Consider the following 144,179-nt stretch of genomic DNA (forward strand, 5'->3'; position numbering starts at 1 on the left):
AAACTGAATTTTAGGATGGGTTCACTTTTTTTTGCAAGGTAGTGCCAAGACCAACATCATATGGCCACCCATAGCAATCAGTCTGTTTTTGGTCTAAAGCAGTCAGCATAAAGAATAGTTGCTATGAGTATTGTCTTTATAGTGCATTTTCGGCAGATGTTTTGTGCTTTTAGCCATTTTTGACGATGTCCTGTTTAAAATGGTCTATCTTTTAGAAAATACTGAATTGGCTGTTTTGAATAAAACACTTAGGCTTTAATTTAGTTGAATAATGAGCCTCATTAGGTGTTCAAAACTAATTTCAGGTGTTTAAAAATGTTTCGCTCCTAATACCAGTTTTATCTTTTTTTGTATTTTTTTTTCTAGTATATTGTTGAAGGTCCAAAGGTAAAACCAGTCAATCCCAGATGACACAGACCTTTTAGTTTTAGGCATATTCGTATTTTGCCCCATGAATCGCACTCCAACACTGTCACAAGGTCTTAAATTGGGGTCGAGAGGCTATAGCAGGCCTGTCCATGTGTAGCCATTGTTTAAACAGAATTTTGTAGGGATGGGTCTTGCTACTCGTAGTGGCCAGTTGGTTCTACAAAGGAGACCGTTTGTTGTTAAGCAATAGAAAAATCAGTTTGTCTCAGTTGACCTTTCAGTTTTGGGCATTCTTTTTGTTTTTTGCCAGACGGCTCACACTCCAGCAATGTCACAAGTCTTACTTGGATCGAGAGTTGGGTTATAGCAAGCCTGCCCATGTCTAGCCATTATTTTAACAGAATTTTTTGTACGGATGGGTCTGGTTACTCATAGTGGCCAAATGGCGTTTCTCAGTTGGCTCCACAAAGGAGACAGTTAAGCAATAGGAAAGGGTTTCCATCCAAAGGTAAAACCAGTTTGTCTCAGTTGACAGATCTTTCGGTTTTGGGAGTTTTTGGATTTTGCCGCATAGCTCACATGTCCGCAATGTCACAAGGTCTTACTTTTTGCAAGGCAGACCTTGTTAGTTGTAGTGGCCAAATTCCCAGTTGGCTCCACAAAGGAGACTGTTGTTTAAGCGATCGGAAAGGGGTTGGGCATTTTTGTGATTTTCAGCATGGATCACGTGTCGGCAATGGCACAAGGTGATGTCACAAGCTCCTTCTGGGTTCGAGAGTTGGACTATAGCAGGCCTAGCCACTGTTTTAGCTGAATTTTGTAGGGTTGGGTCTTGTTTTTCGTAGGGGCAAAATGGCTTCTCCCTAGTTGATTTTACAGAGAAGGATACTGTTGTTTAAGCAATAGGAAAAGACTTTGCATCCAAAGGTAGAAACCAATTTGTGTCGGTTGACAGAGATCTTTCGGTTTTGGGCGTTTTTGTATTTAGCCGCATGGCTTGCACATCAGCAATGTCACAAGGGTCTTACTTGGATCAGGAGTTGGGCTATAGCAGGCCTGCCCATGTCTAGTCTTGTTTTAACAGAGTTTTTTGTACGGATGGGTCTTGTTTCTCATAGTGGCCAAATGGCGTTTCCCAGTTGGCTCTACAAAGGAAACAGTTTAAGCAATAGGAAAGGGTTCCCAAGCCACAGGTAAAACCAGTTTGTCTCAGTTGACACTGACCTTTTCAGTTTTGGGCATTTTTGTATTTTGCCACAGGGCTCGCACTCCAGCAATGTCACAAGGTCTTGTGTCAAGAGTTGGGCTAAATCAGGCCTGCCGATGTCTAGCCATTGTTTTTAGCAAAATTTTGTAGGGATGGGGTCTTCTTACTCGTAATGGTCAGATGGCTTCTCCCCAGTTGGCTCCACAGGGAAGTTGTTTAAGCAATTGGAAAGGGGTTGGGTGTTTGTTATTTGCCACATGGCTGTAGTGATAGGTCTGGTTTTTCATAGTGGCAAAATGGTGTCTCCCCTGTTGGCTCCACAGAGAAGGAGACTATTTAAGCAATAGGATAGGGTTTCCATCCAAAGGTAAAACCTGTTTGTCTCAGTTGACACATCTTTCGGTTTTGGGAGTTGGTCGCTTAGCTCACATGTCCGCAATTTCACAAGGTCTTACTGAGGTAGAGAGTTGGGTTATAGCAGACCTTGTTACTTGTAGTGGCCAAATTCCCAGTTGGCTCCACAGAGGAGACTGTTTAAGCGATCGGAAAGGGGTTGGGCAATTTTGTAATTTTCAGCATGGCTCACGCATCAGCAATGGCACAAGGTGAGGTCACAAGTTCCTTCTGGGTTCGAGAATTGGACTATAGCAGGCCTAGCCATTGTTTTAGCTGAATTTTGTTGGGTTGGGTCTTGTTTTTCATAGGGGCAAAATGGCTTCTCCCTAGTTGATTCCACAGAGAAGAATACTGTTTAAGCAATAGGAAAAGGCTTTGCATCCAAAGGTAGAAACCAATTTGTGTCAGTTGACATAGATCTTTCGGTTTTGGGCTGTATTTAGCTGCATGGCTCGCACATCAACAATTTCACAAGGGTCTTAATGGGGTTGAGAGTTGGGCAATAGCAGACCCTGTTACTTGTAGTGGCCAAATCCCCAGTTGGCCCCACAAAGACTGGTATTTAAGCGATAGAAAAGGGGTCGGGCGGTTTTGTATTTTGCCACGTGGCTCACACTCCAGCAATGTCACAAGGTCTTACTGGGGTTGAGAGCTGGGCTATAGCAGGCCTGTCCATGTTTAGCCCTTTTTTTTTTTAATCAGAATCTTGTTATGCATAGTGGTCAAATGGGGTCTCCCCAGTTGGCTCCACTGAGGAGGAGACAGTTGTTTAAGCAATATAAAAAGGGTTGGGTGTTTTTGGAATTCACATGGCTCACACGTCGGCAGTGTCACAAGGTAATGTCCCAAGGCCTTACTGGGGTCAAGAGTTGGACTATAGCAAGCCTAGCCATTGTTTTAGCTGAACTTTGTAGGGATGGGTTTTGGTTTTCGTAGTGGGAAAATGGCGTCTCCCCAGTTGGCTCCACTGAGGAGACTGTTTAAGCAATAGAAAAGGGTTTCCATCCAAAGGAACCTTTCGGGTTTGGGAGTTTTTGGATTTAGTCACATAGTTTACACGTCCACAATGTCACAAGGGTCTTACTGGGGTTGAGAGTTTGGCTATAGTAGACCTTGTTACTCGTAGCGGCCAAATGGTGTCTTCCCAGTTGGCTCCACAAAGTACACAGTTTGTTGTTTAAACAATAGTAAAGGGTTTCCGGACACAGGACCATTAGGTCCTGGGTGTTCTATAAGGATGTTTTTTTTTTTAAGGAAAAGTTAGTGAGCCTCCTTTGTGCTATCTTGTGCAGAGGAAAAGTGGAAGTGGTGCTCAAAGGAGAGAACTGATTTGTTATAGCCAGTATGCAGTTGACAACATTTAGGATCTGATGCCCAAAATGACCAATTGGGTGTCAGCTTTAAATGACCTCATTTAGACTTGCGGTGGCAAAAATATGGATAAGCCTAGTTTTTGTTGCCCACCAACCGCCCCCCCCCCCTTTAAGCTGCAAAAGGAGGCGAACTGGGGTGTTTACATGCAAAGTTGCAAATTGTAGCAATTGGGCAGTAAGCCTGCTGATCGCTACACATTCCAGTCAATAGGGAAGCGCTGCAAACTGCAGTTGTGGTGCGTTTGATCGCAAAAAATGGAGTTAAAACAGGCGATGAGGAGGCGCCGCATCACTTCCTCACCACCTGTCAGTAGCCTCTGGCGCTCGATCCAACCATGGGTCAGGCTTAATTGGCAAGGGAGATTTAGACGCATGCCCAAATCTACCCTTAAAATGTCCATTAGTCAGGTGGAAGTGGCATTGACATTTGTTTAATGCTGAATTTGCTAAAACTGTTCTTTCAAAGCTTCTCCTGGTATAGAAACCATTGGTTTGACTCCGTTTGGGAGTCTCTTTGGTGCCCTCCCTGGGCACATGATCCAGCAGAGGAGAGAAGATGGTGGCGTTGTGTTACTAAGGGTTCACGGTTTTGGAAGAAAGACTGATTGACTGCTGACCCTCATTTGAGAGTCAAGCTGTTCCTGTTATTAAAAAAGGTGCTTCTATAAGTATAAATACACATTCATTTTGCAGAAAACTGTTGAGTAAAGTTAAAAAATGTTGTTCCAGGTTTTTATGTTCACACTTTGCCTCTGTGGTGCACGCAGCACTCCCGGTGCCACGTCTCTGTGGGGTATGCACAGTATTATTAAAGTTTTTTTTTTTTTTTTTTTGTATTTCTTTTTCAGTCACTCCTTGAAACGTTACTGCCCCTTCAACCTCCCCAGCACAGCTCAGGAGGCAGCTGGAAGCTGTGCGGGGTGCTTCCCCGGCCGTAAGGCCTGTTACATACAGGCTTCAGCTTGTATGAGAAGTATGAATGGCAAGCTTTGACAAAGCATTTGCAGAGCTTTCAGCCAGCTTTGTTGAAGCGCTTCCCGTTCCATTCAGCTTTAGTTTGTAAATGTTGAACACGGGTCCTAATGGGAGTGCTGAATGCCACTTTAAACAAGCTGCCAGCAGGCTTCAGCACTTGCTAGCAGCTTGCTCAAAGTGGCAATCCGGACACTCATTAGGATCCATGTTCAGCGTTAACTGGTGTTGAATGGTACTTTAAAAGTACCAATCAACTCCTGATGGGAGTGCTGATTGCCACTTTAAGCAAGCTGCTAGTAAGTGCTGAAGCCTGCTAGCAGCTCGTTTAAAGTGGCATTTCCTAGCAGCCTGAGTGGCTCACATACATACCATAAGTCCTGAAGCCTTCTAGCCGCTCGTTTTGAAGTGGCAATCAGCACTCCCATTACGATCTGTGTTCAACACTTACAAACGAGCTTAATGGTACTTTAAAAAAAGCTTCAACAAAGCTTTCTGAAAGCTCTGCAAATGCTTTGCCAAAGCTTGCTGTTCTCACTGCTCTTATACAAGCTGAAGCTCGTGTGAAACAGGACTAAGTGTGTGACGGCAGGGGGTCACGGTCAGTGTTCAGGGTCAGGGGGGTGGGGCTTGGGGAGAGTTGGGGGTGGGGGGAGGAGGGGGGGTGTCCATACTTGTTTTTGCATGGACAAGAATATGTCTGAGATTTCAACAAGTTGTATATAAAGTAAACTGTTCGGCTTCTGCATTCCAGTGTTTTATTCCTGTATTTATGTTGTAAACAATTTTGGCCAACAATATAAATGTATATTCTGTATAGATGGCATTGCCGTGTGAGTTTCCATTACTGGCCTCTTGTTTCTGTCTGTCTGGCTTTATGTACACAGATTGGGTCACCTTACACTATTAAGCCCCCTGTTTTTTTTTTTTCTTACGGTCTCCCTAGCTTACTTACCTTTTGCAATACATTGACATTTCTCCATTGTTAAAAATGCTGCAAGTACACAAAATACCCAACTAATCCCATGTTTTTTGAAAGCTCAGACAAGCTGTATAAGTTCTAGATTTTGAACAGATGTAGATGACAGATTGGGGCAGGTAAACAGGTACAACTTTTATAGGAGGATTTGTTTCATCTTGTTTCATCATCTTGAGGCCAGTCACTTCACTGGTTATATTTGAGGGCTTACAATCCCTTCAATGCCTTGCGCACATTGACAACAAAGGTTCTTAACATGTTCCAGCAACCATCTTTTGCAGAGACATTATATTGCCAAAAGTATTGGGACGCCTGCCTTTACACATGAACTTCAGTGGCATCCCAGTCTTAGTCCGTAGGGTTCAATATTGAATTGGCCCACCCTTTGCAGCTATAACAGCTTCAACTCTTCTGGGAAGGCTGTCCACAAGGTTTTGGAGTGTGTCTATGGGAATGTTTGACCATTCTTCCAGAAGCGCATTTGTGAAGTCAGGCACTGCTGTTGGCTGAGAAGGCCTGGCTCACAGTCTCCGCTCAAATTCATCCCAAAGGTGTGGGCCAACTCAGTATTGAACCCTACGGACTAAGACTGGGATGCCACTAAAGTTCGTGTGTGTAAAGGCAGGCGTCCCAATACTTTTGACAATATAGTGTACTTTACGTACACACAGTTTATCTACTGTAGGTAGATCAGACCGAACCATTGGTCTCAGTGACCGTGTCTAATCTATTTCTGTTTTTAAGGCACCACAGTCTCCTTCCATCACCTCTGAGTTACAAGGGGTCATTTCAGGCATTACCCTTGGTTCATACCTGTACGTTTTGCAGAAATGCACTGCAGTCCATTAACATGGTTTCCTATGGGTTTAGTGCAATTTTTTTTTTGGAAAGGGTCAGGACCCTTTTTTCCCCGCAGCAGATTGCGTTTTGCGTTTTCTGTTGATGGAGTGTGACTTTGATGCTGCTTGAGTGCCAGAGAGTGTGAAGTCCCATCAAAGTCGCATTCCATGAACAGAACTGTCATACTTTCTGATTAGCCCAAAAAAAAAATGCTACATGCATCAAAAACACAATGCACTGTAAAATGTGCTGCGAAAAATGCGTTAACTGGAACATGCATAGGTGAGAACCTAGCCTTACTGATGGAGCGCATACCCTAGATCTGGAGGATGAGCCTTCTGTTTTCAGTCTTGGGTCGCATGACAAGTCATACCCCATGTTTTCCAATGATGTAGCGACTTCAAAAGCGTTCATGCACTACTTTGGTCCGACTTTCATGCAATGTGAGGGCCATAGACTAATGTTAACACTCAAAAGTTGCAAGAAAGTCATACCTTAATATTTTGCATGCAACAGTGGGCCTGATTCTGCAGAGGGACAAGAAGTCACATCCAAGTGGCACCCATCCAAAGTTGTCGTACAAGTGTGACTGGAGCCTTAAGAGTTCATACTGATGCAGGAACCTCTCCTTGCATCCACTATTTCAGACATTCCCCTATATGGACTGGAAACACCCTAAGGGGTCATGGGCCCCTCCTAAGTTTATGCTGGAAATATTCCTTTGAAGAGGCAATGTTCGCACCGTTGGCCAGCTTGTGTTGGTGATGACCTTAGATGTCGGAGTGGACTCATCATGGTGGACTCCCATTTTTGGGAATGGGTTGAGAAAATGTCTAGAGCCTTATGCTTCAGATGTGGCGGTTTGCTACAGGTATCAAAACTCAGATCCCGCTTGGGTCGCATGTTCACAGAGATGGTTGCACTGTTAAAGGGTCAATGACATATCCAAAAAGAATCTGACTAGACATCAAGGGACAGACGTTTCCTCTTTTGGCTCTGCACTTGGCATCGTGATCAGTAATGTCATGGTAGACTAGTTTGGACTCTGGCCTACATAGGAGTTCTAGGGGGGTTAGTTGAATTCTACCCTTTTCCATTTGCTTTTGAAATGGGGGCCCTCAAGGCTTGACACCCAATCAGCTCATAGGCCACAAACACAGAGGTCAACTAATACCTTTCCAGGAAGGTGTGCCCCCACTTCTACAGGTGGAATCTTAATCGTGCTTTCTAGTGAGCAGCTTCCCTTTCTAACACTCAGGTGCAATGAGCCCCTCCTTTTATGATCACAGGCAAATGCCTTGCTTATTAAGGGTCGCACACACGAGCTGAATATCGGGCGGTATCCGGTTTCTACTGAACCGGCCGATATTCGGCCTGTGTGTATGGCAGCATGTCTGATAGAAGCCGGCTGTTTGTCCACCTTCTGTCTGACCAAAAGCAATTGGCTGAGAGTGCTGACTGGTGTGGAGGGTGTTTCCCCCCCCCCCCCCCTGTCCAAACACAATAGCTCAACGGGGGGGGGGGGGGGGGGGATCGCTGTACTAAACATCACATCGTACATGGTCTCCTGCTAAGCGCTTCAGTTTTTCCTCTTTCGTTCAATGACGGACACAGCTCCTTATCTTTTTGACCATTGGGCTATACTGCCCCCTAGAGGAGTAGGACACTAGGCAGAAAAAAGGTTGCCCACGCCTATGGGGCAGTCCCAGGGAGTATACTCCCACTCTCAGCTATAGGCACTCAGTTTTTTTTTTGCCTAGTCGGGAGTAAGGACCTAGTTCCTTGCTGGCAATTTTTTTCCTTTTAAATGGAAAGTTTCCTATCTTTTGTTGTTTTGTTCCTGTGAGAATCTACAATCAACTTCCGGACTGAATAATATAGATCCAGAGGGTCCCTCCCAGTCTGGCCAGCAAGCATGCACAGGCCCCACTGGAGGGGGGCTTGCCTGCGAGGTAAACGTTTTGCTAGGGCCTAAGTCGTAGCGTTCCTCCTGGCCGACAGCCAGGTTACCTACATTCCAGTGGAGCAGTGGCCTGTCTGGAGCAGTGTCCACCCTGTTTCTGGTATGGTAAGTAGCTGTCCCCCCCTCTTCCCCTGGAGGGTTTTGGGGTAGACGTGGGCCCCAGCAAATTTCGGTGGTCACTGTGGTTCTTTTATTCTCCCAGGTGAGGTTATGAGCTGGCTTTTGCTCCATGCTCTTAAGGGGGGCTTGTTGGAGTTGCTGCTGGCCAGATTTTTTTTGGGTGTGCAACGGGGTTTTGGTTGAGCAGGTTTCCCCGCCACCCTGGGGGTTGGTGACTAGGGCAGGGATTTTCTCTGAGATCCTTGCTGCAGTTGTTGATAGTGAGGATGATTCCTCTACTCCTCTAGCCACGCATGGAAAGGCGCTGGTGGATGCACTGATTGTGTCAGTGCGTGAAACTTAATAAAATGGAGGATGCGGCTAATGCTGCATCGGAGTCGCCGGTTCCTTTTGGCACCCACCGGCCCTCCAAAGCGGCGAGGGTGTTCCACTTTTCCGCATACATTGGCAACAATGGTCACAAAACAGTCGGGTTGTCCAAAACGCACACTTGTGGCCCCTAAGTGTTTTGCTATGCGGTATCCTTATGAGGAGTCCCTGCTTAAAAAGTGGACGGTCCCACCTGTGGTGGACTCGCCGGTTTCCAGGTTAAATAAAGCTACTTTAATTCCGGTTGAGAGTCCCCGGCCTTTAAAGATCTGGCTGACAGAAAAGCAGAGGCTCTGACCCACTATATGTTCACTGTGGCTGGTTTGGCACTTAGGCCGGTATTTACTATTTACGCCGGGACCTGGAAGGGAAACAAACTCCCCCCTGCCTTTGCAGAGCTGGCAGTGCAGTGTCCATGGTCTACAGTTTATCTGTGATGCCTCTCTGGATGCGGTTTCTTTGAATTCTAGGCTGTTTGTATCAGCAGTGGTCCTTCAGCGTATTATCTGGCTGAAATGCTGGTCTGCGGATCAGACTTCTAAGAATGCCTTATCTGATCCCCCCCCCCCCCCCCACCCGGGGATCGTCTGTTTGGGGCTTCCTTGGATGACATCATTAAGGGTCTCACGGGGGGAAGAGTACTCTTCTTCCGCAGGCTACCAAGGGCAAGGAGCCGGTCGTAGACGTGGGCCATTCTTCTCGGCTCATAAGAGGCCTTTTTGTCCCTCAAGGGATCAAAGCCCTTCAGGGCTTCCACGGGAGGTTCCAAGAGGACCTGGTCTGGCAAGCCATGAGCGAGATTTCCAGACCTGCGAGCAAGGCTTCCTCTGCATGGAGGGGCGCCCTCACCCGTATCTGGGGTAGGGGAACGTCTTCCCTGGTTTCTGGATTTGTGGTCCTCCCTTGTACAGGACAAGTGGGTCCACAGTCATTTGGTCCGCCTACAAGATCAAGTTTGGGTCTTATCCTCCGAAAATATTCTTCCCTTTCAGTCTGCACTTGTCCCCAGATCACTTATGGGGTCTCTTTGGGGCAGTGCAAGACTTGTTACTTCAGTGGTGATTGTTCCAGTTCAGACTTCGGAAAGTTTTTAGGATTTTTACTCAAACCTCTTTACAGTTCCCAGGAAAGAAGGCAAGGTACGTCCAATTCTGGACCTCAAGGCGCTACACTGCTTTGTGCGGGTATAGAAGTTCCGAATGGAGTCCATTCGCACGGTAGTTGTCTCTACATCAGGGGGATTTCCTCCGCTTTGCTGTGAGCGAGGAGCATTATCAGTTAGTGGCGTTACCCCGTAGCCTCTCCTCCGCTCCTTGGGTCTTCTCAAAAGTGGCCCCGGTGCTGGCATTGTTGCGTCAGCGGGGGGGGGGGGGGGATCGGGGTACCTGGACAATCTTCTGCAAGCAGGGCCTCTGACTGCTCTGATGAACAAATTGGAGATTACTCTGTGAACTCTGAGGGAGTTTGGTTGGTTTCTGAACCTTCAGGAGTCTGCTCTGGATCTGTCCACAAAACTGGATGATCTGGCTCTGAACTTGGCCTCCAGACCTTGCAGGAGGCAATTCAGCTTCTGTTGTCCAGCAGACGGTCATCACTCTGGACTTGCATGCGGGTGCTAGGCCTGATGGTGTCTACCTTTTTGAGGTGGTTCTGTTTGCACAGTTCTACACGAGATCTCTGCAAAAAGAGATTCTCGAGAAATTGGACAAGAATCCAGTCTCTAGAGATGGCTTAGTTCTCCGGCACTTCGACAGGGAAATCCTTCTTCTCCCCATGTACTGGGCGGTTGTTACCACAGATGCCAGTCTGTCTGGGTGGGGAGGCGTCCTCGGCACAGCTTGTGATCAGGGGGTCTGGACTCTGGAAGAGTCCAGACTGCCGATTTAATATACTGGAACTCTAAGCGATCAGACTGTGTCTGGATCATTGGACATTTCGTCTTCAGGGGTGTCCGGTACGAATTAAATTGGACAATGGCACGGCCGTGGTCTGTCAATCACCAAGGGGGCACAAGAAATGCCCTGGTGGCTCGGAAAGTAGTGGGCATTCTAAGGTGGGCAGATTGTTCCAGCCCTCTCTGCTGTACACATTCCAAGGAAGGTACAGAGGTTTGTGGCACAGTCTCGGGATCCTCTGGCCGACGCCAGAGATGCATTCATGGCTCCTTGGAGTCGGTATCGTCTGATTTATGCCTTCCCAACCTCTCAAACTTCTGCAGACACTCTTGTGCAGTATCGAGGCAGAAGGGATTCCATTCATTCTAGTGGCTCCACACTGGCCTCACCGATCCAGTACAGCTGGAGGCCAATGCTCCTTGGAGACTTCTCTCCATCCTGCTTTACAGTTGCTGGCTTTAACCGCTTGGCTGTTTGAAAGACAGGTGCTGAAGGATGGAGATTTGTCTGAATTGGTGATTCCTACGCTGTTAGATCCCAGTTTAAAGTGCACAGTGGTTGCTTATAAACAGATGATGTGCAAATATAATATTAACCGGTTGCCGACCGCCGCACGACTATATACTGCGGCGGTCAGCCCCGGCCAGGCAGAGTGACGTATCGGTACGTCACTCGCCTGTCACTGACTAGCGAGCCTATCGCGGGCGGGCGCGCGCCCGCCGAGGCGCGCGCCCGCCGCGGCTCGTTCACAGGCAAGTCAGTGCGTGTGACCGGCGGACTCGATGTCCGCCAGTCACACTGCGATCGCTCCTGTGAAGGGAGAAAGACAGAGCAGCTTGTGTAAACAAGCTGCCTGTCAGTTCTCCCTGTGTAAAAGTGAAGATCTGACCGTTCTACTATGTAGAACTGTTGATCTTTGCTTTTACACCAATAGGAATGTCCCTACACAGTAGAAAGCACGCCCCTAGGACACACTTAACCCCTCCCTGTCCAATAAAGTTAACCCCTTCCCTGCCAGTGTCATTTTTGCAGTAACAGTGCATATGTATAGCACTGATTACTGCAGTAATGTCACTGGTAACCCCAAAAGTGTCAAAAATGTCAGTCAAGGGTCCGATCTGTCCGCCGCAATGTCGCAGTACCGAAAAAAAAATCGCAGATCGCCGCCATTACGCGTTAAAAAAAAAAAACACCAAAAATGACAAAAATCTTTCTCTTTGTTAGTAAACGCGATAACTTTTGCGCAAACCAATCAAAATACGCTTTTTGCGATTTTTTTTACCAAACATAGGTAGCATAAAACAAATTGGCCGAAAAATGTTAAAAAATTTTGATTTTTACTTTTTTTTTTGGGGAATTTCATATAAAAAAATGTGAAAAATATTGTTATTTTTGCAAAATTTACGCTCTTTTTTTGTTTATAGCGCGTGATCAAAAAATCGCACAGGTGATCAAATACCACCAAAAGAAAGCTCTATTTGTGGGGAAAAAAGGACGTCAAATTCGTTTAGGTACAGCGTCGCACGACCGCGCAATTGTCCGTTAAAGTCACGCAGTAAAAAATCGCAAAAAAACCCCTGGTCCTTTAGCAGCCAAATCCTCCGGGGCTTAAGTGGTTAAAGTGCTGCGTGCTTAACAAGATAAATGTGCAACTTAGTGCAAACACAAAAAAATGGTACTGTATTGCCGGGTGAGTTGTACCATCTATGTGTCACTCATCGTATGAAAAAAAAAAACAACCATTTGTTGCACTAATGTGCACTAAGTTGCACATTTATCTTGTTAAGCACGCAGCACCTTAATATTATATTTGCACATCATCTGTTTATAAGCAAGCACTGTGCACTTTTAACTGGGATCACACACAACAAAGTAATTTGCTGTACAAGGTGGTAGCGCCCCATACTAACACCTCCCGACCCCAACAATCTTTTTACCCTTGCGGTAAGTTGGAGGCAGCATAACCATCTGATCCCCACAAATTTTAAACACATCACTGGTTCAGTATTTGTGTTACTATCCGTAGCGCGGGTGCACCCCAACTTTTATTCTTACTTTTATTCTTACTTTTATTCTTTTTATTCCTATGCTGTTAGAGGCTAGAAAATCTACCTCCAAGGAAGATCTACCATCGTTCTTGGAAGACGTACATTGCGTGGGGTGAGTCTCTTGGGGTTCTCCCTCGCTCCTTTTCGGTAGCTTGGATTTTTGCATTCCTCCAACAGGGGGTTGAGCAGCGCTTGGTCTTCAGTACCATCAAGGGCCAGGTTTCGGCCTTGATGGTTTTTCTTTCCACGTCCATTGGCCGAACATCCCTTTGTGTGTACCTTTTGTCCAGGGAGTTTGACACTTAGCTCCTGCAGTGCGGTCTCCATTGCTGCTGTGGGACCTCAATTTGGTTGTCAGTTATACAGAAACCTCCCTGTGGAAATAGGCAGGATGTTCCCCTGCTTACATTGTCCAACTAAGTGGCCTTTTTTTTTTTTTTCTTTTGTGGCTTTTACTGCTGTGTGCAAGGTGGCGGCTTTGTCATTCACCTTACCTGGTGGTTCACAAAGATAAGGTAGTTCTTCGTCCCTGTCAGTCGTTCCTTCCAAAGGTCATCTCTGATTTCCATTTGAATGAAGACATTGTGTTGCCTTTCCTATGTCCTAGGCCTAAACATCCTAAGGGAAATTGTCTTGGATGTGGTTTGGGCAATCAGGGTGTACCTGGCAGCTATGGAGTCTTTTAGGAAGTAAGACTCACTGCATTAATGGATGGACCTCGCAAAGGGTTGGCTGCTTCTGCTGCGACCATTTCCAGATGGATCGCACAGTGATTCAGGCCTATTCAGTTAGGGGTCAGGCTCCTCTTTTCCCTGTTGAGGTGCACTCTACTTGTATGCTTAGTGCCTCCTGGGGCTTCAGTCATTAGGCATCAGTGATTCAGGTTTGCAAGGTGGCCACCTGGTCGTCTGTGCACAATTTCACAAAGCTTTATAAGGTGGATGTGTTGGCATCTGCGGATGCTTCTTTTGGCCGCAAGGTTTTGCTGGCTGAGGTTTAGAGCACCTGGTCCTCTTTGAGGGTGTATTGTTTTTTTTTTTTTTTAGGTGAGCTCCAGTTGTTAATGGTAGAGCTCCAAGTAACCTGGTTGGCTACGGTTTAGCCTTGGGGAATTTTTTCTTGCTGTTCCCACCCCTAATATTTGACACTGCTTCTTTGGGATGTCCCAATGGCCAAGAAGATAAGGAACTGTGTCTGTCGATGAACATCAGAGAAATGGATTTTACGGTAAGTCAAAAATCCAATTTTTTTTTTTTTTTGGTTCAGCCCACTGCGTTGAACAAAAAAACAGTGTGTACCAGGCTTTAGGCCCCTTTAGTTGGTCTATCACTGGTGCTGACCCTGCTTGTTCCCTTTTCTGTCTGGTTTCTTCTTGTCCTGAGTCTTATTGCTCCAGTTTTTGTTAGCTCAGTTTCTGGATCTCTGCTCCAGCTAGGCTCCATTCCCTTTCTCTGGGACCTCCTGTTGGGATGTGAACATGCTGTCCTAGTACATGGTACCCCTTGACATTTTTTCTTACCAGAGGAACTTACTGACCTCCATGGTAGACATGGAGCACTTGCTCAACCTTGGATCCTCATTGTTGCTCAGGCTCACCTATTGCTCCTGGGAGTAATGGCTTTCGTGTTCATTCTAGTGCTGTTTTGCTGAATGCTCAGGCAACCTTGCATATAGAATTGGCTGGTTCAGGATCACCAGGTTTCAATGTTGGCAGCTTCCCTTTTAAAAGATCTACACCTTGTGCAACTGTAGCTTTTGTTCGCAACCAAGGAGCTCATCTGTTCTCTATTCTCAGGGGGTGTAATGTAGTAGGGAATGCCCTGAGCTTGTTTCCCCCTTTTCTTTCCTAGCTTTCTGTGATTGGGCTCTGACCATGCTAGTGGTTCTGTTTATGTTTAATTAGCACTACTGAAGTAGCTTCAACTTCAGAAAAGGTTCCTGTACTACTTCAAGATGACTTCTATTCTATACTTCTATTAAAGTAGTACTCAAGTCCCCTGGCAAAGTCGTACCACAGGTATCGGCAGTGTGAACCCCAAGCCTGAGCTGCGCTCTGGTGCAGGGGCCAGCCAGCTGATCAACTTTAATTTTGGAGTGCAGGTTTCGAATCTAGGAGAGTTGCTGAGCAGAGGCCAATAGCTCAGTGGATGAGAGGGTTGACCAAGGGCTCTGTAGACCTGAGTTCAAAGCCAAGAAAGTGCTGTACACTTTAAGGGTGATTCTGTACTAATGCTGGAGCCCCCAAGCGCAGTTCCAAACAGTGTTGTAAACTCTGAGCTCAAATCCCTAAGTGAAAGCTTGGAGGCCATGGACAAACTCACCATTCTGCTCCAGACCCCCACAGGCCTGTAACGTGTGGGCATCACATTAGGTTGTGGACACCCCACCTCGTCCGTCCACAGTCTGACAGTACTGCAACATATATAAATAGAATGGGCTGTCTTACTGTGGCAGCCCATCCCAAAAGTAGGGGACTTAAATTTTTATTGTTGTCCTCACCCCCAGGTACTGTACAGCTCCTACAGGCGGGACAGGTTAGTGGGCATTAAACATTGCCCTGTTCCACCATCAGGGGGTTTAGGTGCTGTGCAGCACCCAGGACAGGGCTTGCCCTTAGAGGGATTTGAACTTGAGTCTCCAGCACAGACCAGTCAGAACTTATCCTCTGAGCTACCTTCCATGCTTGACCATAGAGGTTCTCCTTTTTTCATACAAAGCATTCAACCATTAAAAAAAAAAAAAAAAAAAAAAAAAAAAAGACAACCACCCATTGGAACAGGACTTCAGGCTGGGTTCATACTGAATTTGGATGCAGCTCACAGCAGGGGTATGGTGAGTTCCTGTTCTCCATTTTAGGGACGAATCAAGCCTGAATTTGGACCTGAAACAGAGCCAAAGATGTACAAGACCCTAGTGCAATCCTCCCCACAGGCCCCCCGGAGAGGTGTGAACTGCCTCCATTGAGAGCTGGTCATAGTCTCCTGCTATGCAAATTGAATGCGGGGAAACCCACGTCCAATTAGCATAAGTGTGAACCCAGCCTCAGTCTTCTCTACGCCTCCCCTGAGGGTACCAGTTTTATTGCAGAAGCAAAAAAGTTGGAGCCGTTACCCAAATGTTGGAGTTATCTGCACTGGATTACCATATTTTCCACCCAGGCATAACTTGCTATATTGAGGACAGTCCTATGGATGGATACAACCCTACACCATGTATCTTGGCCTCCCTGTCCCTGGGCTGCCTGAACAGATAATGAGAGCAGTGCCCATCACAGAAGCAGCAAAAAAAAAAAAAACATTGTCAGAACTTCTAACCCTTCTCCAAATTCAAACCCCAACACAAGATGTGTGTATTTGTCTGTGCTCCCATTGGAGAGATTTCTCATTACTTCCTGTTCAGGCAGGGTGTGAGGGAAAATCTGATCTAAAACATAATCAAAAGTTATACCTGAAAATGGACTTCTTCAAGAAAAGGCCAAACCAAGCTATTCCAGAAAAACAAAGAGATTATATAGCATTTTATGTACATAAACTCCAATAAATTTCTCGTATTTGCTCCCATTGGAACCATTATATATACCATTTAAAGTTAAAGCTCTCCATCTAGCACAATGTGCTGTGCTCTCTGCCCGAGGACTGTTATCAGTGTTCCCTGCGGTCTCCTTGGACTACAAAACACCTTCCCCTGCTATGAAGAAAAGAGAGAGGTGTCCTAACAGTGTTATGTAGTCCTAACATGCCTTGTGCTGGAGTGACAACACTGCTCAGTACAGTGCTCAGTATACAGTGCGGTCCATAAATATTGGGACATCTACACAATTCTAATCTTTTTTGCTCTATACACCACCACAATGGATTTGAAATGAAACAAACAAGATGTGCTCTAACTGCAGACTTTCAGCTTTATTTGAGGGTATTTACATCCAAATCAGGTGAACGGTGTAGGAATTACAACAGTTTGTATATGTGCCTCCCAAAAGTAATGGGACGGATTAACAATCATAAATCAAACTTTCACTTTTTAATACTTGGTTGCAAATCCTTTGCAGTCAATTACAGCCTGAAGTCTGGAACGCATAGACATCACCAGACGCTGGGTTTCATCCCTGGTGATGCTCTGCCAGGCCTCTACTGCAACTGTCTTCAGTTCCTGCTTGTTCTTGGGGCATTTTCCCTTCAGTTTTGTCTTCAGCAAGTGAAATGCATTCTCAAATCGGATTCAGTTAAGGTGATTGACTTGGCCATTGCATAACATTCCACTTCTTTCCCTTAAAAAACTCTTTGGTTGCTTTTGCAGTATGCTTCGGGTCATTGTCCATCTGCACTGTGAAGCGCCGTCCAATGAGTTCTGAAGCATTTGGCTGAATATGAGCAGATAATATTGTCCGAAACACTTCAGAATTCATCCTGCTGCTTTTGTCAGCAGTCACATCATCAATAAATACAAGAGAACCAGTTCCATTGGCAGCCATACATGCCCACGCCATGACACTACCACCACCATGCTTCACTGATGAGGTGGTATGCTTTGGATCATGAGCAGTTCCTTTCCTTCTCCATACTCTTCTCTTCCCATCACTCTGGTACAAGTTGATCTTGGTCTCATCTGTCCATAGGATGTTGTTCCAGAACTGTGAAGGCTTTGTTAGATGTTGTTTGGCCAACTCTAATCTGGCCTTCCTGTTTTTGAGGCTCACTAATGGTTTACATCTTGTGGTGAACCCTCTGTATTCACTCTGGTGAAGTCTTCTCTTGATTGTTGACTTTGACACACATACACCTACCTCCTGGAGAGTGTTCTTGATCTGGCCAACTGTTGGGAACGGTGTATTCTTCACCAGGGAAAGAATTCTTCGGTCATCCACCACAGTTGTTTTCCGTGGTCTTCCGGGTCTTTTGGTGTTGCTGAGCTCACCGGTGCGTTCTTTCTTTTCATGGATGTTCCAAACAGTTGATTTGGCCACACCTAATGTTTTTGCTATCTCTCTGATGGGTTTGTCTTGTTTTTTTTCAGCCTAATGATGGCTTGCTTCACTGATAGTGACAGCTCTTTGGATCTCATATTGACAGTTGACAGCAACAGATTCCAAATGCAAATAGCACACTTGAAATTAACTCTGGACCTTTTATCTGCTCCATGTAAATGGGATAATGAGGGAATAACACACACCTGGCCATGGAACAGCTGAGCAGCCAATTGTCCCATTACTTTTGGTCCCTTTAAAAAGTGGGAGGCACATATACAAACTTGTAATTCCTACACCTTTCACCTGATTTGGATGTAAATACCCTCAAATTAAAGCTGAACGTCTGCAGTTAAGGCACATCTTGTTTGTTTCATTCCAAACCCACTGTGGTGGTGTATAGAGCCAAAAAGATTAGAATTGTGTCGATGTCCCAATATTTATGGACCTGACTGTAGTTGTCACCCTAGGACAGGAAGTGTGTTAATGACAGGATCAGCAGGTTTAAATAAAGGAAAAACGTGTGTAAAAAAAAGAAAAGTAATGCAGCCACCACATCGAAGGACAGCTAAGCTACAATATTTGTTTCTGGGTTAAGATAAGCTTTAACATTTTAGCACCTGAAAGCAACAATTTTATCCAGAGAAAAGGGGCTGACAAAAAAAAAAAAAAATACTTGCTTTTTTGCTTCTCAGTTCCTTCACTTCCTGTCTGCACACACTTCCTCAAGGGCTGCATGGTATTTCTCTGGGTCGGTTTCCTGGTGGTGAGAACAGTGGACCATGCCTGCGTTGCATATTGAAACGGACATTGGTAGTCTCCACTGGGAGCCTGTGTGACAACGCAAGAGCACAACTGAGAGATAGGGAGAGAGCGTTGTCAGCTCTGTAACAGGAAGTGCCTGAACCAAGAACCTTCCTGGCAGGATCACCAGGGATTATTTTACAGAAAGCTGCAGATCTAGAAAAGTGGTTATAAAGTCAGAAGGTTTTTTTTTTTTTATCTTTATGCAAGATAAAAAGCCTTCTGTGTGCAGCAGCCCCCCTAATACTCACCTGAGGTCCATCTAGATCCAGCGATGTTGCAGGAGTGTCTCGGCTGTCCCTCCTCATTGGCTGAGACAGCAGCACGGCGTCATTGGCTCCCTCTGCTGTCAAAGTCAGTCAGCCAATGAGAGAAAGGGGGCAGGGCCGGGCTGCGGCTCCCTGTCTGAATGGACACTGGGAGCTGTGACTCGGCTCAGGTGCCCCCATAGCAAGCTGCTTGCTGTGGGGCACTCAACAGGAGGGAGGGGTTAGGAGAGCCGAAAAAGAGGAGGATTGGGGCTGCTCTGTGCAAAACCAACTGCATAGAAGACCGAAGTATAACATGTTTATTTTTATTTAAAAAGAAATGAGAGATTTTAGTATCACTTTAATATTTACTTTTAGAATAAGTTTAAAGTATAACTAAAGGCAAAGCTTTTTTTCTCTTTCGTTTTATAACGGAAACAGCTTCAATTCTTCAGACCATTGGGCTTTATGCTGGTCTCTCTTCAGGAGTAGGACTAGGCGGAAACCTTTTGGTTACGCCCCTGGGGAAGTCCCAGAGGGTATATCATCACTTCCTGCTGTAGGACTCCAGTTTTTTCTGCCTAGTCAGGAGTAAGGACCTAGCCCTCTGCTGGGATCTGCGGTCCTGGCATTTTTTCATTATTATTTTTGTTCCTGTGTGAACTACAATCAACAGCCGGACTGGGCGACGCACTGGATATTCTAGATCCTTCTTCCCAGTCTGGCCTGCGAGCATGACCCAACTATTAGCTCCGCTCCAGAGACCGAGACATAGCCCCACTGGACAGGGGCTGACCGGCGAGTTAAACACCTCGCGGGGTCGAATAGCCCTGGACATGACCAGAGTCGCAGCGTACCTGAGGCTGCAGCACCCCTATTCCAAGATGGTGCGGTGGACTGCTGGGAGTTGCGCCCACCTGGTGACCCTGGTATGGTGAGTAGTGTCCCCCCTCCTTTCCTACAGAATTGCTGGGGTGGTCGTGGGCCCCCCCAGGGATGGTAGGTCCCTCCCGTGCCCTTCCTCCCCCATATCTTTCACCCTTCTCCTTTGCGAGTTCCCCGAGTGAGTGCCCTCATCTGTTCCCCCCCCTTCGCCCCTTGTGGGGGCATGGGTGAATTTGGGTAGGGGGGCTGCATAGTGCTGGGCCAGAGGAGCGGTGGGTGATGCCACAGTCGGCCCCCTGTAGGGGGTGTCCGTACCTGGGTCCTGCGCGGGGGGGTCCCCTACTGGGGTCTGTGAAATTTTCCCTGGGGTCCAGGGTCCCGTGCAGCGCCCCCTGGTGCCACAATTTTGCAGTGGATTCTGTATTCCTGGCTTCGGCGGCCATGTTTGTGTAGTCCAGCGTCCATGTTTTGGGTTTCCCAATAGACTTTTAATGGCGGCCATTTTCCTGTAGTCTGATGCAGTGCCGAGGCTGCGGGGCCTCTAGTGTCAGGTCAGCGTTTCCTCTCCCTCTTTCCAGCAGTGTGGCAGACGTTTTGGCGCTCTCCAGCTCGGGTGGTGAGTCTCTGGGGGTATCTATCCTTCCTCTGCTGTATACAGCATAGCGGGTGCGCTAATTCTTGTGGTACCCCAGCGGTGCACAGGGTGGAAGGTGCCTCCCATTTAAAAAAAAAAAATGTTTCTTTGCTGAGCAGTGCTGTTCTGTTTAACTCTTTATGGTTATGGAGCGGGTTTCACCACCCAATCTGCTCCTGGAAACTGCAGGAAAATCTGGGTCTCAGTCTGCCCTGGCGACCATGACGGCAGCCCTGCAGTCATTAGTAGCCAAAGTAGATCTAGCCCTGCAAAGGAGGTCTGTCAAAAAGCGCCCCCCCCCCCCCCCACTTCACCTGTATCTTCTGCTTCCTCATATTCTGAGGTGGATTTGGCCGCTGCGAATGAGAGTCAGCCCACTGGGACTGCGTCCCCGCATGCTGAGTGCTCTCATAGTGAGGATGAGTCCTCCTCTGCAGCCACGCATGAAAAAGCACTGGTGGAGGCCTGATTGTGTCAGTGTGGGAAAAGTTGGAGGACTCAGCTGCAGCTGAGTCGGCGACGCCGGTGCAGTTTGGCACCCGCAAATCTACCAAGGGGACTAAGGTGTTTCCCTTTCCTGGCTATTTTGACGAGATTGTCACTAGTCAGTGGGGTTACCTGAAACGCCAACTTGGAATACCTAAGGGTTTTGCTAGGAGATATCCCTTTGAGGAGTCTCTTCTGAAGAAACTGACCATCAGTGGACTCTCGGGTTTCCAGGCTAAATAAGGCCACGCTTTTTCTGGTGGAGGATTCCCCGTCTTTTAAGGACCCCATGGACAAAACAGCTGAGGCTCTGGTCCGGTATCTCTGCACAGTGGCTGGTTAAATTTTGAGACCGGTGTTTGTGATCACCTTGGTATACCAGACTTTAATGGAATGGGCTAAGATTTTGCGCCAGGATCTGAAGGGGACTCAACACCCTTCTGAGCTGGCGGATCAGTTGATCCAAGGGTTACAGTATATTTGTGATGCATCCCCGGATGTGGCCCATTTGGCCGGCAGGGTTTCGGTGATGGTGGTGATCCTTCTCTGCATGATCTGATTGAAGTACTGGTCAGCTTGGCCAGGCTTCTAAAAAGGTGCTGACTGATCTTCCTTTTGTAGGTGACCGTCTGTTCAGTGCCTCTATGGAAGAGATCATTAAGGGCCTTATAGGAGGCAAGAGTACATTGCTTCCGCAGGTTGCTAAGGGCAAGGAACCTCGCCGTAAGCGGGGTCCCTTCTTTTCAGCTCACAAGCGGCCCTTTCGTCCGTCTGGATTGCAGGAAAAAGGCTTGAGATCCACCCGTAACTTTGCGGGAGGCTCTAAGAGACCCTGGAATGGTATGCCCAAAGTGGGCACTTCTGTTTCCGCAGACAAGCCTTCCCCAGCCGTGATCCATGGACCTTGCTCATTCAGAAAAAATGGGTCCACAAACTGATTCGGTTCGGTTACAAAGATTGAGTTTCGGTCTTTCCCTCCAGCAAGGTTCTTTCCTTCCAACTTACGCCTGTCTCCAAAACGGCTTCAGGACCTGTTAGCACAAGGAGTTATTGTGCCGGTTCCAGAGTCGGAACGTTTCCAAGGTTTTTATTCAAATATGTTTATATTTCCCGAATAAATAAGGCAGAGTTCGTCCAGTCTTGGATTTCAAGGCTCTGAACCACTTTGTGTGGGTTCAGAAATTTTGGATGGAGTCCATCCGCACAGTAGTAGCTTTCCTTCTTTAAAGCGGAGTTCCGGGCACAGAAGTCATTTTTCAATGAACATACCCCCGGGACAGTCAGGGCTAGTACATTCCACAATGGCTAGCCTCTGATCTGTCCCGGTTCGCACTTACCTTTTAGAAGAAATACTTACTTATAAAATTTCTTCCACAGCGTTTCCATCTCTCTTGTGGGCAGCTGAAGCCGGCGCGGTCCTCTTCTGTGTCTTCTTCCGCATCTTCTTGTCCCAGAATGCGCCTGCACCGGCCCCTCTCGTCACTTCCGGTGCGGCGCCGCATTCCTCCACAGCTTCTGGGCATTAGCAGGGGAATGCGGCGTCGCCCGGAAGTGACGAGTGGGGCCGGTGCCGTCGCATTGATTCCTGGGAGCGATGACGTTCAGCTCCCAGGAATCATCGCGAGACAGGAAGTGACGGGTGAGCCGCGGCGCTGAGGGAGGAAGTACTCTGAGGTGAGTATTTACGATCTTCAATTACAAGGTGAGTAAACAAAAAAAAAAACCTAACTATCCAATTCCTTTTCAGGTGATGTCTACCTAGCGGAGGGGCACAAAAAAAAAATATCGATTTTGTGCCCAGAACTCCGCTTTAAGGGCATCTGCTGGATTCTATTCTATTCGAGTCTTAAGGACGCTTACTTTCATATTCCAATATATGTCGGGCATCAGCAGTTTCTTCATTTTTCCGAGGAGCACTTTCAATTCGCAGCGTTACCTTTTGGTCTTGCCTCAGCTCGGTGCTCACAAAGGTTTTGGTCTTTGTGTTGGCCTTGTTACGGCAGAAGGGATTTGCGGTACTAGGTTACCTGGACGATCTGCTTCTGAGTGCAGAGTCTTCCTCGGCTCTAGAAGCCGACTTGGACGTTACGGTGCAAACTTTGCAGGACTTCGGGTGGACACTGAATTTTCAGTAATTGGCACTGTCTCCGTCCACAAATCTGGACTACTTGGGTCTGATGCTGGACTCAGCATCAGCCCAGGTGTTTCTTCCTCAGACAAAAATTCTGAAGCTACAGGATGCGGTTCAACTCCTGTTGTCCAACCATTGGTCACTACTCAGGACTTGCATGCAATTGCTGGGTCTGATAGTCTCCACCTTGGAGGCGATTCTGTTTGCACAGTTCCATTCCAGACCCTTGCAAAGGGAGATTCTGTTCAAATGGAACAAGGATCCAATGTTATTGGAGTCTCTCCTATGGTGGAGTCTCTCCTATGGTGGCTCCGCTCCCTGACCCTACGCCTGGGAAGATATTTTTTTCCCCTGTATTGGACTGTAATCACCACGGATGCCAGTCTGTCTGGATGGAGAGGTGTCTTAGGAGTGTGTTCGGCCCAAGGTGTCTGGATTTGGGGAGAGTCCAGATTGACGATCAACATCCTGGAAATTCGGGCGATCAGACTTTTTCTGTCTCAATGGACGGATCATCTGCAGGGACGCCCTGTGTGGATACAATCAGACAGTGCTACGGCTGTGGAATATGTCAACGATCAAGGGGGCACAAAGAGTTCCTGGTGGCCCGGGAAGTGGCTGGATTCCTGAGGTGGGCAGAACAATATGTTCTGGCCCTCTCTGCTTTGCACATTCCAGGGGTAGAGAATTGGCAAGCGGACTATCTCAGTCGGCAGACGTATGATCCGGGAGAATGGTCTCTTCACTTGGAGGTGTTTCATCAACTGTGTCTTTGGTGGGGGACCCCCAATGTGGACCTGCTGGCTTCCCTTCTCAACAGGAAGGTGCAGAGGTTCATGTCAAGGTCTCGGGATCCTCTGGCCGACACTCTGGTGGCCCCTTGGGATCAGTATTGTCTAATTTATGCCTTTCATCCAATACAACTTCAGTCGAGACTGCTATGCAGAATCAAGGTAGAAGGGATTCCAGTCATTCTGGTGGCAGGGAAGATTTTCTGTCTCAAGGACCAATCTTCCATCCTGCTTTACGTTCACTAGAGGCCTGTATATTGAATGCCAGGTGAAGGACAGAGGACTGTCAGAGTCTGTGATTCCTACACTGTCGAAAGTTAGGAAATCTACTTCCAGGAAAGTTTATCATCGACTTTGGAAGGCGTACATTACTTGGTGTGAGTCGCGGGGGTTTCTCCCCGCTCCTTTTCTGTCTCACTTTTTGGAGTTTCTACAAATGGGTGTAGATCAACGTTTGGCTCTGGGCACCATCAAGGGCCAGATTTCCGCCTTGGCTGTTTTTTTTCCAAAGGCTGTTGGCAGCAAAGTCCTTGGTTCATACTTTTGTGCAGGGAGTTTGTCATCTGGCTCTCCGGTGTGATCCCTGGGATCTCAATTTGGTCCTGTCAGTGCTTCAAAAATCTCCTTTTGAAAATATTCAAGAAATTCCTCTTCTCACTTTATTGCAGAAGGTGGTTTTCCTAGTAGCTATTACTTCCGCACGTCGCGTGTCGGAGTTGGCTGCATTGTCCTATTGGTCACCCTACTTGGTGATTCATAGGGACAAAGTGGTGTTGCGACCCTGTCAGGCATTCCCTTCTAAGGTTGTCTCGGGGTTTCATTTGAATGAAGACATTGTGTTACTGTCCCTATGTCCTAAGCTGAAACATCCTAAGGAAATTGCCTTACATTCCTTAGATGTGGTAAGGGTGATTCGGGTGTAGCTGACGGTGACTGAACACATTAGAAAATCTGATTCTTTGTTTATTCTTACGGATGGACCTCGTAAGCGGCAGGCCGCGTCTGCTGTGATCATTTCTAAATGGTTCAGGCAGACGTTGGTGCAGGCCTACTCCATTAAGGGTCAGGTTCCTCCTTTCCCTGTTAAAGCGCATTCTACGAGGACGCTTAGTGTCTCCTGAGCCTTCCGTCATCAGGCATCAGTGGTTCAGGCGTGCAAGGCGGCTACGTGGTCGTCTGTTCACACATTTCCAAAATTTTATAAGGTGGCTGTACTTGCATATTCGGATGCTGCGTTTAGCCGCAAAGTTTTGCAGGCTGCAGTTGTAGAGGCTTTTGCTTCTTGAGGGTGAAAATTTTTCCGAGCTCCAGTTGTTCTTAGTTTAGCTCCTGTTGTTACCTGATTGGCTATGTTTAGCCTCGTTGGGAATTTTGCGTTTGCTGTGTTTTTTCCAACCCCTCATGTTGACATTGCTTTGGGACATCCCCAATGGTCTGAAGAATTGAAGTTGTGTCTGTCAGTGAACGATAGAGAACTGGATTTTTGTCTTACCGTAAAATCCTTTTCTCTGAGGTTCACTGAGACACAGCATCCGCCCCTCTTTGGGGTTGAGTTATTTGTTCTTCTGACACTGCTTGTTACAAACTGGAGTGATGGTATATCCTCTGAGACCAAAAAGGTTTCCGGCTAGTCCTACTCCTAGAGAACGAGAGCATAAGCCCAATGGTCTGAAGAATTGAAGCTGTGTCTGTCAGTGAACCTCAAAGAAAAGGATTTTACGGCAAGACAAAAATCCATTTTGGATACAGTTAGGGCTCATTTATACTAGTGGTTGGGGGTAAAATTGTTTTTACAGCCCCTCAGCAGCTCTGGCTGTAGAGGAAGCAGCCAGTGGCATACACGTTAATTGTACTACTGGCAGCCGAGCATGACCAATTCAGGACAATGGGGCCTCGCTGCAACCATGCACAATGTAGGTTGTTGTCTCGCAGAAGTCGGGCATTTAGAGGGTTGAAACAGGCAGTAAGGTGGCAACATATAAAAAAGACAGCAGAGGGTGCCAACTAAGTGCAGTATATAGGAAAAGACTTTATTAAAAAATCACAAGTGGCAACACAAGATGCATAAGGATAAGGACATGTAACCCACCCAGTGCGGTTTGCTGCTGAGCCTCAGTGTGTCTTCAGGAGCCAGGTAGCAGATGCCTCGGTCAGGAGCTGTGTAGGACACCAAAAACAAATCCTGGAGCGCATGGACTGTGCAGGACTGGAAGTGACATCACACCTGGAGGTGGGGGTGGGTCACAGCATGGCTACATGTTTTGGAGCGTAACTGCTCCTTTTTCAGCGCCTCCTTACCACCAATCAAATGCTCTGTGAAAAGCGATCTGAACCCAGATTTCTCTTCAGAGAGCAAAGCAAGTGTAAATGTGGCATAAGGAAGGGTTACCTCTATGTGACTCTTTATGCCTCTGATCCCCGATGACCTCCATGAACGAGACTGAGCAAACTCCATGTGAAAGGTGGTATATTTTTATTATGCAGTGGGCGTTTAATCATTAGTTAGCCTTTTACATATGACATACATATTAAAAAGGGAATAAAATAAAACAAAAATTCCACTTTGTGGCAAGTCAGTGCACTTTTGTGTTTTTTTTTTTTTATAATAACACCGTTTGGGTTTTTTTTTTTCTTGTTTTTTTTTAACTGTGTCATAGAGCGCCTGGTAGTGTCTGTAAAAAGAGGAAGAGGGGGAGTCTGTCTGCTAAACACATCACATAGGATAAAAGAGAATAAAAACCATTCTACAAATTATAACAATTAAAATCACATTTACCGATAAAAGAAAGCATGAGGACAATAAATATCATTCTTTAATATATTATATATATTATGTTTTTTTCTTGAATTTGCCTCATCTGCTTATAAGAACCAAGTGCAGCTGTAAGGGGGTGTAGGTTTTGGGGGGGTGGCTTTTTAGGAGTGCAAAGAAAAAGGAGAGGGGCTATGGAGTGCAGGGAGGTGGCGGGCAAGGTACGGCCAGGTAGTGCAAAGGACTGGGGCCTTCTGAAGTTGCATCAAACTGAGCTACAGAGGCAGTTTTGAGTAAGACGGTTTTATAAAAACAAAGATTTGACAGGTTCTCTTTAAAGGCTTAAAAAAAAAAAAAAAAAACTCAGAGCTGACATTACAGTTATGAGCAGCCGCTTTTTAGCGTAGTTACCCACAGGCATTCTCCTTAAACTGGAATCACAATTGAGCATCCATGGTTTTGCTGGGACAACGAGAACTGGAATATTGACCTTAGCTGGGGAAAAGGTTGCGCTCCCAACAGTGCTCACCACAGGTCTCTTAAGCACTTGGTCATGTGACCTCTGCCACAAGGGAGGATCAGAATTCAGATTTAAGCCAAGTGTGACAACGCTACAACCTCTGTTTCAATATAGACAGCTCAGAAAACCTGCTGCTCTGGCCGGAGGGTCTTTGTAAACCTTCAACAATGTACAATCTTTAAAAAAAAGAGCTGGTACTATGGTATTATCAGCAAACGGTCATCCTTTATATAGTAAAACGTGGATAACAGCCATAAGACATTCAAATGTGTTTTGGCCACTTAGGCCTTAAGCAGCCGAAACACGTTGGAATTTCTTATGGCTTTTAACCACCATGTTTAACCACTTACCGCAAATTGACGTAGCTCTACGTCGGCTGCAATAAGTGGCTGTACCGGGGTAATGCCTGCAGCTAGAGGCATCATCCCCGTACGATTTTTTAGAGCCGGCGGTCGGCTTTCAGGCGGTAATGACCGATGCGGCTCGGGAGCCGCTCGATCGTTACCCCAGCGAGCGGGAGGGGACGCTCCCCTCCCGTCGCCTCCTGAGGCTCTGCCTGGGTCTCCCGCGTCCGCCGGCTGGATGGAGTCCTGATCAAAGCCGGATGCAGCTTCAATGGGGTCTCCAATGACGTAACCTGGAGGCGGCGTCCACAACGTCATGTTCAGGCTGCTAAAGGCGCCGAATTTAAAAAGTGACTATTCAAAAATGCAGTTTTTGGCATTTTGAATACATGGAAGTGTAGTGGAGGGGTCTAGGGCCTTTTAGACCCCCAATCCCTCCATAAAGAGTACCTGTCACTGCATATTGCTGTCACAAGGGATGTGCTGGGAACCTGGGTCTACACTGGTGTCTTCACCCACCAATGCTGGATGGACTTTGGATGCTGTGGGATGTTTTGGGTGTACCCCCAACCAACACCAACTGTAAGTGATCGGCAGTCACCTGCACCCCTATCCGGCACTGAAATGCACTACAATTCTAGAGACGAATGATGACACCCCCTTAAAGCCAACCTTCACCCAATATAGGAGAAAAAAGTCCATCCAAAACCCCTTTCTGAGTGTTTGGTGGAACCCTCCATAGTTATCCAAGACCCTGAAGGAGAGGTCCTGCCCCATCTGCTGCAATGAGAGTAACCAGCTGAGCTGGGCCTTTCATTCATACTACTAACTGGGTCTACATTAGGTCTTCATCCTTGGGTCTACATTAGGCCTTCATCCACTTCAACCAATGGCGGATGGACTTTGAATTATGTGGGATGTTTTGGGTAGGGGTAGGACGGCAGAGCTGGGAACCTGGGTCTACATCGGTGTCTTCACCCACTACAACCAATGCTGCATTGGCTTTGGATGCTGAGGGATGTTTTGTGTGTACCCCCACCCAGAACTGATTTTAGATGCTGGTCAGTCACCTGCACCCCTAACCGGCACTGAAATGCTAGAGACTAATGATGACCCCCCCTTCAAAGCCAACGTTCACACAAAATAAGAGAAAAAAGTCCATCCGAAGATCAGTCAGTTAACACCATTGGAACCCATAAAAATGACTGATTGGGGGGGGGGGGGGGGGGGGGGGTTCAGAGCTAGGAACTTAAGTCCACACTGTTTTTGGTAGGGGAGGGGGGCAGAGCTGGGAACTTGGGTCCACATTGGTGTCTTCAGCCACTTCAACCAATGTTGGATGGGCTTTGGATGCTGAGGGATGTTTTGTGTGTACCCCCACCCAGAACCAAATTTAGGTGCTGGTCAGTCACCTGCACCCCTATCTGCCACTGTGCCACTGAAATGCACGACAATTCTAAAGGTAAATGATGACACCCTCCTTAAAGCCAGCCTTCACACAATATTCGAGAAAAAAGTCCATCCAAAAGTCACTCAGTTAAAAACCCAGTTGGAACCCATGGAAATGACTGGTTGAAGGAGGGGGGGGGGGGAGGCAGAGGTAGGAACTTGGATAGAAATTGGCATCTTCACCCACTTACACCAATGCTGGATGGACTTTGAATGCCATAGGATGTTTTGGGTGGGGGGGCAGAGCTGGGAACTTGGGTCTACATTGGTGTCTTTACCCATTCCCACCATGCTGCATTGGCTTTGGATGCTGGGGGATGTTTTGTGTGTACTCCCACCCAGAACCGATTTTAGGTGCTTATCAGTCACCTGCACCCCTACCCAGCACTAAAATGCACTACAATGCTTGAGACTAATGATGACCGCCCCTTTAAAGCCAACGTTCACATAATATAGGAGAAAAAAGTCCATCCAAAACCCCTAAGTGTTTAGTGGAACCCTCCATAAATGTCCAAGACCCTGAGAAAGAGGTCTTCCCCCATCTGCTGCCATGAGTGTAACCTGCCAAGCTGGGCCTTTCATTCGAGCTACTATTGTCACAGGATGACAAGTGATATCTTCATTCTGCAAGACAATGCAGTATTTCTGTGCCCTGCACTCTACAGAATTTGGTGACAAGCTCAATCTAGTGTGGAGTTATTATTCAGATGACTACCCAAAGTGGACACCGCCAGCATGTCCATGGCATATTCCATACATTTACATTTAAAGCTTTCCAATGGATCGCGCTCAATCAAAACTGCCAGTGTAGCTTAGTCTTGTGTCGTGTGAGGGTATATACCCAATTAGATGGGCCCTCACACTATATATTCGTAGGTAGAATGCAGTTTGGCCAATCCATGCATTGCAAGAAAACGTGGGCGTGGCCTCACCTCGCCAAAATCTTTTACGGATTAAAAAGGGGGCGGATCCCATAACCTTCGGAAGCCAGTCCGTAAACCTAGTAGTCATCAACTGTGACTTCCTTTCTACCTGAGTCAGTGGGAGTAAAGTGAATCACGCGCTTCTCTTCAAAGGCGCCATTATTTGCCGTGGGGGGTGTACCTGTGGCTTTCAGTAAGGAGGGGAGCGCCCCCTCCAGTCCCCTCTACCCCAGGATCCTGCAAGAGAGCTGGGGCATTCGTATATGTAAACAGGACACTCGTAGTCCGAAATTAGAATCGACAAAAAAAAAAAAAAAGACGCATGCGTTGCCCGCAATTAAAGCTGTCGGAAGGAACGTGTGTTCAGCTAAGACAAAGTAATCATAGAAAAGAATTAAAAGCACCACAAAAATTATACAAACAAAGAAATAAAAAGGCTGCCGGGTCTTGTTCTGTTGTCAGTGCATCAAACCCCACCTACAAAGACAGAAAGTCGTAAGCGAGTCATGACCGATTTGAAGATGAGGTCGGTCTGGTAAAAAATTGAAAAATAAAAAAGGTTCACCAAGTGCTTAGCGGAGACTCACGCTACTGGCATATCCTCCGCGTGAGGACAGCCATGGTAAAAGCTACACGACCGACAGAAGCGATGCCGCTAAAAGCTGTGAATCCACAGTCACCGCACACATTGCAGCTTGCAGTTGAGGACTACTTTAGTTATATCCTAAAAAGTTCCTGAATCACCCTAGAGGAAAAAAAAAAGATTAGTTGCAAAGTGCTCGACTTGATGTGAATATAAAGGACAATAGCAAGAAGGAATGGCTTTACAAGAAAACACTTAACAAAAAAGAAAACACGGATTATATAACAAGCAGAGGGGGGGGGGGAAATGGCGACTTCAAATGGAATGTTCTGAAATGAGGTGGACCAAAAAACGGAGACAGTAGTTCGTTCATCGGGACGGAGAGAGAGAGCTGTAAAGTGAGGTCCGAACCAAAAAGTTCAGGTTGAGGATTGAGCCGGTTTTCCGCCTGAGTTGTGTGCAGTTGAAAAAACAAGGTATTTGTTAGGTTCTGTGCAAAAAACACCTGTAAGAACGGACGTGCAAGGAGAAGAGAGGTCTCGTGGTCAAGAGAGGAAGGGGGGCAGCTGAGTTTTACCTGAAAAAAAGGCGATCGATAGCAGCAATAAGCAAATGTTAGTGTGTTAACATGATTCAGCAGCCCCGGTGGATGAGAGGTGGAAAGAGGATGAAGGAGGTATTTCAGTCATTACTTAGCCCGATTTTATGTGACGTCACCTGTTTGAGTGTGGAATGGTATGGTCCAAAAAGGTGATGGAAGGTCTCAGAGCTAGGGAGGAGACAGAACAACAAGGAAAAATAAAAAAGCCTCCCCTTGCTCTTAGAGGAGTGCTCACAAAGTATATGGTGGAATGTCGAAGTGGACCTCGAAAGAATGGCGTAGTGGAATGGATCCAGCCAAAGCCAAAAACGGCCTGGATGCTGGGAAGAGATGGAATGAACATTGGATGGTATAGTTCTTCAAGGTGTACCTGTCACCTTTACAGAGCAGAGGCCGTGTTGCGAGCCGGGGGGGCTGCACCTTTTTCTTGGGAATGCCACCTACTCGCCAACAAAACGACTTTGCTCTGGTTAGTTGATGGGTCCACTTACACACATACAAACACGAATATATTGTACAAATGAAAAAAAAAAAAAATTCAGAAAAATAAATTAATAAAAGAAGAAATCCTTATCTCAATAAATATGTGATTGACGTCCGTCCCGCCGCTGAACGGAGCTCGTTCTATCAGTAGAGCGCAGTAAGCGCGGGGACAGCGTCCTTCCGATTGCCCAGCGGGATAAAATATGGCTCCTGCTCAGAGAGCAAGTTCAGTGTCTGCGACTGTCTTGGGAAGGGGGGGCAGGGGGACCTCGCTGTCTTCTCTCAGTCTGTAGAGTGAGAGGTCGAGGTCCGGGCCCGAGGGTTCTGGTCAATTCTGCTGCAATATTAAATTCTCCAGTTCATCGGCTGAGCGCAAAAGGAAGGCGGCCGACTCTCGGTACCCGGCGATCAGCTGTCGCACTGCTCCGATCTCGGTGGGGCTGAGCTGGGCGCACGGCATTGCACGGTTGGTGGAGTTGGAGTGGGTGCTACCAGAAGCCACAGACTTCATGCTGAGATCAGTTGGACCTGTTTCAAGGGACAGAACAATGTCAAAGCTGGAGCAATTATCACCTATGGAAGGATAAAAATTAAATGGTACACAGTGTAAAACCCCAGTGTTCCCATTATTAAAGTGGAACTAAACCCTCCTATCCTTTACAGTCAAGGAAGCTTCCATGTTACCTTCAGTTATGACACCAACCATCTGATGGCTTGACAGTTTAACTGAGAACAGAAGTAACTGTGACAGGTTCTATCCATGGCATGGCTATAATGTAACAGTTTTGAAAAATGAATAAATCGATGGGTTTATTTCCACTTTACCTGTTAGCATGACTTAAGATCACGTGACCACCGTAATTGGCTGTCACGTGGTCCGAAAACTCCCGATCGCAAGGAGTAATCGGGAGCTTTCAGATAGGCAACGGTAACTGTTCCGGGAGCCGCAGCGCACGCACTCTCAGCAGCAATTTATGCAAATATGCGGCCCCTCTGTGCTAAGGAGCAGGTGCCGAGAGGCTGCATATTTGAGTACGGATGGCGTCAAGGGCTAAAGTACACATATATACTATATACTCTACAAAAATATCTTATTACCCTCCATATGATAATGTCACGCTGATTCTACTCTGCTGACTATTGCATGTGGGCATAACTTACCATTGCAGTGGTTTCCAGTTTGCAGTGTGGTTGGAGGGGCCAGGTTGCCTCCAATGGACCCGTAACCGCGATAAGTGTAGTGGAGACTTCCGTTCACATAGACGGGATCCTGGGCATAATTGGTTGCCGGCAGAGTGTAGGTGGATTGTGAGAGGGTGGAAGTCTTCTCTAAGGAAACATTCTCTTCCTGGGGGGGGATAGAAGGGCACAATGTGACCAAAAGCCATATTGAGTTGTATAGCCAGTGCTGAGGGGAGAGGAGAGAAAAGAGCCAGTGTTGGGAGGGAAGGAACGAAGAGAGGAGAGGTGAGATGAGGAGAGGTGAGAGGAGAGGAGAGGAAAGAAGAGAGTGAAGAGAAAAGAGCCAGTGTTGGGAGGGAAGGAATGAGGTGAGGAGAGGAGAGAAAAGAGCCAGTGTTGGGAGGGAGGGAAGGAATGAAGAGAGGAAAGGTGATATGAGAAGAGACGAGAAAAGAAGAGGAGAAGGAGAAGAGGAGAACGAAAGAGAAAAGAGCCAGTGTTGGGAGGGAAGGAATGAGTAGAGGAGGGAAAAGAGCCAGTGTTGGGAGGGAGGGAAGGAATGAAGAGAGGAAAGGTGATGTGAGAAGAGACGAGAACAGAAGAGAAGAGGAGAAGGAGAAGAGGAGAAGAAGGAGAACGAAAGAGAAAAGAGCCAGTGTTGGGAGGGAAGGAATGAAGAGTGGAGAGGAGAGAAGAGAAGAGAAGAGACGCGAAGAGAAAAGAGAAGAGAAGGAGAAGAGGAGAAGAAGGAAAGAGAAAAGAGCCAGTGTTGGGAGGGAAGGAATGAAGAGGGAAGCAATGACGAGGGGAAGTAGAGAAGGGAAGGGAAGAGATTGGGGGAGAAGAAAAGGAGAACAGCGGAAAGTAAAGCAGGCCATACACTGTGAGATTTCTCTCATTCAGCACTGCGGCCTGAATGAAAGAAACCTAATGATCCCCCCTTCCACACTAAACAGCATGGATGGAGGAATCTCCCCTGAGAGCTGTTGTATGGTGACAGCCTGAACTTGGGACTGTCAGAATGTCCTAACAGTGGCTGCATCTGATTGGATACAGCCTCTATCCAGCTGACTTATTCCGCCTAGCTCATTTGATTTTCAGATAGAAGGATGTCCGGTGAGAGGATGCAGACAGGGTCACCCATGGCTCAAATTTCAGCAGGTTCAACAGTCAAAATGCTCTACATGTATAGCCATTTTGAGTAAGAAAAAGCAGATAGAGAAACAGCAGAAAAAAACAGAAGAGGAGAAAAAGAAGAGAGATATAAAAAAGAGAGAGAAGAGGAAATAGAGATAGAAAGGAGAGACAGAGAAAGGAGAGAGAGAGAAAGAGAGATAGAGAGAGAGAGAGAAAGGAGAGAGAGATAGAGAGAGAGAGAAAGGAGAGAGAAAGGAGAGAGAGGAAGAAAGGAGAGAGAGAGAAAGGACAGAGAGAGAGAGAGAGAGAGAGAGAGAAAGAGAGAGGGAGGAGAGAGAGAAAGGAGAGGGAGGAGAGAGAGAGAGAAAGGATATATATATATATATATATATATATATATATATATATATATATAGAGAGAGAGAGAGAGAGAGAGAGAGAAAGAGAGGGAGGAGAGAGAGAGAAAAAGGAGAGAGAGAGAGAGAAAGGATATATATATATATATATATATATATATATATATATATATATATATATATATATATATAGAGAGAGAGAGAGAGAGAGAGAGAGAGAGAGAGATAGAGAGAGAGAGAGAGAAAGAAGAGATATACAGATGAGAGACAAAGGAATGAGATAAGCCACGACCACAGCGCAACACCATCCACCTGAAAAATAAAATCTGAAAAAGAATCTGTGTCACCTACATCAACCAGACTGCGGCTGTCACTTTCCTAGTGCAGGTTACAGAACAATTTAAGGGACAAAGTATGTGAACTGTTGATACCAGTGAACATTGTAACTACACTAACATTAAAACCAACTGAGCAGAAACTAATTACTGTAATTTCTGTGAAATGCATAGTAGTCCGATTCCACAGAGCTCCTTGCATGTGCGGTGGGTGAGTCTGTTTCCTGAATCTGTACACCTTCCTCTCTCTCTGTGTATGATGTATCACTAATCAGATTCACACTTCTAAGCCAAGCATTGATCGTACTGTGAGAAAGCTTTCTGTTTGTGAGAGGCAGAATGAGGCTTGCAGTGAGTGGTTGGGAACCCCTCTTGTGCATTACAAACGGATAGGAAAAGGTATTCTCAGATTACTGACAACACACATCCAGACAGTCTTTTCCAATACTTCCAGGGACAAGGGATGGTACATTACCTGAGCGGTCTGATAAACTTCTAGTCTCATCCTTTTGGCGGCTTTTCTTGATTCGCTCTCGCAAGCGGCCGCCAGAATGTTCTCCGCCATGGCTGAGGTTAGATGAGGCGGAGTCGGTCTGGCCTGGAAACACAAAGGGCATTAGGTATAAGAGAGAAGTGAGCTATATCACATACAAAACACAGACATACCCCTAACATGAACTATACCTGGGGATAACACAGGCTGGTCCCTTTCTTACCAGGAAGAAGCACCGTGGTTGTAGTTTTAATTTTCACCAGGGACATGTTCTTAAACTAAAATGGCTTCTGTATGATTGTGGTGGGAGCCAGAGCGGGGACAAGAGTTGGGCAGGAGGAACGGCTGCCCTGGGCACAATGGTTTAATTGCAGGGATGGGGGTGCCCTGTGCTTCTTTTACAAGGCTGACAGGAGTAGTGACAGCAACATCACTGTTAACCCCAAAAAATAAGGGCGGGGGGGGGGGGGGGGCAGAGGCACAGTTTGGCATCTTTGCCCTGGGTGCTGGATGACCTTGTCCCGACACTGATGGAGGCATTCGATTGTCAGCTCCTTTGGGACATGACTTGCCATCATACAGTTTGCAGGACTGGCTAATGCTCCATATGACATCATGATCCTGACTTTTAAAGCGCGCCTGTCATTTTCACCGGAACGGGTCATCTAAGCATTGTACTACACACACAGGGAATCGCACAGCGCTCTGTTATAAGGCTGGCAATCATTGGCAAAAGGCTGGCCAGGTCTGATAGGCAAAGTGGGTTGAATGATGCTGGCCGCATGGCCACAGAGGGCCAGTGCAGGATTAAAGGTAAGTATTGCAGCTAAAGATGATTTTTATATTTTGAAACATGGTGGGCAAAAAAAGTTTACATTTCTGGAGCTCTGCTTTAACCACCTGCCAAACGCAATACGTATATAAACAGGCAGTCCCCAGGTTACAAACAAGATAGGATCTGTAGGTTTGGATGGATGTTTGTAACCCGGGGACCGCCTGTACGTTGTGGTTTACTGGGATTATGGCTGAAGATATACAGGTTTTGGTGAAGATATACGATACGTCTTCGAGACACAACCTGTAAATGTTTTTTTATTTTTATTTAGAGGTGTTTTCTTTATCGTACATCACGGGACACAGAGCAGGTTATAATAATGACTATCTGGGTTATACGCCACCTATTGGTGAATGGACACTGGCAAACCAATAGACAGGAAGTTCCCCCTATATAACCACTCCCACATAGGAAGAACCTCAGGTTTTTCGCCAGTGTCTTGAAGGTGATGGTCATGGCTGTTTAAAAGCTCTTCAACCTAAATGATGTCCCAGTAAAGGGGCCTTGTGATCAGATCCATTCGGATGGCTAAGCGCTAAAAGGATGGTACCCAAGCCTCGGATGGAAAGAAATGAAGGCTTGCCTGTAATGCGACCCGCTGGGCACTGGACCTTAAAAGTTTGAACCCCGGTTATTATTCCCAAGGAGTTTTCCAGCAGGGTGCTGTACAGGTCCAAGGGTGTGGACCCCAGTATAAAAAGGGGTGCCCCCCAAAGCACCTTGTCCCCATGTGAATGGGTATCGAGTACATAATACCCCTACCCACCCATTCACCAGAAAAGTAAAAAGTACAGAACACAATTTTTGACAAGTCCCTTATTAAAAAGAAAAAAATAGTTTCCCTCAATGTAAATCAATCGTCAATCACGACGGCCGCCAGACCCGAAAATCTCCCCCTGCCCCAAAGCACCCCCCCCCCCCATGTTGAAGGCATGTGGCCTGGTATGGTTTGGGGGGGCACTCACTCGTTTCCCTCTTCCCCCCTTTCCTGACCTGCAAGGCTGCATGCTCAGATAGGGTCTGGTATCGATTTTGGGGGGGGGGGGGGGGGGGGAGCTACGCCGTTTTTTTTTTTTTTATTTGTTATTGCCAGGATCTGGCAATACATTACAGCCGCGAGAAAGTTTAAATTATATTTTTCCCTTTAGAAATGTCGGTATTGCTGCAGCAGGCTCCATCCGCTGGCTACAGAAAACTGATATATCAGCATACTGCCTATAGGAGACACGGCCGGCTTTTCTAATGGTCACATCTCCTTACCAGTTATGGTGTTTGGGCGTACTACATATGTTCACAAAAACATTCACCTTTATACTTAGTGCGTGTGTGGTATGCCCTACTCCCTTTCCTTCCCCACATTTCTCCGGCAGCATTTAAGGCAACGGCCAAATGACAGGCAGGACTTGTTTTCGATCACAAGAGCAGATCTTGCGTCTCCTAACACTCACAGAACTGTGTCTGCGCGTCAATGAGAGTTATGATGTAACAAGGCTGTAAGTGCTACATTGTAACTACTACTGGTTCATTCATAGGTGATAGAAGGTGTGACCTTGCAAGGTTAAAGAAAAAGAAAATAAACTGTGGTCCTACTTAACTCATTACCAATTATGGTAGTGCTCTCTACACTGTGGACCTTTGCTTGTCCTTATACGGCCCTTGGGGCAATATTCCTCACACTGATACCAATGATGTTGCACTATTCATTTCAATGACACCAACAATGGGCCACTATTCCTCCCACTAACACCAACAAGGGAGCACTACTCCTCCCACTGACGCCAATGATGGTGCACTATTCCTGCCAATGACATCCATGATGGGGCACTATTCTCCCACTAACACCAATGATGGGGCACTATTCCTCGCACTGACACCAATGATGGGACACTATTCCTCCCAATGACACCAATGATGGGGCACTATTCCTCGCACTGACACCAATGATGGGACACTATTCCTCCCAATGACACCAATGATGGGGCACTATTCCTCCCACTGACACCAAAAACGGAGCACTACTCCTCCCAATGACACCAATGATGGGACACTATTCCTTCCACTGACACCAATGACGGGGCACTATTCCTCTCACTGACACCAACAATGGGGCACTATTCCACCCAATGACACCAATGATGGGGGATTATTCCACCCAATGACACCAATGATGGGGCACTATTCCACCCAATGACACCAATGATGGGGCACTATTCCACCCAATGACGGGGCACTATTCCTCCCACTGACGCCAATGATGGTACACTATTCTTGCCAATGACATCAATGATGGGGCACTATTCCTCCAAATTACACCAACAATGGGGCACTATTCCTCCCACTGACACCAATGATGGTGCACTACTATCCCTCACACTGACACCAATGATGGTGCACTACTATCCCTCACACTGAATCTAACAATAGGACACTATTCCTCCCAATGCCACCAACAATAGGACACTAATTCTCCCAATGCCACCAACAATAGGACACTATTCCTCCCAATGCCACCAACAATAGGACACTATTACTCCCAATGACACTGTTCCTTCTCCTAATGACCCCAGGTGCTATGTCATTTTCTTAAGGTGACCATAGATGGATCAGTCTTTTTTTTGTTCAACCAGCAGGACCAGATTTCTCCATCAGCACATATGAGATGGATTAGGGAATCCTCCCACTGAGCTATTGTGTTCTGATAGCAGGGAGACTCCCCCTCTGTCAGAACACATTGATCAGTGCTGCAGTCTATAGCTTGCAGTGGTGATTGAGTGAGGAATATCTGACAGGGTGGATGTACAGAGGTAGATCGACTTCTGTACTACCACAGTGCCCATACATGGACTGAAATTCGTCCGGCTCCTGCTGGACCAAATTTTGATACACGTATGGCCAACCTAAAGTATAACTAAAGGCAAAAAAATGTTTTTTGATTTGGTTAAAGTGGAGTTCCACCCAAAAGTGGAAGTTCCACTTTAGAGACTCCTCATTCCCTTACATGCCACATTTCGCATGTCATTTTTTTTTGGGGGAGTTGAGCGGGGTTCCTAGTTTTGACACGTACCCGCTCCCGCTTTCGCTCAGACCGCCTAGGCAACTCGAGCGGAAATTCTCCTCTCCCCCTTCCTCCCTGAAATCTTCTAGGAGACATCACAGGTCCAAGAAGATTGCCCAGCCATTCAGGAGGCGCAGTGCGCACCCGGCTGTGAAGCCGCAAGCTGTCACAGCCGGGTACCCACACTTGTAATGCTGGCTACACTTTTTGTAGCTGCTGACTTTTAATAAACACAAAAACGACAGGAACTCCACTTTATGAGCGGAGAGAGATTAGAACCCTGTCAGTTTTTATTGTGTCCTCGTTAAGGAGATTCACCTTCTCTATTTGCCCTGTTTACCAATATCGTTGAAAGTGAAAGTAAAAGAAAATCCTAAATTTTGGGTTGTCCCCAGGAAAGTAATAGAGGGGACACTAGTTATGGTGACCCGGAGGTCCCCAAGAGATTTCCCTTAATTTGCAGGGATTTCCGCTCACTTCCTGTTTTGGCTATGAGACAGGAAGTGAAGGGAAATCTTCCCAACGGGACAAAGAGGGAAAAAATAAACCCTCCCTTACTCTGTCCAAAATGAATAAAAAATGTTTTGCTTATAGTTATATTTCTACTTTTACTCCCACTGATGCCTAACCATAACCTCTTACAGCCCAGGCAATGCATATGTGCAGGATCGGGGCTCGTTCCCGATCAAGTGACCATTGCAACAACCAATCACAGTGTGATCAGACAACCCCCCCAAAGACCCTGTTAAAGGAACACCAGGGATGGGAAGGAATGGGGTTATGTTATGACAAAGTTATTGCCAAATAAATAGGCCCATAGTGGAAATGTAAAGATTGCTCTGGTCCATAGGGGTATACAGGTGCAAGAGATGAACTGGCTGTATGTTTTTCTTTATATCCTGCTCTGTACATTGGCATGACATTCGCTAAGCCACACAGATTGCGTGAGACAATCAATCACTCGAGTCCATAATAAAGACACACAGAGAATTGTACGCCTGGTAACTCACACAGACCCTGAGAGCGTCCGGTCTCACCATCTCCATGCCGTTCTTCTTCATGCGCCGGCAGGACTTCAGGTAGGTGCGGATGCGCTTTCTGGCGCGTTCCTGGAATTCTGGGAACTGGCGGCTGCACGACTCGATGATGGCCTGTATCTTTTCCTTGGGCTGCTTGGAGATAGGGACCATACGGTCCAGATTCTCGTCCACGAAGAGGCGCACAAACATCTGGTGTTAAGTAGGTGAAAAAACGCTAATTAGTAGGATGGCTGACGCCAGTGGGCATTCCATTTTTACAGAAGAACATCACCAATTGCTATAAGTTTCTATAATGACCATATAAAGAACACTAATGCAATTTTAAAACAATTATGAGCCTTCTTGAAAACTACAATTTTTGTACTCACCATAAAAATCTTTTCTTATAGTCCGCTGAGGAACAAAGGAATACTTTACCCTTCTGGTTATACTGCCACCTGCAGGAGGATTTGACAATGGCAAAAAAATGTAGGCTAGCTCAGGAGAGCCACTTCTACTACCGCCATGCCTCAGTTTATTAGCAAAGCAGTACCAAGAGCCTAATAATAAACCTTGAGGGAAGGGACCTCTATCTCTCAATGGCCTACAAGAAAATGATCTTCCGGTGAGTGCAAAAGTCCCATTTTCTCTTTCTCGTCCATTAAAGGGACACAGGAAGACTTTAAAGTATAAATTCACCTTTACATAAAATCTGCAAGGTGACCTTACACTGGAAACCCTCCCCATCCCCTCTCCATGTGATGGTGCAGACCAATTAGAATGCCTCTTGTCTGCACATGCCTGAGAGGTACGGAAAGAAGATTAAGCCCCAAGGGCTTCAAACCCCTGGACAGGTAGAAGCGGCGTTCCGGTCCCTGACAGAGCAAGATCTCGGGACCAGGGGGATGGGCAGAGGGTCCAGTGTAAGGTCTGCTTACAGATTTTCTGTAAAGATGAACGTACACTTTAACCTTTAGACCAGGGGTCTTCAAACTATGGCCCTTCAGTTGTTCGGGAACTACAATTCCCCTCATGCCTTGTCCGCAACAGCTGGAGGGCCGTAGTTTGAGGATCATTTCTTTAGACTTTAACTTTCAGGACATCCAAAGGCAGTCCAACAGAGGGGTGGGCAACAGAGCAAACAAAAGTTAACAGACCCAAGAGTACCGGGGGACTGCCTGCAGCTCAAAGAGCTGTCTAAAGGATCTTACATCATAAGCTGGTATAAGATGAGGAAGAAACATCCAACTGGTAAAAACTAGGGACTGTGTGAATAGAAGATTAGGTGGCAGTCTTGCAAATCTGGTAAACAGTTGTTTGATGCCTAAAAGCCCAAGAAGCACTCACAGAGACCATAAGCTTGGATGATGGTCTGTCTAAGCTTCCTACAACTGGTGGAAGAAGAAGCCAATGGACCCTTCCAGGGCTTAGCCAGGATGACCAAAAGAAGAACCAGTCCTTTTGAAATAAGCAGTGACTGAGCAAAAGCCTGAATCACTTTCAGACAAAGGAAGGAAATATTATTTTTGGTGAACTGAACCCAGACAGCGGATGCGAGAATGATGTCCTGGATGACTAAAGAGAAAACATAATGAAGCACAAGGCTTAAAATAGTGGACTATCTCGGAACCCACGGAAAATGGAGTTCACACAGTATATATTATATATAGGTACAAAGGCACAATTATAAAAACACTGAATGACAGTCATATAAAGGTCACACAGGTTTCCCCAGACTGATCAATGACCACCAGAGGTCAGAGAAACAGATAACAGATGGTGTCCGATGCGGCTAATCCTCTACATGTTTTGCGAACTTCATTCCTTCCTCAAGAGATAAAATGAGCCCAAGAACTGTCTATAGTAGAGTGCAAATACATAATAAATATATTTCAATAACATTGATACAGAAAATGTAAAAAGATTTTTAATCTTTTATATAGTAATAATCTGAACATAAAGAGATTACTGGTCAGCTTACTAATAGAGCATCAAGGTGGGCTCCAAAAAAAGAGGCACAAGGCAAAGCGATGAATGTCACTAAACATGTAGAGCATGGGTGTCCAACCTTTTGGCTTCTCTGGGCCACATTGATTGTAGAGATATTTTCTCGGGCCGCATATAAAATATATACTATTAGTTAAGATATAGAAGTAATAAAAGACGTGCCACCGCGACCCCCCCCCCCCCACCCCCCAGCACTAATTTAACACAACTAGTGGATGATCCCCTCTAAGGCTGCCTCTGTAGCTGTGCCCCCGACTCGACTTCCTTCCTCCCCAGCAAAATAATAAATTGTCAGGGGGCAGTGGGCCGCAGGTTGGACATGCCTGATGTAGAGGATTAGCCACATACGGCCACCCCATCTGACACCATCTGGTATCTGTTTCTCTGACCTTTGGTGGTCATTGATCAGTCTGGGGACACCTGTATAGACTGTCATTTGGTGTTTTTATAACTGTGTCTTTGTACCTTATGTGTTTAAGGAATGTAATAAAAATCTGTTTATTTTATGTACATATATATACTGTGTGAACTCCATGTTCCGTGGGTACAGAGATAGTCCACTATTTTAAGCCTTGTGCTTTGTTCTGTCTTCTCTATAGTCATTTCTCGGATGATGGTACCCCTCTTATGATACTCTTACTTACCTTTTGGCAGGTCCTGGTTGAGTTGCAAAGTAGAAACTATTTTAAGCAGAAAGGGTCTCAACACTACTTGGTCTCTATGCAAAATCAAAAAGAGCTCTTTGCAGGATAAGCTAAGACACTTGCCTCACAGAGGTGACGGCTAATGAAAACTACCTTGTGGGTGAGATTATAGAGAGATACTGCATGTCTCTAATGGGTCGAAACAACAGCTTCTGAAGGTCAGAGAGAATCAGACTCGAGTCTTACGGAGTCTGTCGGGAACTGACAGAGGAAGCCACATGGTACCTGACCATTAATACTGATAAGAACCAAATGCTGGACAAGGCCCACATGCATGAATTGAAAGATGTGATTCACAGAGAAACTCCTGTGTTGGAAGGCTCAAAAACTCACATCAAGTGAAGTATGTATGTCTTCCACATCTATTGACAGACTTCATGAGAGGTAGACTTTATAGCTTTGAGCATTGTTGGGATCACAGACTCATAAATGCCCATCCAAAAAGGACTGGCAGTGCCCACGAACATCTGCCAGCAGTCTTACCAGGTCGGCAAACCACAACTGCTTGCACCAGTCCAAAGCAATTAGGATCACCAGGACAGATAAGAAAGATATGTCAGGGCAGAACATGCATAGACCATGGTGGTGTACCAATGCAACAGAGCCACCAGAGCATGCTCTGTTTCAGCTAGTGGATTCCTGCTTCTGGATTCAAACCTGTCTAGGTTACAGTTGAACCTGTGAGCCAGAACATTCGGTGTCCTCCACCTGCTAAACATGGCTGCTGGCTGAGGAATTTAGCCTTCTAATTGTCTATGCTTAGAATGAACAAGGTTGTGAAGTTCTATCTCAGAACAGGATCCACTCTACTCTTGCCGCAGGGAGATTTCTGGTCCCTCCCTGATGGATCGTGTGAGCCATCATTGTGTTATTGCCCCTATTACCCTGAATAAAATGATTCTTCAGCAGGATGGTTCAATTGCTGCAAGGGCAGCCAAATAACCCAAAGTTCCAGAGTGTTATTCGGGAGATATGATTCTGAAGATGACCAAGTCCCCTGCACCAACAGGACTCTCCCTTAGTCCAACGACCAAAATCTGTTGAGAGGATCTTCCAAAAGATTGGAAGAAAGGACTTTCCTGGTCAAGAGGCAGATTCCTGAGCCACCAACCTGGTCCTCTTTAGCAACCGAGTCAGTCTGTCTAGTGGCTTGCCCTATGACAATGGAATGTTGTGTTACAGAAGCCTGGAGTGAAATTAGGCAAAGTTAACTGCTTTGAAGGAGGCTACCATCAGCTCCAAGGTGCAGCAGGGTAAATAAGGGGGGCCCAGAACCTTGGTGAACACCCAAGGTGCAAACGAGAGGCCAAAGGTCAGGGCCAGAAGCTTGTAGTATAGGGGCCCCACAGCAAAGCAAAGGAAACACTGAAATACTGGAAAGGTGGGGGCATGCAAGTAAGCATCTTTGATATCCACAGAGAAAGTCTCCCTGGTAAAGGGAGTCAATGACAGATTTGGTGGATTCAATTTGGAATATCTGGACCCAAATAAAAACATTCAGAGTCCTGTGACCCAAGATGGGTCAAATGCTCCATTTGGGTTTGGGGACAGCAAGTATGTTGTTGAGCTTATACTCTAGAACCATATTGCTATGAGAAATGGGGAAATGACACCTTGATACAGAAGACTGAAGAAGGCCTGATGGAGATCTGCAAGTCTGTGTGAAGACGCAAGAAGGTTGGAGATGGGAAACTGAGAAGGGTGAAGAGAGCTAAGTTCCAGTTTGGAGCCCTGGGACTCTACCTCCGGCAATCAGGAGTCTGAGATGCAAGCTACAGTGCCTTGCGAAAGTATTCGGCCCCCTTGAACTTTTGCCACATTTCAGGCTTCAAACATAAAGATATAAAACTGTAATTTTTTGTGAAGAATCAACAACAAGTGGGACACAATCATGAAGTGGAATGAAATTTATTGGATATTTCAAACTTTTTTAACAAATAAAAAACTGAAAAATTGGTCGTGCAAAATTATTCAGCCCCTTTACTTTCAGTGCAGCAAACTCTCTCCAGAAGTTCAGTGAGGATCTCTGAATGATCCAATGTTGACCTAAATGACTAATGATGATAAATAGAATCCACCTGTGTGTAATCAAGTCTCTGTATAAATGCACCTGCACTGTGATAGTCTCAGAGGTCAGTTTAAAGCGCAGAGAGCATCATGAAGAACAAGGAACACACCAGGCAGGTCCGAGATACTGTTGTGGAGAAGTTTAAAGCCGGATTTGGATACAAAAAGATTTCCCAAGCTTTAAACATCCCAAGGAGCACTGTGCAAGCGATAATATTGAAATGGAAGGAGTATCAGACCACTGCAAATCTATGAAGACCTGGCCGTCCCTCTAAACTTTCAGCTCATACAAGGAGAAGACTGATCAGAGATGCAGCCAAGAGGCCCATGATCACTCTGGATGAACTGCAGAGATCTACCGCTGAGGTGGGAGACTCTGTCCATAGGACAACAATCAGTCGTATACTGCACAAATCTGGCCTTTATGGAAGAGTGGCAAGAAGAAATCCATTTCTTAAAGATATCCATAAAAAGTGTCATTTAAAGTTTGCCACAAGCCACCTGGGAGACACCAAACATGTGGAAGAAGGTGCTCTGGTCAGATGAAACCAAAATCAAACTTTTTGGCAACAATGCAAAACGTTATGTTTGACGTAAAAGCAACACAGCTCATCACCCTGAACACACCATCCCCACTGTCAAACATGGTGGTGGCAGCATTATGGTTTGGGCCTGCTTTTCTTCAGCAGGGAAAGGGAAGATGGTTAAAATTGATGGGAAGATGGATGGAGCCAAATACAGGACCATTCTGGAAGAAAACCTGATGGAGTCTGCAAAAGACCTGAGACTGGGACAGAGATTTGTCTTCCAACAAGACAATGATCCAAAACATAAAGCAAAATCTACAATGGAATGGTTCACAAATAAACATATCCAGGTGTTTGAATGGCCAAGTCAAAGTCCAGACCTGAATCCAATCGAGAATCTGTGGAAAGAACTGAAAACTGCTGTTCACAAACGCTCTCCATCCAACCTCACTGAGCTCGAGCTGTTTTGCAAGGAGGAATGGGCAAAAATATCAGTTAAACTGATAGAGACATACCCCAAGCGACTTACAGCTGTAATCGCAGCAAAAGGTGGCGCTACAAAGTATTAACTTAAGGGGGCTGAATAATTTTGCACGCCCAATTTTTCAGTTTTTTATTTGTTAAAAAAGTTTGAAATATCCAATAAATTTCGTTCCACTTCATGATTGTGTCCCACTTGTTGTTGATTCTTCACAAAAAAATACAGTTTTATATCTTTATGTTTGAAGCCTGAAATGTGGCAAAAGGTCGCAAAGTTCAAGGGGGCCGAATACTTTCGCAAGGCACTGTATCTAAATGAACACAGAGGTCAGTTCAAGTCCTCCCAAATCTGAAAATTGGGGGAGCATCTTCATGCAGAGGAAGGCATGTCTGAGGATTTGAAGTACCAGATCTTGCAGGTGGATGGACAGCCAAGCTTAGAAGGTCCAACTGATGAAATTGAGGGATTGGAGAAACAAAAGGGACATTCGTTAACAGTCAGAGAGGGAGAAAACTCTGCAGTCTGTTCCTTAGGCTTCTTCTGCTGATGGACACCAGTAGCATCCTTGTTAATATCAAGAGCTGGTCCGAAGAGACGTTGACTCCTGAAGACCATGCAGATCCAATGCCTATTTTACAAAGGTACCCTGTCAAGCACTTAAAGTACTGAATTGACACGAGGCACATGTGAGAGATAAGACGGGAGACTTCCAGCAAACAATACAGCAAACATTTACACTGCAGACATCTGCTCTACATATCCAATCAACAAGGAACCAATCCAAGCAGTGGTTAGAGGGGTCAAGGGATTTTGACCAGTCACACTTGGTTTGACAAAGTAAGGTCGTGGCCAGAATTAGGTGCAGGGCAGGACTCCCTAGTGAGGACAGAGCCCCAGAAAGGGGTTCAAACTGCTTATCAGCTGGTTCATTAAAAGTCGATGCTTCCTCTACTGGTATGCTAGTTGCGTTGTTAGGAGAGGACACTGGCAGATCTACAGTGGGAACAGACCACTTCTGTACAAAGTCCTAACAGATACAAGTCTAACAAGCGCTCCTCCTCCTGTAGGCAGGGGCATAACCCGAAATATTCGAGACTTCCTGTGTCCCTCAATAGATGAGAAAGAAATTTATATTTCATTTTATTTGGTATGAGACACTTGCAGTCCTTGTACAGCAGAGCTCAGGCTGGAAAAAGCAGAAGCAGCATAAGGAGTAAACTAGATGTGCTAGAGTACTCATGTGCTAAAAAAAAGGACATGCTGGTAGAAGAGGAGAGCAGAGAGCAAGATGAGGTCTTAAAGCTATACATGGGTTAAATTCTGAACTAATTTTCTTTTGAAAATCAAATATACGAATTTTCATTCGAATTTCGCATCATTAAAGGGCCGCAGTATTGGAACGATTTTCGTGCGGCCATCGAATTTAAAGTGGTTGTAAAGTCAGAAGGGTTTTATCTTAATGCATTTTATGCATTAGGATAAAAAAACCTTCTGTGTGCAGCAGCCCCCCTCAGCCCCCCCAATACTTACCTGAGCTCCATCTCTAGATAAGAATGGAGGTGATGGCGCTGCTTATATTATAAGGTGTATTTAGGTGGATATTCCTATGTAAACATATATCATCGGATGAATTGTATATAAAAAAGGCTATGGAGAATAGCCACCAGGTGGCGAAGTGTAGTGTGCAAAGATGTGCTGAGATAAATAAATATGTGTATATATACAATATGCAATAGTGATAAAAATAAATAGTCAACAGAGTGAATCTATAAACAACATTAAATAAATCAATCAATAAATAATATAAAATGACTCAAAAATCACGATGATAAAAATTAGTAAAATAGTGCGGGAAAAGCTTGACCAAACAGGATAAATGTGCAAATATACAGGAGAGTATTATTCAAAGTGTACAAATAGGTGATAGTACTAAAAATATAAAAATTATTATAAAAATTAAAGTTCGTGATCAAAAAATTGTGCAAAGGCAATAAAGTGCGGGAAACTTCTTTCCAAAGTGTGACAATACGTAATAATCAGTCAATTCATATACTAGAATACATCCATAAATAGGTGAGTGTACCCAGTGAGATAGGTGGGCAGTGACTTACGGTGACCCCCAAGGTGGGTGACTGGTGAGCTGCAAAGTGGCTACTGATGAAAAACCTACTCACCAGATATACCCACCCCACACAGGGGTATAGAGTGGGTATTGTAGATATGCCTCGCTGGTCCTTACTCTGTGTAGTGGTTCCCTTCCTGGGGGAGAATGGTGTGGGGTCCGCGGGGTATCGCAGATATCCTAGCGTGGGGTCCAGTACTAGGGTCTTGTTCCAATATGTCCGATGCTCCGTGGAGGGATCTAGTATGGCCACTCACAAGTATATGGATGGGAGGGTCATAGGAAGTGGAAAGACTCGATAGTGTGATATCGTAGGGGATATTTTATTCAGCAGTATACAATAAATGAATACTCACATTCAATCATATGGAAAACAGCGTGGTATTGGCGTCCCGGAACGCAATGCGTTCCAACTGGAAACCGGAACCGGAAATGACGTGACGGCGCTGTACGCGTTTCGTCATGTGACGTCTTCTGCAGCGTCGCATCATTTCCAAGCCGGCCCTTTTATATACGGTGGTTACCAAGGCTACGGGACTCGTTATGAAGCATAACGAGTGCTGCATGTAAGCCCTGCCGCGGCTCATGCTTTCCTATGTAAGACAAAACCTATGCCTTACAGTCAGAAAACCGAATTGATTCATATTGATGGAAATATTAATAGAATAAATAAAATGATTAAAGACTGTATATATATATATATCCCGTGCCAAAATTAAATCATGAACCACCATATATACATACAGGGAGTGAGTGCAATATATTAAAAACATAGTATACATTATTTATTAAACATACGTTAAAAATAAAGAAAATATAAAAATAAAAATAAAAAATTAAAAATAAATAATATAAAAGTAATAAGTGTTAAAAATATAATAGGAGGTAATCTTATGTAGTGCGCCATCTTGTGGCTAAAAATATGTATGGTAATAACAGATGGTGAATGTATATTATTACGAACCGAGGATGAGGATAATAATGTATATATATATAAATAACGAGTGAGTATGAATAAAAGAATGTACATATAGGAATGTGTATAAAGAAAGAAAATTTAGTGGATATTATGTGTACTTAATTAATTGATAAATAGTAACTGTTAAATTTCATGTAAGTATAAAAAACGTGAAATAGATGAATGAGAACAAAAATATATTGTGTATACTCCAGAAATGTGTATGTATAAAAATGTATACATATAAAAGAGGCGACATCTAGTGGAGATTGTGTAGATTGCACAAACCATATGTATATAGATATTAACGATATGTGACCTATAGGTTCAGATATCGTTAGATCATGTTGGGTATTATGCAATATATGAATAGAAATGGTAAATTGGAGTTAGTATTATAAAAATTGGTATATATAGGATGGGATGAATAAAAGACAGATGTTGTGGCATATATAAAAAATAAAGATTAAAATATAAATATAAAACATATATAGAGAAAGGAGGGAGGATTTAAAATTAAATTAAAAATTGGAGATGAAGCAGTTAAGGTCTATGTCCAGATTTAACCCCTTAGGCTGGAGCGTATTGAGTCGATAAATCCAACTCGTTTCATTTTTAGAGATTTTAATTTTCTTGTTATCACCTCTCCAGTGTCCAGCAATAGAGTCTATACCCACAAAGGTGAGTCCCCTTGGGTCCTTATTATGTACCTCTGCGAAATGTCTCGGGAGACTATGCTTTGGAGACCCCTTTCTTATATTCTTGATATGCTCCCTGATTCGTACGAACAGAGGTCTGGTGGTCCTGCCGACATACTGAAGTCGACAGGGGCACTCTATTAGGTAGGTTACATGGGTGGTCTGACACGTAATTAATTTATTAATCTTGAACTCTTCTCCACTCCATCTGGATTTAAAATGCAATGTCTTCCTAGGTTGTTTATTCGTAGTTTTACACGGTAAGCACCTATTACACCGAATAAACCCTTTTAAGTCAGGGAACATTTTCACTGGTTTGGGGGGATCAATTGCATTATGGACAAGTTGATTTCGTAAATTAGGGGCTTTCCGATATATAAATTTCGGTTGTTTGGGTAACAATCTCGACAAAGTTTTATCGGACTTTAATATAGGCCAGTATTTTTTCACGATCTTTTCAGTCTGTCTGAAATTATGATGGAATCCTGTAATAAATGCTAATTCTTTGGGTTTTGCTGGCTTATTACTCTTATATAAATATTCATCTCTGTCCGTATTTAGTATTTTGTTTCTGGACATAATCAATTTCTGTCTGTCATACCCTTTTTCCTCAAATCTCTTTATTAAAATATCTGTCTGTGATAAATAGTCCTCAGGGTTGTCACAATTTCTTCGGATCCTCACGAATTGACTTCTTGGAATTCCTTCTTTCCATATAGGATGGTGACAACTACTAGTAGGTATATATCCATTCCTATCTGTAGGTTTAAAATAAGTTTTGGTTTTAAGTATGTTATTTTCTTTAAAAATATTAAGATCCAAATAATTTATCTGATTAAAACTCCAATCTCCTGTAAACTTGATACCATATGTGTTCTCATTCAGTTTTAAAAAGAAATTGTTTAAAGATTCCTTTGTTCCCTCCCATAAAATGATGATGTCGTCGATATAACGTCGGTAGAATTTTAATTCCGGAATATTTTGGGTATAAATGGTCTTTTCTTCTAGGAGATCCATAAATAGATTTGCTACGCTAGGTGCGTAGCGGGCTCCCATTGCGACTCCTTTGGTTTGTAAATAATAGTCATTCTTATGCCAAAAGAAGTTGCTGCTCATAGTAAGTTTTAGACCGTCCAAAATGTATTTAATTTGTGTTTGTTTTAACTGGGTGCGTTCATGTAAAGCAACATCTACCGCTTGTAGTCCATCTGTTTGTCTTATGCTGGTGTAAAGGGAGTTGGCGTCTATTGTAGCCAAGATACAGTCTTCTGGTAGCTGTACTTCCTTGAGTATTTTTATCAGCTCCGAGCTATCTTTCAGGTACGATTTGCCCATTTTTACTGCTGGTTGTAAATATCCATCCAGATATTCACCCAATCTGGAAAACAGTGAGTCCACACCGCTCACTATGGGTCTCACTGTTTTCATTTTATGGGAGGGAACAAAGGAATCTTTAAACAATTTCTTTTTAAAACTGAATGAGAACACATATGGTATCAAGTTTACAGGAGATTGGAGTTTTAATCAGATAAATTATTTGGATCTTAATATTTTTAAAGAAAATAACATACTTAAAACCAAAACTTATTTTAAACCTACAGATAGGAATGGATATATACCTACTAGTAGTTGTCACCATCCTATATGGAAAGAAGGAATTCCAAGAAGTCAATTCGTGAGGATCCGAAGAAATTGTGACAACCCTGAGGACTATTTATCACAGACAGATATTTTAATAAAGAGATTTGAGGAAAAAGGGTATGACAGACAGAAATTGATTATGTCCAGAAACAAAATACTAAATACGGACAGAGATGAATATTTATATAAGAGTAATAAGCCAGCAAAACCCAAAGAATTAGCATTTATTACAGGATTCCATCATAATTTCAGACAGACTGAAAAGATCGTGAAAAAATACTGGCCTATATTAAAGTCCGATAAAACTTTGTCGAGATTGTTACCCAAACAACCGAAATTTATATATCGGAAAGCCCCTAATTTACGAAATCAACTTGTCCATAATGCAATTGATCCCCCCAAACCAGTGAAAATGTTCCCTGACTTAAAAGGGTTTATTCGGTGTAATAGGTGCTTACCGTGTAAAACTACGAATAAACAACCTAGGAAGACATTGCATTTTAAATCCAGATGGAGTGGAGAAGAGTTCAAGATTAATAAATTAATTACGTGTCAGACCACCCATGTAACCTACCTAATAGAGTGCCCCTGTCGACTTCAGTATGTCGGCAGGACCACCAGACCTCTGTTCGTACGAATCAGGGAGCATATCAAGAATATAAGAAAGGGGTCTCCAAAGCATAGTCTCCCGAGACATTTCGCAGAGGTACATAATAAGGACCCAAGGGGACTCACCTTTGTGGGTATAGACTCTATTGCTGGACACTGGAGAGGTGATAACAAGAAAATTAAAATCTCTAAAAATGAAACGAGTTGGATTTATCGACTCAATACGCTCCAGCCTAAGGGGTTAAATCTGGACATAGACCTTAACTGCTTCATCTCCAATTTTTAATTTAATTTTAAATCCTCCCTCCTTTCTCTATATATGTTTTATATTTATATTTTAATCTTTATTTTTTATATATGCCACAACATCTGTCTTTTATTCATCCCATCCTATATATACCAATTTTTATAATACTAACTCCAATTTACCATTTCTATTCATATATTGCATAATACCCAACATGATCTAACGATATCTGAACCTATAGGTCACATATCGTTAATATCTATATACATATGGTTTGTGCAATCTACACAATCTCCACTAGATGTCGCCTCTTTTATATGTATACATTTTTATACATACACATTTCTGGAGTATACACAATATATTTTTGTTCTCATTCATCTATTTCACGTTTTTTATACTTACATGAAATTTAACAGTTACTATTTATCAATTAATTAAGTACACATAATATCCACTAAATTTTCTTTCTTTATACACATTCCTATATGTACATTCTTTTATTCATACTCACTCGTTATTTATATATATATACATTATTATCCTCATCCTCGGTTCGTAATAATATACATTCACCATCTGTTATTACCATACATATTTTTAGCCACAAGATGGCGCACTACATAAGATTACCTCCTATTATATTTTTAACACTTATTACTTTTATATTATTTATTTTTAATTTTTTATTTTTATTTTTATATTTTCTTTATTTTTAACGTATGTTTAATAAATAATGTATACTATGTTTTTAATATATTGCACTCACTCCCTGTATGTATATATGGTGGTTCATGATTTAATTTTGGCACGGGATATATATATATATACAGTCTTTAATCATTTTATTTATTCTATTAATATTTCCATCAATATGAATCAATTCGGTTTTCTGACTGTAAGGCATAGGTTTTGTCTTACATAGGAAAGCATGAGCCGCGGCAGGGCTTACATGCAGCACTCGTTATGCTTCATAACGAGTCCCGTAGCCTTGGTAACCACCGTATATAAAAGGGCCGGCTTGGAAATGATGCGACGCTGCAGAAGACGTCACATGACGAAACGCGTACAGCGCCGTCACGTCATTTCCGGTTCCGGTTTCCAGTTGGAACGCATTGCGTTCCGGGACGCCAATACCACGCTGTTTTCCATATGATTGAATGTGAGTATTCATTTATTGTATACTGCTGAATAAAATATCCCCTACGATATCACACTATCGAGTCTTTCCACTTCCTATGACCCTCCCATCCATATACTTGTGAGTGGCCATACTAGATCCCTCCACGGAGCATCGGACATATTGGAACAAGACCCTAGTACTGGACCCCACGCTAGGATATCTGCGATACCCCGCGGACCCCACACCATTCTCCCCCAGGAAGGGAACCACTACACAGAGTAAGGACCAGCGAGGCATATCTACAATACCCACTCTATACCCCTGTGTGGGGTGGGTATATCTGGTGAGTAGGTTTTTCATCAGTAGCCACTTTGCAGCTCACCAGTCACCCACCTTGGGGGTCACCGTAAGTCACTGCCCACCTATCTCACTGGGTACACTCACCTATTTATGGATGTATTCTAGTATATGAATTGACTGATTATTACGTATTGTCACACTTTGGAAAGAAGTTTCCCGCACTTTATTGCCTTTGCACAATTTTTTGATCACGAACTTTAATTTTTATAATAATTTTTATATTTTTAGTACTATCACCTATTTGTACACTTTGAATAATACTCTCCTGTATATTTGCACATTTATCCTGTTTGGTCAAGCTTTTCCCGCACTATTTTACTAATTTTTATCATCGTGATTTTTGAGTCATTTTATATTATTTATTGATTGATTTATTTAATGTTGTTTATAGATTCACTCTGTTGACTATTTATTTTTATCACTATTGCATATTGTATATATACACATATTTATTTATCTCAGCACATCTTTGCACACTACACTTCGCCACCTGGTGGCTATTCTCCATAGCCTTTTTTATATACAATTCATCCGATGATATATGTTTACATAGGAATATCCACCTAAATACACCTTATAATATAAGCAGCGCCATCACCTCCATTCTTATCTATTTATATAGTCTTTTGGCTATAGTTTAAGTGAGGCTGCAGCTTATTAGTACTTATTTATATCCTTTGATTCCTTAGCGCGGATTCTATTATCTTTTTTTTGAGCTCCATCTCTATCCAGCAATGTCCACGGGTGTTTCAGCAATCTCACTCTTCTGATTGGCTGAGACACAGCAAGCGGCGCCATTGGTTCCCGCTGCTGTCAATCAAACTCAGTAAGCCAATCAGGAGAGAGGGTGCAGGGCCGAATGACAGCTCCGTGTCTGAATGGATACATGGAGCTGCAGCTCGGCTTGGGTTCCTCCATAGCAAGCTGCTTGCTGTGGGGGCACTCAACAAGAGGGAGGGGCCAGGAGAGACAAAGAGCGACCCGAGAAGAGGAGGATCCAGGCTGCTCTGTGCAAAATCAACTGCACAGTTGAGGTAAGTATAACTTGTTTGTTATTTTAAAAGAAAAAAATGCGAGACTTTACAATCACTTCGGCCCCTTTCACACGGGCTTTCAGATCCGATCCGCCTTTCAGTTTTTCAGGCGGACCGGATGCTCCATGCAGCCCTATGGAGCGGCGGATGTCAGCGGAGACACTCGCTGACACCCGCTGCTATCCGATCCGACCCTGTCCGTGAAATCTGGATGAATGTAAACCCTATTTTCCATCGATCTGGAGGATCGGATCGGATGAGAATGGACAGGCGGGGATCTGACAGCTCCGTCTCTGCACACAGAGCTGTCATCCGCCTGCTCAGCGGGGATCGATCCGCCGATCCCCGCTGAGCAAAACGGACTCCGTCAGGCGCACCGCCCGTGTGAAAGGGGCCTTCAAGTAATCAGGCATGTTGCAAATTTTTTGAAAAATGAACGAATTTCTAATTAATAATGGGAGAATCGAAAAAGAAATGCACACGAGCTGCGACCTGGAAAGAAAAGAAGATTCATGGCCACAAAAAATGTATTTTCCGTAGAAACATGAGGTGAAATTGGAGGCTTTGATGGTTGAATTTGTAAATAAATGGTGGCTCCATCTGATCAAAAAAACGCACAAAATTTGTAATTTTCAAAAAAAAATTAATTTGCAATTCGACCCGAGTATGGCCTGCAGTCTGCTGCTACTCTTTTATCTTGCAGCTAAGACAAAACAAACCTTATGTCCCGTAAAATCAATGAAGCGTCTCACTCCCATCCAGCCAGCCTAGTGCAGACTTGAAAATGGCCTCAGCCCATGAGTCTCTGCCAAAGCCACAACCCCTGACATGTTTTGCTCCGCCCACCACAGCATGATCATAGGCTCTATGGTGGGTGGAGCAAAACATGTCAGGGGGTGTGGCTTTGGTAAAGACTCATGGGCAGAGGCCATTTTCAAATCTACACTAGGCTGGCTGGATGGGAGTGTGGCGCTTCTTTGGATTTATACATGCATCGCTTTGGATGAGCACCTTTGGCAGCCGCCACCTTTCTCTATGGCGACTGCGGGAGTTTGGTTTCCCCAGCTTGATCAGCGTTCATAATCTAGCACCAACCTTATGTCCAGTAACTCACATTAAAAGCTTTCAGACGTTCAGGGTCCAGCCCCTCCGTGTCTGTGATGCGGTCGTTATCTTCGTGGTCGTCATCATCGTCGTCATCCACAGCCGCAGCTCTGCCCGCTGACAGGTCCTCTGCGCAGCCGCTAACTTCTGTCACTTCTGTCTTAATGGAGTCGTAACTTCCTGAGCTGTACGGAGGGGACTGACAACAATAAAAAAAGGGGGAGGGTCAGTAAATTGTCTGTTGATTGACACCTTTTCTATTACACATGGGAACATTTAAAACAGAACTTCACTCTTCCAATCAACACTGATTATTTTAAGTTCTTATGCTGCTAGCATTAGTAAATAGATAAGAAAGTATATCATAATTACTCGTTTTTAAAAGTTTTGTTACATTTCTTCAGTTACTTCCTGGTTTCCTGCCTAGGCAAATGATGTCATACATCCCAGGAGTCTTCAGAAGGGGAGGAGGGGTTTTCTCTCCTGCATCGCATGCATAATTAAAGGGCAGGAAGTAAATGCTACATTAACCACTTCAGCCCCGGAAGGTTTTACCCCCTTAATGACCAGGCCATTTTTTTCAATTCGACACTGCGTTGCTTCAACTGACAACTGCGCTGTCGCGCGATGCTGTACCCAAATAAAATTGATGTCCTTTATTCCCACAAATAGAGCTTTCTTTTGGTGGTAGTTGATCACTTTTCATTTTTGGCTCTATAAACAAAAAAGAGCGTCAATTCTGAAAAAAACACCAATATTTTCTACTTTCTGCTATAAAACATTCCAAATAAAAAAATGTGAATTTTTTTTTTTAATCAGTTTAGGCCAATTTGAATTCTGCTACATATTTTTGCTACAAAAAAATCCCAAAAAGCGTATAATAATTGGTTTGCGCAAAAGTTATTGTGTTTACAAACTACGGATAGATTTATGGACTTTTTATTTTTTTTATTAGTAATGGCGGTGATCAGCGATTTTTATCGGGAATGAGACATTGCGGCGGACAAATCTGACACTAAAGGCCCGTACACACGTACCGATTGTCGGCCGTAAATATTCGGCCGACGACCGATCGGACAATTGTCGGCTTGTTAGTATGATGCTTCTGACAGCCGACAGCGCATTTTCGGCCGAACAGAATCTGTCGTGCAGACTTTAAAATTTTTGCTGTCCGTCACCAGAACGGCCGATTGTCCGTCAGTCAGTACAGATTTTGGCCAACAGACAGCCGATTAGCAAGACTGGGCATGCTCAGAAAAGAAAAAAGACAAGGAAATTTAACCATCACATGACATCACTTCTGCAGTCGGCTGTTGTTGGCCGACAAAATTCGTGTGCAGTCTTTTGCAGTTTTCAACAGACATGACAGCCCTGGACAAAAGACGGCCGATCGTTCGGCCGACGATCAGTACATGTGTATGGGGCTTAAGTGACACTTTTTGGGGACCAGTGACATTAATACAGTAATCAGTGCTAAATAATATGCACTGTTACTGTATAAATGACACTGGCAGGGAAGGGGTTAACGCTGGGGGTGATCAAGGGGTTGAATGTGTTCCCTTTTTGTGCTTGCTCACTGTGTGGGGGATGGATTGAACAGAGGTACAGAGAGATCAGTGATTCAGCTTAGCTGAATCACACAATATTTCCCTGCCTGTCTTTCATTGTTTACATACTAGACGACTCTCCTGTCAGTTTTGCTGAAGATCGCGGGAGGCCAGCGGCGATCGAGCCCGCTCCTCCCGTGGTCTGCCTCCTGCTGTGTCTAATCTACGCAATTATGCGCAGCCGAGCCGCCCTGCCGCAGTAAATCTGCATGGGGCGGTCAGCAAGTGGTTAATCATTCGCCCTTACTCAAGATGGCCACCGCCAGAAATGATAGGGGTGCTGTTTTTCAAAGAGATTTCTTACCAAAATAAAGCATGGAGACATGGATGGATTGGGGGAGTTTGTGATTCATTTTAAAAATGAATTAAATTGTGTTTTTGGTTTGTGTGGCTCAGATGCATATAGTGTGGCAGGTCGGCTCTGTCCCGCGAAACAGCGTACCTGTACGTCGGTTCGCGGGACCGCTCGTTGGGGCGCGCGTGCACCCATTCGCCACAGCGAAAGCTGATCAGCGGGTCTGGCCGTCGCGATTGCTCCCAGTGGAGACACATGCTGTTGTAAACACAGTTAGAAAGCACCCCCTAGGGACACATTTATCCCTTTGATCACCCCTGATTTTACCCCTTCCCTGCCAGTGTTATTAGTACAGTAACAGTGCATATTTTTAGCACTGATTACTGTAGTAATGTCACTGGTCCCCCCAAAAGTGTAAAAAATGTCAGTTAGGGGTCCGATCTGTCCGCCGCAATGTCGCCGTCCCGCTAAAAATCGCAGATTGCCGCCATTACTAGTAATAAATAAAAATGACATAAATCTTTCCCCTAGTTTGTAGACGCGATAACTTTTGCACAAACAAATCAATATACACTTTTTATTTTACCAAAAATATGTAGCAGAATACAAATTGGCCTAAAATTTTGAAAAATGTTGATTTTAAACTTTTTTTTTTTTTTTATTGGGAATGTTATATAGCAGAAAGTGAAAAATATTGTTTTTTTTCAGAATTGTAGCTTGTTTTTTGTTTATAGCGCAAAAATAAAAAAATCGCACAGGTGATCAAATACCACCAAAAGAAAGCTCTATTTGTGGGGGGAAAAAAAAAGACATTGTTTTTATTTGGGTACAGCGTCGCACGACCGCGCAATTGTCAGTTAAAATAACGCAGTGCCGTATCGCAAAAAATGGCCTGGTCATTAAAGCGGAGTTCCGGCCTCGGGGGTGAAATTCAGATAAAAATACCCCCGGGACAGTCAGGGCTAGTACATTCCACAATGGATAGCCTCTGATCTGTCCCGGGTCGCACTTACCTGCAAGAAGAAATACTTACCTTGAAAAGTTCTTCTCCAGCGCTGCCATCTCAGGTGTGGGCAGCTGATGCCAGCGTGTCCTCTTCTGCGTCCTCTTCTGTGACATCGGAGTCCCACAATGCACTGCACCGGCCCCGCTCGTCACTTCCGGTGCAAGCGCGGCATCCCTGCACCGCTTCTGGGCATGCCCAGAAGCTGTTTAGCAGGGAATGCCGTGCCTGCACCAGAAGTGACGAGCGGGGCCGATGCAGGCGCATTGACTCCTGGGAGCGATGACGTTCAGCTCCCAGGAGTCATCGCAAACCGGAAGTGACGGCGCGGGCCGCGGCCGCAGAGGGAGGAAGTGGAAGGAAGGTGAGTATATTTTCTTCAATATCAAGGCAAGTGACCAAAAAAAAAAATTGGGAGCATCCATTTCTTTTGGATGGCCTGGCCATGAAGGGTGGGGGGAGTAAATCTTTCGGGCATGAGGTGGTTAACCGGTTGCCGACCGCCGCACGACTATATAGGGCGGCGGTCAGCCCCAGGCCAGGCAAAGTGACGTATATATACGTCACTAGCCTGTCACTTCCTTGTGAGCCAATAGCGGGCGAGCGCGCGCCCGCGGAGGCGCGCGCCCGCCCCGGCTTGTTCCCCGGGAAGTCCGTGCGTGTGACCGGCGGACCCGATGTCCGCCGGTCACTTGCGATTTGGCAGAAAACAAATTGGCCAAAAATGTTAAAAAAAATTAGATTTTTACATTTTTTTGGGGGGGAATTTCATATAAAAAAATGTGAAAAATATTGTTATTTTTGCAAAATTGACGCTCTTTTTTTGTTTATAGCGCAAAAAGTAAAAATCGCACAGGTGATCAAATACCACCAAAAGAAAGCTCTGTTTGTGGGAAAAAAAGGACGTCAAATTCGTTTAGGTACAGCGTCGCACGACCGCGCAATTGTTTGTTAAAGTCACGAAGTGCCGAATCGCAAAAAAAGCCCTGGTCAGGAAGGGGGTAAAATCTTCCGGGGCTTAAGTGGTTTTAAAGGGATGAATTTTCTTGAGCTTTTCTTGTGCTAAAGGTGCCGATAATAAATTCATATTCATTTCAATTCATGAGATTAACTAAAAAATCGAATATAATATAATTATATATAAACAAAATATATATTTTTTAAAAACTGTCATTTTTGGTTTTTCGGCCAAGTGCATCCTGCATTTTTGGATTCGGCACCAAAATATTCGGTTCGGTACACCTCTACATAAAGGTTTATCTCTTCATTCCCCATATGGAAGTTGAAGGGCACCTACCTCAGAGGTGGCTTTCAGGGCGTATTTCCCACGGCTCCGCAGAGCCTCGGTGTCGGTCGGATATGGCGGGACCCCCAGGGAAGGCCGGACTTTGTCACTGAGGTTCATGGGTTGCTCGTCCGATGTGGCGGTCAGTTCCAGGGCAGGAGCAGGGGGGTTCCCATTCATGTCAGGTAGCGTGCAGTTCAGGGCGGAGCTGGTGGGGGCGGTGGACGGGTTGGCTACAGAAAAGGGGTTCCCGTTGCAGCTCTCTGATGAAGACTCATCTGAAAAGGGACAAAGCCAGATCAACAATGGTTAAAATCCACACCAAATACATATTTCCCCCTTAAAGGGACCCATTCATACCTGGGCTTATGTAAGAAGCTATACACTGAGCTGGGAAGTTGGAGGTCAGAGGTCACCTACAGTATAAGTTATGCACACTCAGAAGCTGGGAGGCAGCACTCAATCTTTAGATTTACCAAAACAATGTCAGGTGACGTTCTTCCTATCTAACTCATTTAATTTGCATCCAATCAGGCAGCTACCTGTACACTAACCTGCTTTCCTTTTCACCTTTATAATGCTACATTATGCTCTACAGCAGTGCTGTATATCGGCCTAGGCCAACAAGGCCCAGGCCTAGGGCGGCACTTTGCAGGGGGGCAGCAAAAAAGCCGCCCCCCTCCACCTGAGACTCTATTGGCCACTGGATGCTAGAGCTGCCTCTCTCACCCCCCTCTTTCTCTCACCCCCTCACACCCCCCTTCTCTCTTTCACCCCCCTCTCTCACCCCCCTTCTCTTTCTCACCCACCCTCTCGCTCTCTCTCTCTCTCTCTCATCTCCCCCCCTCTCTCTCTCATCTCCCCCCCTCTCTCTCTCATCTCTCCCCCCCTCTCTCTCTCTCATCTCCCCCCTCTCTCTCTCATCTCCCCCCTCTCTCTCTCATCTCCCCCCCCTCTCTCTCTCTCTCATCTCCCCCCCCTCTCTCTCTCTCTCATCTCCCCTCTCTCTCATCCCCCCCCTCTCTCTCTCTCTCTCTCTCTCTCACCCCCCCCCCCCTCTCTCTCTCTGTCATCTCCCCTCTCTCTCATCTCCCCCCCCTCTCTCTCATCTCCCCTCTCTCTCTCTCTCTCTCTCTCCCCCCCTCTCTCTCTCTCATCTCCCCCCCTCTCTCTCTCTCCTCTCCCCCCTCTCTCTCTCCTCTCTCTCATCTCCCTTCTCTCTCATCTCCCTCTCTCATCTCCCTCTCTCATCTCCCCTCTCTCTCTCTCATCTCCCCCCTCTCTCTCTCATCTCCCCCCTCTCTCTCATCTCCCCTCTCTCTCTCTCTCTCTCTCTCTCATCTCCCCCCTCTCTCTCTCTCATCTCCCCCCCCCTCTCTCTCTCTCTGTCATCTCCCCCCTCTCTCTCTCTCTCTGTCATCTCCCCTCTCTCTCTCTCTCTCATCTCCCCTCTCTCTCATCTCTCATCTCCCCTCTCTCATCTCTCCTCTCTCTCTCTCATCTCCCCTCTCTCATCTCCCCCCCCTCTCTCTCTCATCTCCTTTCTCTCTCTCATCTCCCCTCTCTCTCATCCCCTCTTCTCTCCCCCCTCTCTCTCTCTCGACCAGCTTTCTCTCTGTCTCTCTCACCCCCCCTCTCTCTCTCCCTCCCTCACCCACCCTGCTCTCTCTCTCTCTCTCATCCCCCTCTCTTTCGCCCTCCCTACCTCCCCTTATGAGATCTCAGGTGTTCATGCTGGGGCTTGTAGTCCTTCAAATTTTGAGGGAGTTACATCCATTAAAAAGGAAGGATTGGGGCAAATTTACATAGGACTGGGAGGGGGGCGCTCAATTTTACTGTCTGTTTGCAGTGCAGCCAGAGCCGTCTTTAACACGGGGCAAAAGGGGCAGCTGCCCTGGGCCCAGTCATTGGTGTGGGGCCCAAAGAAGCTGCTCCTTGAGCCCACAAATAGTTGATAAGTGGATTCGGGAGGGCCCAAGAAAATGTTTGCCCAGGGTCCAAAAAAAATATTAAAGACGGCCCTGAGTGCAGCTCACAGGAGCCTCAGAGGAGAAGCAGGAAAAGCTGGAAGTTTGTCATCATCTCTGTGCTTCTCTATGCAAGAACATGGCTGGTTGGAAGGGCCAGTGGGCAGGATGCTGTACATCGCTTCCTGAATACATCACAGCACAGGAACAGTCAGGGCTAAGATGATGTTGGACGTCCTCCAGCCAGGAAATGAGGCAGGCTCTATCTGACTTGTTGGCTTGCGGCAGCTTTTAATGCACAATATGAGAAGCTCACAGTGTGCACTGAAATCAGTGTATGTAAGCCAGGGGTGTCAAACTCCATTTCATCACAAGCCACATCTGCACTATGATTGCTCTCAAAGGGCCAGTTGTATCTGTAAGACTAGATGTCCAGAGCACCCCATCCCCCCCCTTACATCAGATGTCAAGAGCCCCCCACGCTTCCTTACATCACAGTGCACCCCCCTTAACTTGTGCTGCTGCTGGGAAAAAAGCTGTGGGAGGAGCTGGGAAGCAAAACGTGCAGGGTCTGGAGGAGGATCAGAGGAGGGCTGGAGTCAGCTCAGTGGACGCAGAGAGGAAGGGGACTGCGGCTTCACTGAGAGGCACAGGATCTGTAGGAAGAGTTCTGTCCTTCTCTCTGCTGCCAACTGCTGAGACGGGGGGGGGGGCAGAGACAAAGGGGGCTGCGGCTGCACAGAGAGGCAGAGGATCTGTAGGAGGAGCTCTGTCCTCCTCTCTGCTGCCAACTGCTGAGACAGGGAGGGGAGCAGAGACAAAAAGGGCTGCGGTTGCACAGAGAGGCACAGGATCTGTAGAAGGAGTTCTGTCCTGCTCTCTGCTGTCGACTGCTAAGACGGGGGGGGGCAGAGACAAAGGGGTCAGTGGCTGCACAGAGAGGCACAGGATCTGTAGGAGGAGTTCTGTCCTCCTCTCTGCTGCCAACTGCTGAGACGGGGAGGGGGCAGAGACAAAGGGGGCTGCGGCTGCACAGAGAGGCACAGGATCTGTAGGAGGAGTTCTGTCCTCCTCTCTGCTGCCAACTGCTGAGACGGGGAGGGGGCAGAGACAAAGGGGGCTGCGGCTGCACAGAGAGGCACAGGATCTGTAGGAGGAGTTCTGCCCTCCTCTCTGCGGTCTACTGCTGTGGGGGGGGGGGGGCAGAGACGAGCTTCTCTGCGGCTGCATAGAGAAGTGCAGGAACTGGCAGAGTTCTGTCTTCTGAGACAAGGCGGGGGTGGAGATAAGAGGAGTTCTACAGTTGCAGGAGAAGTGCGAGGGCCACATGAAATGGCCCGGAGGGCCAGATTCAGCCTGTGGGCCTTGCCATTTCAGGATAGCAGAGGAACCTGGACAATTGTGCAAGGCTGCACTCCTCTACATTCCCCTTAACCAGGAGCTCTGATGTCTGTTATGCATTCTCAGGAGCTGGGAGACAGTGCGGGAGGGCAGCAGATCTTTCTCTGCAAAAATAATTTTAAAACCGAATATTCAGAGTTCTGCACTAACCCAGCCAAGACAGGTTCCCTTTAATAAGTCCCTGCATCCACCACTTCTCTGCACAGGCTGCTGTGAGCTGCAGTAAGCATGGCTGCCGGTTACCTGTTTATTTCCACGAATGCAAAGTCCATGTGCCAGAAGAGTCATCCAAGTCAGGAAAAAATTCAATGAGAAAATGAAGCCCATGGGAGGGAGAGTGGAAGGCCCTCATAACGGGGAGGCTCACCAATAGAGCCTCCAAAACACAGAAGAACCGGCTTAACATTTTAGCCTGAAATATCAGTTTTGGAGACCTGACCCTTTAAGCCGATGAAGATGAAAGACGCAGTAACGCCGTCCACGAAAGTGATTTATTTTGGGGTAATGAGGCCAGTCTGCAGGCGGAGGGACCAGATCTGCCCGGAGATTGGAGCTCTCATCAGATTAGGGCTGCCTCCTTTACTGCAAAGCCTCATTCCTCTTCCGAGGGAATTTAGCTAATTCTGGAATGGAAGGACAGCGGATTATTTCCTAGAGCTGGAGAGCGTCCGAGATCCAAGGAGAAAGAAGGAAGGAAAACAAGGGGGAGGGGAAATCCTGGAGAATATGCAACAAAAATGCCATTTCACACCTACGATGCCCCATCCGCGCCGGCTGGAGACTCCAAAGAAAGGGCCGCTGACTGTACGGTCCAAGCCGCATAGGTCGGCGTGTGTTTGGATAACATTCATGGCCCAATATGGAATGGCAGGGGATGGCCAGAAGGGAATCTATACAAAATAGAGGGGCTAAGGGAGGAGAAATAATCTCCAGAACAACTTGACAGCCAGGAAACCATGTTTTCAGAAGGTCAGCAATGGCAGGACTTTGATTCTATCATGATGGGTTTCTTTTAAAGCAGAGGTGTCAAACTCAATCTCATTATAGGCCACATCAGTATGGCTGCCCTCTGTATCTGGGGGTGCATTACAAACAGAGTGCAAGGATTAAGGGGTGTGCTGTGTACAGAGTGCAGAGTTCAGAGGTGCACTAGGTACAGAGTGCAGAGCACAGGTGTGCGTTTTGTACAGCGCGCAGAGTTCAGGAGTGCGTTATGTACAGAATGCAGAGTTCAGGAGTGCGTTATGTACAGAGTGCAGAGTTCAGGAGTGCGTTATGTACAGAATGCAGAGTTGAGGAGTGCGTTATGTACAGAGTGCAGAGTTCAGGCGTGCGTTTTGTACAGAGTGCAGAGTTGAGGAGTGCGTTATGTACAGAGTGCAGAATTCAGGCGTGCGTTATGTACAGAGTGCAGAGTTCAGGAGTGCGTTTTGTACAGAGTGCAGAGTTCAGGAGTGCGTTATGTACAGAATGCAGAGTTCAGGAGTGCGTTATGTACAGAGTGCAGAGTTCAGGAGTGCGTTTTGTACAGAATGCAGAGTTCAGGAGTGCGTTATGTACAGAGTGCAGAGTTCAGGAGTGCGTTATGTACAGAGTGCAGAGTTCAGGAGTGCGTTATGTACAGAGTGCAGAGTTCAGGAGCGCGCTGTGTACAGAATGCAGAGTTCAGGAGTGCATTACGTACAGAGTGCAGAGTTTAAGAGTGCGTTATGTACTGAGTGCAGAGTTCAGAGGTGCACTACGTACAGAGTGCAGGAGTGCGTTATGTACAGAGTGCAGAGTTCAGTAGTGCGCTGTTTACAGAATGCAGAGTTCAGGAGTGCGTTATGTACAGAATTCAGAGTTCAGGGGTGTGTTGTTTACAGAGTGCAGAGTTCAGAGGTGCATTTCGTACAGAGTGCAGAGTTCAACAGTGGGTTATGTACAAAGTGCAGAGTTCAGAGGTGCACTACGTACAGAGTGCAGAGTTCAGGGGTGCGTTAGGTCCAGAGTACAGAGTACAAGGGTGCATTAGGTCCAGAGTGCAGAGACAAGGGGTGCGTTATGTACAGAGTGCAGAGTTCAGGGGTGTGCATTGTACAGAGTGCTGGGTTCAGGAGTGCGTTATGTACAGAGTTCAGGGGTGTGCTGTGTACAGAGTGCAGAGTTCAGGGGTGTGCTGTGTAAAGAGTGCAACGTTCCGAGGTGCACTACATACAGAGTGCAGAGCTCAGGAGTGCGTTAGGTTCAGAGTCCAGAGTTCATGGGTGTGCTTTGTACAGTGTGCAGAGTTCAGGAGTGTGTTATGTACAGAGTGCAGTGTACAGTGGTGTGCTGTGTACAGAGTGCAGGGTTCAGGGGTGTGCTGTGTACAGAGTGCAGGGTTCAGGGGTGTGCTGTGTACAGAGTGCAGGGTTCAGGGGTATGCTGTGTACAGAATGCAGAGTTCAGGAGTGTGCTGTGTAGAGAGTGCAGAGTTCAGGAGTGTGTTATTTACAGAGTGCAGAGTACCGTGATATGCTGTGTACAGAGTGAAGGGTTCCGGGGTGTGCTTTGTACAGAATTCAGGGTTCAGGGATGTGCTGTGTACTGAGTGCAGTGTTCAGGAGTGAGTTGTGTACAGAGTGCAGAGTTCGGGGGTGTGCTGTATACAGAGTGCAGGTATTTTTTTTTGTTTTAAAATAACAAACATGTTATACGTACCTGCTCTGTGTAATGGTTTTGTACATCCTCTTTTCGGGTCCCCCGCCGGTGCTCCTGGCCCCTCCCTACTTCCAAGTGCCCTTAGAGTAAGCAGTTCGCTGTGGGGGCACAGAGCAGGCTTGCTCCCAAGCGGCTGCATTGCGTGTCCATTCAGACACAGAGCCGTGGCTTGGCCCCGCCCCCTCATCTGCCTATTGGTTCATTGGCTGTGATTGAAAACTTAGCCAATGAGGAGGGAGAGTCTCCAGAGAGCTGAGGCTCTTGTGAACATCGTTGGATTGCAATGGGGCTCAGGTAAGTATTGAGGGGCTGGGGGCTTCTGAGACTTTACAACCACTTTAATCATATGTGTGAAATGTGTTAACGCCTGTTCCCTGTCTTGTGGTTGTGATTAGGGATGATCGAACGGTTCGGGTCGACCGTCGGTTCGACCCGAACATTGACTGTTCGAAATTTGGCCGAATTCCAAACTTTTTGCGGAAAAAGTTCGGAATTCGGCAACCAGAACCGACCAAAATGCAATGGGACAGGAACTGGGCTTTAAAAGCCCGTGATTGGACCAGAACCATCAGTAAAAGCCAATTGAGGGGGCAAGAGGATGCTAGGAATGTGATTGGAGTGACTAGGGGGTCCAGAGGCCAATCAGTAGTGAATACGCCCCCCAGTATATAACATAGCCCCGCCAAATCTCTAGCACTGTAATACAGGGCTGTGGAAGAAAGTGGAAGCAGTTCTGTTACTCCTGCTTCAAAAGTGTCATTTATTTGTGTGAGGAAAGGGATATCTAGTGTAGTTAGGGTACTATTTTCCAGTATAGTTAGATTTAATAATCTAGTTTCTGTAGGGAAAGTGTTAAGTGTCAGGGTGACTGTAGTGTAGGGTTAACTGACTCTGACTGCTATGGCAGGGTGACCAAACTCTTCCATTTCAGGGTGACCGCCATAGAAAAAAGATAATTTTTCTTAGAATTGCAGTAGAGCAGGGATATGGCTCCGCTCCTTTCACACCTGGCTGTTTTTGTTGCAGGTGTTTATTGGGCTTTTTTGTGGACGTCTATGGAGGCAGGCATGACATCTGAACTTCTGTATAGGGGTATATATACACACACACATATATATGTATATATACACATAAACACATATAGGTGTGAAAGTAACAGAACCCTAACCCTATGCCTGCGCTAATGAAATTATTTGCAGGCATAGGGCTTCGCTCCTATCACACCTATATGTGTGTATGTGTATAAATACATATATGTGTGTGTGTATATATAGCCCTATACAGAAGTTCAGATGTTATGCGTGTTATGTGTGTTGTTGCAGGCGTTTTTTTGGGCATTTTTTAGGCGTCTTTGGAGGCAGGCATAACATCTGAATTTCTGTATAGGGGTATATATACACACACACACACATACACACATGTATATATACACATACACACATATAGGTGTGATAGGAGCGAAGCCCTATGCCTGCAAATAATTTCATTAGCGCAGGCATAGGGTTAGGGTTCTGCTACTTTCACACCTATATGTGTGTATGTGTATATATATATATATATATATATATATGTGTGTGTGTATATATATACCCCTACACAGAAGTTCAGATGTCATGCCTGCCTCCAAAGACGTCCACAAAAAAGCCCAATAAACGCCTGCAACAAAAACGGCCAGGTGTGAAAATAGAGGAGCCCTATCCCTGCTCTACTGCAATTCTAAGACAAATAATCTTTTTTTTTTTTGGTTCTGGACATGCTACAGAGCTGAAACTTCACAGGTAGACTTTTTAGACCCCCCAGACACTAAATTCAAAGAAATCTCATTTTTTTTTTTTCAATAATTTTTTCAATAATTGGCTCTCTATCCAAAACGACAATTTTTAAGAACCTTTTTTTGTGTGATTAATAGTCCCTGGGGCATGACCCAGAACCCTAGGCACATTTTAGGGGCATTTATTGGGTTTTAGGGCTTCAAAATGGTGTTTTTTGATTACCGAAGTTCAGGTCCCATTGATTTCAATGGGGTTCTGGAATCCGGACCCGAACTTTCGGGAAGTTCGGGTGTTCTGGTCGAACCGAACTTTTCAAAAGTTTCGATCATCCCTAGTTGTGATGTGTTTTACCTATGGATTATTTCCCCTTTTTTTTCCAGTTTCTGTGGTTGCGAACTGGGCCAGCATCTTTTCGTGTGGATAAGGGGGCTAGAAGTGGGGTGGACTGATCTGGAGCAGTGTATTTCTCATTATCCAAACTTTTCTCACTTTTGAATGGTATAAAGAAAAATGACTTTAGAAGAACCTCTGTCTGGTTTTCACTGCTGTCTCTGTTCCCGCTGGTAAGTTTTTCCTCCACTTCCTTGTGTCACCTGGGCAGGAAGTGAGAGGAAATCTCCCCAGCAGAGACACAGACAGCAAAGCAAACCTTTAGATTTCATCTAGGATTTGTATTTTTTTTATGAATAATTTCAGCACCAACCATTATATCTGGGGCAGAATTAAGGACTTACTATATATAATAAAGATACACAGATATAGGGCACTATAAATATATGCGTTACAATGATGTGTGTACACTATAAGTGGGTCAGTGTGAGTGTATGTGTGCCACAATGGGTGTGTGTACAGCATCTATGTGTACATGTATGTGTCCCAACGTGTGTATCAGTGTGTGTGGGCTGCAGATCTGCACCAGCCGGGGTTGGCAGTGGCAGGAGACGTTCCCCTCCCCCATTTCCTTCTTTCACAAAATCTCAGTTGGTCTTACAAGGATTAAGCTGTATTATCCCTGCCAGTCACACACTGTGCACATCCCCCAGCCCGACCCTCACTCCGCCGGGTGACACCCAACTGACAATGTCACTTTACTGTACTGGCTGCTGGGCACAAGACAATCAGCACACTCTATTCTGTATACAATCACTTCTACTGCACCCCACTGCCTCATCCCCCATCGCACTGCACACCACTGCTTCATCCCCCATCACACTGCACCCCACTGCCTCATCCCCCATCACACTACACCCCACTGCCTCATCCCCCATCACACTGCACACCACTGCCTCATCCCCCATCGCACTGCACCCCACTGCCTCATCCCCCATCACACTGCACACCACTGCTTCATCCCCCATCACACTGCACCCCACTGCCTCATCCCCCATCACACTGCACCCCACTGCCTCATCCCCCATCACACTGCACCCCACTGCCTCATCCCCCATCGCACTGCACCCCACTGCCTCATCCCCCATCACACTGCACCCCACTGCCTCATCCCCCATCACACTACACCCCACTGCCTCATCCCCCATCACACTGCACCCCACTGCTTCATCCCCCATCACACTGCACCCCACTGCCTCATCCCCCATCACACTGCACCCCACTGCCTCATCCCCCATCACACTACACCCCACTGCCTCATCCCCCATCACACTGCACCCCACTGCTTCATCCCCCATCACACTGCACCCCACTGCCTCATCCCCCATCACACTGCACCCCACTGCCTCATCCCCATCACACTGCACCCCACTGCCTCATTCCCATCACACTGCACCCCACTGCCTCATCCCCCATCACACTTCACCCCACTGCCTCATCCCCCATCACACTTCACCCCACTGCCTCACCCCCCACTACACTACACCCCACTGCTTCATCCCCCATCACACTACACCCCACTGCTTCATCCCCCACCACACTGCACCCCACTGCCTCACCCCCCACTACACTGCACCCCACTGCTTCATCCCCCATTACACTTCACCCCAGTGCTTCATCCCCCATCACACTGCACCCCACTGCCTCATCCCCCCACTACACTGCACCCCACTGCTTCATCCCCCATCACATTGCACCCCACTGCTTCATCCCCCATCACATTGCACCCCACTGCTTCATCCCCCATCACACTGCACCCCACTGCCTCATCCCCATCACACTGCAACCCACTGCTTCATCCCCCATCACACTGCACCCCACTGCCTCATCCCCCATCACACTGCACCCCACTGCCTCATCCCCCATCACACTGCACCCCACTGCCTCATCCCCCACTACACTGCACCCCACTGCCTCATTCCACATCGCACTGCACCCCACTGCCTCATCCCCCATCACACTGCCTCATCCCCTATCACACTGCACCCTACTGCCTCATCCCCCATCACACTGCACCCCACTGCCTCATCCCCTATCACACTGCACCCTACTGCCTCATCCCCCACTACACTGCACCTCACTGCTTCATCCCCATCACACTGCACCCCACTGCCTCATCCCCCATCACACTGCACCCTACTGCCTCATCCCCCACTACATTGCACCCCACTGCCTCATTCCCCACTACACTGCACCCCACTGCCTCATCCCCCACAACACTGCACCCAACTGCCTCATCCCCCACTACACTGCATCCCACTGCCTCATCCCCCATTAAACTGCACCCCACTGCCTCATCCCTCACAGCACTGCACCCCACTGCCTCATCCCCCACTACACTGCACCCCACTTCCTCAACCCCCACTAAACTGCACCCCACTGCCTCATCCCCCACTACACTGCACCCCCATTGCCTCATCCCCCGCTACACTGCACCCCACTGCCTCATCCCCCACTACACTGCACCCCCCACAACACTGCACCCCACTGCCTCAACCCCCACTACACTGCACCCCACTGCCTCATCCCCCACTACACTGCACCCCCCACAACACTGCACCCCACTGCCTCAACCCCCACAACACTGCACCCCACTGCCTCATCCCCCATCACACTGCACCCCACTGCCTCATCTCCCATGACACTGCACCCCACTGCCTCATCCCCCACTACACTGCATTATAGATCACATCCCCGCTCATCTCCCCCCACATTGTAGCCTATCCCCCCACACTCTCTCCTCTCCACTCCAGCTCAATAGTAACACAAGATGGCCTCTTCCCACACTCCCTGGAAGCGCTCTCTGCCCTGAATGGCAATTTTTCTGCTTAGTCTATTTACCTTTTACAATGCGGCTCATCCAGGTGTAACACACCCCTCTGAAACCCTGACCTGTTCCTCCTGCACATTCCTCCGTGTAACCCTTCCCTCCCCAACCCCCCCTGGAGCTAACTCACCGTCCTCACCAGGGCCCGGCACATTCTGAGGGCTCCTCATCTTCTCCTCCTCACTGGGGCACCCCGACTTATCTGCCCATGTGGGGTCATTCATATCCGACTCGTCCCCTCTCACCGAGATCTCATCCTGAAAGACACAAAAAAACAAGTTGTGAGTCCGGAGGACAGACAGACAGACAGACAGACTAACCCTGCAGGTGTCTCTCCATCACCCGTGTCCCTGACAGGTCAGAGCAGACTCTACCTGGAGGCCATGAGAAGGGGACACGCAGAGCATGCGGTGAGGCCGGCAGCCCGTCCCCTGTCACAGACACTCCTCAGACTTTGGCCATCTCTCCTGCAGGCAATAAAAATTGAATACGGAAGTTGGGTGCAAGCTGGAGGCATCCCAGAGTCCTCTGCCCTGATCACGAACAGACACACACAAAGAGCACAAGGCAGGCAACCAATACAGAGGGAGAGGGGACTAGAGCCACCAATCAGAGGACAGCTCTCACCTTCCTGGGGCAGGTTACAGCAAGATGGTCCAATCACAATCACTTCCAAAACCTGACACTAACAATCTGAAGATCCACTGACAACCAGATTGGACTGACTGCTTCAGAATCCCGCATTACATTCCCGGCTCAGACAAAGAAAATACCAAACTGGTTGATTTTGGGAATAAAACTATTATTTCCTTTTTCCTGTTTTTTTTTTCATTTTACTTTATTTTATAACATAATAAAAAACCTAAATCATTTTGGATCACATTTGCACAATTTTTTTTTTTCTCACCGACCGGAAACAGTCACTGCCGGGCCCCCCGGTTCTGGACCGCAAGGATTTTCCCCCTTAACCACTTAAGCCCCGGAAGATTTTACCCCCATTCCGACCAGGGGTTTTTTTGCGATTCGGCACTGCGTGACTTTAACGGACAATTGCGTGGTCGTGCGACGCTGTACCGAAACGAATTTGACGTCCTTTTTTTCCCACAAACAGAACTTTCTTTTGGTGGTATTTGATCACCTGTGCGATTTTTACTTTTTGCACTATAAACAAAAAAAGAGCAACAATTTTGCAAAAATAACAATATTTTTCACTTTTTTTTATATGAAATTCCCCAAAAAAATGTAAAAATCAAAATTTTTTAACATTTTAGGCCAATTTGTTTTCTGCTACCTATGTTTGGTAAAAAAAAAAATCGCAAAAAGTGTATTTTGATTGGTTTGCGCAAAAGTTATTGCGTTTACTAACTAAGGGAAAGATTTTTGTTATTTTTGGTGTTTTTTTTTTTAACGCGTAATGGCGGCGATCTGCGATTTTTTGCGGTACTGCGACATTGCGGCGGACAGGTCGGACCCTTGACTGACATTTTTGACACTTTTGGGGTTACCAGTGACATTACTGCAGTAATCAGTGCTATACATATGCACTGTTACTGCAAAATGACACTGGCAGTGAAGGGGTTAACTTTATTGGGGAAGGAGGGGTTAAGTGTGTCCCTAGGGGCGTGCTTCTAACTGTGATTGGCTGTGGCTTGAGGTGTAAGAACAGTGATCAACGGTCCTACATAGTAGAACCGTATGATCACTGTTTCTACACAGGGGAGAATGACAGGCGCCTGACTTTCTCCCTCCACGGCGGACGATTGCGAGTGACTGGAAGACATCGGGTCACACGCACAGACTTCCGAGGGAACGAGCCGGGGCGGGCTGGCGCTCGCCCGCTATTGGCTCACAAGTAAGTGACAGGCTAGTGACGTACCGATACATCACTTTGCTTGGCCGGGGCTGAACGCCGCAGTATATGTACTTGCAGCGGTTGGCAACCGGTTAATGACCAGGTTCTATTTTGCGATTTGGCACTGCGTTATTTTAACGGACAATTACGTTGTCGTGCGACACTGTACCCAAATAAAATTGATGTCCTTTTTTTCCCACAAACAGAGCTTTCTTTTGGTGGCATTTGATCACCTCTGCGATTTTTTTTTTTTACGCTATAAACAAAAAAAAAACAACAATTCTGAAAAAAAAAAAAAAAAAAACAATATTTTTCACATTCTGCTATATAACATTCCCAATAACAAAAAAAATTAAAAATCAAGGGATCATTGCCCGCATCCTCCACCAAAAAAAAAAAAATTAAAAATCAGAATTTTTCATCCTTTTAGGCCAATTTGTTTTCTGCTACATATTTTTGGTAAAAAAAATAAAAAAATCGCAATAAGCGTATTTTGATTGGTTTGCGCAAAAGTAATCGCGTCTACAAACTACAGGAAAGATTTATGTCATTTCTATTCTTTTTTTTTTTTTTACTAGTAATGGCGGCGATCTGCGATGTTCTGCTATATAACATTCACACAAAAAAAAAAAATGTAATTTTGTTATCATTTTAGGCCAATTTGTATTCTGCTACATATTTTTCTTAAAAAAAAAAAAAAATCGCAGTAAGCGTTTTTTGATTGGTTTGCGCACATGTTATCGCGTCTACAAACTTTGGGAAAGATTTATGTAACTTTTATTTTTTTTTTTTTTTTTTAGGAGTAATGGCGGCGATCTGCGATTTTTTTTGCAGGACTGCGACATTGCGGCGGACGGATCGGATCCTTGACTGACATTTTTGACACTTTTGGGGGGACCAGTGACATTACTACAATAATCAGTGCTATACATATGCACTGTTACTGTAATAATGGCACTGGCAGGGAAGGGGTTAACCCAGGGGTGATCAAAGGGTTAAAAGTGAGCCTAGGGGAGTGTTTTCTATCTGTATGGGGGGATGGGCTTGTGAAATGACCATAGAGACATGTGTTCCTATATAGAAGGATCACGGGCGCTCTGTAACCCAGGGGCGATCAAAGGGTTAAGAGTGAGCCTGGGGGAGTGTTTTCTATCTGTGGGGGGGAGGGGCTTGTGAAATGACCATAGAGACCTGTGTTCCTATATAGAAGGATTACGGGCGCTCTGTAACCCAGGGGCGATCAAAGGGTTAAGAGTGAGCCTAGGGGAGTGTTTTCTATCTGTGGGGGGGAGGGGCTTGTGAAATGACCATAGAGAGATGTGTTCCTATATAGAAGGATCACAGGCGCTCTGTAACCCAGGGGCGATCAAAGAGTTAAGTGTGAGCCTAGGAGAGTGTTTTCTAACTGTGGGGGGGGAGGGGCTTGTGAAATGATCACAGAGACATGTGATCCTATATAGAAGGATCACGGGCGATCTGTAACCCAGGGGCGATCAAAGGGTTAAGTGTGAGCCTAGGGGCGTGTTTCTAACTGTGCGGGGGGGAGGGGCTTGTGAAATGACCATAGAGACCTGTGTTCCTATATAGAAGGATCACGTGCGCTCTGTAACCTAGGGGCGATCAAAGGGTTAAGTGTGAGCCTAGGGGAGTGTTTTCTAATTGTGGGGGGCGTGGCTTGTGAAATGACCATAGAGACATGTGATCCTATATAGAAGGATCACGGGCGATCTGTAACCTAGGGGCGATCAAAGGGTTAAGTGTGAGCCTAGGGGAGTGTTTTCTAATTGTGGGGGGCGTGGCTTGTGAAATGATCATAGAGACCCGTGTTCCTATATAGAAGGATCACAGGCGCTCTGTGATCATTCCAGGGAGAAGAACGGTCAGCTGTGTTTACAACAGCCGACCATCCTTCTCTCTCAGCGGGGAACGATCGCGGGTGCCCGGTGGCTAATCGCAGCCGCCGGTCCCGTAGATCGGCATCCCCGCTGCCTAGTCGGAGCGCGCCAAACACTCGCCCCCCAGCACTGCGCATGCGACTGATGTAGGGCTACATCGTTTCGCACAGCTGAGCCAACCTGCTATAGTAAAACTGCGGCAGGTGGTCGGCAAGTGGTTAAAAACGCACTAAAAACGCATCAAAAAGGCGCATGCAGAAAAGCCTCCGGAACGCACCCAGACTGTGTTTCTATGGTGTGAATTCCTAAGCATTGAAAACCGTCTCGGTGGGGAAAACGCAGCTCGCTATCTGGAAATCCCGCCCACAGCATGTCTGAACAAAGCAGGTGGACCAGACAGGTGTAGAGGGATTAAAGGTCACCCATTGTCACTGCAACTGTGTATTAAAGGGGCGGGGATGACTTCTAAAAAAGGACGGGGGCGGGGAAGTAGGCGCCGTCTTGCTGTCTAAAGGTACAGCCGCGCCTTTTAGTAAAAACAGCAGAAGAACAAAACAAACTGCAAAATTATCCCACAGCTCCCCTTCATTGTCCAATTCTCCCCTTCACCAACACGCATCCCCCCACGCCAAGGTTCACACTGCTGCCACTTCTCATGCGATTTGACAGTTCAAAACCACATGACAAGTCGCACTCCATACTGGCAATTGAAGCATTTAAATGGTTGCGACTCAAGCAGCAGCAACTTTGAAAAAGGTTCCTGCACTACTTTTCTGCGATTTTATTGGGACTTGCGTTGATTTCTGTTCAATGAAGTCACGATTTCAAAGCCACAACGCTGTGAACCAGGGATTAAGGTCGGTTCACACCAATGCCATTTGACAGTTCAAAATCGCATGACAAGTCGCCCCCTATTTTCAGAAATAGAACCCTTCAAATCGCTGCAACTCAAGCTGTAGCGACTTTGAAAAAGGTTCCTGTGTGACTTTTCTTCCATTTTTTTGCGACTTGCACAGAATTCTGTTTAATAAATTCACAAGCTGCAATGAAATCGGAGGTGCAAATCGCACTGGTCTGCGACTTGGAAATCAAGCTGAAGTTCCACAATTTTGAAGCTGCACTGCTGTGAACCAGGGCTGAAGGTTGGTTTAGTTCAATGCCATTTGACAGTATAAAATCGCATGACAAGTCACACCCTATTTTTGGCAATGGAACCGCACAAATCGCTGCAATGTAAGGTTCCTGCACTGCTTTTCTGCGATTTTATTGCGACTTGCATTGACCTCTGTTTAATGAAGTCACAAGCTGCAATGAAATCCGATGTGCAAATCGCACTGGTCTGCGACTTGGAAATCAAGCTGAAGTTGCGTGATTTTGAAGCTGCGCAGCTGTGAACCGGGGCTTAAGGTCGGTTCACACCAATGCCATTTGACAGTTCAAAATCGCGTGACAAGCCGCACCCTATTTTTGGCAATGGAACCGCAGAAATCGCTGCCACGTAAGGTTCCTGCACTACTATTCTGCGATTTTTTTTGGGACTTGCATTGACCTCTGTTTAATGAAGTCACAAGCTGCAATGAAATCGGAGGTGCAAATCGCACTGGTCTGCGACTTGAAGATCGAGTTGGGACTTGCATTGACTTCTGTTAAATGAACTTGCTGCAATGAAATCGCCGATCCAAATCGCACTGAGTAGCGCGATTTCAAAGCCACACTGTTGTGAACTAGGGACTAAGGCGGGTTCCTGAGACAAGAGATCTCCTCTCATTTCCTCTTTGTGTCTCCAGACTGGTGGTGCTGCAAGTCGCATCCGCAGCAATGAGTACTGCTCCAGCGACACCCTGTCTGCTTGTAGGTGGGTGGTAAGCGGGTCAAATGCTTGTTTTTACTGCCCCCCCACCCCCACCCCCTCATGTGAAAGGAGCCTCAATGGTTCCCATGGATACCAAAAAAATCACTATTATGATCAAAATCATTTGAACGTCGCCATTAACCACTTCTGGACCGGAAGATTTACCCCCTTAATGACCAGGAAATATTTTGCGATTCGGCACTGCGTTATTTTAACGGGCAATTGCGCAGTCGTGCGACCCTGTACCCAAATAAAATTGCCGTCCTTTTTTTTTTTACCACAAATAGAGTTTTCTTTTGGTGGTATTTGATCACCTGTGCGATTTTTATTTTTTATGCTAAAAACAAAAAAAAGCGACAATTCTGAAAAAAAAAAACAATATTTTTCACATTTTGCTATATTACATTCCCAAAAAAAAATGTAAAAATCAAAATTTTTTAACATTTTAGGCCAATTTGTTTTCTGCTACATATTTTTGTTTAAAAAAAAAAAAATTGCAATAAGCGTATTTTGATTGGTCTGCGCAAAAGTTATGGCATCTACTAACTACGGGAAAGATTTCTGTCATTTATGTTTTTTTTTTTTTTTTACTAGTAATGGCGGCGATCTGCGATTTTTTTTGTGGGACTGTGACATTGCGGCGGACAGATTGGACCCCTAACTGACATTTTTGACACTTTTGGGGGTACCAGTGACATTACCTCAATAATCAGTGCTATACATATGCTCTGTTACTGTAATAATGACACTGGTAGGGAAGGGGTTAACACTGTGGGTGATCAAGGGGTTAAATGTGAGCCTAGGGGCGTGTTTCTAACTGTGGGGGGCGTGGATTGTGAAATTACCATAGAGACCTGCGATCCTATATAGAAGGATCACAGGCGCTCTGTGATCATTCCAGAGAGAAGAACGGTCAGCTGTGATTACAACATCTGACTGTTCTTCTGTCTCAGCAGGGAGCGATTGCGGGTGTCAGGCGGGTGTCCCGACTAATAGACCCCCGGACTATTCCCTACTAATAGACCCCCGGACTATTCCCTACTAATAGACCCCCGGACTATTCCCGACTAATAGACCCCCGGACCATTCCCGACTAATAGACCCCCGGACTATTCCCGACTAATAGACCCCCGGACCATTCCCGACTAATAGACCCCCAGACTATTCCTGACTAATAGACCCCCGGACTATTCCCGACTAATAGACCCCCGGACTATTCCCGACTAATAGACCCCCCGACTATTCCCGACTAATAGACCCCCGGACTATTCCCTACTAATAGACCCCCGGACTATTCCCTACTAATAGACCCCCGGACTATTCCCGACTAATAGACCCCCGGACCATTCCCGACTAATAGACCCCCGGACTATTCCCGACTAATAGACCCCCGGACCATTCCCGACTAATAGACCCCCAGACTATTCCTGACTAATAGACCCCCGGACTATTCCCGACTAATAGACCCCCGGACTATTCCCGACTAATAGACCCCCAGACTATTCCCGACTAATAGACCCCCGGACTATTACCGACTAATAGACCCCCAGACTATTCCCGACTAATAGACCCCCGGACTATTCCCGACTAATAGACCCCCGGACTATTCCCGACTAATAGACCCCCCGACTATTCCCAACTAATAGACCACCGGACTATTCCCGACTAATAGACCCCCGGACTATTCCCGACTAATAGACCCTCGGATTATTCCCGACTAATAGACCCCCCAGACTATTCCCGACTAATAGACCCCCGGACTATTCCCGACTAATAGACCCCCGGACTATTCCCGACTAATAGACCCCCGGACTATTCCCGACTAATAGACCCCCGGACTATTCCCGACTAATAGACCCCCGGACTATTCCCAACTAATAGACCCCCGGACTATTCCCGACTAATAGACCCCCAGACTATTCCCGACTAATAGACCCCCAAACTATTACCGACTAATAGACCCCCAGACTATTCCCGACTAATAGACCCCCGGACTATTCCCGACTAATAGACCCCCGGACTATTCCCGACTAATAGACCCCCCGACTATTCCCAACTAATAGACCACCGGACTATTCCCGACTAATAGACCCCCAGACTATTCCCGACTAATAGACCCCCGGACTATTCCCGACTAATAGACCCCCGGACTATTCCCGACTAATAGACCCCCGGACTATTCCTGACGAAAAGACCACCGGACTATTCCTGATTAATAAACCCCCGGACTATTCCCGACTAATAGACCACCGGACTATTCCCGACTAATAGACCCCCGGACTATTCCCGACTAATAGACCACCGGACTATTCCTGATTAATAAACCCCCGGACTATTCCCGACTAATAGACCCCTGGACTATTCCCGACTAATAGACCCCCCGACTATTCCCAACTAATAGACCACCGGACTATTCCCGACTAATAGACCCCCAGACTATTCCCGACTAATAGACCCCCGGACTATTCCCGACTAATAGACCCCCGGACTATTCCCGACTAATAGACCCCCCGACTATTCCCAACTAATAGACCACGGACTATTCCCGACTAATAGACCCCCAGACTATTCCCGACTAATAGACCCCCGGACTATTCCCGACTAATAGACCCCCGGACTATTCCCGACTAATAGACCCCCGGACTATTCCCGACTAATAGACCCCCGGACTATTCCCGACTAATAGACCACCGGACTATTCCCGACTAATAGACCCCCGGACTATTCCCGACTAATAGACCACCGGACTATTCCTGATTAATAAACCCCCGGACTATTCCCGACTAATAGACCCCTGGACTATTCCCGACTAATAGACCCCCCAGACTATTCCTGACTAATAGACCCCCGGACTATTCCCGACTAATAGACCCCCCGACTATTCCCAACTAATAGACCCCCGGACTATTCCTGACTAATAGGTCTTGGGATGGCATGGGCCAGAGCGCAGGGTCTTCCCCCCCCCGCCCCCCCCCCCCCCCCCCTCACCACTTTTTTTTTTTGTCCTCTATTCTTCCCATCCTTGCTTTTCTTTTCCATTTCTAGTATTATGAGCTTGAAAGGTTTTTGACTATTAAATTTTAGTAATGGATGATGGGAAGTCCGATCTCCATGAAGAGGGGGTCCCCCATCCTACAAATGATTTTCTTCAATAAACAATGCAAACCCTCTCTCTGGGAAATGTACAAAGCGCTTAAGAATGTATTATTCAATTTTCTACATTGTTATGTTTCCTACTTTTTGTGAAAACTTTCAATAAAAATATTGAAATAAAAAAAAAAATAATAATTTGAGCGAGATAAAAATGCCATGGCAGCAGATAGTGACAGTTTCTATTGGTCAGCTGATTGTAGCAGATACAAATCGATCAGTGACATTTCTGAAAGCCCTTGTGAATGACTTATGATTGATCAACATGTAAATAAACATGTCCCATACACACCCCCCCCCCCCCCCCATCAAGGACAAAAAAAAAACACGCACGGACAGTACAGATGATTTTTTTTCCAGGATAGCCAATCAACTTGGGTGGATCAAAACCGTCACCATCTGATGCTGATCGCTCAGCCGCGCCATTTTTATCCCACACAATCAATGTCTAATTTGATATTTTTTTTCTAATTGCCTGTTGATCACTTCTTTTTTTTTACATCATATTATTACACCATAAGTGAAACGCGTTAGTGGGAGGAGCTCAGGAGGATGGATGTGACAAAGAGCAAATATCGATTTCATTTCTATGACTTTCACTAGTTTAACCCCTTCATGTCTAAGGGTAAAACAAATCTTAATGCCTAAGCCCAATTGCGCAACTTTGACATATTAGTAAATCGTATAAATCATCACAACTACTTTGTGCATCCAGGTGGATTATACCGCGTTTTGACAAATTGGGCTTTCATTTGCAGGTAAGTCCCCGTTCACACTAAGACCTGGTCGCCTCACAGGTCGCCGTAGGTCGCCTGCCATACAGAAGCTATGGACCCGTTCTAATAGGAGCGACACAAGTCGCTCCGACTTAGAAAAAGGGTCCGGAGCTTCTTTGGGGCGACCCGGAGGCGACCGCCATAGACTTCAATGTTATGAAGTCCGTGGCGGCCGCTCCGAGGTCGCGGCGCGCTGCTCGCACCGCGACCTCGGAGGTCGCCCCCCCAAGTCGGATCGCCCCTATGTGAACGGGGCCTTAATTGTAATGGATATCTCCTGATTATTTTTTTTTATTTATTTTTTATTTTTTATCAAAGAAAAACTGGCCTAAATTAGTAAAGAAAAAAAAATCACTTTTTTAAATTTAGCTGTATATTTCTTGTTACCATCATAATCTACCACCAAAGAACAACTCAAAATAAATTATTCTGCTCCAGACGATTGCACAGATACCAGATATGTGTATGTTAGTTTGTACCCGTAGTACAGCCCAGAGTGTAGCTCCACCCTGTTGGTACGGTACTACAGTAATGTGCTTGGTACCCCAATGAAAGGGTCCCAAAAAAACGGAATTTTTGTAAAATCTTACCTGTAAAATTCCTTTCTCTGAGTCCTCCGACAGTCGCCGCCCCTTCATATTCATCACCAATGGGTTATGTCCTCTCATCCGTAGGAGTAGCTAGGCAATAGAATATGTTAGTACAAAGACTTTTAACATATCCCACCCCCAGGGGGTGGTCCCCTCAGTACATAACCCTCCACTTCCTGTATCCAACTCAGTTTCAGTGGAATAGCAGTAGAGAGTATATCAAAACCCCAAAAGAGGGGCGGGGGCGGCGACTGTCGGAGGACTCAGAGAAAGGAATTTTACAGGTAAGATTTTACAAAAATTCCGTTTTCTCTTACGTCCTCCGACAGTCGCCGCCCCTTCATATTCATCACCAATGGGATGTCCCAAAGCAGTGTAAACATGAGGGGTGGGAAGAACGCAGCCGCGCCCAAGGCAACGCCGTCTCCCCATCAGAGAAAGGAACCTTACCAAAGGAAGGAAACCAGTTGGGCATAAGAACAAAACACTCGCTCAACAGGAGCAAGAAAACCCAGGGAAAAACAAATGTCCCAAACAGTCAAAGAACCCGTAACAAGGGTTCTAGGGAACTGCCGCTCTAAGAACCTTGCGGCCAAAGGAAGCATCAGCCGATGCCTGAACATCTACTCTGTAGAATTTAGTGAAAGTGTGTACGGTCGACCAAGTCGCCGCCTTACACACCTGGGCCACAGAGGCCCCATGACGACAGGCCCAAGACGTACTCAGAGATCTGGTAGAGTGCGCCTTCACAGGTACAGGGGGAACTTTCCCCTTCAAAGCATAGGCCTGTTCAATGGTCTGTCTGATCCATTTGGCGATGGTAGAAGCCGACGCCGCCATGCCCTTCCGAGGACCTTCCGGAAGAACAAACAAGGCATCCGACTTGCGAAAAAACTCAGTCGAGTTTAAGTAGACTCTAATCGCCCGGACAACATCCAAGGAGTGAAGCAGCACCTCCGTCGGATGCTTAGGCTTCGCGCAGAGCGAAGGTAGGACAATGTCCTCATTGAGATGAAAGTCCGAAACCCTTTTTGGAAGAAAAGAAGGGTTAGGTCGCAGGACCACCTTGTCCAAATGCACAACCAGATACGGAGATTTGCAGGACAAGGCTGCCAGCTCCGACACTCGACGAGCCGAGGTGATAGCCACCAAAAAGGCGACCTTCTTGGATAACAAAGACAGCGAGATCTCCCTGATCCTTTCAAAAGGAGCACGCTGCAATACAGACAGGACTAGATTCAAGTCCCAAGGGGGAAGAGGGTTCCTCCTAGGAGGGATCAGATGACGTACCCCCTGCACAAAAGTGCTAACCAAAGCGTTAGATGCCACAGGACGTTGAAACAGAACGGCCAAAGCGGACACCTGACCCTTGATCGTAGCCAGCGCCAAACGCAGTTCAACACCCGTCTGAAGGAAGGACAACACCCTAGACACTGAATAAGTGGTAGGAGAGAAACCCCTGGATTCGCACCAGGCAAAATACGCCCTCCAAGTACGGTAGTAAACCTTCCCCGAGGAAGACTTCCTCGCATTGATCAAGGTGTGAATGACCTCAGGGGAAAGACCCCTGTTCTTCAGGACCTCGGTTTCAACAGCCAGGCCGTCAAAGCCAGCGACTGTAAAGCAGGATGGAAGATCGGTCCTTGCGACAGAAGATCTTCTCGAAGAGGCAGACGCCACGGGACGTCGATTGCCAGATTTACGAGGTCTGCGTACCAGGACCGGCGAGGCCAGTCCGGTGCCACAAGAATCACCGCAGTTGGTTCCGAGTGCAACCTGCGAAGGAACCTGGACAGCAATTGAATCGGTGGAAACGCATACATCAGTCGGTACTGATGCCACGGGGCAACCAACGCGTCCGACGCGTCTGCCCGAGGATCGCGCGTCCTTGCCACGAACCGTGGACCTTTGTTGTTCAGACGAGACGCGAACAGGTCTACCTCCGGGAGGCCCCACTTCGCGCACAACATCTGGAAGACATCCGGAATGTGAACTGCTGATATCGCCGGGACATGCGTCTCGGCCCAAGACAGAATCGCGGCCACTTCTCGAGCCGCCTGGGCACCCCTGGTGCCCCCTTGGTGATTGATGCAAGCCACCGCCGTGGCATTGTCCGTCTGCACCCTGACCGGACAGCCGTGAAGACTGTCCGTCCAACGGCGAAGACAGAGGAGTATCGCTCGCAGTTCCAGAATGTTGATCGGGAGGGAAGACTCCTCCGTCGACCAAACACCCTGGGCGGACAGAACGCCCAGAACACCACCCCAGCCCGACAGGCTGGCGTCCGTGGTGATCACCGTCCATGAAAAGGGACGAAAAGACTTGCCCCCCGACACTGAGGGGGACAGAAGCCACCACAGAAGATCCCTTCTGGTCTGAGAACTCAAGGATACCTGAAGATCCAGAGAGTGCGGTCGCCCGTCCCACTTGGACAATATCTCCGCTTGGAGACCCCGAGTGTGAAACTGGGCGAAGGGAATCGCCTCGAAAGCCGAGACCATCAATCCCAGACCCCGAATGCACGTCCGAATGGACGAGAACTGATTGTCCCTGAGGGACCTGACTCCCTCCTGAAGAGTCCTGAGTTTGTCGTCCGGTAGGAAGACCTTCGCCTGGACAGAGTCCAGAATCATTCCCAGGTATGGGAGGCGGACCGACGAGCACAATGTTGATTTTGGGAAATTGATCGTCCAACCAAACTCTTGCAGAGTCTGCAACGAGACGGACAGATCCTTCACCAGACCTTGGTTGGTCGCAGACCGAACCAGAATATCGTCCAGATATCCCAGGACCGATATGCCCTGGGCTCTTAACAAGGCCAGAACCGGAGCCAGCACTTTGGTGAACACCCTCGGAGCCGAGGCGAGACCGAAAGGCAAAGCCACAAATTGGTAATGATCCTCCGCTATGGCGAATCGAAGGTACCTCCGGTGACCCTCGAAGACGGGGATGTGAAGATACGCATCCTTCAAGTCGATGGAAGCCATGAATTCCCCCGGAACCAGGGCAGCCACCACCGATCGCAGGGATTCCATGCGGAACTTGCGCACCCGCACAAAGCGGTTTAGCGCCTTCAAGTCCAGAATCGGACGTACCTTGCCCTCTTTTCTGGGCACGGTGAACAGATTGGAATAGAACCCACGAAATCTGTCCCGATGAGGCACCGGGACTACCACTCCCTGAGCCGTCAGGTCCTGCACCGCTAGGCGCAGGTCCCGCAAACGCTCCGGGGACAACAAAAGATTTGAGGGAAAAAATCTGCTCTTCGGCCGAGAGAGAAACTCGATCTTGTAGCCAGAGCGAACGATTTCCTGAACCCACCTGTCCCGAACCCGGGACAGCCATGGCCGAGAGAAACCGAGCAAGCGTCCCCCCACCCCAGACTCGGGTGAGGGCGCCCCTTCAGGCCGCACTGTTGTGGGCCGCAGAACCGGATTGGCCGGACTTTTGCTTACCTGCCCACGGCTTCTTGTGGGAGCCTTGACCCTTTGACGGCTTGCCCCTATAGTGTGACCGAAAGGCACGAAAGGACCCCTGATGGGGTCGAAAGGAAGCATGCTTCTTACCAGGAGCCGCCTTGGGCTTGTGGGATTGAGGCAAGAGCGTGCTCTTGCCACCCGTGACTCCCTTAATCAGTGCATCTAAGGATTCGCCAAAAAGGCGAGAACCATCATAAGGCAGATTGGCCAAAGTCTTACGGGAAGATTGATCCACAGACCAACACTTCAACCAAACCAGGCGGCGATTTAACACCGCCACACTGTGTACACGTGCAGCCAACGGAACCATATCCAGGTCCGCAGCGCACAAATACATGACACCCTGGTGGATTTGATCCACCATATCCAAGGTCGCCTGGGGGGCAGAATCAGCCACCAGGACCCGCCTAAGCACCTGCGTCCAGCTCGCGACCGTCTGGGCCGCCATAAGAGAAGCAAATAAGGCTTCTAACATAGAACCCATAATAGAATAGGTGTGACGGGCAAGAGATTCCATTCTCTTGTCCGTGGCATCCCGGAACACCGGGGTGTCTTCAGCCGGAATCGCAGTGGATTTGTTCAAAACCGCCATCGCATGATCCACCGGCAGTGGAATACACCAGCGCTCATCAGTAGCAGGCGTAAAGGGATAGCGTAGCCTAAACCTACTAGGTACAGCAAATGGTTTGCGTATATTACGCCACTGTTCTTTCACAGCGTTTTGGAAATCATCAGTGCAGGGGTACACCTGCGACGCTTTGCGCCTTTTCTGCGTTCCATAAGCCGCTAAGGCAGCTGGAGGACATGATCCCTCCTCTAACCGCAGTGTTTGCTTGATAGAAGCAACCAATTCATCCATGAGTGCAAGCTCTTCAGACGAGCCAGGGGGAGAATTATCAACCCCCTCCACCTCAGCCTCCATCTCTGACCCGATAAGGTCCAGGGAGGAACGGGACCCCGATAAGGAGACCCCAGCCACAGCAGCCCCAGCACCATCACCCTCTGAATCAGAGGAAATTGACACCCTGGGCCTTTTTGTGGATTGAGCAGCCACCAGCTTTTGCACCTGAGTCGCAAGGCTAGCCACCATCGCAGCCAAATCCCCCCCGGGGGGGGGAAAGTGCAGGCCCCTGGCTTCCCACTAAGGCTGTAGGAAATTTGTTTTCCTGAGAATCCATGCCCCTGTAGCAGAAAAATAAATGGGTGACCGCCCCTTTAAGAGAGCGCTGCGATCGTAGCCCACTTCACACAAAAACCCCCCACACAAGGGACCCCCACAGGGACAATGAACCAAGGCAGGACACAGGGAATAGAGGGAAATGAACCTGGAGATCGCTGCTGCTGCTGCTGCTGCCTGCGGTGCTTCTGAAGGAAAGGAAAGTGCTGGTATACAGGGCGCTCTATTAAAGCCTATGGAGGCTACAAGAAAATGGCCGCCATGCATGTAAAACATGCGGCCGGAGCGATCGCAGCCAAAATGGCGCCGTTTGGCGCCGAAACCGCCGCTCCCACACCCCATGAGGGTGAAGTATAAAAACACACCAATTGCCCAGCAAAAGGAATAAACATGTTAAACCGCCGCAGCGGCGCTGTAATGTGCCCCAAGCATGAGAAACTCAAGCCCCACAGCACACAGCCGTTCACAGACAAACTGACACAGAGTGCAGCACAACCCCCCCTCCTGCAGCCCACAGCATGCAATACGAGGGATAGGGAGACAGTAACATTGTGAACACAGGGTAAGGTAACACAGTCCCAGACTGACACCCCCCAGACAGACAGGTCCCCACATACATACACTTACCTCTTACATGGCGTGGGGAACCCGCACAGGCGAACAAACCGCTGAACATGAGGCAGGGAGAGTCGCATCTAGGACGCATCAGAAGGTGGGTTGAGAAACCGCACAGCGTCCGGTGAGGTAGCCACCTCACCTGGCATCCCTGCACGGAACAGGGATGGGTCGTTCAGATAACTCAGGAGCGATACCTGACTGAACGCTCGATGGCGGGCTGAGAAACCACTGACCCACAACCTGCGACCAGGGGGGTCAGCCCGAGACGCAGCCCGCATGATCCTCTTCTTCCGAAGAACTAACTAACGCTGATAAAAATAACAGCTAACAAGAAAGAGAGAAAAAACTCAAATAAAATCCAAAGAAAGGAAAGAGAGCTGAGCAGTGGCGGCCGGTGCATAGGGGGCGCCAGGGCGCCGCCCCCCCTGAAAAAAGGAAGAAAAAAAAAAGATAAAAAAAAAAAAAAAGATTGCAAAACGAGCAATAAAGTTTGAAAAAAAAAAAAAATTGCGTTCGCCGCCGCCGCCAGCCGATGTGGAGGGGGTGGGGGGGTGGGGTTACCACCCAGAAGAGGCGCCGATTGGCTGCCTTCTGGGGGGCGTGGGGGGCGTAACCTGGGCGCAAGGCAGATTCCTTGGAAACCCCCACTTCGTGGATTCCTGGCTGTGATTGGTCCAGCCTCCAGCCTGGACCAATCACAGCATCCAGGACATCCAACACTGACCAGGCTGACGTCACTCGCAGCAGTGGACCGGACCGCGGGCGATGGAGTCGGGTGGACACCGGACGGGAGTGACGGCGGCACCGGAGAGGAGACCAGACCACCGGAGGTCATCTGCTGGAAGAAGACATCACCACCGGTGAGTCCTCGTGGTCCTCCTGTCCTGTCAGTCCTCCATGACCATCCATCCAGCTTTTCCACCGCCATCCCCCTCTGCTCTGCCTCATCCCATGAGTCATGGGATGAGGCAGAGCAGAGGGGGATGGCGGTGGAAAGGCTGGATGGATGGTCATCATGGGCCATGACCATCCATCCATCCATCCAGCCTTTCCACCGCCATCCCCCTCTGCTCTGCCTCATCCCATGACCATCCATCCATCCATCCATCCAGCCTTTCCACCGCCATCCCCCTCTGCTCTGCCTCATCCCATGACCATCCATCCATCCATCCATCCAGCCTTTCCACCGCCATCCCCCTCTGCTCTGCCTCATCCCATGACCATCCATCCATCCATCCATCCAGCCTTTCCACCGCCGTCCCCCTCTGCTCTGCCTCATCCCATGACCATCCATCCATCCAGCCTTTCCACCGCCATCCCCCTCTGCTCTGCCTCATCCCATGACCATCCATCCATCCAGCCTTTCCACCGCCGTCCCCCTCTGCTCTGCCTCATCCCATGACCATCCATCCATCCAGCCTTTCCACCGGCGTCCCCCTCTGCTCTGCCTCATCCCATGACCATCCATCCATCCAGCCTTTCCACCGCCGTCCCCCTCTGCTCTGCCTCATCCCATGACCATCCATCCATCCAGCCTTTCCACCGCCATCCCCCTCTGCTCTGCCTCATCCCATGACCATCCATCCATCCAGCCTTTCCACCACCATCCCCCTCTGCTCTGCCTCATCCCATGACCATCCATCCATCCAGCCTTTCCACCGCCATCCCCCTCTGCTCTGCCTCATCCCATGACCATCCATCCATCCAGCCTTTCCACCGCCGTCCCCCTCTGCTCTGCCTCATCCCATGACCATCCATCCATCCAGCCTTTCCACCGCCATCCCCCTCTGCTCTGCCTCATCCCATGACCATCCATCCATCCAGCCTTTCCACCGCCATCCCCCTCTGCTCTGCCTCATCCCATGACCATCCATCCATCCAGCCTTTCCACCGCCGTCCCCCTCTGCTCTGCCTCATCCCATGACCATCCATCCATCCAGCCTTTCCACCGCCGTCCCCCTCTGCTCTGCCTCATCCCATGACCATCCATCCATCCAGCCTTTCCACCGCCGTCCCCCTCTGCTCTGCCTCATCCCATGACCATCCATCCATCCAGCCTTTCCACCGCCATCCCCCTCTGCTCTGCCTCATCCCATGACCATCCATCCATCCAGCCTTTCCACCACCATCCCCCTCTGCTCTGCCTCATCCCATGACCATCCATCCATCCAGCCTTTCCACCACCATCCCCCTCTGCTCTGCCTCATCCCATGACCATCCATCCATCCAGCCTTTCCACCGCCATCCCCCTCTGCTCTGCCTCATCCCATGACCATCCATCCATCCAGCCTTTCCACCACCATCCCCCTCTGCTCTGCCTCATCCCATGACCATCCATCCATCCAGCCTTTCCACCGCCATCCCCCTCTGCTCTGCCTCATCCCATGACCATCCATCCATCCAGCCTTTCCACTGCCATCCCCCTCTGCTCTGCCTCATCCCATGACCATCCCTCCCACTGCCATCCCTCTCTGCCTCATGCCCTCATCCCTCCCACCGCCATCCCTTTGCCTGATCCCATCTCTCCCACCACCATCCCTCTGCCTGATCCCATCTCTCTCACCTCCATCCCTCTGCCTGATCTCATCCCGCCCACCGCCTGATCCAATCTCTCCCACCTCCATCCCTCTGCCTGATCCCATCTCTCCCACCACCATCCCTCTGCCTGATCCCATCTCTCCCACTGCCATACCTCTGCAGGGGGCATGTACGCTGGTCACTGTATTGAAAGGGGGCATGTACGCTGGTCACTACATTGAAAGGGGGCATGTACGCTGGTCACTGTATTGAAAGGGGCATGTACGCTGGTCACTACATTGAAAGGGGGCATGTATGCTGGTCACTACATTGAAAGGGGGCATGTACGCTGGTCACTACATTGAAAGGGGGCATGTACGCTGGTCACTACATTGAAAGGGGGCATGTACGCTGGTCACTACATTGAAAGGGGGCATGTACGCTGGTCACTACATTGAAAGGGGGCATGTATGCTGGTCACTACATTGAAAGGGGGCATGTATGCTGGTCACTACATTGAAAGGGGGCATGTATGCTGGTCACTACATTGAAAGGGGGCATGTATGCTGGTCACTACATTGAAAGGGGGCATGTATGCTGGTCACTACATTGAAAGGGGGCATGTACGCTGGTCACTACATTGAAAGGGGGCATGTATGCTGGTCACTACATTGAAAGGGGGCATGTACGCTGGTCACTACATTGAAAGGGGGCATGTATGCTGGTCACTACATTGAAAGGGGGCATGTACGCTGGTCACTACATTGAAAGGGGGCATGTATGCTGGTCACTACATTGAAAGGGGGCATGTATGCTGGTCACTACATTGAAAGGGGGCATGTATGCTGGTCACTACATTGAAAGGGGGCATGTATGCTGGTCACTACATTGAAAGGGGGCATGTACGCTGGTCACTACATTGAAAGGGGGCCTGTATACTGGTCACTACATTGAAAGGGGGCCTGTACGCTGGTCACTACATTGAAAGGGGGCATGTACGCTGGTCACTACATTGAAAGGGGGCATGTGCTAGGGGGTCTGTACTGTGGGGTTTGTACAAGGGGCCTGTACTGTGGGGTTTGTGCCACTCTGTCAGTGTATCCCATAATAGGGCCCCTGCTCCCTATTATGGGATATACTAGTACTGATGGAGCCCTTAATATGTGATATATTGGGAGAATTGGTTCACGCAAGCAAAATACAGGGGACAAAATGGGTGGGGTCTATAAGGGGTGTGGCTTCTGAGAAATGGGAGGGGCCAAAATAGAAGGGCGGGGTCTTGCGCCCCCCCATCTTAAAACTTCACCAGCCGCCACTGGAGCTGAGACAAGGTGTCCCAGCACAGAAACATCCAGCCACTCCTGACAGCTAGACAAATGAAACTGAGTTGGATACAGGAAGTGGAGGGTTATGTACTGAGGGGACCACCCCCTGGGGGTGGGATATGTTAAAAGTCTTTGTACTAACATATTCTATTGCCTAGCTACTCCTACGGATGAGAGGACATAACCCATTGGTGATGAATATGAAGGGGCGGCGACTGTCGGAGGACGTAAGAGAAAGTGGTACGGTACGGTTCGGAATTAGGGTACCATACATAATGGAAACGGCAAAAATAGCGTACCGTACCGAACCGTACCGCTCAGTGGAAACGAGCCATTAGTCCGTAGGGTTCAATATTGAGTTGGCCCACCCTTTGCAGCTATAACAGCTTCAACTCTTCTGGGAAGGCCGTCCACAAGGTTTAGGAGTGTGTCTATGGGAATGTTTGACCATTCCTCCAGAAGCTCATTTGTAAGGTCAGGCACTGATGTTGGATGAGAAGACCTGGCTCGCAGTCTCCGCTCTAATTCATCCCAAAGGTGTTCTGTTGGGTTGAGGTCAGGCCAAGTTCCTCCACCCCAAACTTGCTCATCCATGTCTTTATGGACCTTACTTTGTGCACTGCTCCAAACCATTTGGTGGAGGGGGGATTATGGTTTGGGGTTCTTTTTTTGTTTCAATATTTTTATTGACAATGTATCAAGAATAGGGTCCACAACGCAGGTGGAACATATCAAAACATTAAGCCCCCGTTCACATGCAGGCGACGCTACTTCGCACCGCGACCTCGGAGCGGCCGCCACGGACTTCATAACATTGAAGTCTATGGCGGTCGCCTCCAGGTCGCCCCAAAGAAGCTCCGGACCCTTTTTCTAAGTCAGAGCGACTTATGTCGCTCCTATTAGAACGGGTCCGCAGCTTCCCTATGGGAGGCGACCTACGGTGACCAGGTCGCCTCACATGTCGCCTTAGTGTGAACGGGGGCTTAAGGGAAACCAAATATTATTCCACCAGTTTTTTCCCCACAGAAAAGGATGTCATATAAGAGCCGGTTCACATAGGCGCGACCCGACTTGCCGGGGCGACCTGTGAAGTCGCGGTGCACAGCTCGCACTGCGACCTCGGCGCGTCTTGCACGGACTTCATATCATTGAAGTCAATGCAGGTCACTCCAGGTCGCCCCAAAGTAGTACCGGACCCTTTTTCTAAGTCGGAGCGACTTGTGTCGCTCCTATTAGAATGGGTCCTGTACTACTCTATGGCAGGTGACCAATGGCGACTTGTCAGGCGACCAGGTCATCTGACAAGTCGCCCCAGTGTGAACGGGGTCTAAAGTAGAAATTCTACATAAAGTAAAAAGGTTCTTATACAGCAAACAGCAATCGCACTCAACCCCCCCCCCCCCCCCCCCACTAGGAGGAGTATTAGAACTCATACTTCATACTGGGCAGCGAGTATACATAATGTGAAACCACAAGTGGAAATAACACAACTAAATGAAAAATGGAAGTTTGAATCCAAGGAAAAAGAAGGGGGGGGGGGGGGGGGCGGGAATTGAAAGGAAGAAAAGACAAAGACAAGGAACAAAAGAAGAGAAGGAAAAGAAGAAGAGACAAAATAAAGGGAGGGAAAAGGACCGTCCGAATGCCCACCTCCACTGCCCACACTCCTCAGTCAGATGGGAGTTGGAGATAATTAATCCAAGGATCTCAGAAACGGTCAGACTTAGCGGTTTTATCCTTCGAGATACTGACCAGCAGGGCAGCCATCAGAAATTTTGGGGCCCCTTACACAGCTTAAAGCGGAATTCCAGCCATTCACTCACCTGTCCAACGGTCCAGCGATGCGGCCGCCCGTAGCCTCGATCCTCTCCCTCGGCGCCGGCATCACTGCTGTGGGCACCCGGCTGTGACAGTTTGCGGCTTCACAGCCGGGTACCCACTGCGCATGCGCGAGTCGCGCTGCGCGTCTTGATCGGCCGGCAATCTTCTGGGACCTCTGACGTGTCCCAGAAGATTGCAGGGAGGGGGAGAGGTGAACTTCCGTTCAGGGCGCCGCGGCGCTCCGAGCGGAAGTGGGAGCGGGTACCTGTCAAAACTAGGTACCCGCTCCCCCCCCAAAAAAATGACATGCCAAATGTGGCATGTCAGGGGGTCAGTACTCCCTAAAGCGGAACTTCCACTTTTGGGTGGAACTCCGCTTTAAGGCCTGGGCCCCACCGGGCCTGACCACCAACATTCCGCCCTCTGGCCGTCCCACCGAATCCGTCCACTGGCCATCCCACTGAGTCCTTCAGTGCACCCACTTCTATTTTAACACTCTTACAACTTAATAAATGAAAATGAATCCAATCTATCAAAGATACATCCCCATATATTCAGCAAAGAGACATCCCAATCAAGTAAAGAGACTGCTTCATATATTCAGCAAAGAGATATCCCAATCCAGCAAAGAGACAGCCTCATATTTTCAGCAAAGAGACAACGCAATCCAGCAAAGAGACATCCCTTCAGCTGCATCGGCTTACTCTGCAGCCGCTATGCTTTAGCAATTGCTAGTTACTGCAGCTGCAACTACTCTGTCTCCTTGGTTGGGGCCTGGGCGGCCGGGCCCCTCGGAGCGCCTGGGCCCCTTACATGTGTATGGGCTGTCCCCCCCTGATGGCTGCCCTGCTGACCAGCTATTCATTGAGCATGATCCATGTCATTTTATTTATCACAATAGCAAGATCTACCTCTGGTTTCTTCCAAGCGGTCGCAATAGCGATTTTTTCTGTGAGAAACATAAAGTGGATTAAAGTTTGAACATGCTTGGGAACATCGAAGACAGCCTCGTTAAAAAGAGTAACCTTAGGGTTTTTACCTATATTCACCATTGTCACAGAAGGGATCAGGGAGTGAACACTAATCCAAAACCGACGAACCTTCGCACAGGTCCACCATATATGGACATCATACCAGGTTGGCCACATCCCCGAAAACACAGAGAAGAAGCCCCTGATACATTTTCAAGAGTGGGGTTGTTATTCAGGGGTTGGGTTTGGCCCCTCAGATCCGGTGAAGGGAACTCTTAAGGCGTCAGCATACCAAGACATTTTGGATAATTTCATGCTCCCAACTTTGTGGGAGGAGTTTGGGGATGGCCCCTTCCTGTTCCAACATGACTGCACACCAGTGCACAAAGCAAGGTCCATAAAGACATGGATGAGCGAGTTTGGGGGTGAAGGAGCTTGACTGGCCTGCACAGAGTCCTGACCTCAACCTGATAGAACACCTTTGAAATAAATAAGAGCGGAGACTGTGAGCCAGGCCTTCTCTTCAACATCAGTGTCTGACCTTACAAATGCGCTTCTGGAAGAATGGTCAAACATTCCCATAGACACTCCTAAACCTTGTGGACAGCCTTCCCAGAAGAGTTGAAGCTGTTATAGCTGCAAAGGGTGGGCCAACTCAATATTGAACCCTACAGACTAAGACTGGGGATGCTATTAACCATTTGCCGACCGCCGTCAGTATATGTACTGCAGCGGTCAGCCCCTCCTGGGCAAAGTGACGTAGGGATACGTCACTCGCCCACGAGCCTCTAGGGAGTGAGCGTGCACCGCCGGAGGCGCGCTCCCACCCCCGCTCGTTCCCTGACATCCCCGTGCGAGTGACCGGTGGCTCCGATGTCCGCCGGCCACTCGCGATCTCCCGCTGGAGAGGGAGAAAGGCAGGCGGCTGATGTAAACACAGCCGTCTGTCATTCTCCCTGATGTAACTGCAGAGACTGTATGATCCTGCTATGTAGGATCGTATGTCTCTGTGGTTAGATCACAAGCCACGCCCCCCCCACAGTTAGAATCACGCCCCTAGGGATACATTTAACCCACTGTTTATCAATAAAGTTAACCCCTTCCCTGCCAGTGTCATTATTACAGTAACAGTGCATATTTTTAGAAACTGATTACTGCAGTAATGTCACTGGTAACCCCAAAAGTGTCAAAAATGTCAGTCAGGGGTCCGATCTGTCCGCCGCAATGTCGCAGTCCCGCAAAAAAAAAAAAAAAAAAATCGCAGATCGCCACCATTACTAGTTAAAAAAAACAATAAAAATGACAAAAATCTTTCCCGTAGTTAGTAAACGCAATAACTTTTGCGCAAACAAATCAAAATACGCTTATTGCGATTTTTTTCACCAAAAATATGTAGCAGAAAACAAATTGGCCTAAAATGTTAAAACATTTTGATTTTTACATTTTTTTTGGGGGGAATTTCATATAAAAAAAAATGTGAAAAATATTGTTATTTTTCAAAATTGTCGCTCTTTTTTTTGTTTATAGCGCAAAAAATAAAAAATTGCACAGGTGATCAAATACCACCAAAAGAAAGCTCTGTTTGTGGGGAAAAAAGGACGTCAATTTCATTTGGGTACAGCGGCCCACGACCGCGCAATTGTCCGTTAAAGTCACGCAGTGCCGAATCGCAAAATAGGCCCTGGTCTTTGAGCAGCCAAATCCTTTGGGGCTTAAGTGGTTAAAGTTCATGTGTGTGTAAAGGCAGGCGTCCCAATACTTTTTGTGATATATATATATATATACACACATACATAGATAGATGGAGATATATCTATAGATATTTTTTTTTTTTTTAAAGTGTAAACAAATAAGACGGCCATTAGCATAAAACCATAATAAATACATAAACACAAGATCTCTAAAACAATAATGTACAATTATTTCCAATACTGATCACAATCACATGTATCAATGTAATCAGCGGGCGAAGACAATCAAAAGAACGACACCAGAGTCCTAATTAATAACTAACAACATTTACAAGTAGAGGCTGATTGGCGGTGTTCAGGAATAATTGGCATGACACCATGAGACCTGATCAATTTACTGCTAATTAATACGTCTTCTCCAGCACTGATTATTACCATTATATACCGCGCATTACAATCACATAGAGATTCCATGGCGCACGCATCCCTCCTATCACGCTATGTTAGTTCCTAGGTGACCGGGAACAGCTGGCAAATTAAATTATATCCATTTCAATTGTAGATGTTAGTATCCAATCACGACCGCTGGTGGAATTATGAAAAATAATAAAAAAAATTAAAAAGGGGGAGGGGCTATCCATAAGGACCAATCAAGTGGAATCTGTAGTTTGTGTACTAGTTTTGGCTTTGGAAGTGACCACCTTGGCTTTAGTTTATGTGACGCCTAAGTGTCGGTTCACACTATGGCGATCCGACTTCGGGGGCGACCTGTGAAGTCGCGTGCACCGCGACTTGCACGGACTTCACATAATGGAAGTCAATGCAAGTCGCTCCGATGTCGCCCCGAAGTAGTACAGGAACTATTTTCAAAGTCGGAGCGACTTGAGTTGCTCCTATTAGAACGGTTCCCGTAGCACAGAATGGACCGCGACTTGTCAGGCTGACCAGTCGGGGTAGTGTGAATTGGGACTAAGTATCAAAGTTAAGGCCCGTACACACATACCGATTGACGGCCGTAAATATTCGGCCGACGACCGATCGGCCGATTGTAGGCTTGTTAGTATGATGCTTCCGACAGCCGACAGCGCACTTTCGGCCGAAAAGAATCTGTCGTGCAGGCATTAAAATTTTTGTTGGCCAACACCAGAACGGCCGATTGTTCGCCAGTCAGTACAGAATTTGGCCGACAGACAGCAGATTTGCAAGACTGGGCATGCTCAGAGAAGAAAAAACACACGGAAAGTTAACCATCACATGACATCACTTCTGCAGTCGGCGGACAAAATTCTTGTGCAGTCTTTTGCACTTTTCAGCGGACAGGACAGCCCTGGACAAAAGACGGCCGATCGGTCGGCCGACGATCGGTACGTGTGTACGAGGCATAAGTGAGTGTGCATACAATATATATATATATATGGAAATATCTAACAGGCAAATAAAAAATAAATATCATAAATAGTAATTATTAAAAAAAGGTTATTATTGTTATTATAAATAAAAATATAATAAGCAAAAATGTAAAATAATATAATAAATAATAGCAATAATAATAAAAAAATAAAGATATTTAAAAAATGTTAAATAAAAATAACAACAATAAAAATGGTTAAAATTGTTATTATTATTATGAATTAAAAATATAATTAGCAAATATATAAAATAAATACAAAAAATAATCACTTATAAATTATAAAAGAAAAAAAACAGTAATAATAAATAATAATATAAAATAAAATAAATAAATTCAAATCATGACCGCTGGTGGAATTATCAGAAATAATAACAAAAAATAAAAAATAGGAGAGGGGCTAAACATAAGGACCAATCAAATGGAATCTGTAGTTTGTGTACTAGTTTGGGCTTTGGAAGTGAGTGACCACCTCGGCTTTAGTTTATGTGACGCCTAAGTATCAAAGTCAGTGAGTGTGCATACAATATATATATATATATATATATATATATATATATATATATATATATATATATATATATATGGAAATATCTAACAGGCAAATAAAAAATAAACATCATAAATAATAATAATTAAAAAAAGGTTATAATTATTATAAATAAAAATAAGCAAAAATGTAAAATAATATAATAAATAGTAGCAATAATAATAAAAATAAACAAAATAAAGATATTTAAAAAATGTTAAATAAAAATAACAACAATAAAAATGGCTAAAATTGTTATTATTATGAATAAAAATATAAAAAGCAAATATATAAAATAAATACAATAATCACTAATAAACTATAAAAAATGCCAGTAATAATAAATAATAATATAAAATAAAATAAATAAATTCAAATCACGACCGCTGGTGGAATTATCAAAAATAATACAAAAAATAAAAAATAGGAGAGGGGCTAAACATAAGGACCAATCAAATGGAATCTGTAGTTTGTGTACTAGTTTTGGCTTGGGAAGTGACCACCTTGGCTTTAGTTTATGTGACGCCTAAGTATCAAAGTAAGTGAGTGTGCATACAATATATATATGCAAATATCTAACAGGCAAATAAAAAATATCATAAATAGTAATTATTAAAAAAAGGGTTATTATTGTTATTATAAATAAAAATATAATAAGCAAAAATGTAAAATAATATAATAAATAATAGCAATAATAATAAAAATAAAAAAATAAAGATAGTTAAAAAATGTTAAATAAAAATAACAACAATAAAAATGGTTAAAACTGTTATTATTATTATGAATAAAAATATAATAAGCAAATATATAAAATAAATACAATAAATAATCACTAATAAACTATAAAAAAAGAAAAAATGCCAGTAATAATAAATAATAATATAAAATAAAATAAATAAATTCAAATCACGACTGCTGGTGGAATTATCAAAAATAATAAAAAAAAAATAAAAAATAGGAGAGGGGCTAAACATAAGGACCAATCAAATGGAATCTGTAGTTTATTGTGTACTAGTTTTGGCTTTGGTTTATGTGACGCCTAAGTATCAAAGTCAGTGAGTGTGCATACAATATATATCAGCAAATATCTAATAAGCAAATAAGAAATATATATCATAAATAATAATTATTAAAAAAAGGTTATTATTATTATAAATAAAAATATAAGCAAGAATGTAAAATAATAAATAAAATATAATAAATGCTAGCAATAATACAAAAATATAAAATAAAGATATTTAAAAAATGTTAAAAAAATAACAATAAAAATGGTTATAAATGGTTATGGTTTTATATATTTAAAAAATATAAAAACTATATATCATAAATAAATAATAATTATAAAAAAAGGTTATTGTTATTATAAATAGAAATATAATAAGCAAATATATAAAATAAATACAATAAATAATTACTAATAAATTATAAAAGGAAAAATAAATGGCAGTAATAATAAATATTAATATAAAATAAAATAAATATATTCAAAATATTAAATAATATAACAATAAAATAAAGGGTTATTGTTATTATTATAAATAAAAATATAATAAGCAAATATATAAAACTACTCATAAATTATTATAAAATAAATAAATGCCAGTAATAATAAATATTATTAATAATAATATTAATAATAAAAATATAAAAAAATATATATTCAAGATGTAAAATAAAAAAAATAATATAACAACAATAATAATACAAATGGTTATTATTATAAATAAACATAAAATAAGCAAATATATAACATAATAAATACATACTACTAATACATAATTATTGCTATAATAATTATTAATATATAATAAATAAATGTAATATAAATATAATAAATAACGTAACAAGAAAAGTCCAAGATTGCAGCACTCCAAATATCTCTAATCCACCAAATAATCATCATGACAAATATCAGAAATCACAGAGAGTGTTCCATGACCACACCAAGCTCCCAGACTAGGAAAACTGCATAGTAAAGTTACAAAGTAACCAATCCATGTGGACACATCTCAGTACACAGAAAGCAGATACAAAGTAATTCACCCCCATCCTCCAATGAAAATGAAAACACGTGACAATGCTTCCTGCACAGAACAATCCCCATTATCAGGCATGGAAGCAAACCAATCCCAATATACATTTATAGAAAAACAATCCATGAAAAATATAAAAATAAAAAAACAATCACCAATCATCAAAGGAAACAAATGAAGATCAAAGTGTGACAACCATGGGGGTTTTATTGTATCCAATGTTCTATCCAATATACCTCCCTTTTCTTTAACATTACCTTCTAATATATACAGCTGGTAAAATAAGTATTGAACACGTCCCCATTTTTCTAGGTAAATATATTTCTAAAGGTGATATTTACATGAAATTTTCCCCACATCAGGAACAACCCATGCAATCCATACATACAAAGACACAGAAAGAAGAAGTTTAAAAATTAAGTTATTTCTGAACTTATTAGTTCAGAAATGGGGTGCAAAAAGGCATGGAAAGCCAGGACACCAGATGAACTCTACCAGTAATTAAAATTGCACCTTTAGGCCCCTTTCACCCGGGCTTTCCAATCCGGTCTGTATGTCGGTTTTTCACGCAGACCTGATCGGACGCTCCATGCACCCCTATGGGGCAGCAGATGCCAGCGGTGACACCTCCACTGACACCCGCTGCTATCCGATCCATGAAATCCAGACGGATGGAAACCCTATTTTCCATACATCTGGAGGATCAGGCAGTCCATTTTCATCCGATCTCCCCATAGAGGAGAGCGGGGATCTGACAGCTCCATCTCTGCACAGTGAGCGGAGACAGACCTGTCATCCGCCTGCTCAGAGGGGATCAGCGGATCGACCCCCCCGCCAGCAAAGTGGAGTCCCCCGTGGGGAACGCCCGTGTGAAAGGACCCTTAGCCCCGGTTCACACTAGGGCGACCTGTGAGGCGACCTGGTCGCCTCACAGGTCGCCGCAGGTCGCCTCCCATAGGGAAGCTGCGGACCCGTTCTAATAGGAGCGACACAAGTCGCTCCGACCTAGAAAAAGGGTCCGGAGCTTCTTTGGGGCGACCAGGAGGCGACCGCCATAGACTTCAATGTTATGAAGTCTGTGGCGGCCGCTCCGAGGTCGCGGCGCGCTGCTCGCACCGCAATCTCGGAGGTCGCCCCTGAAAGTAGCGTCGCGCCAATGTGAACCGGTGCTTAGCCCTCGTTAACACGGAGGTCGGGTTTGAAATCGTGTGAGTTCAGCTAAACTCACGATTTCAAAACCCGCATGTCAGTGCAAGGTTCGGGGTGATTTGACAGACATCTGTGTGGGATCCTGCACAGATGTCAATTGAAATTGCACCCCCGAAATCGCCAAAAGTAGTACAGAAACGACTTTTGGGAATCAGTGCGGCGCTGCAATGATTCGGACAGTGCTGTTGCCAGCAATAGGCTCCGATTTGACATGTCAATAGATATATATATATATACACACACACACTATCTTACCAAAAGTATTGGAACGCCTTACTTTACACACACATGAACATTAATGGCATCCCAGTCTTAGTCCGTAGGGTTCAATATTAAGTTGGCCCACCCTTTGCAGCTATAACAGCTTCAACTCTTCTGGGAAGGTTTAGGAGTGTCTATGGAAATGTTTGACAATTCTTCCAGAAGCACATTTGTGAGGTCAGGCACTGATGTTGGATGAGAAAGCCTGGCTGACAGTCTCTGCTTTAATTCACCCCAAAGGTGTTCTATCGGGTTGAGGGCCAGCCAAGTTCCTCCACCCCAAACTCGCTCATCCATGTCTTTATGGACCTTGCTTTGTGCACTGCTCCAAATCATTTGGTGGGAGGGGGGATTATGGTGTGGGGGTGTTTTTCAGGGGTTGGGCTTGGCCCCTTAGTTCCAGTAAAGGGAACTCTTAAGGCGTCAGCATACCAAGACATTTTGGATAATTTCATGCTCCCAACTTTGTGGGAGGAGTTTGGGGACGGCCCCTTCCTGTTCCAACATGACTGCGCACCAGTGCACAAAGCAAGGTCCATAAAGACATGGATGAGTGAGTTTGGGGTGGAGGAACTTGACTAGCCTGCACAGAGTCCTGACCTCAACCCGACAGAACACCTTTGGGATGAATTAGCGTGCAGACCTTCTTGTCCACCTCACAAATGCGCTTCTGGAAGAATGATCAAACATTCCCATAGACACACTCCTAAACCTTGTGGACAGCCTTCCCAGAAGAGTTGAAGCTGTTATAGCTGCAAAGGGTGGGCCAACTCAATATTGAACCCTACGGACTAAGACTGGGATGCCATTAAGGTTTATGTGCGTATAAAGCAAGGATATGCAAACTGTGGCCCTCCAGCTGTTGCAAAACTACAAGTCCCATCATGCCTCTGCCTCTGGGTGTCATGCTTGTGGCTGTCAGATTCTTGCTATGCCTTATGGGACTTGTAGTTCTACAACATCTGGAGGGCCACAGTTTGGATATAACTGGTGTAAAGGCAGGCGTCCCAATACTTTTGACAATATAGTGTATAATATATACTGTATATGATTCATATTTTATAGCACTGAAGTGTGAGATATCTGCAGCTTGGAACAACTACCTGGGTTCAATATCATTTTTGAAGTGGCGCAGGTTTTCTAAGATTTGATCTGCTTGAGATTTTGCATGGTGCCCGTCGTGCCCGACCCTCTGCCGGAAAACTGCCACGGCAAAGTGGACTGACTAAGACCAAGGACAAAATTTTACATATAAACAAAGCTTGGGTGCTATGAAGGGACCGGTCACCAAAAAAAAACCATTCCCAACCACCCTACATCTTCTCATCGACCAGCCTAAAATAGACTCATCCTGCGCACCCCAAATTCTGACCCAACCGTCTACATGGCACAGCTGGAATCCAAACTCATCAGACCAGAAAACATTTCATTGGCCAGTTTTGGAAACCCAGGGACTCCTGTAGCCTTGTTTTCTTGACAGGAGAGGACCCTGTGTGGCCCTCCGCTGATACATCCCATGCTCTTCAAGGGCCAATGTGTTCTGCATTCTTAGGGGCCCTACAGAGCTGCATTGCTGTAAAGAGAGATCACCAGAGCAGCGCTGGGCTTCAGCCATTCTCTCTGACATCTCTACTAACCTCCTCCACTGATAGAACCACAGCTAGCTGGAGGACCTCTGCTTTCCCACCAATAGCCATAGAGTATGAAAATCACTGGAGGACAGGAGGTCCTGAGAATGTTATATCCATGTCTGCCACCAATAATCACTCCATGGTCATAGGCTCTAAGATTGGACATCCTCCCCTTCTAAAGTTCCATCATCTATTCAACCACAGTCATGTGATCTGCTGTCTATCCAGGTCAGGGGTCTCCAAACTGCAGTCCTTTGCTTGCTTTTATCTGGCAGCAATGCTGGGGGTTATTATTGCATTCACTGACACCAATGCTGGGGGTTATTACTGCATCCACTGACTACAATGCTGGGGGTTATTATTGCATTCAATGACACCAATGCTGGGGGTTATTATTGCGTCCACTGACTACAATGCTGGGGGTTATTACTGCATCCACTGACTACAATGCTGGGGGTTATTATTGCATCCAATGACACCAATGCTGGGGGTTATTATTGCATCCACCGACACCAATGCTGGGGGTTATTATTGCATCCAATGACACCAATGCTGGGGGTTATTATTGCATTCACTGACACCAATGCTGGGGGTTATTATTGCATCCAATGACACCAATGCTTGGGGTTATTATTGCATTCACCGCCACCAATGCTGGGGGTTATTATTGCATTCACTGACATCAATGCTGGGGGTCATTATTGCATCCACCGACACCAATGCTGGGGGTTATTACTGCATCCAATGACACCAATGCTGGGGGTTATTACTGCATCCACTGACACCAATGCTGTGGGTTATTATTGCATCCACCGACACCAATGCTGGGGGTTATTATTGCATCCAATGACACCAATGCTGGGGGTTATTATTGCATCCAATGACACCAATGCTGGGGGTTATTACTGCATCCACTGACACCAATGCTGTGGGTTATTATTGCATCCAATGACACCAATGCTGGGGGTTATTATTGCATTCACTGACACCAATGCTGGGGGTTATTATTGCATCCAATGACACCAATGCTTGGGGTTATTATTGCATTCACCGCCACCAATGCTGGGGGTTATTATTGCATTCACTGACATCAATGCTGGGGGTCATTATTGCATCCACCGACACCAATGCTGGGGGTTATTACTGCATCCAATGACACCAATGCTGGGGGTTATTACTGCATCCACTGACACCAATGCTGTGGGTTATTATTGCATCCACCGACACCAATGCTGGGGGTTATTATTGCATCCAATGACACCAATGCTGGGGGTTATTATTGCATCCAATGACACCAATGCTGGGGGTTATTACTGCATCCACTGACACCAATGCTGTGGGTTATTATTGCATCCACTGACACCAATGCTGGGGGTTATTATTGCATCCAATGACACCAATGCTGGGGGTTATTACTGCATCCACTGACACCAATGCTGGGGGTTATTACTGTATCCACCGACTACAATGCTGGGGGTTATTATTGCATCCAATGACACCAATGCTGGGGGTTATTACTGCATCCACCGACACCAATGCTGGGGGTTATTACTGCATCCACTGACACCAATGCTGGGGGTTATTATTGCATTCACTGACACCAATGCTGGGGGTTATTATTGCATCCACTGACACCAAAATATATATATATACATACACACACACACACACACACACACACACACATACACAGCCAAGGTAATATATATATTAGTAGTATATATGGGTATGCAGAGGTAAGTGGGTGTATATAAAAGGTATGTACGGTACACAGGAGATAAATATAACAGCACAGGGAAGGTTGGTAGACGGTGGAGACTCCATTTATCAGAATGGGAGTTGCTTTGACAAAGGAAGAGGGGAGGAGGGGAGGACAGGGATGATGGGGGAAGGACAGGGATGACGGGGGGGGGGGGGGGGGGGAAGGACGGGGATGATGGGGGAAGGACAGGGATGACGGGGGGGGGGGGGGGGGGGGAAGGACGGGGATGATGGGGGAAGGACAGGGATGACGGGGGGGGGGGAGGAAAGGACAGGGATGATGGGGGAAGGACAGGGATGACGGGGGGGGGGGGGAGGAAAGGACAGGGATGGTGGGGGAAGGAAAGGACGGGGATAACGGGGGAAGGACAGGGATGACGGGGGAAGGAAAGGACGGGGATAACGGGGGAAGGACAGGGATGACGGGGGAAGGAAAGGACGGGGATGACAGGGAGGGGGAAGGAAAGGACAGGGAGGGGGAAGGAAAGGACAGGGAGGGGGAAGGAAAGGACAGGGATGACGGGGGAAGGACAGGGATGGGGATGATGGGAGAACAGACATAACAGGAGGGAGGAGGGGGCAGGGGAGGATAGGGATGACAGGAGGGGGAGGGAAACAGACATAACAGGAAGGGAGGACAGACATGACAGGAGGGGGGAGGGGGGACAGACATGACAGGAGGGGGGAGGGGAGGACAGACATGACAGGAGGGGGGAGGGGAGGACAGACATGACAGGAGGGGGGAGGGGAGGACAGGGATGACAGGAGGGGGGAGGGGAGGACAGACATGACAGGAGGGGGGAGGGGAGGACAGGGATGACAGGAGGGGGGAGGGGAGGACAGACATGACAGGAGGGGGGAGGGGAGGACAGGGATGACAGGAGGGGGGAGGGGAGGGATGGAGATGAGGGGTCTGTCAGCCATTGTATCGGGCGGCCTGCATGTATATGAGGGGCCCTCCTACAGCCTGGAGCCCCGGCATTGCTCCCTCCCCCCGCCACATCCCCCCTTCTTTTACACACCGACCCCCCTCCCCCAATCCCGCTCCCACCTCAGCCCGGATCCGGGTGTTCGGGCGCCGTGTGACAGCTGCGGCTGGGCAGGGACTGTGTGACGTCACCGGCTTCCCCGGCCCAGCCCGGCCACCGTACCCGGGAGGAGGAGGGGCGGGGATAGGCAGCACACTGACCTCTACAGGCTGCTCATCAGTACTGCACCCTCCACATTGTATACTCTCCATACATTGTATACAATATACACCCTGTGTAATATACTGTATACTGCACCCTCCACATTGTATACACCCTGTGTAATATATATATACTGCACCCTCCACATTGTATACACCCTGTGTAATATATATACTGCACCCTGTACAATGTATACTGCACCCTGTACATTGTATATAATGCATTTTACACTCACATATTTTTATACACTACATAATATACAGTACATTTTATTCCCTAAACATTGTATACAGTACATCCCATATCCTATACATTGTATACAATACATTTTATACGCTACACATTGTATAAGTACATCTTATAACCTAAAGATTGTATACAGTACACCCTATACATTGTACACAGTATATCCCATACCCTATTTATTGTATACAGTACATTTTATTCACTATACATTGTATACAGTACATCCTAATCCCTACACTGATGGTGGGGGGGGGGGGGGCACCAGTCCTCCTGCAGGGGGCCCGGGCCCACAGGGGCGCCCCAACAGCACAGAGAATTGATGTCATTGTACAGAGGGGCAATTACAGAAGAAAGCCCTGTGTGGCTCTATGTAGCAGCTGAGAGCCCATTTCTCCCCCCTTCTGCCAGCTTTCAGCTGCTTCGGAGAGAGACACAGACATAGCACCATTCCTGTAATTGCTTCTCTGACACTGATCCCCCTCCCTGTGTGCCCCCCTCCCTGTGTGCCCCCCCTTCCCTCAGCACTGCAGGCTTCCCTGCACTGTAAAAAATAAAACAAATTGTAAAAAAAATAATAATAATCAAACATTGTAATAATTTAAAAAATTGTAACATAAAATAACTGTAAACATTAACATTTTTTAAAACAAATGTAAGTTTTTCTAAATGTAAAAAACAATAAAAAAGGGCTGATTTACAAAGGTTCTCTGTTATGTTTGTGTCCGCTAATAATGATTTTAGTGTATTTTTAGTGAAAATATTGTCTTGTACGTAAAAACACTGCCTGTACGGGGCCCCGTGATTTCTAACAGCAGCCCTGACCCTAAATACTGTATACACTACATCATATACCCTATACATTGGATACAGTACATTTTTATACACTATACATTAAAAACAGTACATAAATCCAACAAAAAGCCCGCAACTCGGTGCTTCTTCTTAAAAGATCCTTTATTGATTCACAACAGCAAATACAATGTCCATAGATGCTAATACATGCTACAGAACGCCCCACACACCCTATACATTGAGTGCAGTGCATTCTATACATTGGATACAGTACATCTTTTTCCCTATACATTGTATAGATTACATTTTATTGCCTATACATTGTATACAGTACATTCTATACCCTATACATTGAATACAGTACATACCATACCCGATACATTAAATACAGTACATCCCATACCCTATACATTGTATATAGTACAGTACATCCCATACCCTAAACATTGAATACAGTACATCCCATACCCTATGCATTGTATATAGTACAGTACATCCCATACCCTAAACATTGAATACAGTACATCCCATACCCTATGTATTGTATATAGTACAGTACATCCTATACCCTAAACATTGAATACAGTACATCCCATACCCTATGTATTGTATATAGTACAGTACATCCCATACCCTCATTGAATACAGTACATCCCATACCCTAAACATTGAATACAGTACATCCCATCCCCTATGCATTGTATATAGTACAGTGCATCCTGTACCCTAAACATTGAATACAGTACATCCCATACCCTATGTATTGTATATAGTACAGTACATCCTATACCCTAAACATTGAATACAGTACATCCCATACCCTATGTATTGTATATAGTACAGTACATCCTATACCCTAAACTTTGAATACAGTACATCCCATACCCTATACATTGAATACAGTACATCCCATACCCTAAACATTGAATACAGTACATCCCATCCCCTATGCATTGTATATAGTACAGTGCATCCTATACCCTAAACATTGAATACAGTACATCCCATACCCTATACATTGAATAAAGTACATCCCATATCCTATACATTGTATACAGTAGATCGCATACCCTATGCATTGTATATAGTACAGTACATCCTATACCCTAAACATTAAATACAGTACATCCCATACCCTATACATTGTACACCAGTAAAAACAGACCTCACAAGGAACAATTGATTGCCACACAAAAATAGATGCCCTCCAACAACAATAGACCACCCCAATAGTAGATCTCTTTCAGCAACAATTGATCCCCCAGCAACATAACACCCCCCAGCAATAATAGATCCCCCACCAGCAACAATAAGAATAATAGACCCCCCCCCAGCAACAATAGCCTACCATGCAAAAATAGATTTCTTCCAGGAACAATAGATCCCCCAGCTGCCAGCATCAATAGACCCTCCAGGACACCCCAGCACCCCTTGACCTTACATTTTCAGTATAGGAGGTGCCAGAACTGCCTTCCCCCGTATTCCTGCTAAAAATATTTCCTGGATAGGACAATCTTTAAAGAATAGGTACACCCAGATCGGAACCAACTTATAGGTTTCTTACATCCTTCAGGTTTTGGATGGGATCTGCATATTGAATTTGTTGGGCCCCCAACCAGCAGACTTGCAATTTTATCTCTTCAATTACAACATAATGAGTCTCATTCATAAAATAATCACACAAAAGGAGTAATAGAAATTACATCAAGAAGGCCTCAAACTAGGGGTCAGAGGAGCCCCAGCCAGGACTCAGGGGACAGAAAGTCCCAAACTAGGGGTCAGAGGAGCCCCAGCTAGGAGTCGGGGGATATAAGGTCTCATCCAGAGGTCAGAGGAGCCCAAGGCAGGAGTCCAGGGACAGAAGGTCTCAACCTAGGGGTCAGAGGTGCTCCAACTAGGAGTCATGAGACAGGAGGTCTTATCCAGGGGTAAGGGGAGCCCCCTGCCAGAAGTTGGGGGACAGAAGGTCTCAAACTAGGGGTCAGAGGAGTCTCAGCCAAGAGCTGGGGGACAGAAGATCTCAAACTAGAAGTCAGAGGAGCCCCAGCCAGGAGTCGAGGGACAGAAGGTTTCAACCTAGAGGTCAGGAGGAGCCTCAGCTAGGAGTCGAGGGACAAAAGGTCTCAAACTAGGGGTCAGATGAGTCCCAGCCAGGAGCTAGGGGAAAGAAAGTCTCAACCTAGGAGTCAGAGGAGCCTCAGCCAAGAGTTGGGGGACAGAAGGTCTCAATCCAGCAGTCAGAGGAGCCCCAGCCAGGAGTCAGGGGACAGAAGCTCTCAACCTAGGAGTCAGAAGAGCCCTAGTCAGCAGCAAGGAGACATAAGGTCTCAACCCAAAAATCAGGTTGGCTCCTATTGGAGTGTCAGGAGAACCCCTATTCAGAGGCCAAGAGTGGCCCGTGCAGCAGGGCACTGCAACTAAATGCTAAGAGAGCCAAGTGAATTAGGTGAGCTGGGCAACACAGTCAGAGGGACTGGTAAGAAAAGCAGCGGTGCTGCTGACAAAGGATTCAGACGGCTCTGCATTTTCAGTTGACTATTCATGTTAGTGTGGAAGAACCCAGCGTGGGCAACTGATGTTCTGTGAACTTTCCATTTGTTCAATAAAAGTGGGCTGTCAGGCCCTAAAATACTGTTTGGATTGGCGCAACTCATTGTAACAAATCACCTACCTCATGAGTGTAATCACTGCAATACTACACACAGTAGACTGAATTTACCAAGTTCTGACATATGTCCTTTGCTACAGTAACCATTATTTGCAGCAACAGCAGCCAATAAAACCTTCACGTCACAACAACCTCACCTATCATCTGGGGTTGCTCTTCATTCACAGTGGAATGATGGGTACAAATGACTTACATGAGACAGTCTGCCACTTGCAATAACACAGCAGTTGCTGCGTTGAGTATGCGCAGATGCATTACAGTGCTCTGCCTCGCCTTCAGAAGCTGGCAGAGACTTTCGGAATATCTGTGAACATGCATGGTTTTACGCCCATGCACAAACAACCCGAAATCTGGGGCATCTGTATGTGTAGTGTCTTCACGCATGTGCCAAGGTACCACAGGTCTCAGTCTGGAGGCACATCTGCGCACGCGTGGGACCGAATGACATGCAAGCACCGTCAGAGTTACCATCCTGATTCTCACCTAGTTGAGAAAGGGGGGTTCGTTTTATTGGGTGAAGATCCACTTTAAAGAGGAACTTCAACCATAAGGACGTTCATATGGCACAGATTCTTAAATGGTGTACCCACAAGACAGATAAACAATGGGTCCAACTAGAGCAGGCAGGTGTTAGGATTCCCTTGCAGGGGTTACCTTGGTGCAGGGGAGCTTTTCCCCCCGCAGTCTCCTCTCTCCTGCTAATCCCAGCTACTCTGTCAACTTTTTGCTCAGACCGTAATCTGTCAGGAGTGAAGGACATACTGTCTGTAATGACTCTTATTATAGGTCACCCACAGTTCCAGCATGGACAGATTGATCAGGATGTTCAATCCATGATAGACGAAGTGATGTTGCTTTTACAACACTTTCTGCCCTCTACCACAACAAAGACGATAGCCGGGATCCAATAATTATCTGACCCACCCATACCTTTATAGAAGGCATTGCAAATTAGACATTTTCTGAAAAAACTCGGGACTGGAAAACATGACCCACCTGCCTTGACCAAGTTTGATAAACTACGTCTGGTCTCCAGTGGCGGCCCGTCCATTAGGGGCGCAGGGGTACCGCCCCCCCCTATCCAAGCATCCAGCCTCCTAATCTACATGCAGGGCGCCGGACGCATGGATTCCAATAGGGGATTTTTTTTTTGTTTTTGAAGCACGTGATTAGAGCCAGAGGCTCTAATAGGCTTCAAAAATGGGTGGGCTCGGGGCGCAGAGCACTGCGCCCCGAGCCCACCCGGTTGTATGGCAATAGCGAATAAATATTGTTATTGATAAAAAAAATAAACAAATATTCGCTATTGTCACTGACTCTCCTCCTAGCCAATCAGGAAGAGGCTTGTGAGACCCCTTTCCCGATTGGCCAAAAGGAGAAGCAATCTTACTGGCCAGTGGCTAGGAAGAGGCAGAAGACACACGGCTGGAGGAGAAGCACAGCATCTAACAGCCATCTAGCACTCCCCGGCTCGGACAGGAGGAAGGGGAGGAGGTAAGGAGACAGACCATTGGGGGGGAGGGAATGTGTTGCTGGCTGACCGACCAATCGACCGGGGAGGGAGGGAATGTGTTGCCGACCGACCATCGGGGGGGGGGGGGTGCATTAGTTTGACCCCCACCCCCCCGAATTACCAGCACCAGCCACCACTGCTGGTCTCGTCTCCACTCTGCCATGGACTCTCAACATCCTATAAACTACTCGTAAACGGCCAGAAGTCCAACCTACTACCTATCTGCAACATTGGGTGTCAGCAGATATCCGCTGCTCCATAGGGGTGCATGGAGCGTCCGATCAGGTCCGCCTGAAAAACTGATAGGCGGACCTGATCGGAAAGCTCCTGTAAAAGGGGCCTAGGAGGGAGGTGAAGCCTCCATCAATCTACATGTAATATCCTGCCCCAATTTGTTTAGTTTGTTAGTGGGCATGGAGGAGGGAGGGAGAGGCTGTCATTTGCCACTGTGTATGCACCCCTTATATGTGACTCTATAGTCACATGGTATGCTCAGATGTGATAAGGGGGGAACAGCTTAGAATAAAAAAATAAATAAATGTAGCACCCTCCTAGGTAGGTGCTAGTGAGAGAATATAGTTTTTGGCTCTGTCTGCCTATCAGAGGAGCTGCAGGCAAATCTATATTGCTTTCTGCCTATTAGAGAGCAGGATCTGTTAGTAAGGTCTGCTCATTGTGCTCAGTATGCAATTCATTATGTCTAGAGTGTGTTTCACACTGGTCCAATAAGGAGGCATGTTGGACAGTGGGAGGAAACCTGATGAATGGATGCATAGGCTTTGGTACAGTCCTGGTGATTGGCAGGGGCAGGTCGCCTCTGTGCATTCGGGGATACTGTAAAAAAGCCAGGAGCACATGTGCTGCGGGGTCTTTGGCTGGAGAGCGGAGTTCTGGAGGGAGGGTGGCGGCTGCATCCTCCTCTGTAGCAGTGGCATGGGGCCTCAGGAGGTCGTCCTTAGGGCCAGAGGAACGGAGCTGAACCCAGAGGTCCAGGAGAGCTGACTAAGGGGCAGACACTGGAGACCCTAGAAAAACAGTATCGTGAGTACAGGGGCTCGTGTCAAGGGGCCTGACCTGAGGGGGGCCACCCCAAGAGTAGAATAGTCAGTGGACGTGTGTCGGCAGTCAAGAAAGAGGATACTGAGGAGAGTGTCCTGAAGATAACCTTAGTTCATCAAGTTCTCTTAGGAAAGAGACTTAAAAGCTAAATTCACCTCAGTGGCAAGGAGGCTCAACAGCCTGGCTGTACCAAGAGATAGAAGGCCTCCAAAATTGTGCATAGATAATTTGGAGTATTCCCCTATTCCCTTCTCCCAAACCTAATTCATAATAAAACCCAAAAAAACAACTACATACCCCTGGACTGATTATTGAATGAGCCAAAGAGGAAAAGTGAGAGGCTGTGCATGTCAAGGTTGCTAATGGTAACTCAGGGGGACCCGTAAGTGTGAAATCTGGCAGTCCTCAAGGGGGCAGTGCTACATAAATAAATTGCTAAAAACTGAGCATGAGCAGAGCTGCCAACACTGTTCCGCAAGATCTTTAGCTGAATTGGGGACTTGGACAGAAGGGCGAGATAGAGTAAGTAAGCACAGCATGTATAAATAAAAGGCAAATCGGTAAGCACAGCATGTAATGCTAGTTATTTATGATGTGGGTTTAGTGACACTTTAACTGGAGTTTGGTGTTTAGTTGTCAAACTCCAGGCACAATAACTTTACCAGGGTGAGTTAAACCTTGCTTTGCTTCAAAAGCACCCCCCCATTTGCAGGCTTTTATAGGCTTTGCTTCCAAAGCAACCACCCTTCATGAAGGCTTTATTCTACATCCGGAAAAACAAGGTTCTTCAAGTTTTTGCTGTTTCATACAATGAAGAAAAGAAACATAAAAAACAACAGGTTAGGAACAAGTGCAAGAAAAATAAAAAGGAAGTGGCCTTCAATCTACTTGTTACCGAAGCAATAAAGGCAGATTTCCACATCAACCTTGAAATCCTATAACGTTCTGTACAGCATTGTTACATGAATAAAAATGCAACTCTGTGACAGATATCCATGCAATGAAGGATTGGCCATGGTCCATGGAATCTTTATATAACCACTTGAAGACCAAACCAAGGTCACACTTTAAAATTGCGCACGCTCGTGGAATGCCGACAAATATGGTACTTAAAAATCTCCATAGGCGACGTTTAAATTTTTTTTACAGGCTATCTGTTTAGCGTTACAAAGGTGGTCTAATAATAGAATTATTGCTCTCGCTTTAACGTTGGCGGCGATACCTCACATGTGGTTCGAACACCGTTTACATACGAGTGCGCGACTTACGTATACGTTTGCTTCTACTCACGAGCATGGAGGGATGGGGGCATTATTTTTTTCTTATTTACTGCTAATAGAAATAAGGATGACAGGTGCTCTTTATGGAGAGATCTGAGGTCAAAGAAACCCCAAATCTCTTCTTTAATATATATATATTACTTCTGCCCTTCAAGGCCATAGAGGCGATCACGATCTGGTCTCTGGTAGCCTCTGTGACCGTCCAGCGGCATCGTTGAAGCGTTTCTCAGTGCGCCAGTGAAAAGGGTAAAGCTGGATACACACTATACAATTACCTTTAGATTTCTTCCTTTAGATTTACCAAAACCATATAATATGAGGTCAAACCTAAACACTTTCAATTGGTATGCAATCAGGCATAAAGGAAATCGAACAACAAATTTTGTATATACAACAAAATGTATATAGTGTATCCAGTTTAGGCCTGAGAAACACTGGCGAGCGGTGGGAGGGGGCGTCCCCTCCTGCTACTGCGGAAAGCGATCCAGCGGCTAATGAACCGCTTGGACCACTTTAACAGAAAAAGTTTTATTAAACAAAGCAGTATAACAAAAGCATCATATACAGACATAAAGGAAATGCAGGACATTGTTTAACAATCACAAAGGATAAAATCTATGCTTGGACCACTTTAAAGAGAAAGCCAGCCGCTGACTGAAAAAAAAAAAAACGGGGTTATGGCTATTAATAGTGTAGCACCCTCCTAAGTTGGTGCTAGTGAGAGAATATAGTTTGAGCTCTGTCTGCTTACCAGAGGGGCTGCAGGTAAATCTATATTGTTCTCTGCCTACCAGAGAGCAGGATCGGTTAGTGAGGTCTGCTCATTGTGCTCAGAATGCGATTCATTCAGTCTGGAGAGAGTTTCACGCTGGTCCAATAGGGAGGCATGTTGGACAGTGAGAGGAAACCTGACGAATCGGTGCATAGGTTTTGATACAGTCCTGGTGATTGGCAGAGGGCAGGTCGCCTCAGTGCATGCTGGAATACTGTATAAAAGCCAGGAGCACATGTTCTGCGGGTTTTTTTTTTCTTTGGAGTCCTGGAGGGAAGGGACGGCTGCCTGCTCCTCTGTAGAGGTGCCATGCAGTCGCAGGAGGTCCAGAGGAGCACTAGAGAGGAGCTGAACCCAGAGGTCCAGGGAAGCTGACTGAGAGGGGAGACACTGGAGACTCTGGGACTACAGTATCGTGAGTACAGGGACTCTTGTCAAGGGACCTGACCTGAGGGGGGGGCCACACCTGCTCATAGGATACTCAGTGGATGGGTGTCAGCAGAAAGGTGGATACTAGGGAGAGTGTCCTGAAGATAAAATAAGATACTGTTCACCAAGTCGTCTTGACTTGGCAAGAGACTTAACCCCTATTCATCTAAAGTGGCAGTATGAATTAACAGCCTGGCTGTTCCATACCTTCCAAGTGTAGCAGCGAAGATAGAAGTCCTCAAATACTGTGAATAGTTAAATTGGAGTATCCCACTATTCCCTTCTCCTTTCCTCATTACAAAATAAAACAACAAAAAACCCAATACCCCTGGACTGTTTATTGAACTGAAGAGCCAAGAGGAGTTTCGCCTATAGCCCTGTGTTGGTAACTCGGGGGACCCACAGAGTGGAAATTCTGCAGTCCCTACGGGGGTAGTGCTACAATAGCTTTAACAATAACCCCGGTAAACCACTTCCAAACCTCAATATACACTGCTCAGAAAAATTAAAGGAACACTTTTCAAACAGAGTATAGCATTAAGTCAATTAAACTCCTGGGATATTGATCTGGTCAGGTAAGTAGCAAAGGGGGTTGTTAATCAGTTTCAGCCGCTTTGGTATTGATGAAAGTAACAACAGGTGCTCTAGATGGGCAACAACGGGACAGCCTCCAAAACAGGAATGGTTTTACAGGTGGAGGCCACTGACATTTTTTTCCCTACTCAACTTAGTTCCGACTGTTTTTCACTAGTTTTGCATTTGGCTGGGGTCAGTGTCACTACTGGTAGCATGAGGCCATACCTGGACCCTATAGAGTTTGCACAGGCAGTCTAATTCCTCCAGGATTGCGCATCAATACTTGTCATTGCCAGAAGGTTTGCTGTCTCCCGGCACAGTTTTAAGAGCATGGATGAGATTCCAGGAGACAGGTAGTTACTCTAGGAGAGCTGGACAGGGCTATAGAAGGTCCTTAACCCATCAGCAGGACCGGTATCTGCTCCTTTGTGCAAGGAGGAACAGGATGAGCACTGCCAGAGCCCTACAAAATGACCTCCAGCAGGCCACTGGTGTGAATGTCTCTGACCAAACAATCAGAAGCAGTCTTCATGAGTGTGGCCTGAGGGCCCGACGTCCTCTAGTGGGAAACAAACAGCAATATTATGGCGATCTACTAGTGTAAACAGGGCTGCAGGTATATACTTGGACCACTGTTAACCACTTTACCACCGGAGGAATTTGCTGTCTTCCGTCCAGGCCACTTTTTTGCGATTCGGCGCTGTGCGACTTCAACTGACAATTGCGCGGTCGTGCGACGCCGTACCCAAACGAAATTTACGTCCTTTTTTTCCCACAAACAGAGCTTTCTTTTGGTGGTATTTGATCACCTGTGCGATTTTTACTTTTTGAGCTATAAACAAAAAAAAGCGTTTCTTTTGAAAAAATAACAATATTTTTAACATTTTTTTATATGAAATTCCCCCCAAAAAAGATGTAAAAACCAATTTTTTAAAAAATTTTTGGCCAATTTGTTTTCTGCTACCTATGTTTGGTAAAAAAAAAAAATCGCAATAAGCGTATTTTGATTGGTTTGCGCAAAAGTTATTGCGTTTACTAACAAAGGGAAAGATTTCTGTCATTTTTGGTGTTTTTTTTTTTTTTAACGCGTAATGGCGGCGATCTGCGATTTTTTTTGTGGGACTGCGACATTGTGGCGGACAGATCGGACCCTTGACTGACATTTTTTACACTTTTGGGGGTACCAGTGACATTACTGCAGTAATCAGTGCTATATATATGCACTGTTACTGTAAAAATGACACTGGCAGGGAAGGGGTTAATTTTATTGGAGAGGGAGGGGTTAATGTATGCCTGGTGCTTACTGACGTGTGGGGGGGGAGGTGACTGAGTGAGTCATGGACAGATCGGATGTCCAGCTATGCTGAACAGTCCGATCTGTCACTCCCTGTCACTATGGAGATCCGTCCGCTTGTGTTTACACAGGCGGGCGGATCTCCACACTAGATCCCCGGTGATCGGGGCAGAGCAGCGGCGATCGCCGCTGCTCCTCCCCTGGCTCGACTCCCGCTGTGAATGAAAACAGCGGGAGCGAGCCTCCGGCGGCGCGCAAGCGCCGCCCAGAAGGGGGAGTGTCTGACGACGTTAATACTACGTCGTCAGACGATAACGAACCACTCTGCCGCAGTAGTATTACTGTGAGCAGACGTAAACTGGTTAAGGATGGAGCAGGTGGTAGGGAAGTCCAAGATAGTGGTCGGATGACACTGATGGTAATAATCCAAATAAGCGAGACTGTACTTAGTGGCTGCCGTCACCATGCGATTTCCCTGCGGCTTTGAAAAAGTGCAGGGGCCTTTTTCCTGCACTTTCCACAGGTACAGGAACCCATTAAAGTGAATAGGCTGCTGTAGATAGAAAAAAGATAACACTATACTAGCGTATCTCCCCGCGCCTCGGAAAAGGTTTTGTTTAAATATAAGATAAAAATATAAAAATGTGTGTAAATTAGTGAGATATAAATATAAAAATATATATTGTGTGGCAGCAGCTGTAGATTTAAAATGGATGATAGAAAAATAGCCTAGGCTATATACAGCGCTTGCCGCAGAAAAACAATTAACTTAATGTATGTGAACAATGTTGAAAACTTATCTTTACAGTATAAAAGTGAAAATACAAATCAATTAAACACATGAAAATTAATAAAAAGTTCCAAGGAATTGATAAATAAGTCTTTTCCAGCGGTGATCAATATATGTGAATAAAATAAATGTAAAATTCAATAAAGTCTTTTCAAGTGGTGATCAGGTGCAAAGTGCTTCGTGCTCAATAAATAAAAGTTTGTGACTTTCGTGACGTGGATTCCTCTTTTCCTGTGGCTTGTGGTAGAAATAAATGACTTACCAGAATTGTTGGGTCCTATGTGCTGTATAGCACTAGGGCCTACAGCGCTTGGAGGCCGTTCGGGCCAGATTGGGGATCCCCTTTGTGGATGATCCTGGTGGGATACAGGTTAGGTTCCTCCTTACCCGATCTCGATCCTCAGGATATGGGGTTAAAAGAAAGGCTCCAGATAGTGTATTATCATTTTAAAAGTTTATTTATCAAATATTCATAAAAATCGGAGCGAAGAAAGACTCAAACTCCAAGTTTGCAGGCAAAGAAACCGCTTACAAACACCTCCTAGCAGAGTGGCGAGCGGAGTGTTCCTCACATGCTTCGGAGGTCCACCACGGAACTTTCATTCAAAAGCAGTACAACCTCATATGCTCAAAAGCCCCAAATATTGAATGATGGTATCCCTCCAAAAAACAAATGAGGCTCACATACGCTTTATACTCCCCTTGCTGGAAATGCGGTAACGCACTTCCGCTTCGCGATGACGCACTTCCGGTCGCGGCGTGCGTGATGACGCACTTCCGGTTACGGCAATGAGCGCGGTGAAGCACTTCCGCCCATACTAGTAGTCGGTCGGGACGCTTGAATGGAGCACAGCAGCGGGCACTATCCAATGCATCACTTCCGGAGAAGTGCGTCATCGAACCGGAAGCGGAAGTGCGTTACCGCATTTCCAGTGTGGGGACAGTATAAAGAGCGTGCTGCAAGATGGGGGCTTTGCCTTTGACAACGTCTGACGGTAAGAAGAAACGCGTCAGACACGCCAGCCTTCATGCAGACACGCCTCCAGCCGCGGCGGCCTTAACTACATGCTTGAATCAAACAGATGTCATGTGAGTTTTTTACCTTTGTTTTTACTTCAATAAAATGTACGTACTTCACTATGTGAGCCTCATTTGTTTTTTGGAGGGATACCATCATCCAATATTTGGGGCTTTTGAGCATATGAGGTTGTACTGCTTTTGAATGAAAGTTCCGTGGTGGACCTGGTGCTGGATTCTGGAGTGGACCCTATCCTGATGGTTGCTTCCATGCCCTATGCTTGGTTGACCTTCCGTAACAGGGGGTCTAAAGTTCTGGTAAGGGAATCACCTTATTTGAGCACGTGGTGATCGTCAGGGTTGTGTCTTCACTTATGGTGTTGGAATCCTTTTGCATTCATTTCTGCACTTCAGCATCTGGTTTCACGGACTTTATGGACTCTGTTTACTCATTGTCAGCTACTAATGTGGCGCTGTACTTGAATACACATTGCTTTTGGTCTGATAACACCTTTGTACTGGCAGCCTAGATATATGTTTATGTATTGAGCGCAGCTATCTTCTCCCTTTATAGGCAAAGTGGGTATACAGGGGGCCATTGGGGTCTTTGCATGGGCAAGCTGACAGTGTCCCTTTAACTTCTGTTGATTTTCACGTCCTCCTAAAACCCCATGGCATTGCAGAAAACTTTATATATTAACCACTTGCAGTCCGCCCCATAGCAGGTTTACTGCTACAGTAGGGCAGCTGTGCACCGGATCACGTATATATACACACATGATCCGGCATTTCCAGGCAGCGTGCACAAATATGCGCCGCCAGGGGCTTGCTCAACTTGTGATTATACACAGTGGGAGCCAATCAACGGGTACTGCGGACTTGATGTCCACCGGCACCCGCGGATCATTCGGTACACAGGCAGAATGGCGATCTGTTTATGTAAACAAGGCAGATCCCTGTTCTGTCAGTAGGGGAGGCATGGATCCTGTGTTCCTGCAAAGCAGGGACAGGGATCCATGCCTTCCCCTAGTAAAAGGCCTTCAGAGTTCCTTGCTGGGAAGTTGCCGGAAAGTTAATCCCCCGCGAGCATGCAGGGGAGTGACGTCATCGCGGCTCCGGCCACTCACAGCGCCGGAGCCACCGAACCCGGAAGAGACGCCGAGGGATTATGTCCGCTCCCACAGCAGTGTCCGGGGTCCATGTCGGGGCTTCGTTTTAAGGCATTTCATAATGAGCTAGTATGCGATGCATACTAGCTCATTATGCCTTTGTCTTGCAGGTTTTTTTTTTTTTTTTTTATAACCGCTTTAAGACACAGGTGCTGTACAAAGTTTTATTTCCGGTGTAACTTCTCAGCGAAAGTGGATCAGAACCTACACAATTGTTTATAGAAAATTAAGCAAAGAAAACAGTTGAAGTTTTATGCACAGCAGCCAAATTCCAGGTTACACTTTTGAAATGAAGGACTGAAGAAATGAAGGAACTCTGGAATCGGATTGGTTGCTATGGGCAACTGCATCGTTCCGTCTCCTGTGTTCCATAAGACAGTCCCACACAGTGTTATTTGCACGGATTCCCTGCAGAGCTCCAGGTGAATGTCAGCCGCTGGTGGAGTCTTTATAGAAGATCATTCCTACGGCGCCTCGTCACGTAAAACACTCCAGACTGCTCTTGGCGCGCTCCATCTCATGCAGAAAACTGTAAAACTGCGGCAGGGTCAGCTCTGGTTGGGGGGGGAAATAAGAACTGTTAAAGTGGAACTCTGAACAAAAAAAAAAAAAAAAGACATATCTGTCATATCAAAAGTACTAATCCCTTCTGTAACAGATCTTTTACCGGATGATCCTTGTGCTATTACACTTGTTGTATGAAAATATAATACAATCCATAACCATGGTTAACCACTTCCGGACCACCCATCATCTATTTACGTCGGTACTTTGACATTAAACACTGGGGTTATGGCAGCAGATAGCTGCTATAACGCTGGTATTTTTTTTAAATGGCGGGCGATCTGCTTTAACAAAAAGGTGGTCCCAGCGGCAGATTCGCAGGTAGGTTTCTTCCCCCCCGCCGCTTCCCGGTCATTTTAAAGCAGGATGGAAAATTGGTCCTTGGGACAACAGATCTTCCCTGAGAGGAAGCTTCCGAGGAACGTCGGCAACCAGCTGCCCCCAGATCGGCATACCAAGCCTGGCGAGGCCAGTCTGGGGCCACTAAGATGACCGGAATCCTTTCCTCCTCAATCCTGCGTAGAAGTCCTGGCAGAAGCTTGAGAGGTGGGAAGGCGTAAATCAGACGATACTGACCCCACAGAGCCACCAGTGTGTCTGAGGCGTCCGCCAGAGGATCCAGTGACCACAAACCTCTGCACCTTTTTGTTGAGCCGGGACACCAACAGATCCACCTTAGGGTTGCCCCACTGGAGGCACAACTGATAAACACCTCCGGATGAAGGGACCACTCCCCTTGGTCCAACTCCTGCCGACTGAGGTTCTCCGCCTGCCAGTTTTCCACACCGGGAATGTGTACGGCGGAGAGGGCTGGAATGAACTGTTCTGCCCACCTTAGAATGCCAGCTACCTTCAGATCCACCAGGACATTTCTTGTGCCCCCCTGGTGATTGGCATAAGCCACGGCCCTGGCATTGTCCGACTGAACGCGCACTGGACATCCCTGAAGACGATCTGTCCAATGTTCTAGACACAGTCTGATTGCTCAGGGTTCCAAGACATTAATCAGTAGTCTGGACTCTTCCTGCCGCGGATGCCTCCCCAGCCTGGCATCCATGGGGACCACTGTCTAATACAAGGGGAGGAAGGATTTGCCTAGCAGAAGCGCCGGAGAATGAAACTACCATATCAGGGACTCTTTCGTTCCCCGGCTCAGCTGAATCTGATTGTCCAGACACTGTGGCTTCTTGTCCCATTTGGCCAGAATCTCCCTTTGCAGGGACCTCGTATGGAACTGTGCAAACGGAACCGCCTCGAATGTAGACACCATCAGGCCCAGCAACCGCATGCAAGTCCGGAGGGATGACCATCTGCTGGACAGCAGGAGATGAATTGCAGCCTGCAGTTTCTGGAGTTTGTCCAGAGGAAGGAGCACTCTGGCTAAGGCCAACTCCAGTCAGACCCAGATTGTCCAGCTTTGTGGACAGAACCAGAGCAGACTTCTGAACATTCAGAACCCAGCTGAACTTGCCTCAGAGTTTGTATGGTGATTTCCAGGTTTTCCATCAGAGCAGTAGGAGAATTCACTCGCAGAAGGAGATTGTCCAAGTAGCCCAGTACCGCGATCCCCTGTTGGTGTAACAAAGTTAGCACCGAGCTAACACTTTTGTGAAGGCCCAAGACCAAAGGGTAACCGCATAAACTGATAATGCTCCTCTCCCACGGCAAAGCGGAGGAAGCGATGGAGACCGACACATACTGGAATGTGAAGGTAAGCGTCCTAGATGTCGATGGAGGCAAGAAAATCCCCCTGATGCAGGGAAGCCACCACTGTGCAAATATACTCCATTCTGAACTTCTGCAACCGCACAATGCAGTTCAGCGCCTTGAGGTCCAGAATTGGAAGCAGCTTGCCTTCCCTCCTAGGGAATGTAAACAGGTTTGAGTAAAACCCCTGGAAATGTTCCGAAGTCGGAACAGGGACCATCACCCTTTAAAGTAAAACACATTGGAAGGAAGAACCTTACCAGAGGGTAAGAACGAAACTTGATCTTGTAGCCAGACCGAATGACCTACTTGTTCTTGTACCAGGGGAGTCTACGGGTCCAGGAACCAGCGAAGACACCCCCCCCTCACCCCAGATACGAATGAGGGCTCACCTTAATGCTGAAGGGGCCTTGTCCGCGGGTCTGCAGAAGCCCGCTCTTGACTTGCCAATCTAAGTTCGCTTGGATCCTCCAGAGGATGCCCCGAAGGGCTCTGATCTCTTGTCAGTCAACTCTGAGGGACGAAACAAGGTCTTATGAGCCAAGGAGGGCCCACGTCTACGACAAGGGTCCTTGCCCTTAGTAGCCTGTGGAAGAAAGGTACTCCTCCCCCCGTGAGACCTTTAATGATGTCATCCAAGGTAGCACCAAACAGGCGATCTCCTTGAAAGGAGAGATCAGTCAAAGCCTTTTTAGAACTTTGGTCCGCAGACCAGCATTTGAGCCAAAAGACACGCCGAAGGACCACTCCCGAAACAGAGAGCCGAGCATCCAAAGAGGCATCACAGATAAACTGCAGCCCCTGGACCAGCTGGTCTGCCAGCTCACCAAAGGCAGGGGGGAGCTACTTCCCCCTCCAGGTCACGGCGCAAAAGTCTAGCCCATTTGGTCAGAGTCTGTGACACCAGGGCAATGGTGAATATCAGCCTCAGTGCCGTACCAGCCAGGGCAGAGATTATTGCGGGCCACAGCCTCCGCCTTCCTGTCAGCCGGATCCTTAAAAGCCGAGGACTCTTCAACCAGAATCATGGTTGCCTTGTTTAATCTGGAAACTGGAGGGTTCATCACCGGTGGAACAGTCCACTTCTTAAGAAGGGACTCCTCATAGGGGTATCGCCTAGCAAATCGCTTAGGGACCTCAAGGGGACGCGTTGTTCGTCCCCACTCTTTAGTGACAATTCTGTCAAAATAGGAGGGGAAAGGGAACACCTTTTCCGCTCTGGATAGCTTGTGAGTGTCAAAGGGAAACTGCGCCTCGTCTCCATCATTAAGGTCTCACGCACAGCTACAATCAGTGTGTCCACCAGCGCCTTTTTGTACGTGGTTGCAGAAGAGGAATCCTAACTATTTGACTATCTAAGGATTCAGGGCGCGTGGTTGCAGACCCAGCAGGGTAACCCAGGTCCCCCGATCAGATTCAGAATCTGATGAGGCAGGGAAGGAGGGGGGGCACTTTTTGCCAGCCCGTCACCCAAAACCCACCTCCACCCCGGGACACAAAACTCCAGGACCGCCTTTAGTGCATCAATGGATGGATAGAACCCGGAGGGCGCCACAGCCTCAGAGAGGGGATCAGGTGGAAAAATGAGCGGCAAAGATACCATTAGTCCCCGGAGGGACCCCACAAAAAAGTGTAAGACACCCCCACAGCTCCGGCAGCACCACTCGGTCGCCAGTAACAGAGCATCTAATCGATCCTCAGCCCAGACTCACCACCCCACTGAAACCAGGCACCGCAGCAGCTGGGAAAATCTGCACTGCACGTGCGGCGATCAGGAAATGAAATGATCCAGGAGGCATCACCAGGGGATGAGAAGGGGCTCCCACCGCTGAAATCTCCGCCCAGAGGGCTCCACTGTCATGGCCGTCGCTATTTTCAATGGCAAACCACCGCAAAATGGCCCCCAGACTACACAAACATGGCCACCGTGGATTAAAGCGCTGCGCAAACTGTTGGCGCTATATAAATCCTGTATAATAATAATAATTAAGCACACAGGCTGCAAGATAATGGCGGCCCAGTGGAGGGATCCCTAGGCCTCAGAAAACGGCACAGGCAGGTAAGGAGACCCCACCAGGTACAGTTGCCCCCCCCCCACAGCAGATCGCCGGAGGCGCACCTTCCGCCCCCATCGCCAGCACAGCACCCTGACCTCACCACAGGCGGTGGACCAGGCCACCCCACAGCCCCACCGTCAGTGAAGGAAGGAGGTGGATGGGGGGGGCGATATGACCCACAGTGACCACCAGACCGATGAGGGGGGTGCCCAACAGGATAGAGGGGAATCCAGGGGTCCAACCGTCCCATGGAGGGGCCAACGTCTACCCTAAAGTCCTCCAGGGGGAGAGGGGGGGGGACAGCTACTCACCATATCAGGAACCAGGCGGGCACTGCTCCAGACAGAACCCCTCGCCATCGAAATGGGGGGGCTGTCAGCCAGGAGGAACGCTGCGACTCAGGCCAAGACCCGGTCGTATGTGACCTCGCGAGGGGTTTAACTCGCATGCCAGCCCCCGTCCGGTGGGTCTATGTTGCTGCCAACCTAGCGCGGAGCCAAGGTCTGTGCGCTGGCCAGACTGGGGTGACCACTGGATCTAGATTATCCAGCCCGTCGCTCAGTCCGGCTATAGCAAAGATGGAGTATACTCCCTGGGACTGCCCATGAGTGTAGCCAGAATTATTTTCTGTCTAGTGTCCTACTCCTGTAGGTGGCAGTATAATCCAATAGTTAAGAAGATCAAGAGCCGTGTCCGTCAATGAACGACGGAGAAATACTGATTTAAACTTGTAAAAGTGCCAGAAAAGCCTGGGGGTCAAGTGGTGGGCTTTCTGGTTATGGCTGTTGTAGTGATCACATAATAAGAAGCCCACCACACTGGCTCCCAGAGTAAATTGTGACCAGGAGCATGATCACAGCCCCCGGGGGGGGGGAGGGGGGTAAGGAAGGAGAGAAAGGAAAAGTGGGGGGGGGAAGGAAAGGAGGGAAAGGGGGGGGGAAGGAAAGGGGGGGGAAAGGGGGGGGGGAAGGAGAGGAAGGAAAGGGGGGGGAAAGGAGGGAAAGGGGGGGAAGGAGAGGAAGGAAAGGGGGGGGGGAAGGAGAGGAAGGAAAGGGGGGGGGGGAAGGAGAGGAAGGAAAGGGGGGGGGGAAGGAGAGGAAGGAAAGGGGGGGGGGAAGGAGAGGAAGGAAAGGGGGGGGGGAAGGAGAGGAAGGAAAGGGGAGGGGGGAAGGAGAGGAAGGAAAGGGGAGGGGGGAAGGAGAGGAAGGAAAGGGGAGGGGGGAAGGAGAGGAAGGAAAGGGGAGGGGGGAAGGAGAGGAAGGAAAGGGGGGGGGGAAGGAGAGGAAGGAAAGGGGGGGGGGGGGGGGAAGGAGAGGAAGGAAAGGGGGGGGGGGGAAGGAGAGGAAGGAAAGGGGGGGGGAAGGAGAGGAAGGAAAGGGGGGGGGAAGGAGAGGAAGGAAAGGGGGGGGGGGGGAGAGGAAGGAAAAGGGGGGGGGGGAGGAGAGGAAGGAAAAGGGGGGGGGGGAGGAGAGGAAGGAAAAGGGGGGGGGGGAGGAGAGGAAGGAAAAGGGGGGGGAAGGAGAGGAAGGAAAGGGGGGGGGGAAGGAGAGGAAGGAAAGGGGGGGGGGGGAGAGAGGAAGGAAAGGGGGGGGGAGAGAGGAAGGAAAGGGGGGGGGAGAGAGGAAGGAAAGGGGGGGGGAGAGAGGAAGGAAAGGGGGGGGGAGAGAGGAAGGAAAGGGGGGGGGGAGAGAGGAAGGAAAGGGGGGGGGAGAGAGGAAGGAAAGGGGGGGAGAGAGGAAGGAAAGGGGGGGAGAGAGGAAGGAAAGGGGGGGAGAGAGGAAGGAAAGGGGGGGAGAGAGGAAGGAAAGGGGGGGAGAGAGGAAGGAAAGGGGGGGGGAGAGGAAGGAAAAGGGGGGGAGGAGAGGAAGGAAAGGGGGGGGAGGAGAGGAAGGAAAGGGGGGGGGAGGAGAGGAAGGAAAGGGGGGGGGGAGGAAAGGGGGGGGGGAAGGAAGGAAAGGGGGGAGAGCCCCTTCCTCCCTCCCCCTTTCCTTCCTCCCACCTTTCTTCCTCTCCTTCCTCTGGTGACGATCGAGTGGTGACTGTGTGGCAGTGCACCAGAAGCTGTTGGTTAAAACCCACCACTGTGTCACATGCATGCGTATGGCCCTCAGAAAGGGGTTAATATACCATTCAAAGTTTTTTGTTACAGCTGTTCCATGAGTAAAAAATATAGCTGTTGATCCTGCCAGAAATCACGGGAGTGAATATCTTCCTGTGCTCTCTGCCTCCGCTGAACTGTTTTCAGATACATCATTAACAGTTCTCGCTGTGGACTACAGAACCCCTCTGGGAGAAGAGAAGAGAACCGAGGGAAGAGTCTGCAGACCACCCCTAAGGTGACAACGCTGCTTCTCTACAATTACACTACAGTGAGTGAGCATGGTCATCCTGGGACAGAACGTGGGTAACTGACAGGATCACCAGGAGAAAAAATGAATGCCGCCATCACCTCTAAGGACTGGTAAGATGCAATATATAATATCTTTGTTCTTCGATTTAGGTACGCTTTTTAATACACAAATTCAGATTTCTCACAGGAAGCTTAGGTCTTTGATGGACTACAAATGTACTCACCTACATACACAGGCTCCAACTGGCTGCCTTTTCTAATAACCATCTTCAACTAAGAAGAAATACAAAACAGGTAATTAAAGTGATTGTAAGCCTTAATATTTTATTTAAATAGCAAACATGTTATACTTATTTGCTCTTTGTAGTGCTTTTGCACAGAGCAGCCCCGATCCTCCCCTTCTCGGGTTCTCTACCAGCGCTCCGAGTCTCTCCCCTCTATCAAGTGCCCCCAAAGCAAGCTGCTTGCTTTGAGGGCAATTGTGTGTGCTTGCTCCTGAGCTAACCCGAGCGGTGTGTCCATTGACACACAGAGCGAAGCTCTGCCCCACCCCCTGCTACCGCCTCACTGACTGTGATTGACAGCAGGAGCAGCTAAAGGCTCCTGTTGCTGTCTCTGAGCCAATGAGGAGGGAAAGAACAGAGAGAGAGAGAGAGACACTGGTCTTGTGCACATCACTGGATTGAGATTGGGCTCAGGTAAGTATAAGGGGGGGGGGGGGGGGTAAAGCATTGAAGGTTTTTACCTTAATGCAGAGAATGCATTGTCACACTTTATATGACAATTGTGCGGTCATGCAGCACTGCATCTACAGTCAGGTCCATAAATATTGGGACATCAACACAATTCTAATCTTTTTGGCTCTATAAACCACCACAATGGATTTGAAATGAAACAAACAAGATGTGCTTTAACTGCAGACTTTCAGCTTTAATTTGAGGGTATTTACATCCAAATAAGGTGAACGGTGTAGGAATTACAACAGTTTGTAAATGTGCCTCCCACTTTTTAAGGGACCAAAAGTAATGGGACAGATTAACAATCATAAATCAAACTTTCACTTTTTAATACTTGGTTGCAAATCCTTTGCAGTCAATTACAGCCTGAAGTCTGGAACGCATAGACATCACCAGACGCTGGGTTTCATCCCTGGTGATGCTCTGCCAGGCCTCTACTGCAACTGTCTTCAGTTCCTGCTTGTTCTTGGGGCATTTTCCCTTCAGTTTTGTCTTCAGCAAGTGAAATGCATGCTCAATCGGATTCAGGTCAGGTGGATGACTTGGCCATTGCATAACATTCCACTTCTTTCGCTTAAAAAAACTCTTTGGTTGCTTTAGCAGTATGCTTCGGGTCATTGTCCCATCTGCACTGTGAAGCGCCGTCCAATAAGTTCTGAAGCATTTGGCAGAATATCAGCAGATAATATTGCCTGAAACACTTCAGAATTCATCCTGCTGCTTTTGTCAGCAGTCACATCATCAGTAAATACAAGAGAACCAGTTCCATTGGCAGCCATGCATGCCCACGCCATGACACTACCACCACCATGCTTCACTGATGAGGTGGTATGCTTTGGATCATGAGCATTTCCTTTCCTTCTCCATACTCTTCTCTTCCCTTCACTCTGGTACAAGTTGATCTTGGTCTCATCTGTCCATAGGATGCTGTTCCAGAACTGTGAAGGCTTTTTTAGATGTTGTTTGGCAAACTCTAATCTGGCCTTCCTGTTTTTGAGGCTCACCAGTGGTTTACATCTTATGATGAACCCTCTGTACTCACTCTGGTGAAGTCTTCTCTTGATTGTTGACTTTGACACACATACACCTACCTCCTGGAGAGTGTTCTTGATCTGGCCAACTGTTATGAAGGGTGTTTTCTTCACCAGGGAAAGAATTCTTCGTTCATCCACCACAGTTGTTTTCCGTGGTCTTCCGGGTCTTTTGGTGTTGCTGAGCTCACCGGTGTGTTGTTTCTTTTTAAGGATGTTCCAAACAGTTGATTTGGCCACACCTAATGTTTTTGCTATCTCTCTAAAGGGGGTGTTTTGTTTTTTTCAGCCTAATGATGGCTTTCTTCACTGATGGTGACAGCTCTTTGGATCTCATATTGAGAGTTGACAGCAACAGATTCCAAATGAAAAAAGCACACTTGAAATGAACTCTGGACCTTTTATCTGCTCCTTGTAAATGGGATAATAAGGGAATAACACACACCTGGCCATAGAACAACTGAGCAGCCAATTGTCCCATTACTTTTGGTCCCTTAAAAAGTGGGAGGCACAAATACAAACTGTTGTAATTCCTACACCTTTCACCTGATTTGGATGTAAATACCCTCAAATTAAAGCTGAAAGTCTGCAGTTAAAGCACATCTTGTTTGTTTCATTTTAAATCCATTGTGGTGGTGTATAGAGCCAAAAAGATTAGAATTGTCGATGTCCCAATATTTACGGACCTAACTGTATATGTATTTTTTTTTAACACAGATAGAGCTTTCTTTTGGTGGTATTTAATCGCCACTGGGGTTTTTATTCTATACTAAACAAATAAAAAAAAGAAAATGTTGAAAACAAAATTTTTTTTCTTTTGGTTAAAATTTTACAAAATAAGTAATTTTTCTCTTTCACTGATAGGCAACATTAATGGGCACTGATAGGCAGCACTGATGAGGAGGCACTGATAGGCCGGACACTGATGATCAATGCCCTGATTATCAGTGTAGATGTCCCCTGTCATACTTGCTGGTTACCGGCTCTCCTCTCCTCACACTGTGACAGAGCATGTGGAAAGAAATGAGAAAACCGGCAAGTGTGTTTACATTGTGATCAGCTGTGATTGGAAACAGCTGATCGCAAGGTAAAAGGGCAGCTGTGATTGGCCCTTTACCACGATCTGTGATCAGCTGTGCCTGAAGGACACAGGGATCACAGACCGTGCCGTGGCGTGGTTCTGGGAGGACGTTATTAGACGCCCTCCCAGAACTAGACAACCGCGCTATAACCGTCATTCAGCTATAGTGTGGTCGGCAAGTGGTTAAAGTAAAAAAAATAAAATAAATAAAAAATCGAAATCAAGACCAATGACAGGCCATAATAAATGTTATCTGTTCTACTGCCCGATTTATGATTGGCTGATATAACGCTGACATGTGATGACTAAATGCAGGGCTCATATCTTGGGGAGTAGGCAGAGTGGGTAGCCAGACACCTACCTGCAGGAAAATACTCCCAGCTTTTTCCAGTTCACTACTGGCTGCTGTAACTGCAAGAGATAATATAGAGAGTTAGATTTATGAATCACAAAAAAAAAAAAACTAACAATGTGTGCCTGGACTACAAACAGAGGTTGATTTGCTAAAACTGGAGAGAGCAAAATCTGGTGCAGCTGTGCATGGTAACCAATCAGCTTCCAGGTTTTATTGTCAAAGCCTAAATTTAACAAGCTAAAGGTAGAATCTGATTGAATACCATGCACAGCTGCACCAGATTCTGAGTGCTCTAGTTTTAGTAAATCTCCCCCATAGTCCTGTAAATAATCAAAGTGAGTATATGGAAGAAGGGGGGGAAGCGGAAGTTCCACTTTTGGGTGGAACTCCGCTTTAAAGTGGTTGTAAACCCTCACACATACCCAGGTGAAGTGACTGGCCTCAGGTGAATCCTCCTACATAAGTAGTACCCGTTTATCTGCAGTTGTCTCGTCTCTACATTCGTACAAAGTCCAGAACGCATAAAGCTTGTCTGAGCTTTCAGAAACCAGGGGGCAGAGAGCTGAAACTACACACTGCAGAGCTCAGTGAGGAGAGTTCTCAGAGCTGATTGGAGGGACAACCACCCCCCCCCCCCCCAGGGACAACCCCCCCCCCCTTTTTTAGACAGGAACAGGAGTAGAGCCTGTCAATCACAGGCTGTGTGCTAGAGGTCCCCCCCCCTGTCACCTTTTTGCTCTTGGTGTCAGGAAAACTTGTCAGAAGTGACTCATGCTGATAGAGGAAGAAGGCAGCAGACAGAAATGACACTTCGTGCTCTGGATTGAGACAAGTCCACACTATATAGGGATATGCTTTGTTCATATCTCATGTCTGAGGTTTACAACCACTGTATCTCGTCCTCCGTCAAAGGAGCGCTCAATAGAGCTACATCCTCCGCAGAGAACACAGGAATATCACAGTCATCCAAAAAATCCTCTATTTCCCGAGTGCTCGCCGTGACCTTGGAAGAATAAAGGTCTCGAAGGTTTACAACCACTTTAAGTAACAATTCTAAGCAATCATGTCCACATAACTCACCTCCAAACTTCCACTCCATGTCCACTAATTGGTTAATACTGAGGGTTCGACCAACTGCCCGCCGTGACAGCGCTGCGGCTTCATGACTCCACTGCAATCAGAGGAATATAAAGCAGATTACATCATAGCATTCACCCTACATCACAATCGAGGGATCCATACCATTGTACTGACATGGATTAGGTTTTTGCCCTCAATTCAGTAAATGTTAAAACCTAAAACTTGTTTTTTGAGTTTCGGATGCAGCAAGAATGCGTTAATATTGTCTGCGTCCCTGCTGGGGAGATTCACCCTCAAATCCGTGTCCTTACAATCACTATGACAGATGATGTCACTTCAGCTGGACTCCAGGCTACCCAATACCAGGTGCCATTGGAGGTTTCCAGGGGCCGTCTGCTTCCCTGAGAATCATCACCACGTCAGACGCAGGTTGGCAAAATCCTCTTTGTCTTGAATAATCTTTATTCAGCTGTTCATTACCGAACAGCCACCAGACCTCTAATCATGCCTCTACATTCTGTGACCTTCATCTTTGAATAAGTCCCTGATGGGGGTGAAATGCGCCAATCATTAGGTGTCACAGAGTGACTGGGTCCACCATGCTTCAGCAGTCTAATGGCACTTTTCCACTGCAAGTACCGGCTCGGCTCCACTTGGCCCTGCTTGGCCCCGTTTGGTTTTCCACTGCACGGTACCGCATGGTACAGTGTTGGAACAGTTCGGTACGGTTTGCTTTTCCACTAAAGTAGTACTAAAGTAAGTGGGTGGGATAAGAACGATTCTCTGACCAATCAGTGGCTAGTAGTAACAAACCATCAAGGCTGCATGCAAAGGATTGTGGGATATGGTACCGGTACGGCCCTCTTGGAACCACAACTGAGGTGGTACTGTTTAAGCGAGCCGTACCGTTCGGTTCCATGCAGTGGAAAAGCGCCATAAGGTCCTAAGGCTGCCTAGCCCTGCATCGCATGTAGACGCACGCACTGTTGGTGGTGTACTGCCAAGGTGAGTATACCTAAGGGAAGGGGAGGGGGGGGTTGACCCTGTCCCTGACCCTCAGTGGGCATGTTTCCAGTCTCTAGCATTGTGACAGGTCTTAAAGGATTATTCCACCTTTCTGGACGGGATCGATTTGCCCGCCTAATGACCAGGCAATTTTTTGCAATTCGGCACTGCGTTATTTAACGGACAATTGCGCGGTCGTGCGACGCTGATTTTCCCCAAAAATAATGCTTTCTTTTGGTGGTATTTGATCACCTGTGCGATTTTTATATTTTGTGCTATTAAACAAAAAAAAGAGCGACGATTCTGAAAAAAAAAAAAAAAAAAAAAAAACAATATTTTTCAAATTCTGCTATGTAAAACATTCTCTCCCCCCCCCCCCCCCAAAAATAAAATACATTTTTCATCCTTTTAGGCCAATTTGTATTCTGATACAGATTTTTGGTAAAAAAAAAAAAAAAAAAAAAAAAAAAAAAAAAAAAAAAATCGCATCTATATGGTGTCTACAAACTATGTCATTTTTAATTTTATATTTAATTTTTACCAGTAATAGCGGAGATTTGGGATTTTTAGCGAGACTGCGGAATTCAGACACCTGACATTTTTGACACTTTGGGGGGAGGGAACAGTGACATTACTACAGTACTCAGTGCTAAAAATGAATGACACTGGCAGGGAAAGGGTTAACCCAGGGGTGATCAAAGGGTTAAGTTTAAGCCTAGGGGTGCTTTCTAACTGTATGGGGGATGGACTTGTGAAACGATAATAGAGACCTGTGTTCCTATATAGAAGGATCACAGGAGCTCTGTGATCACTTCAGAGAAAACAGTCTGCTGTGTTACAACAGCTGACCGTCCTCTCAGCGGGGGGAGAGATCACGGGTGTCCAGCGGTAATCACGGCTGCCGGGCCTATGGATCGGCATCCCCGCTGCCTAGTGGGGGCAGCGCGCGCTCGCCCCTCAGCACCAAGTGCGCAACCGACGTAGGGCTACGTCATTTCACGCAGCCGAGCCAGCCTGCCGCAGATTTCGGCAAGTGGTTAACCCATCTTTCTGGCCTTGATGCAAGTTACACCCATATTTAGAGCCAATCCAAAGTCCATCAAAATGAAATTCTGCCCCCCCCTCCCCTCCCCTAGCAAACCTGAATTGTGGGGTGCTTCTCCCTTTAGGTTTCTGTCAATTTTTGTTTTTCAGCGTTGATTTACCCACACAGCTGTCATCCATTCACAAGGATCTGTGCAAGAAGACTACAAATCCCATCTGCCACTGCGGCGCAAAAGGGAGGTGACGTCACTGCACATGTAGTCCATTGATAACTTCCTCTAGCCCCATAAGTGACGGTCCGTACCTCCATACAGACCTGGGGCTGAAGGAATAGTCTGCATGAGCCGTCTATCTACTTGAAGACCAGGCCTTTTCTGACTTTTTTTGTTTACAAGAGTAAATCAGTATTTTTGCTAGAAAATTACTTATAACATCCAAACATTATACATTTTTTTTTTTTTAGCAGAGACCCTAGGGAATTAAATGGTGATAGTTGCAATTCTTTTATGTAACACAATATTTGGGGCAGCGCTTTTGCAAATGGAAAAAAAAATACACTTGAATGAATTAAAGAACAAAGCACAATACATACCCCAATTTTTCTGTAAAATGTGAAAGATGTTACGCCGCGTAAATAGGCACCCAACGTGTCACCCTTTAAAACTGCACACACTCGCGGGAATGGCGACAAACTACGGTACTTAAAAATCCCCATAGACGACACTTTAACCACTTGACGACCAGCCGCCGCAGAGGTACTGTGGCAGGCTGACTCTCCCAGGCAAAACCCAGTACATGTACCGCGCTCGCCTGGGAGGAGCTAGGGGGCGTGTGCACTGCCGGCGGCGCGCTCCCGCCCCCGCTCGTCAGCAGGGAAGCCAGTGCGGGTGTCAGGCGGCTCCGATTGCCGCCTGACACCGGCAATCTCTCCCCACTGACAGAGAAGGACAGACGGCTGATGTAAAAACAGCTGTCCGTCTGTCCTCCCTCGGATGACTACAGAGACCATGCGATCCTGCTATATAGGATCGCATGTCTCTATGGTCATCTCACAAGCCCAACCCCTCACAGTTAGAATCACTCCCCTAGGCTTACATTTAACCCATTGATCACCAATAGTATTAACCCCTTCCCTGCCAATGTCATTATTACAGTAACAGTGTATATTTTTAGCACTGATTACTGTAGTAATGTCACTGGTCCCCCCATAAGTGTAAAAAATGTCAGTTAGGGGTCCGATCTGTCCGCCGCAATGTCGTAGTCCCACAAAAAAAAAAAAAAAAAAAAACGCAGATCGCCGCCATTAGTAGTAAAAAAAAAAAAAAAAAAACCAACAATAAAAATGACAATCTTTCCCGTAGTAAGTAGACGCGATAACTGTTGCGCAAAGCAATCAAAATACGCTTATTGACTCCTCTTCCCTGGAGCCTTAGTACCTGTAATGCCTTGTTTTACTGAAGATGTTATTTTACAATGTAATGCTTTGTTAAGCGGTGCCCTGAGTTTGTTACCCCCCTTTACAAAAAGCGAAATGTTTCGTTTTGCAGTTGTTACCTGTATTGTTATCTCTTAATAAAAATCTTTGAAAGCAAAATACGCTTATTGCGATTTTTCTTTACCAAAAATATGTAGCAGAAAACAAATTGGCCTAAAATGTTAAAAAATTTGGATTTTTTTATTTTTTCTTTTTGAAAATGTTATGAATGTGAAAAATCATTTTTTTTTTTTTTTTTCAAAATTGTCGCTCTTTTTGTGTTTATAGCGCAAAAAAAATAAAAATCTCAAAAGGTGATCAAATACCACCAAAAGAAAGCTCTGTTTCTGGTGGAAAAAAAAAAAAAAAAAGGACATCAATTATATTTGGGTACAGTGTCGCATGACCGTGCAATTGTCCGTTAAAATAACGCAGTGCCAAATCGCAAAATAGGGCCTGGTCATTAAGGGGGGGGGGGGCGGAATCTTTCCGGTGTTAAAGTGGTTAAATGAGGCACTAGCAGGGTAAGGCTCCGCATCTCCATCCCTGTATATGGTTAATGAGGAAAAAGGTTTGGGGCTTTAAAGCGGCGTTCCGGCCTCAAAATCGATTTTGGGCCATCCGCTTGCTGAGGGCCACCTGAAAAAGAAATGGATGCTTCCAATTTTTTTTTTCTTGGTCACTTACCTTGATATTGAAGAAAATATACTCACCTTCCTTCCACTTCCTCCCTCTGCGGCCGCGGCCCGCGCCGTCACTTCCAGCTTGCGATGACTCCTGGGAGCGATGACGTTCAATGCGCCTGCACCGGCCCCACTCGTCACTTCTGGTGCAGGCGCGGCATTCCCTGCTAAACAGCTTCTGGGCATGCCCAGAAACTGTGCAGGGATGCCGCGCCTGCACCGGAAGTGACGAGCGGGGCCAATGCAGTGCATTGTGGGACTCCGACGTCACCGAAGAGGCCGCGCTGGCTTCAGCTGCCCACACCAGAGATGGCAGCGCTGGAGAAGAACTTTTCAAGGTAAGTATTTCTTCTAAAAGGTAAGTGCGACCCGGGACAGTTCAGAGGCTATCCATTATGGAATGTACTAACCCTGACTGTCCCGGGGGTATTTTTATCTAAATTTGACCCCCGAGGCCGGAACTCCGCTTTAAATGAGGTGCGTGAGAACAAGCAGCCCTTAGTAACATTTTACGCACTTCATTTAGTCCCAAACCTTTTTCCTCATTGGTCAATCCATATTTGCTACAAGACAGCCAGAATCACTCACCTCCTCAGCAAAATAGGCAGCTTTCTCCTCATCCAGCCCTGTGTATAGAGAACAGAGATCAGCACACACAGGGGTAAGATATATACAATGTTTAGCAGACAATCTTCTCACCTAGAACAAGGAGATCCGCTCTCAATTCTTCCGATTTTAGGTTTCTTTTCAGGGCAGCTAGATCAGAGGGGAGCACAAACAGAAATCAGTGGATGTATTTATTTTTTACATGCAGCCAATTTTTTCATTTATTTTTTAAGGTCCACCCTATAGCAGTTTTACTGCTACAGGGTAGCACCTGTGCTCCGAATCACGTCATTTTATTTGATCTGACTCTTCCAGGTAGGGGGCGCCCATGCCGGCGGCTCACTTCCACTGTGATTACAGACCTCGGAAGCCAATCGGCCGACGCACTATACCCGGTGTCCTCCGGCTCCCGCCGATCGCCAGAAAGAGAAACAAAACTGCAATATGCCTTTATAAACAAGCTAGATCACTGTCCTGACCGGAGGAAGGGATAGAATTTGAATCTCTTCAAAGCAGGGAATAAAATCCATGCCTTCCCCTAGTAAAAGCCCCTCCCTAAGTACAGTTAGTGCCGGTTCACATTTGTGCGACGCGGGAAGGCTGCAAATTCGCAGCCTGTTCCCGCATCGCATCCGCACAAGAGGCAGTTCACACTGCCATATGCGATACGCAGGGGGTGTCAATTGAATGTTAGCGACACCCCCAGTTTGATCGCATATCGCAGTGCGATCTGACAGTTCGCACAGGATCGGATCGCACAAGTGCGATCCGATCCTGATGCGGCTGAAAAAAAGGGTCCTGTGCGTCTTTTGTGCGGGTGCAGTGCGAATTTCTGCCATACAAAGTATATGGCTGAATTCGCATCCGCACAGGAGATCGCATGTAATGAAGGAGCAGTGCGCCCCCCGATATTACACGCGATCAGCGCACCCGCAGTAGTGTGAACCGGCCCTAAAACACTGGCTAGGCACACAGTTAACCCTTGTTGTTAAACACAGCAGAACGTTGTTCTGCCAGCAATCAACACAGGGCTCCTCTGTTCCTCCAATTTAGGAATTAGTTCCAACAAGCCCATCCTCCACACAGTTAGAAAATATCCCCTAGGCGTACATTTAACCCTTTGATGGCCTCTGGTGTTAACCCCCTTTCCAGCCAGTGTCATTAGTACAGTGACAGTGCAGATTTTTTAGCACTATTTACTGTATTATTGTCACAAAAAGTGTCAAAAGCATCAGTTAGTGTCAGAATGTCCGCCACAAGATCACAGTCCCACTGTGAGTCACTGATCACCGCCATTACTAGATAAAATGATTAAATAAAAAATAAAAATATCTCATAGTTTGTAGACCCGATAACTTTTGGGCAACCCAATCAATATACGCTTATTGAGATTTTTTTTTACTGAAACTATGCTATGTAGCAGAATACATATTGGCCTAAATTGATGAAGAAATTTGATTTTTTTTACATTTTTTTTTTGTAAATGTTTTATAGCAGAAAGTAAAAAAATATTGTTCTTATTTCAAAAATTTTCAGTGTTTTTGGTTTATAGCGCAAAAAAAAAAAATGCAGGAGGTGATCAAATACCACCAAAAGAAAACTATTTGTGGGGGGAAAAAAAAAATTATTTGGGTACAGAGTTGCATGACCGCACAAATGTCAGTTGAAGTAACTAAGTGCCATGTCGCAAAAAATTGACTGGTCATGGGGGGGGGGGGGGGGGGGGGGTAAATCTTCCGAGGGTCAAATGGTTAATTAAAAAAAAAAAAAAAACCACTGCGTGAACTCAAAACTTCTGGCCAGCTTTTATTTTAATCAGTGACACCATTGAGGAGAATTTCCCCACTTCCTATGAGTGACACCTATTTAAGTAATGGAGGAGCATTTGTTGCCGGACAGAAAGGCACTTCAATAAAAATAAAGGTTTGAACCCTCCCCCACTAGTTTTTTTTTTTTTTAAAGACCAATATGAATTTTTTTCTGGTGATTGTTTTGCAAAAATGATTTATTTTTGATACAAACCATAGAGAAAAGAAAGAAAAAGTAACAAAACAAAAAAAAAAAAAGAGTGAGGTGATATTTAATCTGAACACTCCCAGCATTCCCTGCAGTACCCGAGCCTCACCGTTCAGTACAAGGAGGACGCTCCTCACTATATTCCTCAGTGGCCCCAGGCTGATCCCATTGTCTCTGGCAAAGTCTTCCAACTGCGACGTGAACTGGTCAACCTGCATCAGAAAAGATTAGATGAAAATGTGCCCAGAAGGCTCAAATTCAGCAAAGAAAACTTGGTAATAAAAATGCTATAGTATGTAGTCAGTGGGCTCGCAGCACTGGTACCTAGATGTATATTTTTTCCCTAGAGATGTTTGGCAGGCGATATGTCACCTCCTCACGGTCTGATTTAAACCAATAATTGCCATACTACAAACGCATGCATTGCATGCAGTTGTGGAACAGCCCCATAGAACTGCATTACTCACAGTCGGCAGCAGCACCACCAGTGCTGTATCTTGGCCTAGGCCAACAAGGCCCAGGCCTAGGGCGGCACTTTGCAGGGGGGCAGCAAAAAAGCTGCACCCTGCACAAAATTAAAAACAGCTTCCTCTCGGGTCCCGCACGAAAAGGGTCTCTGCCGGCTTGCGCTACACTTTTAATATAGTGCCAGTCTTATGGGGTGAATTGGGCCAGAGTCCAGGAGGCAAATCGGTCTGGCACCCCCATAAAGCGGTCAGTGATGAGGCTACACTGATGGGCAGTAATGAGGCGGCACTGACAAGGCTGCACAGATGGGCACTAATGAGGCTGAACGTATGGGAACTGATGAGGCTACGCTGATGGGCACTGATAGACTTGTGGCCTGTGGTTCACAGATGACAGGGCGGGTTGTAAACAGTAAAGGGTGTGGCCTTTACAGGAAGAGGTGGGTCATATGTAAATTAGGGGGTGCACAAGTTTAGTCAGGCCTAGGGCAGCACAAAACCTAAATACACCAATGAGCACCAACACACACTGCAAGCAACATGCGGTTTGCGTTTTGCCGCGGTGGTAAAGCGCTGCATAGTGGCTGCAGCGTGTGTACAGCTGTATGTTAGTGTTGAGTCAGCCGTTCGGGGGGGGGATGTAAAATCATGGCTCAGCTGCCGCGGTGGTGAAGTGTGCATAGTGGCTGCAGCGTGAGTACAGCTGTATATTAGTGTTGAGTCAGCCGTTCGGGGGGATGTAAAATCATGGCTCAGCTGCCGCGGTGGTGAAGCGCTGCATAGTGGCTGCAGCGTGCGTACAGCTGTATATTAGTGTTGAGTCAGATGGTGAGGGGGCAGTAAAATCATGGCTCAGCTGCCGCGGTGGTGAAGCGCTGCATAGTGGCTGCAGCGTGAGTACAGCTGTATGTTAGTGTTGAGTCAGCCAGTGAGGGGGCAGTAAAATCTTGGCTCAGCTGCCGCCCCCAGGTGCGAACAGGACTCGTAGGGTTTCCATCTACTTTATTATCTCCCAAGAGAAGAGATTTCTCAGCACAGAATATTTCCTCTTCTTTATTTTCCTATCTTACACAATGTGGAGATCTCTTAGAAATTACCTCCTTCTGCTCCTTCAGAAAGGAAAAGATGACTTTGCAGAGTCGGCACACTTGCTGTGGAAAAGAAGACATGAGAAGTCAGCGATGGAAATGTATACATTGTATCCTCCCATTTCCTGAGATAATCCCATTATTCCCCCATTACTGTCCTCCAGCACAATGTATAATGAGCTCAGGGAAATCTCTGGCTCCAGTCTATCATCACTAGAAGTATGCCGAGCGTTACAAGAACCCATTATACCAAACCGCCACATTATATCCAACATCTAAATCAATCACACAAGGGTTTCTTTATTTTAAAAGATACATTTTTATTTGTATTTCTATTCAATTTCTGCAACTAGGGGGAAGAAAATATAACGTTATTAGGCTTTTTTTCTCTCCAGATTGAATGGTATTCATGCATAAAACATTTAGGGCTGGGGAAAATACCGCATTATGGCCACCAGATGGCTCTGACAATACAAATTTAATTTCTATGATCATCAGCGCCATCTGGTGGCCATAGAGCAGTATTGCCCTGATTCACTGTACAGTATTCTGTATGAAAGAATAACATTCAGCCTGGAAAAAGAAAATAGCCTAAAGCATGCAATTTTGCCAAAGCTTGCCCACAATTCATTACAGTGCACATGCAATTTCAACGGTTGAGCAAATTATTTAGTGCAACTGCATCCAAAACATTATTTTTTTTTTTTTTTGGAGTAGAGAGGGCTTAGAACACCTGTCAGATTTTATCATCGTCTGTGCCCTCGTTGGGGAGGCTGTCTCTCTCTCTCTTTGGTACACACAGCAAGTACCCCTGATGACATGCTCCATCTTAAACTGTGATGTCATAAGGGGAGGCGGCTGTCTTTCTAGGACTTACAGCTAGTGCCCCTGATGACGTGCTCTGTCTTAATCTTTGATGTCATCAAGGGAGGCAGCTGTCTCATTCTGGTACTTACAGCCAGTACCCCTGATGACGTGCTCTGCCTTAATCTGTGATGTCATCGGGGAGGCTGTCTCTCTCTCTGGTACACACAGCCAGTACCACTGATGACGTGCTCCATCTTAATCTGTGATGTCATCAGGGGAGGCAGCTGTCTTTCTAGGACTTACAGCTAGTGACCCTGATTAAGTGCTCTGTCTTAATCTTTGATGTCATCAGGGGAGGCAGCTGTCTCATTCTGGTACACACAGCCAGTACCCCTGATGACGTGCTCTGTCTTAATCTGTGATGTCATCAGGGGAGGTGGCTGTCTGTCTGGTACTTATAGCCAGTACCCCTGATGATGACATGCTCCATTTTACACTGTGATGCCATTATCTTTTTGGGTTCTTGTAGCCAGCCTCTTGATGACATGGTGGCGAGGGACCCAGGAGTGGTCAAGTTGATCATTACAGAAATCCACTGGAAGTTTTATTGCTGGGTTACCCAGCGAAAAGTTAGGGGTGGGGGAGGGGAGATGGAAATGCAGGGGCTGGAAGGAAAGAAGGCTAAAACTAGTTTTCTTACCCCGCCCCCATCCTACGAGACATTCCCCCCCATCCTTTACCTTGTGAAGCCAGATATACTCAGCTATGTCCCTTGTGAATCCAGTGGTGTCTGAGATCTCCTACCACCCTCCCTGTGATGCTGTCGGTCTAATTCTGGATCCTGAGAGAACCCCAACCTAATACATCCAATAGGAAGTATCCATGTTATTCAGGCGCCAATGTGGACACCATTCCCTGTGATAACATAAGTACCCCTCTGGATCCTGAGAGAACCCTGCCTCTGAACATCCAATCAGGAGTATCTATTTCATGCAGGCGCTGATGCGGGTACAGTTCCCTGTGAGAACATAAGTAACCCTCTGGATCCTGAGAGAACCCCACCTAAAAACATCCAATAGAAAGGGTCCATTTCAAGCAAAGGCGGATGTGGACACCGATCCCTGTAATAACAGAAGTACCCCACTGGATCCTGAGAGAACCCCGCCTCTGAACATCCAATCAGAAATGTCCATTTCATTCAGGCACTGAGGTGGACACCCAAAGGAGGACCAAACAGGAAGTAAACTAAATAGGAGAGCTGCGGCGCCATGTGACTGCTGATTAGGAAAAGTAAAAAAAAGTTTTTTTTTTTTTTTTACTTTTATTCAGTGGGGTGGGCACTGGCAATATTCCACACTTCTAGGTGTTTTAGACTTTGTGCCAACCCCCCTCGGCCGCTGTGGTACCTCCTGACTATCCCATGTCATTGATGTGTTCTATGCTGGAATGAACCACAGCGGCTGGGGAATGGGGGGGGGGGGGGGGTAGGGTTGTCATCTCATCCCTTTAAACCAGGACACATAAATTACACAGGTTCTGAGACTGATATAATGCACATAAGGCACCCAGTTTAATTATCACCTTAATCAGTCACAGAAACTGTGTAATTAATGAGTGTCTTGGTTTAAAGGAATGAGGTGGCAACCCTAAAGGGGGACACACCTGAATAAGTGGCATCCTGATAATTACCCCCTCTGGATACTGTGGTACCTCCCGACCACCACTATGTCAATGCAGTATTCTGTAATGGAACGAACCACAGCAGCAGGGAGAAAAGGGGGGGACGCTGATAACTTATCATGCAGCACCCATTTTCCATGAACCGCTCCCTCAGTCTCCTCACCTCACCGGACAGCTGCCTCATGTTCTGCATATCCACCGACACGGAATCCGGCAACGGAGCGGGAGAGCAACGAAGAGCCATGACAGCCGCCTGATCAGCTGATCCGTCACATGACTCCGTCCACCAGAGCGCGCTCTGTCCTGCAGCGGCGGACATTTTCCCGAAGCCCGCTGTGTTTTGCATGGCTTCAACCGGCCATAGGTAACAAAACGCAACCGGACGGTCTTATTTCAGTTTTCATTTCTTCTCCTAGGAAATATTCATATCAGGAATGGTATTTTCCCAGCACTATCCAAACCTCTGGTCCGGTCTCAGAGGACAGGCGCGCTGTGATTGGTCAGACTAGAGCACGGTGGTGTGTTCTCGCCGCTCTATTGGCCCTGTCACTCTGCAGTGGGCGGTGCTATAAGGGTGAAGAATTTAAAGGGGCCTGTCACCAATTTTTTAAATATTACAGAAAAATCATTTTTTTTTTTTTTTTTCTCCTTAAGATTTTTATTGAGATTTTCAAAGGATAGCAAAAAAAATTTGCTCACGCAGGAGCTCTGTCAATAACAGAAAAATCAAATGTTTTAACCACTTCCATACCAGGCCATTTCTGGCACTCCGCTCCTACATGTAAAAAGATCATAATTTTTTTACTAGAAAATTACTCAGAACCCCCAAACATTATATATATATATATATATATATATATATATATATATATATTTTTTTAGCAGAGACCCCAGGGAATAAAATGGCGGTCATTGCAACTTTTTATGTCACACGGTATTTGCGCAGAAATTTTTCAAACATATTTTTTTGGGAAAAAAAAACAGTTTTATGAATTAAAACAAAACACTAAAGTTAGCTCAATTTTTTTGTATAATGTGAAAGATGATGTTACGCCGAGTAAATAGATACCCAACATGTCAAGCTTTAAAATTGCGCACATTCGTGGAATGACGCCAAACTTTGGTAATTAAAAATCTCCATAGACAAATATTTTAACCACTTCTACACCGGACTATTTCTAGCACTCCGATCCTACATGTACTAAAAATCATAATTTTTTTTGCTAGAAAATTACTCAGAACCCCCAAACATTATATATATATATTTATGTCACACCGTATTTGCGCTGAAATCCAATGAAGGTTCAGGAGAGGTGACTGAGGGGGAGACACTGGAGACCCCTGGGACCACAGTATCGTGAGTACAGGGACTCGTGTCAAGGGGTCTGACCTGAGGGGGGCCACCCCACGTGTAGGATAGTCAGTGGACGGGTGTCAGCAGTGAAGAGAAATAGGATGCCAGTGAGAGTGTCCTGAAGATAATTGCTAGTTTGCCAAGTCATCTTATCAAGAGAAAAGAGACTTAATCCAAATTCATCCATACTGGCAGAGGGATTTAACAGCCTGGCTGTACCTGAGGATAGGAGTCCTCAATCATTGTGCATGGTTAATCTGGAGTATCCCACTATTCCCTTCTCCTATCCCTAATTTATAAAAAACAACCAAAATGCCCCCTCACTGATTATTGGAGCGAGCCAAGGAAGGAGAAAGTAAGGACTTGAAACCGTCATCTTTGTATGCTGGTAACTCAGAGGGACCCGGAAATGGGGAATGTGGCAGTACTTGCGGGGGCAGTGCTACATCTGGATTCTCTCTCTTCCCTTCTATTAGCCATAGCTTTGGCAAGGACGTTGCCAAATGGACCACACCACATCCCCCCCCCCTCACCAGCTCGCTTGCACACCATACCAACCCCCCCCCGTCGCCGGCTCACTCACCCTGGACTGAAGTGGCGAGCAGGCGGCGGTGGCTTCCCCTGTGTCTCCTCCCTCCTCCTCCTTGGCCAATAGCATGGCCTCTCCTTTTGGCCAATCGGGAAACGGGTCTCAGGACCCGCTTCCTGATTGGCTGGGAGGAGGATCCATGTGATAATAGCGAATATTTATTCGCTATTGTAATACAACTGGGTGGGCTCAGGGCGCGATGCTGTGCGCCCCGAGCCTACCCTTTTTTGAAGCCTATTAGAGCCTCTGGCTCTAATCATGTGCTTAAAAAAAAAACCCCTTGGAATCCATGCGTCCGGCGCCCTAGGGGCCGGAGGCATGGATAGGGGGGGGGGGGGGCAGCGCCCCTGTGCCCCCAATGCACCAGCCGCTACTGAAGTATAGAAATTACACTTGGTCTTACTTACCAGTAAAGCCTGCTGGACTCACATGCTGTAAGGCTATGGGGTCCACGAGATCTGGTAAGTGTGTTTGCTGCTGAGGAGTGGAACACTGAGCACTGCATGAGATATCCTACAATTTCAACACTTTTGCACCGACAGCACTTTATTTTGAGGAATATCAAGGAGACTTCACTGGCCACATGCTTTTCACTTTATGAACTTACATTGCACCAATAGCACTTTATTTTGAGGAACATTAAGGAGTCTTCACTGCCATATAAACACTGTTATTATTATTTTTATTAGTAATATCTATAATACTTAGCAATGATAAAATGTTAATTTAATAATAATAATAATAATAATAATAATATTAATTACTTTAAATAATAAAAATTACAAATACTACAACAATAGGAAAAAAGAAATGTAAATAATATTTGCATTTATTTTCTTCCTATTTTTTGTAGTTGTATTTATTATTATTTAATGTAATTATTATTAATATTAAAATAATATTTTGTTATTTTTAGTTTGTTATATTATTTCTAATAATAAGAATACCACTTTAAATAATATTAATAATACATAATGCATTCATATAATTAAAAAAAAAAGCCAACATTATTATTTATATTATTCATTACAATATTATTATACATAATGATATTAATAATACTTTAACTGGTAAATAATAATACTACAAATAATAAATAATAATTATAATGAAAGTTATAATAAAAAGAGGGCGGGGTCCCGAGCTCAGGCATGCAAAGTGTCTCCTACCAACAAACTCGAAGTGTGAAGTCAACGTCACGGCGCACGGCACGCACTTCTTCAGGTGCGTGACGTCAGCACGGTGAGGACGGCTTGAGCGAGGCGGAGAAGGTAAGGGGCGGAGCGGGTGAGGAGCGATAATGGGAGGGGATGGGAGCGGGGTGACCGGGAGGAATGCTGCTCCTGGGGACCTCCCACCTCTCCCGCCTAATGCCGAATCTTTATATCATTATACCTCATAGTGTGAATGGGGACCCCCAACCTGGCCGCTTTCTCCTGTCCTCTGAGGGCCCCGGGGACCCCTTCTGTCATTCCTCACCCTGATCCCTTCATAACCATCAGTTGTCACCCCATCTATTCCCCCACCTCCCTTCAATTGTTACACCCCACTGTGCCCATCAGTTCTCACCCCCTGTGCCCATAATCTGTCACCCCCCCCGTTCCCATCAGCTGTCACCCCACCCCCCCGTGCCCATCAGTTGTCACCCCACCCCCCCCGTGCCCATCAGTTGTCACCCACCCATCCTTCTGTGCCCATCAGTTGTCACTGCCACAAACCCCTGTGCCCATTATTTATCACCCCCCGGTGCCCATCAGTTGTCACTGCCACACCCCCTGTGCCCATCAGTTGTCACCTCCCCCCCGTGCCCATCAGTTGTCACCCTCCACACTTCTGTGCCCATCAGTTGTCACCCCCACGACCCCTGTGCCCATCAGTTGTCACCCCCCCTGTGCCCATCAGTTGTCACCCCCCACCCTTCTGTGCCCATCAGTTGTCACTGCCACGACCCCTGTGCCCATTACTTATCACCCCCCGCTGCCCATCAGTTGTCACTGCCACTCCCCCCCTGTGCCCATCAGTTGTCTTCCCCGTGCCCATCAGTTGTCACCCCCCCACCCTTCTGTGCCCATCAGTTGTCACCCCCCGTGCCCATCAGTTGTCACCAACTCCCACCCTTCTGTGCCCATCAGTTGTCACTGCCACAACCCCTGTGTCCATTACTTATCACCCCCCTGTGCCCATCAGTTGTCACCCCCCGTGCCCATCAGTTGTCACCCCCAGCCTTCTGTGCCCATCAGTTGTCACTGCCACACCCCCCGTGCCCATCAAGGTCACCCCCCTGTACCCATCAGTTGTCACCCACCCACTCTTCTGTGCCCATCAGTTGTCACTGCCACACCCCCGTGCCCATCAGTTGTCACCCCCATGTCCCCATCAGTTGTCACCCCCCACCCAGCTGTGCCCACCAGTTGTCACCCCCCACACCCCCCCTGTGTCCATCAGCTGTCACCCCAAAACCCCCCGTGCCCATCAGTTGTCACCCCTACCATTCTGTGCCCATCAGTTGTCACTGCCGCACCGCCTATGCCCGTCAGTTGTCACCCCCTTACCCAACTGTGCCCACCAGTTGTCACCCCCACACCCCCCCTTTGCCCATCAGTTGTCACTCC

General features: G+C 46.5%; 4 protein-coding genes across 7 annotated transcripts in view; 2 read left to right on the top strand and 2 right to left on the bottom strand.

The window, feature by feature from the left end:
• Nucleotides 1-264, top strand: part of ASXL1 (ASXL transcriptional regulator 1) — a 38,425-nt gene extending 38,161 nt beyond the window's left edge. For both annotated transcript variants that reach the window (XM_082271648.1, XM_082271649.1), the window contains exon 12: nucleotides 1-264. This exon is cut by the window's left edge and continues 2,077 nt beyond it. The gene's annotated coding sequence lies outside the window, so the exon portion shown is untranslated.
• Nucleotides 265-29,337: 29,073 nt separating this feature from the next.
• Nucleotides 29,338-104,152, bottom strand: NOL4L (nucleolar protein 4 like). Of its 3 annotated transcripts, none has more exons than XM_082271660.1 (8): nucleotides 70,826-70,951; nucleotides 70,582-70,708; nucleotides 59,425-59,690; nucleotides 55,233-55,421; nucleotides 39,559-39,750; nucleotides 34,614-34,736; nucleotides 32,290-32,476; nucleotides 29,338-31,656 (listed from the first exon to the last, which is right to left on the bottom strand). In XM_082271660.1, the coding sequence occupies exons 1-8, from the start codon at nucleotides 70,856-70,858 to the stop codon at nucleotides 31,457-31,459; spliced, it is 1,317 nt and encodes a 438-aa protein (XP_082127786.1). In that variant the 5' UTR covers nucleotides 70,859-70,951; the 3' UTR covers nucleotides 29,338-31,456. The 3 variants fall into 3 exon arrangements, with proteins under 3 accessions (XP_082127786.1, XP_082127785.1, XP_082127787.1); XM_082271659.1 differs by having other exon boundaries at nucleotides 39,532-39,750; nucleotides 70,826-70,950; XM_082271661.1 differs by lacking the exon at nucleotides 70,826-70,951 and adding an exon at nucleotides 104,049-104,152 and having other exon boundaries at nucleotides 29,339-31,656; nucleotides 39,532-39,750.
• Nucleotides 104,153-118,202: 14,050 nt separating this feature from the next.
• Nucleotides 118,203-139,973, bottom strand: COMMD7 (COMM domain containing 7). The gene is made up of 9 exons (XM_082272982.1): nucleotides 139,788-139,973; nucleotides 137,147-137,200; nucleotides 135,692-135,794; nucleotides 133,660-133,716; nucleotides 133,549-133,586; nucleotides 128,755-128,845; nucleotides 127,681-127,730; nucleotides 124,695-124,743; nucleotides 118,203-118,346 (listed from the first exon to the last, which is right to left on the bottom strand). Exons 1-9 carry the CDS (start codon nucleotides 139,968-139,970, stop codon nucleotides 118,270-118,272), a joined length of 702 nt encoding a protein of 233 aa, XP_082129108.1. The 5' UTR covers nucleotides 139,971-139,973; the 3' UTR covers nucleotides 118,203-118,269.
• Nucleotides 139,974-142,796: 2,823 nt separating this feature from the next.
• MAPRE1 (microtubule associated protein RP/EB family member 1) overlaps nucleotides 142,797-144,179 on the top strand; it is an 83,258-nt gene continuing 81,875 nt past the window's right edge. Inside the window, exon 1 of the mRNA XM_082271665.1 lies at nucleotides 142,797-142,838. The gene's annotated coding sequence lies outside the window, so the exon portion shown is untranslated. The remainder of the gene's footprint in view (nucleotides 142,839-144,179) is intronic.

This window comes from Pelophylax lessonae (assembly GCF_965119305.1).
Source record: "Pelophylax lessonae genome assembly, chromosome: 11".
NCBI lineage: Eukaryota > Metazoa > Chordata > Amphibia > Anura > Ranidae > Pelophylax > Pelophylax lessonae.

Bases quoted from the DNA above. Each gene is read 5' to 3' on its own strand.
- NOL4L (XM_082271659.1), bottom strand. From the start codon at position 70,858: ATGCTCTGCGTGTCCCCTTCTCATGGCCTCCAG. The intron at 70,709-70,825 runs GTAGAGTCTGCT...TGTGTCTTTCAG, and splicing joins CCCCTTCTCATGGCCTCCAG to GATGAGATCTCGGTGAGAGG. The intron at 55,422-59,424 runs GTAGGTGCCCTT...TATTGTTGTCAG, and splicing joins CCCTGAAAGCCACCTCTGAG to TCCCCTCCGTACAGCTCAGG.
- COMMD7 (XM_082272982.1), bottom strand. From the start codon at position 139,970: ATGCAAAACACAGCGGGCTTCGGGAAAATGTCCGCCGCTGCAGGACAG. The intron at 137,201-139,787 runs GTGAGGAGACTG...TCTTTTCCACAG, and splicing joins TGAGGCAGCTGTCCGGTGAG to CAAGTGTGCCGACTCTGCAA. The intron at 128,846-133,548 runs GTGAGTGATTCT...CTCTGATTGCAG, and splicing joins CTGCCTATTTTGCTGAGGAG to TGGAGTCATGAAGCCGCAGC.